Source organism: Chrysemys picta, chromosome 24 (genome assembly GCF_011386835.1).
Source record: "Chrysemys picta bellii isolate R12L10 chromosome 24, ASM1138683v2, whole genome shotgun sequence".
Lineage (NCBI taxonomy): Eukaryota > Metazoa > Chordata > Testudines > Emydidae > Chrysemys > Chrysemys picta.
Genome location: NC_088814.1, coordinates 10,278,077 through 10,420,745, shown reverse-complemented (window position 1 = coordinate 10,420,745; position 142,669 = coordinate 10,278,077). Strand labels below are relative to the sequence as shown.

General features: G+C 50.8%; 1 protein-coding gene and 2 long non-coding RNA genes across 10 annotated transcripts; 2 read left to right on the top strand and 1 right to left on the bottom strand.

Moving 5' to 3' along the window:
• Positions 1-9,449: 9,449 nt before the first annotated feature.
• Positions 9,450-11,445, top strand: LOC135977334 (uncharacterized). The gene is made up of 2 exons (XR_010594778.1): positions 9,450-9,890; positions 10,556-11,445. It is a non-coding gene; the product is annotated as an uncharacterized LOC135977334 (long non-coding RNA).
• A 14,107-nt stretch (positions 11,446-25,552) lies between these two features.
• Positions 25,553-29,988, bottom strand: LOC122173284 (uncharacterized). The gene is made up of 2 exons (XR_010594777.1): positions 29,869-29,988; positions 25,553-26,827 (listed from the first exon to the last, which is right to left on the bottom strand). It is a non-coding gene; the product is annotated as an uncharacterized LOC122173284 (long non-coding RNA).
• On the top strand, positions 29,505-136,954 carry CRHR1 (corticotropin releasing hormone receptor 1). 8 transcript variants are annotated; one of them, XM_065577703.1, is made up of 13 exons: positions 29,505-30,485; positions 49,860-49,944; positions 88,388-88,507; positions 97,726-97,811; positions 104,473-104,579; positions 107,864-107,984; positions 110,819-110,972; positions 112,269-112,329; positions 113,742-113,814; positions 119,709-119,794; positions 123,043-123,178; positions 123,747-123,788; positions 130,094-130,376. In XM_065577703.1, exons 1-13 carry the CDS (start codon positions 30,450-30,452, stop codon positions 130,232-130,234), a joined length of 1,248 nt encoding a protein of 415 aa, XP_065433775.1. In that variant the 5' UTR covers positions 29,505-30,449; the 3' UTR covers positions 130,235-130,376. The 8 variants fall into 8 exon arrangements, with proteins under 8 accessions (XP_065433775.1, XP_065433772.1, XP_065433771.1 ...); XM_065577700.1 differs by lacking the exons at positions 110,819-110,972; positions 112,269-112,329 and having other exon boundaries at positions 29,505-29,853; positions 30,205-30,485; positions 130,094-136,954; XM_065577701.1 differs by lacking the exons at positions 110,819-110,972; positions 112,269-112,329 and adding an exon at positions 61,693-61,950 and having other exon boundaries at positions 30,465-30,485; positions 130,094-136,954.
• The last annotated feature ends 5,715 nt before the right edge of the window (positions 136,955-142,669 follow it).

Here is a 142,669-nt window from a genome sequence, read left to right as displayed (position 1 = left end):
ATAGCAGAGGTACAGCACCATTGCCACTTCACCAGAAATTCTTAGATACACCCAGACCCAGATGGGGGAACCGAGTAAGGTGGAGTGGTCTGCAGGACCTAATCATGGAGGAGAACTTGAGATGATGGGCAAGAGCATTAACTAACCATATTATTGCAAAAGCAGATGGAGATATTCTGAGTGGGTCAGGCACCTGCCTGCATCTTTGATCTATGAACTCTTCCACAGCAGAGACTCTTGCAGGAATTCCATGCTAATCAGACTGAAAGTCATCATCTAGTGAGATGCTCTGGTTGCTAGGCAATAACAGCTGGTGGTAACCTCTAGACATCTATCCCTTTGGATCCTGCAGATCTCCAAAGTGTTTGATTTTTGGCCGGCATCCTGACAAATGCCAGCCTCCTAATTAAGGCATGAGATAAGTAGGGGGAAATCAGCAAAGAGCACACCAGGGGACGGGAAAGGTGAGTTCCTGACATATTTGCAGGGGGCAAGGGCAAGAGGGAGGGATAGTGGTTTGAGCTTTGGCCTGCTAACCCCAGGGATGTGATTTCAATCTTTGAGGGGGCCATTTAGGGATCTGGGGCAACAATCTGTCTGGGGATTGGTCCTGCTTTGAGCAGGGGATTGGACTAGATGACCTCGTGAGAGTCCTTCCAACCCTGATAGTCTATGATTTTGTCGCTATTATATTTAGGGCCCAACCAAATTCATGGTCATGAAAAAGACGTCACGGACCATGAATTCTGGTCTCCTCCCCTGTGAAATCTGGTCTTTTGTGTGCTTTTACCCTATACTGTACAGATTTCACTGGGCAGACCAGCATTTCTCAAATAGTGGGTCCCAAAAGGGAGTTGCTGGGGGGTCACAAGGTTATTTTAGGGGGGGTCGCAGTATTGCCACCCTTATTCTGTGCTGACTTCAGATCTGGGCGGCCGGAGAGTGGCGGCTGTTGGCTTGGTGCCCCGCTCTGAAGGCGGTGCCCCCCCAGGCAGCAGCGCAGAAGTAAGGGTGGCAATAACATACCATGCCATGATTACTTCTGCACGGTTGCTCTGCTTTCAGAGCTGGGCTCCGGGCCTGAAGCCGCCGCTCTCCAGCTGCCCAGCTCTGAAGGCTGCGCCGCGGCCAGCAGCAGCGCAGAAGTAAGGGTAGCAGTACCGCAAACCCCCCTGCAATAACCTTCCAACCCCCCCCCACTCCTTTTGGGGTCAGGACCCCTACAATTACAACACTGTGACATTTCAGATTTAAATAGCCGAAATCATGAAATTTATTACTCTTAAAATTCTATGACTGAGAAATTGATCAACAGACTGTGACTTTGGTAGGGCCCTAATTATATTGCAACATGGCACTTGCAAAATCAGGGGCCGGCTACATGCAATGGCAAGGCTAAGCCATCGAACCATTGTTGCATCCCCACCTGGCTCACCATCTCCTGCAGTGCGCATCGCCTCTTTATTATTTTGCAAACAAACGCCGCATTGTGAGGTCGGTAAAGTGTGATACTGCCTCTTCCCAGCCAACCAGTGCCGCAGGCGGACTCCGTTCCATCTATCCCATGGTTGGATCTGTGATCAGGGCATCCAGGATCATTACCCTGGGTTTTTTCCGGCTTCATTGACCATCCGTTCTTGGGATTCCAGGTCTGCTTTTAATTGCGTGCCGTGTTTATGCAGCTGAATGTATAGCAAGCGGCAGGACAGCTGAAAATAGAGCCGGTTTCAGTCGGGGGAACAGAAGGGAGGAGGAAGGGCGGGCCTGTCCAATATCATTCTACCTCCTCAGTGGAGAGTGATGTGTCCCACCCCGTCCTGCCATTCCCTTCGTACCAAGCCATCTCAGCTGCATTCCAGACAGGTCTCCTCATCACTAAAGCCATCACAGCTGATAGTAACTTGCCCCTTTACTGAGGCCTCAGCAGAGAGGCCAGTGAATTGTGCAGCGAGTGTCAGATTGGATCAGACCGGAGATCCATCTGGTCCAGGATCCTGTCTCTGACAATGGCCAGCTCCAGATGCAGCAGAAGAAGGAGTAAGAACCCTGCAGTGGGATAATCTGTCTCCCATATTAGGTTGCATAGAGATCATTTTAAGCCCTGAAGCACAAGGCTTAATATCCCTTCCAGAATTGTTGTTAGCACGAAAACTCTGGATGTTCTTGTTACCCATAGAAACGCCCAATCCTTTTCTAAACCCTTCTCTCACTCCACAGTTGGTGCTTTGGGCTCAAAGCTGGTGGTGTGGAGTTATGGGGGCTTTTGCACTACCCCAGTTCTGTGCAGAAAGGACTGATAAAACCGATAGACGGCAACGTTTTTTCCATCAACAGGTAATTCGACTGTGGGACTCACTGCCACAGGATACTGCTGAGGCCAAGGATTTAGTAAGAGCCAAGAGAGATCGGATGTTTACATGGATGACAAGACTATCCAGGGTTATCATACGTTAACACTGAAAGAATAACTATTAGGGATCAGGATGAGTGCTTCATAGGGGGCAGATTATCCCACATCTGCTACTGCAGGGTTCCCACATCTGCACATCCAACTGCAGCATCCGGGCACTGAGCTAGACTGATCTTGGCTCTGACACACACAATTTCCATGTTCCTAGAACACCCGTATCCAGGGCTGTCGAGCTGGCCGCTTTGACCAGCACTGGACCGGGAGCCAGATGAACTGGGTTCCATTCCCAACTTTATCATTGAATCCCTGGGTGAGTTTGGGCAAGTCACACACACCCCACCCCCCGTGTGCCTCAGTTTCCCCATCTGTAACACTGAGGTAATGACATCAGCCTCCCTTTGTAAAGCGCTTTGAGCTCTCTGGAGGAAAGGGGGCTATGGAAGGGATAGGTGTTACTATTCAACCTCAGCTGAAACTCTCCCGTCCTGGGGAGTTATTTTTAAAAAACAACAACCAACCCACCACGGCAAAGCAACATTCCTCACGTGTAACAAACACACTCCCTGCGCTCCCAGCACGTCATCCACCTCCGGGTATCACAGTCATCCAGGTCTAGCCTGCCGCAGCCCTTACTCACCCATGCCAGGGGCGGTGGAATAGGGTGTACGGACTCCGTGTGTTGGAATTGTTATTAATACAGGGTATCGCACGACACCAATTCAACCATGAGTTCCTTTATTAAATCTAAAGGCCGAATGGTATTTGTACAAAGAGAACAGGAGTACTTGTGGCACCTTAGAGACTCACAAATTTATTAGAGCATAAGCTTTCGTGGACTACAGCCCACTTCTTCGGATGCATATAGAGTGGAATAAATATTGAGGAGATATATATACACACATACAGAGAGCATAAACAGGTGGGAGTTGTCTTACCAACTCTGAGAGGCCAATTAAGTAAGAGAAAAAAAAAACTTTTGAAGTGATAATCAAGCTAGCCCAGTACAGACAGTTTGATAAGAAGTGTGAGAATACTTACAAGGGGAGATAGATTCAATGTTTGTAATGGCTCAGCCATTCCCAGTCCTTATTCAATCCTGAGTTGATTGTGTCTAGTTTGCATATCAATTCCAGCTCAGCAGTCTCTCGTTGGAGTCTGTTTTTGAAGTTTTTCTGTTGTAATATAGCCACCCGCAGGTCTGTCATTGAATGACCAGACAGGTTAAAGTGTTCTCCCACTGGTTTTTGAGTATTATGATTCCTGATGTCAGATTTGTGTCCATTAATTCTTTTGCGTAGAGACTGCCCAGTTTGGCCAATGTACATGGCAGAGGGGCATTGCTGGCACATGATGGCATATATAACATTAGTGGATGTGCAGGTGAACGAGCCCCTGATGGTATGGCTGATGTGATTAGGTCCTATGATGATGTCACTTGAATAGATACAGACTAACACGGCTGCTACTCTGAAACCTGGTATTTGTACAATTGCTCCATTCACATCTACCAGCTTAAGCAATAAGCCAGCACTACCTCCATGCAATGAAACACACTCATGAGGATTTGATCAGAATCACGAACGGGACCCAGTGATGCTCCAACAACCTTGGTGGGCACCAGGAATTCGTAACGAACCCTTTAGGAGCTTCCTCTCTTATAGATTCATAGATTCTAGGACTGGAAGGGACCTCGAGAGGTCATCGAGTCCAGTCCCCTGCCCGCATGGCAGGACCAAATACTGTCTAATACTCTTCAGACTCTTTACCAAACAAGCGATGTCAGATTGACTGTTACTAGCTTAGCTGAAAACCAGGCTTTAGCTGGCTTGGGGTCCCGACTGGTTTAAGAAGCACAATCCTTTTTATTCTTCGAAGTGATCGGAACTATCCCTGATAACTGTCCCAAGGACTTTTTCACCTATCTTACCAGTTCCCTTTTGGGTCTAGTTTTTTTCCAATGAAGCCACATTCTAAGCCCAGTCCTTCCCTCAAGCCTACCTTCTTTCATGTCCTTCCTTTATTTTACTTAAATTACAAAACGCATCTATTTCCCAACATTCCTACCCCAGGCTACACTGGCTACTGAGGGGTTAACTGGGAGACTCGCTGGCGTCTCAGCTGAGGCTAATTGCTGCCCTTGCAACAGCTGAGGGATCAAAAGGCTGCAGGCCACCAGCAGCCAGAGGCAGGACCGGCTCCAGGCACCAGCCCAGCAAGCAGGTGCTTGGGGCGGCTAAGGGGAAGGGGCGGCACGTCGGGCTCTTCGGCGGCAATTCGGCGGCGGGTCCCTCTCGGAGGGAAGGACCTGCCGCCGAATTGCCGCCGAAAAAGAAAACGGCGCGGTGGAGCTGCCTCGCGATCACGGCTTTTTTTTTTTTTTCTTCCGCCGCTTGGGGCGGCAAAAACCCTGGAGCCTGCCCTGGCCAGAGGTGGCTGCTACAGAGATGGGATCCCCTCAGCAATGGACTGGTAAGAAGCTGCCCAAGAGTGGGAGAATCGGAGCACGGGTCTGGGGAAAGCCTGATTTAGCTGGAGATTGGTCCTGCTTTGAGCAGGGGGTTGGACTAGATGACCTCCTGAGGTCCCTTCCAACCCTGATAGTCTATGATTCTATGAAGAACAGCCAGATGGGAAGCAGCGAGGGAGTGGGAAGAACTGGTTTCAGCTGCTCCATACAGGGTCCTTGGGCTGGGGAAGCAGCGGGTGGGCCGGGGTTTCCTGCCACAGCGAGCAGAGGGGATAGTGAGGACTTTGGAGCAAAGAGGTCAGGGCCCTGTTGGGCAGGGATGGTCAACCCTTTGCTAGGGTCGCCGGCCTGCTGCTCCGCCAGACTCTTTATTGCCCTCCATGGGGAGAGGCTATAAATGGCGTGGCTGGAGTCCTAACAGGAAAGCCCCAAACACAGAACGAAGCGATTACTGGCAGCGGGGTGGGTGGATTGAGTCAGACTTGCAGCAGCCTCCCACACAGCCAGGGAAGGCAGGAGCCGGGGAAGGCAGCCCCGAATGAGACAAGCAGCTGGGCCCTGCTCGGATAACTCAGTGAGAGGAGCAGCAGGGGCTACTTGTCTGATACTCCCTGTGGCAAGCAAGCGAAGGGGTGGAGAGTGGGAAGAATCTTGGCTCCCACCCACCCCACCAAAAAATCACCAGCCAGGATCGCTGCCCTGGTGCCCTGGAGAAAGGAGCTGCCCCCGAGCAAGGGGAGGAATTGGGACTTTCAGGGTGCTCCAGGGGTGATGCTGCGACACGCCACCCCATGCCCAGGGCAGACTGGGCAGATCAGTGCTCTCCCCATTTTCCAGATGGCGGGGTGGGGAGCGAGCCCCAGAGGTACCACTCAGTTTGAGTAAGGGCTCAGTGCGGAGGCAGGGATGGGCCCAGCTCCCAGCCCCGCTTCCCAGTTTGCTAGACACCTGCCCTTTTTTCCCATTGCTCTCTAGTCCCTTTGTGAGACCTCTGGGGGTTGGAGCTGCGGAGCAGAGAGGCTGGGTCCCCAGCTGCAATCACAAATCTAAACCTAGCGGGGTCAGCCCCTCTATTTGATTTCAGCATTTCTGGCCCTTTTCCCAGCAGTGCGTAAATTGGATTCCCAAGGAAGCAGCCCTAAATAATCCTGGCATTGCTTCGCTGCTGTCCTGGCTAGGGAAGAAAACACAGAGCTTAGAGTGCCTCAGGGGATATGGTGCCTTCCTCTTATGGGCCGTTCTCTCTGGAGCCATTACCTCTTAGACCCATTCCCTGTCCGGAGGGAGTCGGGGGAACAGCCTCCACCTCTGAAGAAAACAATTGTACGGGCGAAACCCTAAGGGTAGGGCTGGGCTCCAGGCCCTGGGGGCATTGTTTTGGGAGTTCTTAGCCTAGGAATATTGTGTCTGCTGCAAGGAGAAGATGAGGGGTCAGATCTAGGCAGGTTTGGGCTGAGCAGTACCCAGCTCTGTAGGGCTCCCTCACTTGGCGGGAGAGCTCGGGATCAGGCAGGGGAGGGAGACCAGGTGCCTGACCCACAGCCCATTGAAGTCAGTGGGAAGAATCCCATGGGATCTGAGGCCACAGGAGGGGGACTGGCTGGGAGAATCCATCCCAACTGGAAAGGCTGGGCTGGGGATGGGAGCTGAAATCTTGGGAAATTAGGGGGGCCCTTTACCCTCTCCCTTAACCTGTGTCACCTCCCTGTTCAATCAGATCTGTCTCCTCTCCCTCGCTTGGGCCAGTCACCACCCCCACAAATGGAGAAGATCCCTCCCCCCACGTAGCACTGTGAAACCCCTCTCTGCCCCAGGACTTGGCACCAAAGCCCCCATGTCCCTGCTGCCTGTGTCCTCTCCCCCCCCGCCCCCCCCCCCGGTGTCTCTCTGCCTGGGGGGGGCAAGAGTTGGCAGCCCTGGGGGGCAGGTGACACAGAAAGCTAGTGGAGTCGGAAGGGAAGGTATGGACAGAGCAGGGCAGGATATGTGCCTCCCAGCACCAAGAAACCTGCCCTACCACCTGGCACAGTAACCCCTGGGAATGAGCCTATGTCCAGATGCCATCTCTCCAGGAATGAGCCAAGCATTCCTACAGAACCAAGCTGCGTCTGGTCCCTGTGACATGTCACCCCACCCCTCCACCCCAGCCATGACCATTTCCATGTCCGTTATGCCTCGGCACTAACCCAGTGGTGGCTGATCTGGGGAAGGTGCCTGATTTACTACAATTCTGGGATCCATTGCTGTTGCCACCAGGATAAGAGGGAGAAGAATCCGGGACAGAGAATGAGAGGGGTAAAAAAGGAGAGAGGCGGAGAAGGGAGAAAACGCAAGATGAGGCGACAGCGGCCACCATCCGTTGACTAAGAGACAGGAGCTCGGACAGATCTTGGAGTTGGACACCGGGATTTCCCGACTGGTTAGTCACCCTGCTGCGTAATGCCTGGGCTCGGCTGGGGAATATCTCTCCATGCCAGCTTCGGGTAGTTCCAATTTCCCCAGCTGTCAGTCAGTACAACGGCAGGGCGGCCCCTAGCATGGTCCTGGGGCTGGCTCTGAGCACAGAACCAGGGCTGCCCAGAGTGGGGGCAAGTGGGGCAATTTGCCCCAGGCCCCGGGCCCCACAGGGGCCCCGGGAGCCCTGGCCCGGCGGCTGTCTGGGTCTTCGGCGGCATTTCGACGGCGGGTCCTTCAGTGCTGCCGAAGATGCGGAGCGACTGAAGGGCCCCCGCCACCGAAATGCTGCCAAAGACCCAGACCGCCGCCGGGTGAGTACAAGCGCCGCAGCTCCCCGCTTTGCCCCAGGCCCCCTGAATCCAGCCCCCCGCTAATATCGACCTGATGCCCATTCCCAAGGGGGGCAAACTGCAGCAGCCCCATTGAAAGAACCAACGCTTTTGTGACGTTGCAACATTTCACACCCTGACTCGCCGGTTTGCAGCACAAATGCAACGAGTTCATCCTTGAGGACACATTGGGACCAGAGGGCTCATTGGGGAAGTAAAGAGGGAAACTCACAGGCCTGATCTTCCTCTCGCATTCATGTAAATCAGCATTACCTGCAGGTGTCCGGATGAAGCTGCGAAGAAAGTGTCTTCATTCCTCATGTTGGAATTAGGCCAGTCCGCGGCTGGCACCCCGACCCTTGCAAAAGAAGGCCCCAGGATGTGGTGTTAGTATCAGCCGTCAGGGCCTCTGTTGTACATCCAGTTGAAAGAGGCCACCTTCAGCAGCTGTGTCCCTATGATTCTTTGGCCGCCTCAACTCCTACTGGCACACAGGGGACCACGGCACTTCCTCAGTCACCAGCATCGGTACCTGAAAGCCTGGTGCCCCCCCCCCCCCCCCCCCCCCGTGAAGGAAAGCAAAAACACACAGGTTGCACAGAGCATAAACGTAAAGACGCAAGGTCAGGCTTTACATTTCTATAGGAGCCAAATTCTCTTTTCTAATAGAGGTCACCTAGTGCCTTTGAATGGTTTCCAAGCATGCCCTCTGTCCAATGGATCCAGTGCTTCCTGGGCAGCACCCTGCTTAGAAGCTGGCCCTCAGTTTCTGGAGGCAGTATGTTCCACAGGTTAATTATGCCTTGGGAAAAGGTCTATGCCCTTTCCAGCCCCTGGGCCAGGCTGTACTCCCAGTACTTTTTATGCTTTGACCTGAGCATTTTAACCAATATTCAAGGCCTTGCAGGTTTTTTGTTTCAATTAGGATGAAAAATCAATATGAGTCAGATCTAGTCTTGGCCTGATCTTGTTTATTCATAAAGTCCTGTTTCCCAGAACGCAGTAGAAACAAACAACAGCAGGGAGCATCCTTGCTCAGAAATCCCCACCCCTGCCCCTCCAATGAGTTCTGTGCCCAAGAAGCCCCGTCTCTCTGCTTCATCTCAGGACCAAGCTCACAATCCCTTCTGGCTTTCTGCCTTCCACACACACAGCCTGCACCTGATAGCCTAGCCCTTATATTTGCAACCAGGGAAAACCCCGTCAATCTATCTGGTTTAGCTCTGCTCTACCTTTCGGCCTGTTGCCTTGGGCGGTCGCCCGCATTGCAACTGTTTTTAACCACATAAATGGGTTTTAATTGCTCCTTCTGTTGAGCCTGAAAGAGAGCACTTGGCTCTCATTGGTTTTAATGGGGTCTGTTAATGGCTTTGCCTCCAAGCACCTTACAGCGTAACACTGTTATAAATACTAGTACAAAGACGTTTTCACACAGGGCCACTCTTGTGCTTCTCGAACTTTCCACGATTTCTATTGATTTTATTTCCAAAATGTGTCTTTTTTTTTTTTTTGGTAGCCTTTGACCAAATTTGAAAATCCAGCTGAGTTCTTGTTTGCTCTTGAAAGTACTTTCCCTAATTATTGGGAATAATCCCTCAGTAAAGTAATAACGGCTGAAATGAAAGGCCAGCTGAGATCTACATTGTACCCCATGTGTTTCCAGTCATTTGCATATCTGTGCTCTATGACTTAGTAGAAAGGGGTGGGGGAGGGTATAGAATTGTCCACTACCCTGGGGAACTTTTTGTTGGTTTCTGCTTCTTTATGCTTAGCCAGTCAGCGCCTCATTTCTTCTAGGCTTCCAGTCGATTACTTTTTGGAGAAATGGAGATTCATTTTTCATCCAACGCAAGTAAAATTAATAAAACGCGTTTCCACTTTCCCACAGTTCAGCTCCCACTTAAGGGCAATGTATAAGCCCAATTATTACAACCCGTGGCACGGATGAGCCTGAGTCCCAAACTCCTTATAGGGACAGCTCACCACAATGCCCTTAGCCCATAACTGGGTGCGTTCTGCACTCCCTTCCCTGTTTAGGGGCATGACACCCTGAAAGTGGGATTTGATTTCTTTGTGTTGCACGTGGATTCCACCCTGATGAGACGCGCCGATCATCTCCCTCCACGGTGGCCTTGTACAAGTCACTGAGCATCTCAGTATCCCCTGAACACCCAAGTGCTCCATTTACCCAACCCTGACCTGGAGGAATTAACTCTGAGGCTGACAGGTGAGTTTGGTCTCCATGATCCCTTAAGTCTTTGGCCTCAAAATGGACATGTGCTGAGAGAGATGGTGATTTTCAAGAGATGGATGGATACCTGTCCACTGGGATCTGAACTGAGATCCTCCAAACTCATGTCCGATCAGTCACTGGGTATCCATCAAATATGGTCAACTTTTAGAACATTCCTGGGCTTGCTTTGGTCCAGGGTTCTAGCAGAGAAAGGCTCTGATCCCATTACCACCACCTGGAGCTATCTGGTTGCCCTGAGCGGTTGCAAACTTTTTTAGTTCGCCTTTGAACTCCAGCCCACGCATAAAGCCCGAGGAGAGTAACAATATATGCTACCAGGACCTGTCATCGCCTGGTCCCCACGCTCCTCCCCAGCACCAGCTGTCTCGGGGTGAGGTTTTCAGGTCAGACGTTACTAATCCCCACCACATGAAAAGCCGGGTGAGTGGCAAGGACATGAAGAGCAGCTGGCTCGAGCGGAACCCGGGCAAAACATTGTTGGGAAAGGGGAAAGAACGGTCGGGGAGGTTAGCTTCCTCTTCCATTGTGCATGAGTGTGGTGGGAAACCTCCGGCCTCTGCTTGACTCCCCACGTAGAGCTTGGGTGATCGAGTAGCATCAGTCTCTAAAAGGGCTTTCTTTCTCCTCCCGCTCGCCAGGAGACTTTGTTCCTTCCTGCCAGACGAATAGCTGGCCACTGCGATCCTTGCATGTGGCACCTCCAGGCTGCACCATTATAACTCCCTGAATAGGAAGTTGTATGTGAAGACAATGCACAGGCTGGTACAGGATGCGGATGCCCGGCCTTCTCCAGGACTTAGCTGCTATGAGCTCGTCAGGTCCATACTCCAGTCCCTCCACTGGCTCCCAGTCACTTCTGATGCCCGTTTAAGGGCTGGGTCCTAATTTTCAAAGCAAAGAATGCACCAAGCCCCTGCTCCATTGAAGACCACATTTTGATCCATGAACCACTGCAAGAGCGGGCATCCCTGGGATGATGCGCATCCGAGGCCAGGGTGACACAGGTGAGAGCTGGTGGAAAAAAACATTCTCACCCAAGCAGATCCACCCACAGAACCACTCCCAGGTGACTCCAGAGGTCTGGAAGTCTGGACTGAAGAACCTTCCTCTTGGGAAAATTTTCCCACCATAGGAACAATACAAACTTGACAGTCCTATCTATAAACCCTAACCCAGACACCCCTCCTGCCCCTAGATCCCCTCCCAATCCAAAGAGGAAATTAAGAACCTAAGAATGGCCATACTGGGTCACACCAAAGGTCCATCAAGCCCAGTATCCTGTCCTCTGACAGTGGCCAATGGCAGATGCCTCAAAGGGAATGAACAGAACAGGGAATCATCAAGTGATCCATCCCGTCGCCCATTCCCAGCTTCTGGCAAACAGAGGCTAGGGACACCATTCCTGCCCATCCTGGCTAATAGGTCCATCAATGGCTATCTTCCATGAATCTATCTAGCTCCCTTTTGAGCCCTGTTATAGTATTGGCCTTCACAACACCCTCTGGCAAGGAGTTCCAGAGGTTGACAGTGTGTCGCGTGAAAGAATACTTTCTTGTGTTTGTTTTAAACCTGCTACCCTATTGATTTATATTAATTCATATTAAATTAATAAAATCTACAGCCAAAAACCCTCCTGCAAACAGAGTTTTGAGCTGAAAAAGGGAGCCAGGCCAGAGACTCATGAAATCTACAAGGGATTTCACTGTTGCTATTGATTTTATGTAGAAGACCGTCAGATACTAGATAGATAGGCAGGCCGGCCAAGAGCACTTTGCTAGCCTGGCTGCTCAGAGTGGAGTATTTAATTCATACCAAGAGCAAAGGGGCAGTTAAGGAAAGAGCCAGCCAGCAGCGAGCGGCGGGCAGAGCCAGCCAGCAGCGAGCGGCGGGCAGAGCCAGCCAGCAGCGATCAGCTGTGAATGTAGTTTACATGGCACAAGCTGCCTGTGTATATGAACTGGCACCTCTGTGACATGCCTAGGTTTCGAATGCACCTGCTCACCCCCTCCAGCCCCTTCTCTCTGACTTTGCTCCGGGAAGCCTGGGTCCATCGTACATCGGCCAGTTTATCAAATGTGTTTATAAGCCACCCCCCTGCTGGGGATAATGGAGGCTCCCCGGGGGCACAGGTGCAGCCTATATACCCTGTCCATGGCAACAGTGCTGTGTAAATAGGAGCTGGCACGGAGATTTAAATGCCACATTCTTTCCATCCTCTGGGCCGACGAGTTAATGGACAGGGCACGGAGGAGCCTGGCAGCATGGTTCTAACCTCAGTGAGGCGGGCGACACTTCAGGAGCGTGTCAAGCAGACATGCATCCCGCAGAGTCCAACTCGGACGCATCCCAGGGGGAACACAGACCCAGCCGGGGCTGTTTCTCTCCGGCAGGGAGCTCCCTCATGAGTGATCAAACTCACTTTTCTCCCCATGGGTGCACGTGGCCTGGGGTAAGTGCCTGGGGACTGAGAGCCAGGGTCCTTGGGCTCTGCTCCCCGCTCTGGCAGGCAGTGGGGTCTAGTGAGCAAAGGACTGGGAGCAAACACTCCTGATTTTTCTGCCCTGAGTGGGGACAGTCTCACCCTCCCTACTGGCACCCCCACTCCAGCACCTGTTAGACACATGCATGGGGGTAGGGGGCATTGCTCCCCCAAACTGCAAGCCTCGGGGAGGTGCAGAATTTGCACACACAGCCCCACACAGCCCCACACAACCCCGTTAGCCTGACTGGAGCTGCCCCCCCGCACCTCCCAAATACAGAAGTCAGACTACACCTATGGCCACCTGGTGATAATGAACTAGACAGGACAGATTGGGGGGGGGAGATAGCTCAGTGGTTTGAGCATTGGCCTCCTAAACCCAGGGTTGTGAGTTCAATCCTTGAGGGGGCCATTTGGGGATCTGGGGCAAAAATCTATCTGGGGATTGGCTCTGTAGGGGGTTGGACTAGATGACCTCCTGAGGTCCCTTCCAACCCTGATAATCTATGATCTGCCATCAGCACAGAGGTGGGAACTATGCCACAAGTCACATTACGTGGGGCAGACAGTGACATTCCTTTGTGGGGGGTTAGCCAATGTGTGGAAATAGCACATGGAGTTGTATGACAGCTCTGTTCTGCAGCTGAGAGTTTGTATATAAAGCCTGAGCAGGGACCAGAGCCCTTCTCCATCCTTTACAAAGCCAGCTCTCTGTCCCCTGAGCAAGAGAGAACCACCTTGGCCCATCCTTTGTTTCCTGGGGCAGCCCAGCCATGACAGGTCTTGTGGTCCAGGCACTGGGCTGAGGTGCAGGAGATCTGGGGTTAATTTCCCAGGTCTCCCTATACGACCTTGAGCGAGTCCTTTCTTCGGGCATGAACTTGCCAGAGATTCGGGTGCTGGTGCTCGGAGACCATTGCCCAGCGTGCTGACCGATATGGGTTCATTGTTTCTGTCCATGTCTACGGGGGTGGGTTGTGACTCACTAACTGTGGTTCGGGTGCATTGAAATGACCTGCATACACTGATACAAACCCTTCCCACGCAGCAGTTCCACACTGAGCATATATAGTATAATAGGCTTGGCCAGCGTAGTGCATTCACTCTGGATTGAGCTAGTGTGAACGAATGTTCATGTGCACACATCATTCATTTGCCTTGGTTTGGCTGTCCTCCAACAGCTATCCCACACCGCTTTGGGTGTCGCTGTGACCAACCTGTCTGTTCACCAGGGGCCCTCCACTGCTCCAGGTTGAGGGGATGTCACATTCCTCTTTAGCAATGTAGATTGTCAGCTCTCTGGGGCAGGGACCATCTCTTTGTTCTCCCTACAGGGCCTAGCACAATGGGATCCTGATCCATGACTGAGACACCTTGACACTGCTGCCACATAGATAATAAATTCATCTGTACCTCAGTTTTCCCATCTGTACAACGGGAATAGCACTTAATGATCTCGCAGGGTAGGTGTGAGGATAAATTAGTTATGTTCATGAGGCGCTCAGCTCCTACAGTCATTCATACAAAGGTAGGCCGGTAAACTTTAGTTAGTCACCTCCCCTCTCTGCGTTTCAACCCTCCCCTACGTACAATGGGGCAAACACTATTTCTCTATCTCCAATGGCCCTGATGAGGCCCAGTTAATTAATGCTTCTAAACCAATTTGCAAGAGAGAGCAAAGCATTTGGATTACGAAGAAATAAACTTGCAGTGTATGGCGCCTGCCTGCGCTGCATCATGACAAACCCTGCAATGCCAAGGTACGTAAATAGAGGATGAATTAATAGCAGCATCCGTTATAATCTCCTTTCCAGAGCCTCCCAGGATTATGTGGCAGGGAGGTTGATTTGGAACTTTTGGACTGTTTGAAATAGATCCTCTAAGAAAACAAAACCCTTGTCTTTTTTCTGTACCCGCCTGGTTTCCGGGGCTCTGGGGTCACTGCTGGGTTGTCCCCTGGCCAGTAGGGCAAAGGTCTTCCAATTCATCCAGTCCTGGACGTTACGTTCACGGCATACACACAGAGAGTAAGACCCAAAACAGAAACACTTTTCCGGAAAGGCTGCGACGTAACATTACTTCATGGCTTACAATCCAGAAATCCGACATACAGCCACCAAAGACAGAGAGAAACAAAGCAAGCTGTGAACTCAGCCCACCTTCCTCCAGACTGGCTAAGGACCCAGATCACATGCTTCCCTACAGAGCCCCCCTTGCTGGCCAGCAGGACCAGGACACTTTAGAATGTCAAGTGGTCACTTGTAATGTTAACACCGTTTTCAATGCACCGCCTTCAGCAACAGTTCAAGGCTCAGGTGCGCAGCTGCAGGAAACAGACATTTGGAGCAGCTGTTCCAGTCCCAGGCCCCTTAACACTGAGAAACCCTGGTGGTTCTGCTCAGCCTTTCCACCCCTGAATCCTGCTGCTTTCTCCCCCATGCACAAGGAGCAGACCTGGTCTTTCATGCTTCAATGTCCTGGGTCATCCATGAAGAAGACAAGTAAGGTTTCCCTGAGATAGCAAAGTGCCTCTTGCAGAGTACTGGAAGAGGGATGCAACCTAACACCCTTGTGCCGGTCATCCACAGTGGGGCCTGGGACCGCGGCATCTTAATCCATTAGCAGTTACTGCCTCAGCTGAAAACCCCAATGCTGCGCGAAAATGCTGTAGCAGGATCCTTGGTCTTTAGCTGGCCCAGCCACCCGTCTGGAAGGGGACAGTACACCGCACTGAGTGGGCATGGCTTTCACGTACTTTCTCTCCTGGATGTTTCTTAGGGCCCTTGGGTTTGGTTGGGTCTGATCTGTTTCCATGGGGATTTGAACAGCGCTGACCTTCCTGAGTCTGCCTGACCACGTGCTTCGGGAACAAGCTTTCCGCTGTGCAATGGTTTAAAATCTTCTCAGGCACGGGGGCTTGTTCCTGTTATTTCCGGGCTGCCCAGGGAACTGGTTCGAAAATGGGCCGCAGCTACAGACTCATCGCAACAGCCACCGACTAGCAGCCGAGGACCAAATGAGCCAGGCAGGCGTCTCCATCTCCCCCTGCACCTCCTTCCCCAGCCTCTCTACAGACTCCATAGACCTCGTAAGGAAGCGAGTTGCTTAGGAGAAGGGTACCAGGGCGAACAGACTTGCAGTGTCCGATCATCCTGTCAAACAGGTGAATCCAGTAAATTTCATCCCAATTGACTCCTGCTGCCTGCTGTCAAGGTGGGCGTCTGGCCAAAGGTGTCAGGCAACCGTCTGAATGTGACACCGGGCGCTTTGATTAAATTGCCTCTTCATTTGCAAACTGCTTGGCTGATTAACTTCAGCTTTGGTTAGGAATGTCTCCTTTTCCCATCGACTAGACTTCCGCCCCCAGGTGGAGAGCTTCCTGATGCCACCAGGCAGAGGGCACGGGGTGCGTAGGATTTTATGAGGATCAGATATATGAATATTAGTTCACCAACGGTGGCCTGTAAGATCTCTACCAAGAGCCAGTAGCCTGCTGGTCACTATAATCATTGTGAGATGAGGGTAACGATCATATTTAAGCAGATATGTATCTACACTAAAAATTGTCTTCTTCAGGTATTGAAGGTAAATAGGTCACCAGGAGGTGACATGCCTCGGACAGGCCCCTCTCTTCTCTCCCTGCCTGGTCATACATGTTCTGTGTATTGTTCGCTTCCTTGGAGGCCTATTTGCAGACTGAGCCAGATGCTGATTAAGAAGTGATAAAATCTACCCAAAAGGTATATACAGGAAAAACCAGCCCTCAGGGGAGCGTCCTGTTATGAATGAGGCCAATGGATTGTTCTGATCTATCTGGGGGTGCTGCAAACAGACATGCGGGATCTGTCGCCGAGTCTGGCTGCAAAATGCTGGAAGGATACTGGCTCGATAAGACATGAAATGATCCCGTTAAGTGAGTCTGGGTTCTAGAATGCGTCTTAGGGTTCTATTTTAGATGGAGCCATTGGTCTCCAATCCTCCTTCTCACTATCCCTGGGATCTCTCGACACTGTCAAATCCACACGTGTGTGTGTTCACCGGACGCCCGTCGGAGTGCTGCGCGTCGGGCGGAGTGGGGCGCGGAGGGAAATGGGGACCCTGGGCTGCACTGCCTTTTTGGAAGCAGCAAACCGGAAAATACTGCGCGCGTCCAGTGCAACAGGGGCTGGCCACTCCAGGGAGATAACCACAGAGCTCCGGGTGCCTGTGGCTAGCTGGGAGAGATAGCAGGGCCTCCCTTGGCCTAGAGAGCTAGTGGAGCCTGGTGGAGCTAGCGAGCTGACCCACAACAGGCCCAGACAAGGCTCCTCACACTAAGGGCAGGTGATAACGAGGTGCTACCCAATGCTGGGTGCCCCCGGGAAGCATCACAAGGAGGAAGGATGGTCCAGTGGTTAGGGCTCTAACCTGTGCTCCCAGAGACCTGCCCCAGACTCGCTGAGTGACCATGGGAAGTCACTGAGCCTGTTCCCCAGTGAGGATAACAGCCCTGCCCTGCCTCTCTAGGGAGCTGGGAAGGTGAATGCATTATAGACACTATAGTCAGAGGGGGCGGTAAAGAGGCCCGAGCAGCACCCAAGACAGACAGCAGCTGTGCAAGAGTGGGCTTCAAATGCTACTCCAGCAGACTAGGTGTCACTGACCCAGGTGTCCGGCTGCACCCACTCAAGGGCTCGTAGCTCGTTAAGGCCACCAAGCCATTCCGACCTTGCTGCTTGAAATCTTAACTTTAAAACTACACGTTAAATCAACAAATCTTCGGCCTCGCGCACTGGATCACGCCCAGATGAGTTCAATACACGACATTCTCTCTTCCTGCTTCTCAAGTTGTTTTGCAACCAAGTGGCAAAATCTATTAGCCTGTTTGAACTCTGGGGAGCAGCCTGTGTTCCTTGGCCGCCAGGATGTGAGAACACCTTGTTCAGTAAACCTCAGACCCGGGAGAAAAATTCAACCTTTGCCTCTGGCCTAATTTATCAGTTTCGATGTTCAACGTGTCTTTGCCTGTGGATTTTAGAGACAGGGCCAGTCAGAGGCTCATGCCAGAGACTCATTGAGACTCATTTCTGTGGAGTAATGACCAGCACTCCACACAGCACTCACCACGGGCATTTCATCCGCACAGCACAGAGCACTTTATAAAGGGTCCCAATGTACAGATGGGGAAACTGAGGCACCGAATTGACTTCACCCGTGCCATTTTCCATGCCTGCCCCAATGCACCATGGGGCTCCGTGTTTATTGTCTCTTAGCGATCCCAGAACAAAAGTGCTCAGCTGCCGACTAAAATGAATTCAAACTGGGGACTTCCCATCGCATACGTCATCCCTAGGAATAAAGGATCTGCAGGGCAAAGCAGGCCCACAGTGCAGTCCTGTTACTGTCAGCGGGCGTGCCCAGGTGTCATTGACTGTATTTCAGTACGTAATTCTGCAGACAGTATCCGAGCAGAGATAGACTCCATCTTCCTTCCCCTAGCCGAGCTGCACAGCAGTATGGAGCACAGGCCAAGAGTCCTTTTAGTCGCTAGAGCCAGCAGGTCCGACTCGGATGTACACAGGGGGGCAGCTTGGCTGAGTGAGACGACGACATGAGCTTTGACTTTGGGGTTTCATAATAATCCCCCCAAATAACAGACACTGCTGGGGACCCAGAAACATCAGGAGCTCTTACAGAAGGGGGGGGGGGAAGAGTTTAAAGGCATAAAAATCTAGTTCAAACTTTCCCCCAGTGTGATCTTTCAGCAAAGCTTTTTCTCTTCTTTTTACCCTTCCCTAATACCAGCTCCTGCCTTAGCCTCTCCGCCATGTAAAGGAATTTGAGATTAACTATGACGAATGTACTGACTCCCTTTTCTCAGGGACTGTTTTATTTTTCCTCTGCCGCATCTGACAAGTTGCATTTTGCCATAAATCCCTTCAATTAGGCCTTTAAAACAGCTCTGCAGTCATTTCCTTGATGCATGGGGTTGGAATTAGCTTAATGTCCCTGGCAGCCAGTTCCTTGACTAAAAATAGTGCCGGCTGGCTTCGCTTCCCCTGCCTCTCCTTCCTTTCTCCTGGCATCTCAGATGTGCTGTCATTGAGGTCCTCCTTCCCTGGGACTCACGGACAGGCTGGACGGCTAAGAGTTAACGCCCAGACCTAGATGGGAGCCACTCTGCTGCAGGCTGTCCTTTGCATGCACAGACAGTTGCAGTGCTAGAAAATCCTCATTCCAGGTGGCAATGGCTATAGTGTATTGGCTTTGTGTGGAGGAGTGCGGAGGTGACTTGAGGAAGGCTAAACCCTGCTATTGAGGGTTGTTACACTAGCCCTGCTTTAGCTCAGGGAAAGAGGCCTGTGGCTGGAAGACTGTGGGGTACAACCCCAGCTTCTGCCCCCAGCCGGACGCTGTGTTGATCCAGCATGTGTGCCTCTCTGCAGGACAGGGATCCCTTCCAGTGGGGGAGAAGGGGCAAAAGCCAATCATGGTTCTGCTAGATGATTTTAAAATTGGGGTATGGTCAAATCTGAGGTTGCCATGTGCCCCCTGCACAGCATTCCCCTGCCCTGCTATCATGCCACCGGTGTGTGCTGAGCTGTTCCAAGGCCAGCAGTAGGAGGAGGAGAGGTGAATGGGATAAATCATAGACTCATAGAAGATTAGGGTTGGAAGAGACCTCAGGAGGCCATCTAGTACAATCCCCTGCTCAAAGCAGGACCAATTCCCAACTAAATCATCCCAGCCAGGGCTTTGTCAAGCCGGGCCTTAAAAACCTCTATGGATGGAGATTCCACCACCTCCCTAGGTAACCCATTCCAGTGCTTCACCACCCTCCTAGTGAAATAGTTTTTCCTAATATCCAACCTAGACCTCCCCCACTGCAATTTGAGACCAGTGCTCCTTGTTCTGTCATCTGCCACCGCTGAGAACAGCCGACCTCCATCCTCTTTGGAACCCCCCTTCAGGTAGTTGAAAGCATCTATCAAATCCCCCCTCACTCTTCTTTTCTGCAAACTAAACAAGCTCAGTTTCCTCAGCGTCTCCTCGTAAGTCATGTGCCCCAGCCCCCTAATCATTTTTGTTGCCCTCCACTGGACTCTCTCCAATTTGTCCACATCCTTTCTGTAGTGGGGAGGCCAAAACTGGACACAATACTCCAGGTGTGGCCTCACCCTTGCCAAATAGAGGGGAATAATCACTTCCCTCGATCTGCTGGCAATGCTCCTACTAATGCAGCCCAAAATGCTGTTAGACTTCTTGGCAACAAGGGCACACTGCCGATTCATATCCAGCTTCTCATCCACTGTAATCCCCAGGTCCTTTTCTGCAGAACTGCTGCTTAGCCAGTCAGTCCCCAGCCTGTAGCAGGGCATGGGATTCTTCCATCCTCAGTGCAGGACTCTGCACTTGTCCTTGTTGAACCTCATCAGATTTCTTTTGGCCCAATCCTCCAATTTGTCTAGGTGAGTCTGGACCCTATCCCTACCCTCCAGCGGATCTACCTCTCCCCCCAACTTAGTGTCATCTGCGAACTTGCTGAGGGTGCAAGTAATCCCATCATCCAGACCATTAATGAAGATGTTGAACAAAACCGGCCCCAGGACCGACCCCTGTGGCACTGCATTTGATACCGGCTGCTAACTAGACATCGAGCCGTTGATCAGTATCCGTTGAGCCTGAGGATCTAGCCAGCTTTCTATCCACATTATTGTTCATTCATCCAATCCATACTTCTTTAACTTGCTGGCAAGAATACTCTGGGAGACCGTATCAAAAGCTTTGCTAAAGTCAAGATATAAAAACAGCAACACCTGTGCAATGTACCATGGGTACATAAATGCAGCTGAGTCCAATGGAATGAATATCCCAGGGGCCGGTCCTGGACTGGAGCGGCTACCTCATTGCTTGTGGAGATACAGATGAGCCGGGCTTGCTTTGGCACTCTGTTAGGCCTGGTAACGAGACCCTTACCAGCTGGGGCCAGGGGAGGGGGCTGGAGCGGCAGGGATGGGGGAAGCAGCGGGATGCAAGAGGGGCAGGCAGGGCTTAATCATTTCATTGGTGTAAAGCATTGGCTAAAGCGGGCTGTGTAGCCCTCCGGTGTCAGGGTCAAATAAAGGATAAAGAAGAACAGGAGTACTTGTGGCACCTTAGAGACTAATAAATGTGTTAGTCTCTAAGGTGCCACAAGTACTCCTGTTCTTCTTTTTGCGGATACAGACTAACACGGCTGCTACTCTGAAATAAAGGATAAGAGCTTATCACTAGTAGCAGCTGGTTTCGCAGCCTTGTACTTTGGGGCTGATAGTGGTGGGAGTTGTCCCTGTTCCCAGCTTATGGGTGAGTCACGTGAATGACACCAAAATGAAAACAGGGTGCATAATTAAGCCTGCTTGAGACTATATTAATGAGAATTAATGTAGGTCATGTAAGAAGAGGTGCAGTGAGACAAATACATGGCTCAGGCCTGGTCTACACTGGATAACGTAGCTGAAGTTGACGTACTTAGATCAACTTACCATGGTGTCTCCACCGCGGTGAGTCGACTGCTGCCGCTCCCCCGTTGACTCTGCTTGCGCCCCTCACGGCGGTGGAGTACAGGAGTTGACAGGAGAGCGCTCGGGGGTCAATTTATCACGTCTAGACTAGACGCGATAAATCAATCCCCACTGGATTGATCGCTGCCCGCCAATCCGGCGGGTAGTGTAGACATACCCTCAGGCTTGCAGCCCTTACTCAGGTACAACTCCCCTTTAGAGATGGTTGAAATCCTGAATTTCAATCCCGGAGGAAATTCCAATATTTGCTTTCATCCCAAATTAGGACCAAAAGGGAAAATCTCAGAATTTGTTGCAAAATGAAATATACAGCGAATATTTTGTTTTGACTTTATCAGAATGATATATTATATTATATTATATTATATTATAAAGCAATGAAGTCAGAACAAAACGTATCAATAATTTCCTGCAAAAATGCTCAAAAAATGGATCCATTCCTGTGAAATGTTTCAATTTAATAAAAATCAGCATTTTCTGGCAGAAATTGGTTTTCTCTGAAACTTTTTGACCAGCTCTGCTCCCATGATAACCCAAGTTCCTGCCTCCCAAGGTAGCCGATACCAAATGCTTTAGAAGACAAAACCAAAACATAATGGGCCTTATTGTATATAACTATCTGAGGCATTTCTTCCTGACCTCAGTTGGGAGTTACTCGGGCCATGAAGCTTGAGGATTGCTACCCCATGTAATTTTTATCCTAGTTAGTATAATTCCAGTATGGAGGCTCTTCTTATTCCTATGAGTCTAACATTTTAAAAAACTCATATCAAACTGCTTGTTCCAATAAAATCCTGCCACAATGAGTTCCGAGGCTTAATGTATATGTTTATATAGGGTTGATATGGAAGCTGTTGAAGTAAAACAGAATTGGACTGTAAAGACTGCTATCTTGTTTCACTACCTGTTGGTGCTCTGGGATGTTATGAGACATAAGAAACAAAAAATAAACGGCTTGAATTTTTAAGGCTTTTAATGATTTTCAACTATTTTCTTGGCTAAATACACGTCATAATATTTGAGGAATTTAGTTTGTATTATATGTTTTAATGAAAGTGCCTAGAGCATGTGCCCTTCAGAAATTGAAAGAATCTGTTCTATTCCTACAGTCCCTTCCATACCAACAATCCCAAAACAGCCATATACAAGGGTTTGCCGGGGCTCGACCCCCTTCGGGGCGGTGGGGAGCCACACTGGCTCACTACACACAGTTGCTGGTCGGGGAATTAGTCTGGCCGTGGGGTCTTCCTCGGCAGCCCTTGTGGTACTGGAACAAATACCGTAAGCCCAGGAGCGCCGCCAGCTTTTCTGCCACCCTAGGCAGCAGAAGGTCCCGCCCCGAAATGCCGCCCCCCACAGAGGCAGCGGAAGGTCCCGCCGCCGAAATACCACCACAGTCGCCACCCCCAAAATTGTAGTGCCCTAGGCGACCGCCTAGGTCGCCTAATGGGTTGCGCCGGCCCTGCGTAAGCCCAAGCCCCGGGTCAGGGCAGTGCAGAGTCAGGGCTCAGGCCCTCAGGCAGGGCTGAGCAGTAGCAGTACAGTTAGTAGCAGGCCCAGGCCCTAGGGCAGGGCGGGGCAATATGGAGTCAGGGGCTCAGGCCCTTAGGCAGGGCTGAGCAATAACAATAGGCCCGAGCCTCCTCAGGTCTGGGGGTAGGGAGAGACGGCCACCCACGGGTTAGGTGGCAAGGGGGACGCAGGCCCCCCCACTCCACGGCATCCCAGCCCGGGGCCCTAGCAGCGGCAGTGCTGCAGCCAGACTGGGGTCGGCTGCCCCCGGGCTACTTCCACACTCCCCCTCGGGTCGTACCTGGGTGCAGGTGTTCTCCTCTGGGGGGTCCAGCACCATAGGTTCCTCTGCGAGCGGCGGGTCCGGCAACTCCCCCGGGTAGTGGGTGCCAGGTAGGCCTGGCAACTCTCCCGGGTAGCGGCCGCAGGGCAGGCCCAGCCACCTTGGGGTGCGGGGTTTTCCCAGTCGCAGGCTAGGCTGGAGGCGTCTGGCCTCTCTGGCAGCTGGGGCCTTACTGAGCTGTGCGGGCGAGCCTTTATACTTCCGGGTCACCGCCTGACCCGCTGAGGGGCGGGCTCAGAGCTCCCTAGCTCCGCCCACTCCGGCCTCTGGAGGGGCTCTTCCCTCTCCGGGGCGGCGGGGAGCCACACCGCTTCCCTACAAGCCTACAAATATAAACAGTAATCACTTCACTTGTCACTGAAATGCAGCCACCACTGGTGTGGAACGCAGCAGGTGTTTTATCAGTGCACAGCAAAACTAGCCAAGAGTTAGTTCAGGAAGCGAAGAGGAATTCTGACTCCAACTGCAAAGGCAGGCAGAATTCAGGTGGGTGGAATTTAATTACCCAGGCTGGAATTTGATCAGAAAATCAGATATTAAATTTTTCTTCTTTTTGAGTAAGGTGATTTGGGATCACTCATGTTTGGTACCTTGCTGGTTTTATGTCACATCCATCACTGAACCTTCTAGCATCTAAGTGCCTTCTTGTTATATTAGAACAACGCTAGGCCTCATTCTCATCTACCTCGGGGGGAGTCATCCACTGAAGTCAATGCATGTCCTGTGAGAGGAGAATCAAGCTTTGTGTATATCTGTGATCCTCTGCTTCTGTTGCCCCATCACCTGTCGCTGGTCTATGAACCCCACTTCGGAAAATTAGGGAAGACTAAGTCCAGTGGCGCTGGGGAAGGTGGCTGAGGGATGGACGTGTGGAGGTCTGGACTAGCATAAGACCCACCCAGACTCTGGTACACGGCTGCATAGGTGCCGACTCCATGGGTGCTCCGGGGCTGGAGCACCCGTACCCAGCAGCCACAGCTGTTTGGGGGCTTGGGGAGGGGCTTGGGGGAGAGCAGCAAGCAGCAGGCGGGCGGGGGCCTCGGGGCGAGGGCTGGAAGCAGCGGGGTGAGGGCGGGGCTTTGGGGGAAGGGGTGGAGTGGAGTGGGACGAGGGGGGAAAAAAGTCAGCGCTGATGCACTGATGGGCAGGGGGTTCAGCCACATCCCCACGGCACCTGCCGGATGTACACGATGTACTTCCCTTCTGGTGCTGGGCCGGGCTAGAGGGGTTGGCAGAGCCATAGGCACAGACATGCTCTGCCCAGGGGCGGATCCTTGCATCACTTCTCCCACGGGAGCACTGTTGGGGGAAGGGTTCCCAGAGCCTCTCTCCCGCTACAAACACCTCGGCTTGGGACGCAAGAAGTTGACCCTTAGAAAGCACGTAGCTCAGGGAAAGAGGCTACGGGGTCTAGCCCCAGCTTCTGCCCCCAAAAGCAGAGATGCAAGGAGAGCCATCGCTTCCCTAGAAGGATGAGCCCCGAAGAAAGGAACCGTCCCTTCCTGGGTCCAGGAGGAACTGCGGTCTGGCAGGTAGCCTGAGACGAGAGGAAGGGTGGCCAACTGGGGCCGTTCCTTCCTCTACCACAACCTGTGTGACCTTGGGCGAGTCACTTCGCCTCTCTGGGCCTCGATTCTCCAGCTGTACAATGGGGCTGATGGAACTGCTCTGACTCACAAGGGGAGTGTGAGACTCAATGTGTGAAAGATTGTGCTGTGCTCAGGATCATGGAGACAGGGGCCCCAAAAGGGCCTTAGTTTCCTCATGGCAGCTCTGAGGGTCTAATCCTGACTCTGCCACTTGCGCTTTGTGTCACACTTCCCTATGCACAAAATGGAGCTAATCATCCCGGTTTAGCCCATGGGGAGAGGAGCTGTCAGGCTGAAGTCAGCAAAGGGCTTAGGGAGCCAGATAACAGGCAAGGCCCAAGCGTTGCTGTTTGGGTCCTGTGTCAAACTGCTGACGCATCAGCCCCCGCTGGCATGCTTGGGATATGATGTGAAACCCTGGGGTTTCTGAGAGGGACGGTTGCCATGGAAATGTGACCGTGGGTGGGGTGGTCAGATTTGAAAACGTGTTGGCGGGACATCTTCCCCCCACTCACACACACCACACTTGGAAAGGATCACCAGATGAAGGCAAGAGACGTGAACAAATCAAAGGGCAACTAGGGCCCCGGAAAGATGAGTTGTTACTATTTCACAGTTGCTCAGGCATCAAGGCCTTTTAGACAGCTAGAACCGTGGGCTAAGCGAATAAAAACCCAGGGTCTAAAGGCTAGATCTCTTCACTAGTCTAAGAAAGCTCTCTCTTGCGGCAGCCTTTCGCAAGAACGTACCTCCGGTGCCGCTAAAGAGACATCCCCCTTTTTCCCCCCTTCTGTGAATAAGTAAAAGAATTTTAAATCCTGTTCAATTAATAGCAAACACTGATATCATCCGATATGCCAGATACAGTAGGAAAATGGGGAAGCTGATGGACTCTAATATTATAATTAAAATGTGCAGGAAAGGGAAGTCAACTCTAAGTGATACAGCTTTGGGCCAAATATTGTAAACTTTAATGACCGGTTTTACCTCGGGGGCAATCCGGTTAGGAAAGAAAGGGGCTGCATTCATAGGGGTCACTTTTAGTTTAAATGATAAAGTGAAGAAGGCGTATGCTGTCAAGTTAGTGAAATACACCTGTGCTGAGAGAGGTGATAAATAAAATGAATTGAAACCAAATAGTGTGTTTATAAGGACACTTGACCACAGAGTGGAATAATCAGAAATATAATGTTTGGTTAATAATGCACAGACACAGCTCAGCCAAGCATACCAAGGTCCCACCATTGTTGTTAGAACAAGGAGAACAGAAATGGAAGATTTATACAGTTGTTCCAGCCAGAAGGAGAACGCCAGTTCTTGAAGTGACTTTGCAGAATGGCTAAAACATGTTTAAAGAGCATCAAAGAATATGGAGAGAATTTGTATAAATTATATGAACTTTAAACTGGCTCTTTCGGCAGTTAGCAGGGTACTGATGGAAACGCTGCAACGTGAGCAAACATTACTGCAAACTTGGGCAAGGGATGTACCACAAAGGGGCCCACAAAAAGTGACTTGTGGAGGTAAGTGGCTGACCGGAGCAAAGCTGCCAGAGTTCCAGGTATGTTCCAAGATGGTTATATCAACAGTTCCGGACTACCTTGCCTTACACGAGGTGGTGTCATAAAATATGTTGCACAAACAGACTGGAAAATTCCAATCCCAGTTGCAAGATCTCAAAAGCTGATGTCTCCTTCCCAGATTGGATTGGTGAGAGAGGACGGCTCTCATTTTGGTTGGACATTTTGAATCTTCAGAAGATGTATGGGTCACCATCTGATTGGTCCATGCCTGCACCTCCAAGAAGAAGAACCAAGTTGGACCACCCAGCAGAAACAGGATAAAACGGCCTATCTCCTTCAGCACATCACTTCCTGAAAGCCAAAGACACCTGGAAGAGAGACGACTGAGGTCCTGGGCTAGCCACCTGGGCATCCTGGTGACATCAAGTACTTGGATAGGCACCTTTAACTGTCTCGTTCTATTTTCCAGCAATTCAGGTTGCCCACTAACGCACTGGGAAAAGATTATAGTCCTGTCTGTCCTTCGCTCCACCCTTGTTTGCAGCGTCAACTCCTGCTGTGAACAATAACAGAGCTAAAATTGATGGCTGAGCAAAGATCTGGTGATAAGCAGCACAGACACTTTCTCTTGGGTGATGACCCAAATCAGTCAATTGACTGTTTTCTGAAATTGAGTACCTTATTAATAAGGACGCATATATGCTTGTTTATGCATTTTAAAGGTTGTCAGAGAATTACTGTGTCTTTGTTTTATAACAGGTTCCAATCAAGATTGTTGTAAAACGGAACCAGTTGTTGTTGTTAACTAAGAATGTAGTATTCTGTACACGTGGTTCATGGTCTCACCTTGCCGTTCACGTTCTAGGGGTGTAGAGACATAAAATGAGACCAGCTGTGCATGCTTTTTGAACTGCACTAAGTCTGTAATAAATGTAAGAGTTTAGTTTAGATAGTTAGGAGTGTTAGATGCTGAGGCTAATATAATTCATGGGGAAACAGGTAAGAAGGGTTGAATACTATGGATCCACTGGGAAGGAGACCTTGGTAAACTGGCAGGAACTGACCAAGCTGTCAGTGACCTAGCATTGGACTCTTTTTCATATAGTCTGTTAGCAACCCCAAAGCTGATAACCAACTGGCACAAGTGAGGTCATTCTAAGGGACTCAGTCAAAAATGTAAACAAAGTCACCCTCCCTCCAAAGTGACTGAGTATCTGGCATATGTTCTACTGTGGTTGTGTAATTTGATTCTGAAAACCTAAATGGTTATCTTGACCAGTTTTCTAGTTGATGTTAGCCAAGTCATAGTCCAATACATAAGAACGGCCAGACTGGGTCAGACCAAAGCTCCATCTAGCCCAATGTCCTGTCTTCCAACAGTGGCCAATGCCAGGTGCTTCACAGTTAATCATCGAGTGATCCATTTTTGCCTTCTTATATCCTATACTATGAGTTACTGTTGTTAGGGATATTTTACAAAACTCTGTAAAACTAAATTCAACTCTTGGGTCTTTTCTTTAGTTAAGTAATTGAAATTCAAAGACCCCTGAGAATGGTGGTATGAGGAATCAGATAAGCAGTTGCTTAACTAAGGTTTGTTTTATACCCTAGCTTTCTTACAATACTGACCTCCTCTTTATCTGTCCAGGATATTTTGAACCCCAGGGTTGCTCTTGGTCATAATAACTGGCAGAAGCAGTGTTTGAACTGACGGGGATCTGACGTTTGAACTGACGGGGACCTGCCATTTGAGCTGATGGCAGGGGATGGCTAACTCGACGATTGGCTGTTCTGTTCACTCCCTCTGGGGCACTGGCCACTGTCAGAAGACAGGATACTGGGCTATATGGACCATTGGTCTGAACGAGTATGGCCATTCTTATGTTCTCTTGCTTCTGCTGGAGGCTGACTCGTGCCACCATGGCTTCAATAAGAAGCAAATGCCTTGTCTTTGGAATATACCCAGAGAACCAAGTGGAGTAGGAGAGGGAGCAGGGGGGCAGTGTGGCCTAGTGGACAGTGCACTCAATTGGGACTCAGAAGCACTGGATTCTGTTCCTTGCTCTGGCCTCCTGGGTGATGCTGGGCAAGTCGCTTCACTTCTCTGTACCTCAGTTTACGCGCCTGTAAAATGGGGATAATACTGCTGCACTTAGTGATCCACTGATGAAAAGCAGTACATTAAAAAGCAGGCATTGGTATTATTACACCGTTCCTAGTGAATAAAGGCTGAATGTCAGCGCAGGTACTGCTCCCTTTGTCCCAGTTCAGGGAGAGGGATAGTAGTCGGCCGGTCCAGAGAATAAGGGGAAGCTGGTCCCCATGTGCAGGGTGATAGGATTGGGGTGAACCTGCAGGCAGGGAGTTTGCCATTAACTCCTTTTTGCTCATGCCACGTGCATGCACCTTGACGTCTTGTGATTGCTTACAGAAAAGGACCTTGCTGACTAGCTGGTTTTTTCCTGCTGAGTCATTCCAGGCAGGTATACTCCCAATTCATTTTCCTGGGGCTGGCTAACCCCAATCACCCTTCTACAAGACAGCAATCCTTCTACAAACCTGCAACATACTCTATCGCCATTGCCCCGTCCAAGCCTGCAGAAGCAGTTCTGGAAGCAGCGGTGTGGAGGGTCACTTTACACAAGGCAGGATAACCCCGGGTCCCATTAACGGAGAGTGACCCATAGGAAAAATGCTACAATATAACAGCCCTGAACACTTCAGTAACGCCTCTGTAAGCGACAGGGTCTAGGACCATTAGGGAATATTGCATCCGTCCAGGTAGCCCGAGTATTATGACCCCCAGAAATGCAGCAATGTTATTGCATTGCAATGCTTTGAACCACTGCTTTACCTTCTTTATAAAGGCAACCCCTTCCTCTGCCAGCTTCCCCTGGAAATGACTCCGTCCAGGCACGCTAGGCAGCCAGGAATAAAATCCTCTACCCGATCTATCCCTCCTATCCTGGAAACAAATTGAAAACTGTACTGTGGGTCCAGGAACGCCAAGAAACAAAAAAAGCGGTGGCTATTTTGTCCTGACTCTATCCCCTAGCGATCCCGGGAAAAGTGACCGTGGGGGCTGTCATCCCCGGGGGCTCTCTCTTGGTGCCACGGTTGGACAGCACTTCCCAGGTCCCCCTGGAGTGGCAGTTAGAGCAGGGGAGGTTAAGAGCCAGGACTCCTGGATTCTACTCCTGGCTCTGCCACCGACTCGCTGTGTCCCCTTGGGCAAAGTCACTGCCCCGGTCCGTGCCTCAGTTTCCCCTGCTGTAAAATGGGGATAAATTACACTGATTTCAATTCCGGTTCAAAGTTCACTGGAGTCCGAGTTCGCAGGACTTGCTCTGAAGCTCTCACGTTTCCGGGGTCAGCCAGGGACTGGGGGGGTGGGTAGGAGATGGGCCATGTGCCTGTAAAAACACCTGTGAATTCAATCTGGGGATGCCAGGTTAGCTCAGGGCTGTCACAGAAGGAGACAGAAGTGGGGGGGGAACCTGCACTGGGCTGTGGAGGGGGATAATCGTCCTAGGAGTGGGGGGGGGGCAGAGTCCGACAAGGCCCAGGGCCGCTGGGACTTTCCTAAAATCCCCTGCATCTCCCCCAGCAGAGCCGGAGGACGGGGGAAGGCGCCAGGGCGCAGTACCGCCCCAGAAACACCAGAGGCGGCTGCTGGCACAGGCGTGGATCCCATTCCCAGCCCCGCTGGCTGGTGGCAGGCGGCAGAGAGCCACCCCCACCCGGGGACAGCTCCCACCCACCCCCACCCCCCAGCCTTTGTCCCGCTCCCTGCAGCCAGCTGCCCCCCTGCTCCGCCGTGCGCCCTGCGCCCCAGCCCGCCTGGTGCGCTCCAGCCGGGCTCCTCTCCCCGGGGCGCACGGTCCATGCCTTGCCATGTCCGGCCGCGCCGGGCGTCCCACCGGCTCCGCGCCTGCAGCGCTGCAGGAGTGAGTTAAAAATACCCAGGATCCTGCCTCCTCCCCCGGCCTCAGTCTCCCCCCTGCAGCCGATGCGCCGGGCTCAGCCTCTGCATCACCAGCCTCGCTGCTGGCATCCGCCGGCTGATCCGCTGCTGCAGGAGCAGGGACTGGCGAGGGCTTAGGGAGCCGCTGGCCCGGGCGGGCTCCCCAGGCAGCCGGCTGCAGAGAATCGGGTCCTCCCCTGGGCTGGGCAGGTTGGAAGTAACTGTTGCAAAGGGCGGGGGAGTGGGAAGGCGAGGGGGGAGGGCTGTGGAGGAGGAGGAGAGAAGCTGGTGGGAGGATGGCGAGGAGAGATGTAACCCAGCCCCATCCGAACAGGGGAGCTGGAAGGTGGCGATCCAGGAGCCGGAGCGGAGCGAGATTATAAAAGGAGGACACGGGCTGGAGCAGAGGGACAGCGCCTGCTCCCAGAGACCTCGCTTCGCAGGCTGGGAGACCTTGGCTTCCTCCCAACTCCTTCTCCTTGAGAAGAGCATCTGAAAACAGCCCAGCGCCTTGCTCCCAACCCGCAGAAGGGAGCATGCCTGGGACAGCTGGGCCAGGGAGGAATTAAAAGCCCCAGGATGGTGCTGTGGGCATGTCCTCATATCTTCCTTCAGGTAAGAGCCTCTCCAGTTCTCCTGCTGGGTTTGTCAGCCCTGTCCCCCGCCCCAGAGATAGGGCCCCCTTGGGATGTCTTATCCCTGGATTGTGGAGTGAAGGGGAAAGTGAAAAGCCGTGCTGGGAATTTTGCTGGGTGACACTGTAGTTTGGGGAGAGTGGCTGTATTTTTGTTTATAAATAGAAGTGCCCTGAAAAGAGACATCGGTGCACATACCAGATGAACTTCCAGCCAGGAAGCAGAGAGAAGTGGAGGAGCTACATGGAGGTAGTTTCTGCATGGCTTTCCTTTTACGCAGATTAGAAAACCCAATCTCAGTATTGCGAGCTGGGCACCCACAAGGAGATGGGCTTAAAGGACATGCTCTGGTGTCGTAGAGAGTGAGCCAGCAGTGAGAGAGTGTCAGCCTATCTTTCCTCCAAGCAAATCCTCTGGCATGATGCTCCGCACCTCTCTTGCTTCATTTCCTAGTAAAACCATCTGCTCACCGGTTTCCTTAAACTGCAGGAGAGGAAGGTCCCCCTCTGTCTTGGCTGGGATGAAGCAGGCATGGCAAATACATGTCATGCCCTCCCCACCTGCATTTCGAAATAAACATTCTTTTCAAAGGAATATACTTTAAAAACAATTGCTCTGAATAAAGCAGTAGCCGCCTTTCATTTTTCGGAAGTGCAGAAAATGCAACATTCCAGCTGCTCAGGAAATGACATTTCTTTTTCTCCCATGAAAATGTTCAGGGTTTCATTGAGAAACCAAACACTTACAAACCGAACGTTCTTCCGTTGCCTAATGGGGAGAGGGGAGGATTGTTTTTCGATGAGCATCTGAACGTTTTTCACAAAACCGGACATGTGGGTTGAAAAATGCCAGATTTTTTCTTGACAAAAAATGTATTGACAGAAATGTGTTTGACCAGCTCTATGCAAAACGCTGCGTTAACGGCACAGTAAAGGCTGCATCCTTCAAATGACAGTCAGCAAATGCAGAGGTTCAAGTTCTATCATCCCTTTTAGCACAGTGGCAGTTTGCACGCTGTGTGTCTGCGTGTTAGGTTATACGTTGTACAACAGGAACAGTAAGAAGTATTTAGATGCTCATTTTAAGCAGCAAAACTAGGAGTCGAAAGTGCCAACATTTGCTAATAATTGTTCATAAGTGTTAATAAGCTGTTGGAAGTTTCTGTCTTGAATGACCTGAGTTTCTGATTTTTAATTGGGCAACCACTCTATTGCATTAACAGAGTGTTTTGTAGCTAAATTCCGTGGTGGTTTTTTTAACAAAAATAATGGGAAATATTGCCTGTTTCGAGTTAGAATTTAAATGGTCCTCTACATTTCCACTGTCTTTGATCGCAGAAATAGCTGAACCTTTCCCCCATCATTCTTTCAAAGCTTAACTCACCCTTGGGCAGAGACCAGTTCTGGAGAATTCCATCCCGAACGATTTGAGAAATTATGATCAGTTCACAAAGTGGGGTAGAGGGATGAGAACGGAAGTAATTGAGCAGCCTGTGGGTTCGAGATCTCCTAGTATATAATGTGTGTGTAAAATAATCAGTAATACACCAGACTCACCATAGTAAATTTACATGTCAACGCACCACATAGGGTCATGGAACTGTAGGGCTGGAAGGGACCTCGAGAAGTCATCAAGCCCCGCCTCTGCACTGAGGCAGGACCAAGTAAACCTCGCCCATCCCTAGACCATCATACACTTTGCTTCCTTCCCCAGACCTGAGGAAGAGCTCTGCGTAGCTTGGAAGCTAGTCCCTTCCACCAACAGAAGTTGGTCCAACCTCTCCTACCTTGTCTCTGTCATATCCTGGGACCAACATGATTACAACAACACTGCAAACTAGAGCATCCTTGACAGATGTTTGTCCAAGCTGTTCTTTAAAACTTCCAAAGGCGGGATTTCAAAACCTCCCTTGGAAGCCCGTTCCATAGTTAGAAAGTTTTTCCTAATATCTGACCTAAATCTCCCTCACTAGAGTCCTGGTTTAGATGGTTATCTGAACTAACATACAGTGTACTCAGCTCTGATGGATCACACCATGCCCCATAGCTCCCTTCCCACACCAATACTTTCCTCCCAGCACCTCCAATCAGTTCCTCCCAGGTGGGGCCTCTCTGGGCAAAGGCTGGTGGCTTCCTACCGTCCTTTGTCTATGTAGAGTAGATGGACTGTTCTCCAGTGTCTTCAGGGGCAAACCAGGCATGGCCTCAGTGTTGCTGAAATCCTGGTCAGTCTTTGCAGGGCTTGGGAGAACTAAGAGTCCCTCCTACGTGGCAACAGAGTGGAACAGAGATGTTCTGAGTGGCTCAACCAGGGGCCCCTGAGCCAATGAGCCAGTATGGCTTCTGCTAACTCTGTTGACCACCCAAGTGAGTTCAACCAGTCAGAGAACCAGAACCAATGTCACATGATTTACACGACCAATCACAACCATGCAACCCAGCCTGAAAGAAGTCAACCTAGAAAATTAAACCCCTCCTCCAAGCGGAGTTTTTGCTCCAAAAAGAGAGAACTGCCAGAGAAGCCATGAAATCCCTAGGGACTTCGCTATTGCTATCAATTTTGCGCCGATACTATGATGATGGATGGCAGTAAAAAATCCAGAGAGAGATGTGAAAATTTGCTGCAAAAAGTTCACCCTTATCCTACAAGTGATTAAAAAACCCGAAAATGTTCATGTGACATTTTGTCAGGAAATGTTGACATTTCATACAATTACTGCAATTTCCAAATTGTTTTACCAGCCACAAAATTGACATGTTTTGATGGGAAGGGAGGGGGGGAAGAAACCTTTTGCTGCAAATCTTTTGCCCGGCTCTAATAATAGTAATAATGAAATTCAAAACTGAGACACCTCTGCTCAAAAGCCTGAGGGAAAAGTGTGTGTGTGTGTGTGTGTGTGTGTGTGTGTGTGTGTGTGTGTGTGTGTGTGTGAACTAATCACCTGGATCATTTCATGTCTCCAGCGAACGAGATAATAGTGCAATCAGTGCTGAAAGTAGTTGTTCCATTGCTATCAGATGGCTGTACAGAAATACAATCTGAGAAGCCCATGGGAAAATCAGAAACTCTGTGTAGAGTCCCTCATATGTTTACACAGATCCATTGGAAGGTTTGTGTCCTAAAAGCCTCTCTTGAGTGGCTAGTCTTGAGTGAATAGACGTGGAGTTATGCATCACCTGCATTTTTTTCACCGCGTCTGGGAAAGATTTAATCTACCAGACAAAGGAATAATGAGATCCAGTGGTTGGAAGCTGACACTCGGCAAATCTAGACTCAAAGCAAGGCCCAAATTCCTAACAGTGAGGACAATTAACCATTGAGACCAGGACAAGGTGGATTCTCCATCTTTTGAAGCCTTTACATCAAAGCTGGATGTCCTCCTAAAACATACGCTCTAGTTCACCTGAACATTACGCTCTGAGCGTGTAGGCCAATTTGAGTCTCTCTCTTTGAAATGATGCAAAAGATGAGGACCACACTAAAAAGACCTTCGATAAACCGTGACTCAATCCCCCTTGGAAGCTTATTTCTGTGCAGTGAAAGGTTGCCCTGGATTTAGGGGCTGGCTCCTTTCCCTTAGAATCAGAATTCTGCTTTCATTCATGTACTTATTGATTTTTGGACTAGGAAAAAGCCAGAGCCGGTGAAAATAACAGAAATTAAGCTACAAACAGGCTGGGAAGGGGAGCTGCTGCAAGAAGCAGAGCAGTTTTCAGTTAATCGACAGGTTCGTTGGCGTGACAGCGACTGGAGAGGAGACTGAGTGATGAAGAAATTCACTCAGAAGGGCCATTTTTCTTATGCTGCAATATTAGACTCCTCTCTAGGCAGTCATGTTCTGAGGAACTCACCTGAAAAGTAGCTGACGCACATAAAGTTGAAGCACTATTCATTTTTGGCTTGTGTCTTTTTCCTAGTCAATCTCCCTAAATCTGGGCTCTGCGTTATGTCCCCCGTCATTCTCACAAGCGCACACAGAGAACAGCTCCCTTCGTACAGTGCCTACTCCTAGAGGGTAGGTTTGTCTTTCTTTTTCAGGTACAGTCCTTCCCCAGTCTGCTTGTGTTCATAGCTAATGCTCTGGGTGAAATCGTGGCTTCATTGAAGTCAATGGTAAAACTCCCGTTGACTTCAATGAGGCAAGAAGTTCATCGATTCTCTGGCAGAAGGAACCAATGTGATCTATATATGGAGATATACCTATCTCATAGAGCTGGAAGGGACCTTGAAAGGTCATCGAGTCCAGGCCCCTGCCTTCACAGTAGGACCAAGTACTGTCCCTGACAAATTTTTGCCCCAGATCCCTAAATGACCCTCTCAAGGATTGAACTCACAACCCAATGCTCAAAGCACTGAGCTATCCCTCCCCCTATCTCATCCGAGCTCCTGCAAAACACCTGCCAAAGAACCTCACCCAGATAGTCCAGCAAAACTTCTCCCTTTACATTGTAGAGCTCAAAGTGCTAAATGAAGGGTGAGTATCATTATCCAATTCTATGGATGGGTAAACTGAGGTGCCCACAACCACTGAGTGAGACAGTAGCAGAACTCAGGTCTTGTCCCAGGCAAGAACCACAGTGGTCCCAGTTGCAAACTCTCAGCTAACTAATTATATTTGCACATCCCGTGCTTGTTAGAGGACTAAAGCTGCATGGTTGAGCTGAAAAGGGGATATGTTACGACCAGAGATGTTCAGAAAATGGAATTCCCATCCCATGGGAGCCCTGCATTTCAACGCTCGTTTTTGTCCTGAAACGGGACCAAAAAATGTTGACATTGTATTGCCGCGCAAAAAGCCCCAAACACTTCCAGATCTGCAGTGTCCGAGCATATCATTTTTGACATCGTCACTCAAAGCAAAACATTTCACTTCCAAAACATCGGTGGTTTGGATATTTTCCAAACAGCGATGTTTCAAAACATCAATATGAAATGAAATGTTTCCATTTAGAATTTTCCCATGGGAGAAATTGAAATTGACATTTGCCCACGAAAAAGGTGGTTTGCTGCGCTATGTTGGGAGAATGCTTTGGTCAAAGAACGTTGACTGGCTCTAGCCAAGAAAGACATTCACAGCACAGGAAACTTACAAAATACTGTTACCGGGGCTGTATTATTATAATTAGCTCCCATTGCACTAGGTGCGGTAAAAACAGAACAAAAAGACAGCCAGTGCCCCCAAAGAGTTTACAATCTAAAGAGACAAGACCGACCCCGGGTGGGGGAGGGGAAGAGATAAAAACACAAGCAGAGAGAACAACGTATAACACTGTATAATCTGTAACAGGGCAGCCTGCCCCTTTAGGCAGGGCAGCCTGCCCCTGTTCATTTAGCCCAGCCCTGATATGCATGTCCAGGGTGGTGCATTTCAGAGGAAAGTCCAGCAACTGAAGGCTGGCTGGGGAGGAGAAGAAGGACTGGGACAAGAATTTGGGCCCATGCTTGGAACCGGCTGAGGCCTGCCAGGGGTCACTGGGAGGAGGGTGCCCCTGATCTGGATGGTTGGGATGACTGGAGCCCAGGAGTCCGACTTCAGACTGTGAGACGGGCTGTTGCAGCTGGGAACCCTCCTGTAAAGAAAGAGGGCTGAAGGCTGAGCCCTGTGGAGCTGAAGACGCTTTTGTTTTGATGTTGTTGGGGACTTGGAGTAAAGGATTCTGCTGTCCTGGAAGGGGTGGAATGCTTCTATGATTCTCTGTAAATCTAGAGCAAGTGAGAGCGGCATGTGGACCAGAGCGAGACGGGGCTTGGTTCTCCCATCTTGGGTCCCCTTTGGAACCTATTGGTGGGACACACCCCGCCGGCATGACCCAGGTGATCTGATGTTTTGCGCTGCCTTTCCATAGGTGTAAATGAAGCGAGTGGGGAGCCAGGGAGACACAAATATCTGCACCCATGGGAGCAGGGGAGCTGAACGGGACCAGGCAACTCAATTGTGGGCATGGGAGTCACCTCTTTTACCAGGAGGAGCCTGCAGAGGGAGAGGCACCATGGTGTGCATAGGAAAAGGGGGGGCAGCTGGAGAGCTAAATGGGGCTTAACAGCAAGGACAGCAGTACTAAGATTAAAATGTTCTTCCGGCTTCCTTCTGCCCCACCCACCGAGCGCCCCGGAGGCCAGGGGTAGCCTCACGGAGACCCACAGGCCTTCAGGCCCAGGCCCTCAAAGGTATGAACTAAAGTTAGGAGCTATGCCCTGCCTTCCCCCTGCCGCTGCCAGCCTTGCGCTGTATGGGTTATTGCATTGTCTCAGCACACCAAGAGCTATGTATTAAGCTACAGGTTTAACCAGAAACACAGGACTGGGTCTATGCACTGATCTGGACCTCAGGACCCTATTAGCCACGCCTCTGGCAGCCATTAACCCTACCCATGCGGTGGTTCGGAAAGGCACAGCTAACAGCCGGACGACCGTACCTCTGCTCACACCATGCCGTAACCATAGGACTGTGGCTTAGGCCACTGGAGTTTGTGGGCCCAGCTTAGATAAAGGGAGGGGTAGCTCAGAGGTTTGAGCATTGGCCTGCTAAACCCAGGGTTGTGAGTGCAATCCTTAAGGAGACCGTTTAGGGATCTGGCAAAAATCTGTCTGGGGATTGGTCCTGCTTTGAGCAGGGGGTTGGACTAGATGACCTCCTGAGGTCCCTTCCAACCCAGATCTTCTATAAAAGCTGATTGTGAAATATTGCTGAAATGGCAAAGAGTGAGATCAAACCCCATGGGGTGATGCCAAGTTGGGGTCATTGGGGGGGAATCACTGAACAAGCTTGAACCCTGTTGTGAGCAAAAATTAATGATAAGGACTGGACACGTTTACAGTCCTGTTTTATTTAGGGCACTGTATCTTGGGAACCCCTTGGCCAAATGGCCTCAAATTTGTATCACCAAGACTACCCTGGCCCCTGATGAAGCCTGGGAAATTTGGGGACAAGCTGAGCATGCACGTGGATTTTAGGGCACTTAGCGGGCAAACAGCCAGTTCCTGAACTGTAGCGGTGCTACTGCCCCACTCTGCTCACTTAACCCTATATATATCGCTCTATAGATCACTTCCTCCCTTGACTACGCCAAGGAATGACCGACTGAAATCTAATCCAGCAGCAGCCCCGGCAGGCCCTTCGCCCTGCTTGTTCTCGGGGGCTCTCTCAGCCAGGGCCCCCGCTGACTTGCAAAGCTCAGGGCAGCTGTTGTGCTTCTGGGGCCGTGGAAGAAAGTCACCCGGCCGTCAGCTTGGCAGCTGGGAGTCACCCCGGCAGGCGCCGCCTGGCAGGTCTGCCTGCCTGCTGAAAATCCTTGCTGTGCGAAGGCAGCGCGGCGGATCCAGGGAACTTCCAGCGGTGAAAAGGCCTCATCTGGAGTATTGCGTCCAGTTTTGGTCCCCCCACCACAGAAGGGATGTGGACAAATTGGAAACAGTCCAGCGGACTGCATTAGCCTGGCTGGGAACTAGTGAGCACCCCTGGCTCTGTACGTGTCCAGCCGGCCTCAGTACAGGATCCCTTTGATGGTCATCACTGCTTCCCCCTGAAAATGAATTGCGGTGGCTGCCGAAAGCTACTTCGCAATTAAACACGCCTCGGCCATCACTGCCTGGGCACGTGCACACGAAAAGTGAGCTGATGGGGCGGAGGCGAAGGGACCAAACTCTTTGCAGGGAACTTCCAGCTGTGAAAAGGCCTCATCTAGAGTATTAAGTCCAGTTTTGGTCCCCCCACTACAGAAGGGATGTGGACAAATTGGAGAGAGTCCAGCGGAGGGCAACGGAAATGATTAGGTGGCTGGGGCACATGATTTACAAGGAGAGGCTGAGGGAACTGGGATTATTTAGTCTGCAGAAGAGAAGAGTGAGGGGGGATTTGATAGCTGCTTTCAACTACCTGAAAGGGGGTTCCAAAGAGGAGGGAGCTCGGCTGTTCTCAGTGGTGGCAGATGACAGAACAAGGAGTAATGGTCTCAAGTTGCAGTGGGGGAGGTCTAGGTTGGATATTAGGAAAAACTATTTCACTAGGAGGGTGGTGAAGCACTGGAATGGGTTTCCTAGGGAGGTGGTGGAATCTCCATCCATAGAGGTTTTTAAGGCCCGGCTTGACAAAGCCCTGGCTGGGATGATTTAGTTGGGGATTGGTCCTGCTTTGAGCAGGGGGTTGGACTAGATGACCTCCTGAGGTCTCTTCCAACTCTAATCTTCTATGATTCTATTAAACTTCCCTGTGTCTCCCAGCGCTTGTCACTGACACCCCACGAGGCGCTGCTGAGAACACAGACACTAACGCAGCTGCCTGGCATGTCTTTGTTCTGAAACGCACGGAATAGTTTGCTTAATAAAGCTTAGTGGTTCGCTCTCCAATTTCAGCCCCGCTGAGAGGGGGAAACCCACGCTCCACCGCCCATTGCTAATTAAGCAGCTGCCCGTCCATCTTTCTGCTCTGAAGCTGTTGCAGGCCTTCCTGCCGCACCGCTCAGATCTTGTCCGAAGCAGGAAAATGCTTGGACTTGGACGTTAATTAATTAGTTAATGGCTCTGGAGCCCTTTGGAAATGGAGCAACGCTCGGTGTTAATCCTGATGAATGAGGATTTCGCTGTCAGGTCACTGGCGGGTCAGGGGTGGTCACACACACACCGTGTCTCTGCGTCCACCGTTCACACACCTCTTAGCAGCAGTCACCACCAGGGCTCTCCTGCCAGCTGCTTCGTGCTAACACGTGCTGACAGCTTATCTCTCAGCCGCCACCTTTCTCTCCAGCAGGGAGGAGACCGGCCCACAAAGCGCGTGGTCAAGGCCACATTCTTATCTGAGGCTTGGGAGGAACTGGAAAAGCAATGCACAAAATCGGAGATGCACGCCGGCCTTGACCGGGCTGGGAAGTGTCCTACCCGGGAATGGTCTGCCCAGAGTGAAGAGGTTGGGCTTGGTGTGCGTGGGTGCAGGGTGGGGCTGGTAGGCCTATGATATCCTGGGGATCAGACCAGCTGATCTGTGCTCCCTTTCAGCCTTAAACTCCATGAGGGAGACGGTGCCAGAGACTGCATTGCACAGGGGACTTTATAAAACCGAACAGGGGCGGCTGTGGGAGCCCTGACTTCTTGCTGGCAGCAGGGCCTGATCCTGATGTCGCATCGGAGGTCGTAAAAGAGGAGTAAGTAACTCCGCTGCAGCCAGTGGATTTACACTGCAGGGAGGTCATGGCGTGAGACCAGATAGCGCGCACTAGGTAGGGTTGTTTAGGGTTTTATTTAGTTTTGAAGTCAACGTGGGTCTGTCTACACTGCAGTTAGGCTCCCACGGCTGGCCTGCGCCAGCCGACTTGGGCTTGGGTTAAGGGGATGTTTAATTGCTGTGTAGACGTTCCGGATTGGGACCCTCTCCCTTGCAGGTCCTAGAGCCCGGACTCCAGCAGCACATTCCACCCCATTCCACCCCAGAGATGGCTGCATTCCAGCGTGCCTCAAGGAGAAAGAAATGGCTGTAAATCCCTTGACATTGAGATAACTTCCCTGTGGATCAGGGCTTCAGCTCCCTTGTGGGGAGGATGTTTTATCCCAGGGCTCTGCCTCTCTCTCTTAAGCAGGATCCCTTGAGGCGGGATAGATGAGATGTTCATTTATAGGTCCCCCAGCTTTGAAACCATGGCATATCTAGCTGGTGGATTGACCCAGCCTAGATATTACAATCCTCCCACTTGTGACCCTCCAGCTAGCCAGCGAGACAGGCTGGGGCTGTCCCTTTGAAAAATGGAGTGGGTTGTCTCCCACTTCCCACATCCGAAGTGCCATCACTTATTTTTAGACAGGAGACAATGAGCTTTTCCGATTAAATCCAGGCAGCGGCAGCAGCCATCAGATAGCATCCAGGTGGATTCAGCCTACACAGTCGATATTAATATCGAGCCTGTCCTCAGAGTCAATGTTCAGGTTATTACGTCCGGCACTTCGGGGGCAGGGAGGTGGTGGTATGTCCTTCCTGAGTGTCAAGCAGCCATGGCATTAATGGGAGTCCAGGCTCCACTCCCCCCCCCAAACCCACTGGCTTGGAAAGGTATCCTGGAGACAAAGGGAGAAAAAGGAAATCAATTGCTAGGGCAGCCGTGCTGGAGGAAGCCACCGTGTGGCGAAAGAAGCTGCCGTGCAGAATTGGCAAATGAACTTCCGTAAGGGGTGACATCTCCGGGGTGGGCAGACCGATCCCTTTACATCCTGCTTTTGGATAGGAAGACTGAGACTTCGGGTAAAAGTGCCAGAAATGCCGAAGTGACTGTGACACCCTGGCACCCCAATATTCACCACTGTCATGTAATTAGGATCTGCCTTATACACAGTCTGCCTGGTGAGGTGTCATTCTAAAAGTCTTGATCTGCTAGACGTTCATATCTTGTTGGATTGTATGTGCTATTGTCGAGTGTGAAGTTATGAAGTTTGGCTATGTAGGTGTTGCTGAAACATGTCGTGAGGTTGAAAACACCCATAAGCAGCCTTTCAGGTACGACAGTAAAAAGGCCAAACAATGTGAATGGCTTATTGAGGAAATGCAAACAAGCACCAGGATTACCCCAGGAACTGTGTGCAATAGAAACCTCTCAGAGAGAGCACTGCACAATGGGAACTGTCTGACCCAGCTCACAGCAAAAGAGCTTTCCAGCAAGTGCGGAGAAGATATAAAAGGGGGAAAATGACATTATAGGGGGACCTCACTCTTCCAACAACAAACCTGGAAACACCTGAGGGGCAAGGACTGAACTGTGGGAAATGGTGGTCCCAGACTAGAGGGATTTTTAGCCTGGGTGTGAAAACCTGGGAAAGCCAAGGCAACCCATGCCTTAAGAGTCTGCTAGTCTGTTTATCATTCAGGGTGAGAATTTGCTAATTTATATCCTACCTATCTAGTGTGTTAAGCTCAGTTTGTGGTGTTGTTTAAGTACTAAGGTTATCTGCACAATGCAGTTGCAGCGTCTTCAGATACTAATAGCCAGCTCTTCTGTAGCACTTTTCCTAAACAGAGCTCAAAACTCAACACCGTCTTTACTCCTCACCGTCGGTGAGGCAAGGCAGGGACATTACCCCCATTTTGCAGCTAGGGAAGGTAGGCACAGGGAGACCGAGTGACTTGGCCAGCATCACACAAAAGAGCTGTAGCAGAGCAGGGAATTGACCCCTCATCCTCTACACTAGGGCCCAAACCACTGGGCCTTCCTCTCGAAAACAGCGGCTGAGGAACATGCCGATGCTTCGCAGCCTAGTGCGGAGAAAAGCCCGTTAATCCAGCCTCCCCAGCTGGCCTGCGGACAAAGAGAAGGCTGGAGCGTTCTTCATTCTCAAGAGTCAGGAACGTCCCAGGTGTAATTCTATTCCTAGCATCCCGCTATAATTCCCAGAGGCTGGGCAGGGATAGCCCAAGCTCCTGTCCGGCAGGAAGCCGGCGTTCCAGGAGGAACATCTGAGCCCCAGCTTGGGGAAAACAGGCCTGGAACCAGGACTAGAGGGGGCCCTGCTGGCCGCTAGCTCCGGTAAGGGCTGCAAAGCAAACTTCATTCTAACCCTCTGCTCCTAACTCCCAGTCTGCAATTGCCCGTGGCTGGGCCTACGTTTTCCAAAGTTACTAGTGAGTCTGCGGGCTTCTATTCTGTTCTGTCCAGATTCTTGTCCCACGCTCATCACCGCAGTATCTGAGCGCCTGCCAGGAGACGAGCCTAACCTCTGTGTTTGTTCTTATCCTAAAAGTGCGTGCAGGGGGAGGGTCTCGTGTTGATAGGAGATTTCTAATTATTTTTAGGGGGTGAAAAGTCTTCAATGTACTGGGGCCCAACAGGAGACCTCTCAAAGGGGCCAGACTTTAAGAGAGGGCTGAACACCTAGCACCCTGAAAATCAGACCCCTTTTAAAGGTGCCCCCAATCTGAAGTCCCCAGGATCACTAACCACTTTGGATAGCACGGGCCTCGGTCTCTGCCCAGCGATGAAGCTGATCTGCCGTCCTGGAGGATGAGAAGAGAAAAGACACTTTGCCCTCTGAAAAATATTCTTGCCGTTTATTCGCCATCTCTAAAGCCAAAGCGGTGAAGGGCTGAACACTGCAATCAAAGGAAACAAGCCCTCAGGATGGACCATGGCACAGCCTTCCCCTGGAGGGAACTGGCTTTGATTTGACTGAGCGAGGAATGTTTGGCTTTAAATGGGAGGCTGAAGGTTATGGCAGGCCTGGTGTGCCACACAGGAGCTAAGTCTGATGCAAAGAGAGGAAGGGGTCCAGTGGGAGGGACTGAGATGGTGGCAGAAGTGGGATCGTTGGGATAGGACAGCGAGTGTTCTGAGCTGTGCTGGGAGGAGGAGGAGGTCACATGCATTGGGGCAGCAGGGACTTTGGCAGTTGTGCTAAAAGCTGTACGAATTTAAAAAAAAAGCTGGGGCAGGAGACAGGGACTGAGATGGCCAGAGCTGCCCTTCTCTGCCAGCAACTCACAGACCGGCCGTGTGGTTCCCCAGCTGGCGAAATAACTCCCAGTGCTGGAAGTGTGGGGTGAGAAACCAGGCTCGGGCCAAGTACCGGCAGCATTCCCTAGCCCCGCTGTAGCAGGAGCAATTCAGAGATTCCGACATTCCAAGGCCAGAAGGGAGCACTGGGGTCATCCAGTCTGACCTCCTGCGTAACACGGGCCAAAGACCTGCCCCAAAATAATTCCTAGAGCAGGGCCACGAGAGAAACAGCCCATCTTGCTTTAAAAAATTGTCAGCGATGGAGAATCCCCCACGGCCCTTGTTAATTGTTCCAATGGTTAATTACTCTCACCGTTAACAAATTACACCTTATTTCCAGTCTGAATGATACTCGCTTCACCTTCCAGCATTGGACGGGGTGATACTTTTCTCTGCTAGTTTGAATAGCCCATTATTAAATACTTGTTCCCCCATATAATACTTATGGGCTGTGATCACCCCTCCCTTGGCCTTCTCTTTGTTAATTGAGTTCTTTGGGTCTATCACAATAACGCATGTTTTCTAATGCTCTGAATCATTCTTGTGGCTCTTCTCTGAACCCTCTCCAATGTATCAAGATCCTCTTGAACTGCGGGCACCTGAACTGGACACAGGATTCTAGCATCAGTCGCACCAGTGCCCAATAAACAAGATTGCCCCATTTACATCTCCCAGGATCACATTAGCTCTTTCAGCCACAGAGTCACATTGGGAGCTCACGTCCGGCTGATTATCCACCACGAACCCCAAATCTTTTTCAGTCAGGTCTTCCCAGAATAGAGTCCCCCCCATCCTGAAAGTGTGGCCTACATTCTTTGTTCCTAACTACATACATTTGATTATTTGCCCCCAGGTTACCAAGCAATCCAGATCGCTGTGATTCTGTGTCCTGTCTTCTTCAATATTTACCACTCTCCCAATTTTTGTGGCATCTGCAAACTCGATCAGTGATGATTTGATGGTTTCTTCCAGGTCACTATAAAAATGTTCAATAACCTACGGCCCGGATCTGATCCCTGTGGGACCCCCCTAGAAACAGACCCACTTGACGATTCTCCATTGATGGTTTCATTTTGAGTAATATCAGTTACCCAGTTTTTAATCCATTTAACCTATGCCATGTTAATGTTATATTGTTCTAGTTTTTAATCAAAATATCGAGTGGGACCAAATCAAACACCTTACAGAAGTCGACATGTATTACGCCAACACTGTTACCTCTATCAATCAAATTTATAATCTCATCAAAAAAAGATATCAAGTTAGTTTGAGAGGATCTATTTTCCACAAACCCATGCTGATTTGCATTAATTGCATTATCCTCCTTTAATTCTTTATTAACCGAGTCCCCAATCAAGCGCGGCATTATCTTGCCTGGGATTGATGTCAGGCTGACGGGCCTATAATTACCCAGGACAGACTTGATGGAAGGGAGAGTCAGCCGGAGCATCAGGACTGTAATAAAAGCCTGGAGCCTTTCCCAGCGGACCGGCCAGTAAGAGTAGCCTTCGCACGCGCCGCAGGCACTTTTCATCCTGAGGGACCCTGAGATCTTAAGAGTGACACACAAACCAGAGTGGGGGATTGCCTCATCCACCTCTGGGGTGGAACCTCTGGCAGCGTCACAACCCTGAACCAGAATTTAGGGCAAGAAGCAGATCCTTGGTGCTTATCGTACACAGCGTTTCACTAGCAGTCGTCAAAGCATTTTATAGGCCCTAATTACCTACCCTTCTTAACAACCTTCTGAGGGAGAAAAAATCATTATCGTCCTGTTTATATAGGTGGGTAAACCGAGGCACGGGCAGTCAAATTCTGTCCTGGTTAGTGCAGCTGCACCTGGGATGAATTTGACCCAGTGACTTCCCTAAGGTCACACTGTGAGCCAATGACCTTACTAGGAATAAAACCCAGGAGTCCCTTCTCTATAGGGTGACCAGACAGCAAGTGTGAAAAATCGGGACGGGGGTGGGGGGTAATAGGAGCCTATATAAGAAAAAGTTCCAAATATCAGGACTGTCCCTATACAGTCAGGACATCTGGTCACCCTACTTCTCTATCCAATAAACTCCTCTCCCCAATCTAAAAATAGAACCCAGGAGTTCTGACTCTGGTTCCCTGCTTTAACCACTAGTCCCTTCTCCCATCACAGACCTAAGAACCCAGGAGTCCTGACTCCCCTGCTCTAAGCACTAAACCTTTCCACTCCCTCATTTTAACACCAGGCAAACCCACGCAGCGGGCTCCCAATGGAACACGACTTAAGAACACGTGCCCTCGGACAACCCCCTTCATCACAAGTGACTGAGGACCGAGCCCATGCTGGTTTGCAATTAGCAGAGCCCGCCACTAAACGGCCTGCAGCGAGGGGAGGGCTTCGCGGGCCATTTCTGACACGCATCCCAATTATTTCTTTTCATCAGAGGGAGGCGGTTTTACTCCGGGGGCTTGGAGCTCAAATCTCATCTCAACAAACCGCACGACAATACGGCAGGATGTAACACTGCCCCCGAAGAAATCAGAGGTGCTGCCTCTCTCCACCAGCGCTGCAGTCGAAGTACAGCGCTTGCCTGGCATCTTGCTTTAACACGGGCGAGAATTTTCCCAGGTGCCCATAAATAAGGCAGGAAAGACGGGTCAGTGGCAAGGGGACTAGCCTGTGTGTTAGGAGACCAGGGTTTAGCTTCCGCTGTGGTACATACTCTCTGTCTGACTCGGGGCGGGTGATTTTATTCCAGAATAGCGACTCCATTTTGGAAGCACCCTAATCATTTCAGAATAAAAGTGACTTTTATTCCGGATTAGAGTGTCTACACAGGTAGCGGTGCCAGAACAGCTCGTTCGACAATAGCAATTCTGGGTGATTTCCCCAATCAGACAAGCTCTTGGCCTTTGCTTTGGACAGCCATCAACTTTAACCAGGTTTGGGACTGTCTATAGTTCAAAGACCGGCTTAATGGAAGCCATTAACATCTTCCAGCGTAACAATGTAGTAAAAGTCTGTGATTTTATTAGCAGTAGTATTTATTATCTGTCTTCCATAAGGTAACAGGGTTTGAATGTGAAGACAGCTTTGCACGCTTTCTCTCTCGGCTCCGTGGTACCTGCAACTGCTAAGGCTGAAAAGGAAGATGATAATTGTTGTGCCATTGCTAAATAGGGTCAGAGTAGGTTGCAATGTGATTCCTGGGGCTGTGGTGGGTCGGAGTAGGTTGCAGTGTGGTTCCTGGGGCTGTGGTGGGTCGGAGTAGGTTGCAGTGTGGTTCCTGGGGCTGTGGTGGGTCGGGGTGGGTTGCAATGTGGTTCCTGGGGCTGTGGTGGGTCGGGGTGGGTTGCAATGTGGTTCCTGGGGCTGCGGTGGGTCGGGGTAGGTTGCAGTGTGTTTCCTGGGGCTGTGGTGAGTCGGGGTGGGTTGCAACGTGTTTACTGGGGCTGTGGTGGGTCGGAGTAGGTTGCAATGTGGTTCCTGGGGCTGTGGTGGGTCGGAGTAGTTGCAATGTGATTTCTGGGGCTGTGGTTGGTCGGAGTAGGTTGCAATGTGGTTCCTGGGGCTGTGGTGGGTCGGAGTAGGTTGCAGTGTGGTTCCTGGGGCTGTGGTGGGTCGGAGTAGGTTGCAATGTGTTTACTGGGGCTGTGGTGGGTCGGAGTAGGTTGCAATGTGGTTCCTGGGGCTGTGGTGGGTCGGAGTAGGTTGCAATGTGGTTCCTGGGGCTGTGGTGGGTCGGAGTAGGTTGCAATGTGGTTCCTGGGGCTGTGGTTGGTCGGAGTAGGTTGCAATGTGGTTCCTGGGGCTGTGGTGAGTCGGAGTAGGTTGCAATGTGTTTACTGGGGCTGTGGTGGGTGGGAGTAGGTTGCAGTGTGGTTCCTGGGGCTGTGGTGGGTCGGAGTAGGTTGCAATGTGATTCCTGGGGCTGTGGTGGGTCGGAGTAGGTTGCAATGTGATTCCTGGGGCTGTGGTGGGTCGGAGTAGGTTGCAGGGTGGTTCCTGGGGCTGTGGTGGGTCGGAGTAGGTTGCAATGTGTTTACTGGGGCTGTGGTGGGTCGGAGTAGGTTGCAATGTGGTTCCTGGGGCTGTGGTGGGTCGGAGTAGGTTGCAATGTGTTTACTGGGGCTGTGGTGGGTCGGAGTAGGTTGCAATGTGGTTCTTGGGGCTGTGGTGGGTCGGAGTAGGTTGCAATGTGGTTCCTGGGGCTGTGGTGGGTCGGAGTAGGTTGCAGTGTGGTTCCTGGGGCAGTGGTGGGTCGGAGTAGGTTGCAATGTGTTTACTGGGGCTGTGGTGGGTAGGAGTAGGTTGCAATGTGGTTCCTGGGGCTGTGGTGGGTCGGAGTAGGTTGCAATGTGGTTCCTGGGGCTGTGGTGGGTCGGAGTAGGTTGCAGTGTGGTTCCTGGGGCTGTGGTGGGTCGGAGTAGGTTGCAATGTGGTTCCTGGGGCTGTGGTGGGTCGGAGTAGGTTGCAATGTGGTTCCTGGGGCTGTGGTGGGTCGGAGTAGGTTGCAGTGTGGTTCCTGGGGCTGTGGTGGGTCGGAGTAGGTTGCAATGTGTTTACTGGGGCTGTGGTGGGTCGGAGTAGGTTGCAATGTGGTTCCTGGGGCTGTGGTGGGTCGGAGTAGGTTGCAGGGTGGTTCCTGGGGCTGTGGTGGGTCGGAGTAGGTTGCAATGTGTTTACTGGGGCTGTGGTGGGTCGGAGTAGGTTGCAATGTGGTTCCTGGGGCTGTGGTGGGTCGGAGTAGGTTGCAATGTGTTTACTGGGGCTGTGGTGGGTCGGAGTAGGTTGCAATGTGGTTCTTGGGGCTGTGGTGGGTCGGAGTAGGTTGCAATGTGGTTCCTGGGGCTGTGGTGGGTCGGAGTAGGTTGCAGTGTGGTTCCTGGGGCAGTGGTGGGTCGGAGTAGGTTGCAATGTGTTTACTGGGGCTGTGGTGGGTAGGAGTAGGTTGCAATGTGGTTCCTGGGGCTGTGGTGGGTCGGAGTAGGTTGCAATGTGGTTCCTGGGGCTGTGGTGGGTCGGAGTAGGTTGCAGTGTGGTTCCTGGGGCTGTGGTGGGTCGGAGTAGGTTGCAATGTGTTTACTGGGGCTGTGGTGGGTCGGAGTAGGTTGCAATGTGGTTCCTGGGGCTGTGGTGGGTCGGAGTAGGTTGCAGTGTGATTCCTGGGGCTGTGGTGGGTCGGAGTAGGTTGCAGTGTGGTTCCTGGGGCTGTGGTGGGTCGGAGTAGGTTGCAGTGTGGTTCCTGGGGCTGTGGTGGGTCGGAGTAGGTTGCAGTGTGATTCCTGGGGCTGTGGTGGGTCGGAGTAGGTTGCAGTGTGATTCCTGGGGCTGTGGTGAGTCGGAGTAGGTTGCAGTGTGGTTCCTGGGGCTGTGGTGGGTCGGAGTAGGTTGCAATGTGGTTCCTGGGGCTGTGGTGGGTCGGAGTAGGTTGCAGTGTGGTTCCTGGGGCTGTGGTGGGTCGGGGTGGGTTGCAATGTGGTTCCTGGGGCTGCGGTGGGTCGGGGTAGGTTGCAGTGTGTTTCCTGGGGCTGTGGTGAGTCGGGGTAGGTTGCAATGTGGTTCCTGGGGCTGTGGTGGGTCGGAGTAGTTGCAATGTGATTTCTGGGGCTGTGGTTGGTCGGAGTAGGTTGCAATGTGGTTCCTGGGGCTGTGGTGGGTCGGAGTAGGTTGCAGTGTGTTTACTGGGGCTGTGGTGGGTCGGAGTAGGTTGCAATGTGGTTCCTGGGGCTGTGGTGGGTCGGAGTAGGTTGCAATGTGGTTCCTGGGGCTGTGGTGGGTCGGAGTAGGTTGCAATGTGGTTCCTGGGGCTGTGGTTGGTCGGAGTAGGTTGCAATGTGGTTCCTGGGGCTGTGGTGAGTCGGAGTAGGTTGCAATGTGTTTACTGGGGCTGTGGTGGGTGGGAGTAGGTTGCAGTGTGGTTCCTGGGGCTGTGGTGGGTCGGAGTAGGTTGCAATGTGATTCCTGGGGCTATGGTGGGTCGGAGTAGGTTGCAATGTGATTCCTGGGGCTGTGGTGGGTCGGAGTAGGTTGCAGGGTGGTTCCTGGGGCTGTGGTGGGTCGGAGTAGGTTGCAATGTGTTTACTGGGGCTGTGGTGGGTCGGAGTAGGTTGCAATGTGGTTCCTGGGGCTGTGGTGGGTCGGAGTAGGTTGCAATGTGTTTACTGGGGCTGTGGTGGGTCGGAGTAGGTTGCAATGTGGTTCTTGGGGCTGTGGTGGGTCGGAGTAGGTTGCAATGTGGTTCCTGGGGCTGTGGTGGGTCGGAGTAGGTTGCAGTGTGGTTCCTGGGGCTGTGGTGGGTCGGAGTAGGTTGCAATGTGGTTCTTGGGGCTGTGGTGGGTCGGGGTAGGTTGCAATGTGGTTCCTGGGGCTGTGGTGGGTCGGAGTAGGTTGCAATGTGGTTCCTGAAGGCTCCTTAGGCAAATCTGTTTCCTGGCTCTGTGCCTCAGTTTCCCCATCTGTAAAATGGGGATAATAGTACTGACCTCCTTTGTAAAGGGCTCTGAGAGCTACCGATGAAAAGTTTTATAAAAGTGGCAGCTATAAATTAATTATTAGTGTAGATGAAAATCAGCCCCTTAGAGGAGCAAAGGGAGTTTATTGCAGAGTCTCACGCAGAATAATAATAATAATAATAATAATAATTAATACTCCTAGACAGCTCTTGGCCTGGGCCTCCGAGAGTAATTCCTCTGGCTCCAGGGGCATTACGCCAGGGATGGATTTGGCTCTGAGCTGCTCATTGGGCCAGGATCAGGTGTCTTTGTGCACAGTCCTCACCCAGAGAGGGCTGCCACAAGGCCCCATCAGGAGGCCGGGACAATGTGACCAAAGCAAACCTGAGTTACGTACTGTGACGGCCACCCACAGCCCTAACAGTGTTTGCTTCCTCCTCTTCTGTCTGCAGGTATTTATCCTCTGGATTAGCCCCACCTCGGCTTCCATCCAGGATCAATACTGTGAGAATTTACCTCCAAGCAGTAACACCACTGGTAAGCACGCTACCCACCCTCCCCTGCACCAACCTCCCTGTCCCCTCTAGCTTTGTTCCTGGAGTTGCGGAATGGACATTAGCGACCTGGTTCTCCACCGGGGTAAGGGCTAGTCGGGCTGAAGGGCTCTGGGGTTCCATCACCCATACTGCAAACGTCAGGGAGTTTGTCTCCTGGGCGTTAAAACCTGACTCCCAGCTCTGACCTCGCCCCAATAGTTACAAGGACACCCCGAGACAGATTCTGTGCTGTGTCTCTAAGTGGTGCAGCATAGAACTCCCAGCCTGCCGTTCTTGGCGCTTGGAGACTGTAATCCACCTTTATGCCCTCCTAGGCCTGGGGTGCTCCATGGGCCGGAGAGGCCCTCAATGTACCTCAGCTAGCCCTGGGGGGGCTTTTAAGCTCCTTTATGCTACTCTGGTCCTTGTACACAGGGGACTGCATGGCAGCTGAGAACTGGCGGAGTGCAGACATGTTCCATCTTGCGCCCTCCTGCCCCCTGCACTAGAGGGGCTCCACAGCTTTGTGTCCGCTCAGCGCTCCCTACAATGGGGGGGGACATCTCTGCTGGCCAATTAGAGCCACATTACGTCACTCATATTTCGGGTGGTCGTCCTGCATTATTGATCATCAGCCTCATTGTCAGTAGAATGGCAGAAGGAAGAGGTGATCGGCGGGTGAGAGCTGTCTCAGAGCAGGAGACACAGGGTGTGTCCACACTGCACACTAAGTCTGGGCTGTGACTTGGGTTCGAGCCCAAGCCCCCACTTCCATCCACACACCTATCAGTCTGACTGGCACTAAGGACCCGGCTCCTAGGATCCTGCTTGGGGCGTGGGTCAGAGCCCAAGTCCTGCTGGGACTCGGGCCCAAGCAGTGTGGACGCAGGCGAAGCCACAGACCCGAGTCAGAAGGTCTGCGTAGTGCAGCGCGGATGCATGAGCATGGCTGTGAGACCCGGATCCTGCCATTGTAAACCCAGATTTACCGTGCAGCATGGACGTTCAAGCTTGAGCTTGGAAATGCCGAGTCCCACAGACCTGGGCTTGGGTTGCAGTGTAAATGTACCCGCAGAAACCCGGAGAGTCAGCCCCTGAGAGGACCCAGAGACAGAAGGCAGAGCTGGCGGGAGCTGAGTTTGAAGGGAGAGCAGTAACTGGGCAGGGAGCTTGGAAGAAAGCTGTTGGTGAGAACGGAGCAAAGCTCGGGACCCCCAGGGAGGAGAAGGCTCAGGCAGTGGCCCCTCGGAAAGGGGAGGCTCCAGCTGGGTCAGTGGAAGCCAAGCCCAGAAGCCAGGAGGTTCTTGTGGGACGGTGGATCCCGCTGAGCAGGGGTACAGGCATGGAGGAGCCGGACACTGCAGGAGGGGAGCTGCCTGGGGAAAATACTGGACAACGGGGCCCTGAATTAGGGCCAAAAGGAACTGGGAACAAAGTGCCACTATTGACCTTCAGGTGGATGATTTGGAGGTGATATCTCTAGAGAGGGGAATGGGAAAAAACCCTGCAGTATCTTTCTTTATTGTGGGAATTGGAGAATGGTTTTTATTACAAGGTTGGGGGTGGAGGGAGTTGCTGCACTGTGTGTGAATAAATTATACCCAGAGGCAGGCTTTGTGTTGGACACAGAGAGGTTATGGTCCTTTCTTGGGCAAACAAAAGGGGAAACTGAGGCAGGCCCACTGCTTGTGCCGTGGCCTGATGCTGGAGGGTGCCTCAGGTGGGGGCTCGCTCTATCGCAAGTTGGAAATGTACTTCTAAAAAAAATGAAAGCCGAGATTATCACATAATCCCATGACTCCAAGAGCTGGGGCTTTACAAAAAAACCCCACTAAATGTCATGAGAGTTGTGATACCACCGGATGAGCTGTCAACACTGAGTTTGGGCCAGATCCTCAGCCAGCGTAAGTCAGCATAGCTTGGGTGAAGTCAGTGGAGCGACACTGATTTACACCAGGGAAGGGTCTCCTGGCTCTCCCGCTTCAGTCACTGAGAAATCCCTCCAGCGGACACAGCTAACCTTTGGTTAGGTGAGAGCCAGCTAACTGGGCCGGCTGTATAGCCAAATGATTCTCCACTCTATAGCCTGCAATCGATTTTGAAAGCAGAGCTGGGCAAATCACAATTTTTCCATTCACTAGCCATTAAAAAAAATCATTATTTGGTCGTCGGTCAGAAAATGAAATGTTCACAAGCGTTGGCAAATCAAAAAGATAAAACACAGGTCAAATGAAATGTTTCATTTTGATTCTGACCATTCTAAACTTGTTGGATTTTTTTTTTTAATACAGTCAGAGAATCATAGAAGATTAGGGTTGGAAGAGACCTCACAAGGTCATCTAGTCCAAGCCCCTGCTCAAAGCAGGACCAACACCGACTAAATCATCCCAGCCAGGGCTTTGTCAAGCCTGACCTTAAAAACCTCTAAGGATGGAGATTCCACCACCTCCCCAGGTAACCCATTCCAGTGCTTCTCCACCCACCTAGTGAAATAGTGTTTCCTAATATCCAACCTAGACCTCCCCCACTGCAACTTGAGACCATTACTCCTTGTTCTGTCATCTGCCACCACTGAGAACAGCCGAGCTCCATCCTCTTTGGAACTTCCCTTCAGGTAGTTGAAAGCAGCTGTCAAATCCCCCCTCACTCTTCTCTTCTGCAGACTAAATAAGCCCAGTTCCCTCAGCCTCTCCTCGTAAGTCATGTGCCCCAGCCCCCTAATCATTTCTGTTGCCCTCTGCTGGACTCTCTCCAATTTGTCCACATCCCTTCTGTAGTGAGGGGCCCAACACTGGACACAATACTCCAGATGTGGCCTCAGCAGTGCCGAATAGAGGGGAATAATCACTTCCCTCAATCTGCTGGCAATGCTCCTACTAATATGCCATTAGCCTTCTTGGCAACAAGGACACACCGTTGACTCATATCCAGCTTCTCATCCGCTGTAATCCCCAGGTCCTTTTCTGCAGAACCTCTGCTTAGCCAGTCGGTCCCCAGTCTGTAGCAGTGCATGGGATTCTTCCGTCCTAAGTGCAGGACTCTGCACTTGTCCTTGTTGAATCTCATCAGATTTCTTTGGGCCCAATCCTCCAATTTGTCGAGGTCACTCTGGACCCTTTCCCTATCCTCCTGCCCCCCATATCTACCTCGCCCCCCAGCTTAGCGTTATCCACGAACTTGCTGAGGGTGCAATCCATCCCATCATGTAGCCAGCTTTCTATCCACCTTATAGTCCATTCATCCAATCCATACTTCCTTAACTTGCTAGCAAGAATACTGTGGGAGTCCGTATCAAAAGCTTTGCTAAAGTCAAGTTATATCACGTTCACCGCTTTCCCCATATCCACGTTGACTGTTCCTAATCACCTTCCTCTCCTCCAAGTGCTTCAAAATTGATTCTTTGAGGACCTGCTCCATGATTTGTCCAGGGACTGAGGTGAGACTGATTGGTCTGTAGTTCCCCAGACGCTCCTTCTTCCCCTTTTCAAAGATGGGCACTATATTTCTCTTTTTCCAATCATCTGGGACCTCCCCCGATTGCCACGGGTTTTCAAGGATAATGGCCAATGGTTCTGCAATCACATCAGCCAACTCCCTCAGCACCCTCGGATGCATTAGATCTGGCCCCATGGACTTGTGCATGTCCAGCTTTTCTATATAGTCCTTAACCTGTTCTTTCACCACTGAGGGCTGCTCGCCTCCTCCCCATACTGTGCGGCCCAGTGCAGCAGTCTAGGAGCTGACCTTGTCCGTGAAGACCAAGGCAAAAAAAGCATTGAGTACATTAGCTTTTTCCACATCGTCTGTCACTAGGTTGCCTCCCCATTCAGTAAGGGCCCCACACTTTCCCTGACCTTCTTCTTGTTGCTAATGTACCTGTAGAAACCTTCTTGTTGCCCTTCACATCCCTTGCTAGCTGCAACTCCAGTTGTGCTTTGGCCTTCCAAATGAAAGGACATTTCTAAACAAAGTCATTTCAGACTGAAAAATCATTTGGAAAAAGATGAAATGAGCTGTTTTGCCTTTTTCTAGGGTTTGTTTTTGGAGGGGGGCAGTTAAAGATTCTCTCGGGGTGTGGATTTTCCACACTCCTGAATGACATCTCTATGTGGATATAGCCTTTCATTGTAGACAGGGCCGGCTCCAGGCACCAGCCGACCAAGCACGTGCTTGGGGCGGCACCTGGTAAGGGGCGGCCAATCTTGGGGTGGCGGGGGGTGCTCAGGGTTTTTTGTTTTTGGGGGGGGGTCGGTCAGGCGGCGCTGGGGGTGGGGTGGGTTGTTTTTGTTTTGGCGGCTGGGGGGGATTCGGCAGCAGCGCTCTGGGGGGGGGGGTGGCGGCGCGGCGGGGTGCTCCAGGGTGTTCGGCAGCGCGGCTCAGCAGTGGGGGTGTTTAGTGGCGCTCGGCGGGAGGTGTGTGTGGCGGCAGGAGGGTTCGGCGGCACGGCGCTCCGCGGTTGGGGGGGGTGGTGTTCAGCGGCGCTCGGCAGCACTCTGTGGGGGACTGGGGGGGTTTGGCAGGGGGGTTCGGCGGCGCTCCACGGGAGGTGTGTGTGGCAGTGGGAGGGTTCGGCGGCGTGGCGCTCCGCAGGGGGTTGGGGGGGTTCGGCGGGGGGAGGGTTCGGCGGCGCGCCGTGGGGGGCTGGCATGTTCCGCGGCGCTCCGCGGGGGGCTGGGGAGGGTTGGCGGCGCGGCACTGGGGGGGTTCAGCGGTGTGGCGCGCCGCGCGGGGGGGGGTGGCGGCGCAGTGCTGAGGGGGTGTGTTATGGCGGCGCTATGGAGGGCGGCACTCTTTTTTTTGCTTGGGGCGGCAAAAAAGTTAGAGCCGGTCCTGATTGTAGACCAGCCTTTAGATGCTGGTCTCTGTTTCTCTGTGAGAGACCATGACACTCTCAGCCAGCCAGTAGAGGGCAGTCACAGACACACAGTCATTCGCCTGCCCCAGGAGAGCACAGTCGGCGTATTAGCATGATACCTGCAGGACAAAACATACATAAGCTAAGCAAAGGCCATGAGGAACAGTGTGTCTATTTGACGAGCCCTTCTAAGTGCCTTTAATACTTGGCATTCATTTCTATTAATTAAATACTCACAAGTAGCCCAGGCATGGGCTTTACTGGTAGAGTTTCTCCTGCATTACTTCCCCTTGCATTAGATCTGTGTAGGAATTAAAACACTGCCTGTAATTTCTGACCTGATTCATAGCTAGCTCCAGCACCTGGGTGGGTCCTGAGCTGTTCCCTTGGAACAAGGTGGCAAGTTCGCCTCCCCTTCGAGCGCAGGAGAGTCACTGCCATTTGATGGCCCTTTGGTCTCCCAAGTGGAACGAGTTTGGCAGGTCTCAATGTTGGAAATTTACACCTTGAAGCCAGAGGTGAAATAGGTCATCCCTTCTCAATGGGGAATGGGGGGGGCAGGGGTGTCTTGTCATAGTCTCCATGCTGTGCCTATCCAATGCCCTGCAGGCCTGTCCGGCACCTCTCGCCACGCTAGGTTCCCATCCAAAACCAAAGTCTTTTTTTTTATTTTCCCCACCAGCAATTAAAACTCATCAATATTTCCCCCTGAGGACAACAGCATCCCTGCGTCACGTAGCCAGCGGGGCTGGGGGAGGATGCAAAGGAAGGCAAGAGCCTCACTGCTCTCTTGCATGAAAATGCTGGAAAGGTTTATTTTCCAATTTGCATGAAAGAAACAGTGGCCTCTGCGAAATCTCCTGGCCTGACACAGCCCCCTGTAATCGGCGCCCGCTCAGGGTGACTGATGGACTCAGAGGAGCCGTGCTGATGGATGAGCCCTGCCACGCAGCTCCAGTTAGCACGCCTCGCAAACTACTTTCTGAAATTAAATATTGGCACCGGCGCAGGGCGACTCCCTCCCTCTCCGGCTGGCGGCTGCTGGAGCGTAACGAGCCTCCAGCCGGCAAAGCAAACACGCTGCACGCCTCGCACAGCGGGGGGGGGGCGAGGGAACCCCGCATCGGGGCCAGGCTCGGGAGAAAGCTGGCCGCAGAGCGAGCCGTATGGCTGCGCTCCGGGATCGCGGCTCGCAGCACAGCCGTCGGGAAAGGGCCGGTGGCACAGTGGCAGCAGCTGGCCCCTTCCTTTGGGAGCCCGAGTTCAGGCCGTGCGTGTCCGGAGCAGGATGGGAGCTGGGAGAAACACAGAAGGGACGTCTACACTTGGAGCTCCGGGAGACGTACCCACGCTAGCCCTGATCAGGAGAGTGCACTAAAAATAGCGTAGCCACAGCAGTGCAAGCGGCGGGAGGGGCTAGGCACCTCATGTGGGTACCTGTCTGAGACCCCAGGCATGTCCTCAGGGTGGCCAGCCCCTCCTGCCACCTGCTGTGCCACGGCTACCCTAGACACATGCATGGCTCCTGGGAAGTAGGTGCCAGCGGTTTGCATTGCTCTGCAGCAATCTCTTTGGCTAAGGCATGGAGGGGTGTCGACAGGCATAAATACCCTGGCCACCTCAGCTTCCCCTAGGGCACAGCACCTCCCCTGAGGTTCTCCCCTCCCATGTAGGGTTCTGCCCCTATACGCCCCTGGAGGGCCCCAGCTCCCATGGGCCCCTGCTCCCTCTGAGCCCCATACCCAGACCCAGCTCCCATGAGCCTCTGCTCCCTCTGAGCCCCAGACCCAGCTCCCATGAGCCCCTGCTCCCTCTGAGTCCCACACCCAGACCCAGCTCCCATGAGCCCCTGCTCCCTCTGAGTCCCACACCCAGACCCAGCTCCCATGAGCCTCTGCTCCCTCTGAGCCCCACACCCAGGCCCAGCTCCCATGAGCCCCTGCTCCCTCTGAGCCCCATGTCAGCATCCTGCTCCCTCCAAGCCCCAGGCCTCAGCTGCTCTATTTCTTCCAGCCCCGAGTTAAGGCTCTGATTCTCCTGCCCCACACCCCAGGTGTCCTGCATCGGCACTACGCCTGTGCTGCCCAGCAGTAACTGAGCAGAATCAGGCCTTTCACAGTTACGAGGAGCAGACATCTGTATTATTATTATCCATTGCTAGGACTCTCCGGGTTAGCAGCTAGAGGCCTTGCTCCAGGGATCAAGACCATACTGTGTCAGGCGCTGTACAAACCAGTATAATAGCCAATATTCAAAAATAAACTCTAGTGCAAGAGGGTATCGGCCAACCGCCCCAGCTACTGGGGATCTGGAAGACATTTCCCTGGAGGGAGGTTATCCCAGAGCAGTCTGCTTCAGAGTTTCTTGGGTCTTCTTTCGAAACAGCTGGTGAGGATGTCGTGCTGTCTGGAGTAGCTCATATCAGCCTTAGGCCAGGCTGTCAAAAAGCAGGGCAGAGACCCCAAACTGGTGGTGCGTTCTATGATTAGATTTCACCAACCCAGTACCAATTCTGAACTCCTGATGCACAAAACCAGTCTTACCATGGGGTCCCAGACAATTCCCTTGAGCACTCTGGCCTATCTTGCACCCAGGCCAGCTGGACTTAGTGATAGATTGTCACTTATACCAAATATCACAAAATATTCAGGTTCCTTCCAGTCCCAAGAGACCAGTCACCTACCTCGGGTCAATTTGTACCTTAGAGCTCACAGCAAAGACAACCCTTGTAGCCAATCCTGTAATAAACTAACGAAGGCTTTCTTAACTAGGAAAAAGAAACGAGAGAGTTATTTACCGATTAACGCCAGCAATATACCTTACCAATGAGTTACAGACTATGGTTCCAAAAAGCGACAGAGTTGTAGCAATCTGTCAGCACTCAATGGCCTCTCGGGCTAATCCAGGTTGACCTGGGGGATCTTTGCTTTTGTTTCTTAACCTCAGGCTGAGGGAGTCCAAACAGGAAAAAGATGAAAAATATTCCTGTCAGCTATTTTTATTTCGCTCTTCCGGAATCCAAACGGATGGGACGAGCCCCTCAGCACATAGGCCGGGTACGGCCAATTAGCAACGTCTTTCTAACGCGATGTGCCACCATGACCCATTTAGTTCCGATAATCCTCCCTCGGGGGGGACCACGCCTCCTGCCTGAGTTCACAGGTGCAGAACAGGCATTTGTACAGTTACAGAGCAAAACTTACCTCTTACCTTCGAGCATGGGATACAGACATTACAAGTCCGATTAACGCAGGCAGCAACTTACAAGCCTTCTACAGCGTCTAAACACTAAACACATAGTTCCCAGTCCAACACCTATCTTGAACAATATTAACATATTGGTTAGTCTGGTTTCCAGCAATGAGATTGTCAGTACTCAGCTGACAGCTACAGCCTTGGGACGAGCTGGCACCTGGTCTACCAGCATCACAGTCAGAGACAGGATATTGGTCAGTGTTCTGACCCGGTCTGGCAAGTCCTATGTTCCTAATGAAAACAGACAGTGCTTGCCTCACAACGCTCCCTGTTCAGGATTATGACAAGGTGAAACAGACAAAAGAGGATGGAGAAACGAGACAATGGCTGAATAAAGTGAGGCGTAAATGAGGGCTCTTGGTAGTCACAGGTTGAGTGGGGCCAAATTTTTCACACGCAACTTTTTTTGGCAAAAAATGAAGGTTTGGGGCCATCAGAAGGTTTATCAAATACGATTTCATAGAATATCAGGGTTGGAAGGGACCTCAGGAGGTCATCTAGTCCAATCCCCTGCTCAAAGCAAGACCAATCCCCAGACAGATTTTCACCCTAGATCCCTAAGTGGCCCCCTCAAGGATTGAACTCACAACCCTGGGTTTAGCAGGCTAATGCTCAAACCACTGAGCTATCCCTCCCTCACCCAATTTTTTATCAGTGGGGGGAGGGAGGGGGAAAAACTTCTAAAAAATTCCCCCCAAAATCTATTGATGTTTTCGAAACAAAACATTTCTCTTTTTCAGTTTGAAACAACTTTTCATTTCAAGTGGCTTTCATTTTATTTGTATTTATATTCAAAGATGTTTAAAAACGGTCGCAACAGAAACAAAACAAATTGTTTGACCTCAAACATTTTTTTTTCAAATTTTCAATTCGCTGACAAGTGTTTTCAGTCTAACCCAAAGTGAATGTTCCCCCAACTGTTTAAAATTGCCACTTCACCCCAAAAAGCTGTTTTTTCACCCAGCTCCAGTTGCAGGGGGTTGCCAGCCTGGCTGAAGGCAGAGGGTAGTCAGTTGTTGGCATCACGATGGGAAGTTCTCCCTTATTATTATTATTCTGTTATTTGTATTGTGGTAGGACCTAACAGCCCCCGCCATGGACCAAGACCCTGTGACGCTAGGCATTGTACAAACTCAGAACAAAAGGCTATCCCTTCCCCAGAAAGCGTTCAATCTAAGGGCACATCCACACTTTAAATGCTGCCTTGATGCTGCCATGGGGCTTTAGTGAAGATGCTCTATGCCGACAGGAGACAGCTGTAGTTAATCCACCGCTGCCAGAGGCGGTAACTGTGTGGGCAGCTTTCCCACCGACAGAACGCTGTCTACACCAGGTCCTAGCTCAGTAGATCTACGTTTTCACATCCCTGAGCGACGTAGTTACACTGAAGTAATTCTGTAGCGTAGATCTGGCCTCCTTTGGGACGGAGACTCCTTGTGAACCAGATTCCCCCTCACACACATGCTCCAGCAAAGCGACGTGATGAAGTTACGAAGCCCAGAGTGAAAACAAGGTGTGTAATGGAAATGCCAACACAGCCTTGGCTGGGACGCAGGGCAAGCAGGAGTCAGGGACATAATTCATTTGTTTTCCTCCCTGAAGGGTTTCATTACCTTGCTAGTGCAGGTGTCATTTGTCCTTGGGAGTGTTAGGCGGTGATAAATGGCATTTGCTTTTCTCTTATTCATCTTCCCTGAGCCGCAGTGTGCCTGGCTTTGTGGGTTCTTGATCTATTTCATTCCCGATAGTCTCCCGATCAGGGACTATTTGTCTGCCTTCTGCTGCGTAGCTGCCTAGATTGATAGACACACGCAAAGATGGACTGATGGATAGAGACCGGGACAGAGGGCTGGCTGGCTGTCACACGGAGAGGGGAAAACAGTAACCCTTTCAGCGCTGTGTCCACCCAATGAAATGGTATGTGGGGGCATCCCTGACCCATTCAGCAAGGCAGCCGGTACATTACTCTACCTTAATATAGCTGCTGCATTCAGCACGACGGCCTGCCTGGTATGCTCAGAACCACAGTAGGGGCATTCTGCTTGGCTGTGTCTGGAACGCTGGACATGCTCTTGCTTCATTTTCCCATCAGTTCCCATCTGAGCAGCCGGGCTATCAAAGATGAAGCGAGAAACCGATTCCTTTTGCTCTCTAAAACCAGACTCTTTCCGGCAGCAGGAAGCCTCATTCACTGACTCTGTCATCTCACCAGAGAGCCGCGGCTAAAATCGCGTCAGAACGGAAGGTGGGGCTGGTGGAGGGAACACAGCTGATGAGAAAAGCATGACTCTAACGTCCAGGAACGTGGCGGGCTACTGGGAAGTGTTGCCACCATGAAGACGTGGACACTGCTCCTCCAGAGTTTGGACTTTGGTCATGTAGCGTTTTACTGGGACTGTCCTTAGTAAAGCCCTGATCATGGCAAAGTGCCAGTTTCACTTGGAAGAGGGCAGCCCGTCTGAGTGCAGGTCTGGGAGACGGGAGCTCCTGAATGCTAGACTTGCCTGATGCCTCCAGCTAGCTGTGTGACCGCCCTGCTTTGCATCCCGGATGCAAGCTGGAGAGGATGCTTAGCTAGGGACAAGAGGGGTGGGATAGTTCTGTGGTTTGAGCATTGGCTTGCTAAACCTAGGGTTGTGAGTTCAATCCTTGAGGGGCCCTTTGGGGGCAAAAATCTATCTGGGGATTGGTCCTCCTTTGAGCAGGGGGTTGGACTAGATGACCTTCTGAGGTCCCTTCCAACCCTGATGTTCTATGACCTCTTTAAAGGGGGGTGGGAGGAAGGATCCATCCTTACTGTGCTTCACAATCCTTGGAGGGTGAGAGATGCTAGGGGAGCATTGCATTGTTGTTAATTATTAATCAGAGCACAGAGAGAGCCAGTTGCACTCCATCTCTTTGATTTGTCCTGATATTGTCTCAGGTTAATCCATTATTGCTCACCACCCGGCTTTCTGCACCTTTTTTGGAAGCATCTGGTTCTGGCTTCTATCATCAGACAATCCTGGTCTAATCTAATCCAGTCCAGCAATTCCTATGCTCCAATGAGAGCAGGGCGGGGTGTTATAGGTGAATTACAGTTGGATGTCAGCATAAACCACCACTTGGTAGGGAACGGTGTAAGCTTAGGATAGGAATTGTTTGATACTTTTCCACAAACAGCAAATTTCCCCTTCTGCCCTCCCTGGGCAGTGGGAATTTCTCCACACAGCTGCGCTGGGAAAGACTGCAGATGACATGTTCCTCTTTAATGCCAGCTGTGTGGAAGTGTGTCCCAAGTTCTACTTGTGTCGCTTTTCTCTGACACTGTCCCCCCAAATCCTTTGGCTGACGAGGAGCTGAGAGTTTGGGAAAACAAATACTGGAAGGAACTGGCTGGGACCTATGAGCGTCAATGCCCTCCGCTGAGTACGAGTGGGACTGTTCAACTGTGTATCATGGGCCATATACTGCTAACAGCAAACGGAGATTCTCCTTTAACTCTAGTGGCAGGGGCCTGGGCTTGTGGAGAAGGAGGATTTGAGTTCTCTCTCTGTTGCCTCCCTGAAGTTCTGAGTGGCTGTGGGGGCAGCGTAGTGACAGCAAAGTCCCCGATGTGCTACAGGGTAAATAGAACAAGCTATTGTCTTTTTCATCCAGGGCTCTTTTAAGCCCCGCTGGCTTTTTATAAATCAAATGCACAGTCCCTCGAGGGACAGCGGCTGTGATGTGTGCATTATAAACAGCCGGGGCTCTCTTCTGGCCTCAGTTCCACAGATGCAATTCCTGCTAGGGTCAACGCTTGTCTGAGAGCTTGCACGACGCTGCAGTCCAGAGTATGGGGGTGTGAACTGCAGAGCACTCGAATGTGTTGCACTCTAACTGCCCCATCTAGACCCCGCTGGAACAAACTAAAAGGTACCTAGTGTGCATTACCAGAGCCCTGTTTAAACGGGACGAAATCAGCATGAACTCGGTACCTGTTAGTTCACGCCAGCAGGGTCTACACAGGGCAGTTAGAGCAGAACAGGGTAGAGCGCTCTACAGGTCACACCCCCCGTAGGCGGCTCTGTGTAAACAAGCCCTAAAATACAGCAGAATCAACTCCCCTGTAGACCTAAATTACAGACCTAAAAGTGGCAATTCTTCAACAAAAAAACTTCAAAAACAGACTCCAACGAGAAACTGCAGAACTGGAATTAATTTGCAAACTGGACACCATTAAATTAGGCTTGAATAAAGACTGGGAGTGGATGGGTCATTTCACAAAGGAAAAACTATTTCCCCATGTTTATTTTTTCCCCTACTGTTACTCACACCTTCTTGTCAACTGTTGAAATGGGCCATCCTGATTATCACTACAAAAGTTTTTTTTACTCCTGCTGATAATAGCCCACCTTAATTGATTAGTCTCGTTAGAGTTGGTATGGCAACCCCCATTTTATTTCTGTGTATATACACCTCTACCTCGATATAACGCTGTCCTTGGGAGCCAAAAAATCTTACGGCATTATAGGTGAAACCGCATTATATCAAACTTGCTTTGATCCACTGGAGTGCACAGCCCTGCCCCCCAGAGCACTGCTTTACTGCGTTATATCCGAATTCGTGTTATATCGGGTCGCGTTATATTGGGGTAGAGGTGTACATCTTCCTACTGTATTTTCCACTGCATGCATTCGATGAAGTGGGTTTTAGCCCATGAAAGCTTATGCCCAAATACATTTGTTAGTCTCTAAGGTGCCACAAACACTCCTCGTTCTTTTTTCCCCTGTAATGCGATTCCCAACTGCCTTGATTTCAGGATTTCTGCTGCTGTTACCAGGAGCGGAATCCAGCTTCTGGCCAGATGAGCTCAGGATAACTGGATTAATCCACTCTCATCTCTAACTAGATAAGTGGATTTCATCTGCAGCCCTTTTTCTCGGCGTGCGTTTCAACTTCACGTGAGCCAGCAGCGCTCCCGTAGGTGGGATTTTTACAAAACTGCAGGGGAATTTAGAAAACCTTTGTTCAGGGTAATTGTAAATTCGGAGTTTTATAATGAAGCTAATGAGAGCCACAGTAGGGCTGTGATACATAATTAGCTAATGTCTGTGCGACACTTGGGAACTGGCATGTGCTCATAGCATGGGGATGATTAGACTCAAGCGCCGCATGCTGTTGAGCTCGGTGTCCGCTGAATACAGAGGAAGGGCTTCCTGGCATTCTGCAGCGAAATCGCTTTTCCCATCGACAAATATTTTGGAGCTGGGTTTTAACTCACTTAGGTTCTTATCCGGCCCCCTTTCTGATAGCACGTGAGCCCCTCCCAGTCTTTAAGGCATTTATTCTCCCAACCCCACTGTGAGGCAGGGCAGGGCTAGTCTCCATGTTTTCGAATATGTCGACACTTGGAGCTGGGGTGTGATTCCCAGCTGGAAGAGACATACCCATGCTAGCTCTAATAAACGATCACACTAAAAATAGAACGTAGCCAAGCGTGTGCTTGTCCAAGGCACTAGAATCATAGACTATCAAGGTTGGAAGGGACCTCAGGAGGCCATCTAGTCCAACCCCCTGCTCAAAGCAGGACCAATTCCCAGACAGATTTTTGCCCCAGATCCCTAAGTGGCCCCCTCAAGGATTGAACTCACAACCCTGGGTTTAGCAGGCCAAAATGCTCAAACCACTGAGCTATTCCTCCCCCACCCTGAGGTATGTACCTGCAGCAGTGGGAGTGGCTAGTGGCACCATGTATATAACGAATATCTCAGATGGGTACCTAGTTGACTGGAGTAATGTGTTGGCATCCTTTTGTCTGCGAGAGACGGTGGGAATTGCAGCCTATGATGTAGATGGTTTGTAATGTCTCATATGACTGAATAGTCCAATCCGAGATTTGCACGATCGCTGGCTGTCATCAACAGATAGTTAAGGGTTAATGCCTCTTTTACCTGTAAAGGGTTAAGAAGTTCCCCTAGCCTAGCTGACACCTGACCAGAGGAACCAATGGGAGGACAAGATGGTTCAAAGGGAAGGAGGGAAGTTCCCTTTGTCTGTTGAGTTTTCGCTTTGGACCGGAGTGGGAAAGCTCCAGAATTCAGCCTCTTATTAAGTAGTGAGTATTAGTGAAGGAAATAACTAGGTTTATGTTTATTTCTTTGTAACCCGTCTTGTGCAATTAGAGGAATAGTCAAATTGGGTATTTTTTGTGTAAGTTTTTGCCCATGGGAACATCCTCTGTGTTTGGAATCTGTTGTCTGTGAGAGTAGCTGGTATGCTAATCTCTCCCAGAGGGTTTTCTTTTACCTTTCTTTTCTTTAATTAAAAGCCTTTTTTAATAACCTGATTGATTTTTCCTTGTTTTTAGATCCAAGGGGGTTGGATCTGGATCCACCAGGAGTTGGTGGGAGAAAGGAGGGGGGATGGTCAATTTCTCCTTGTTTTAAGATCCAAGGGGTTGGATCTGTGTTCACCAGGAAATTGGTGAAGAGTCTCTCAAGGCTACCCAGGGAAGGGAATTAGTGCTTGGGAGTGGTGGCAGCCAGACCAGATCTAAGCTGTTAATTTAGCTTAGAGCTTCTCATGCAGGTCCCCCACATCTGTACCCTAAAGTTCAGAGTGGGGAAGGAACCTTGACATGGTGAGCAGCGGTGAGGGATTTTTTTTTAGGAACCAAAAGCCAGATTTTTTGCCCCCTCCTTTGAGATGCTGGGGAAGCAGTGAAGGAGAGATCCCCTGAAGGCAAACAGATAAGAGCTTCTAACAGAGGGCTTTTTGTTAGAAGGGAAGCTCCAACTGTGATCACTGGAGGGTCATTAACATTGCCAAGACAAGTCACAAAAACCTGTTTTACTTGTGTTTTTTCCCCTAAAGAGTCACATTACAGTAACCAAAGATTCCAAGCTGCCCCCCCCCCCCCCATAGCTAAGGTAGACCAGGGGGAAAATGTCAGGCAAAGGGAAAAAAACTATGCAACAGGACCTAGAATTAGACAAATTCCAGGCTGAGGAGAATGAAAAGGAACATGACAGACAGATGGCCAGGGCTGAGGCTGCACACAAAAGAGCTATGGAGGAAAGGGAAAAAGAAGAAAAAGCCGAAGAGGATGCCCACAAAAGAGCTATGGAGGGAAAACAAAAAGAGATGGAGCTGAAAGAAAAGGAGACGGAGCAGAAACAAAAAGAGATGGAGGAGAGGGAAAAAGAGAGGAAGCATGAACTGGAATTGGTAAGAGCTAGGCAGGATACACCAGCCAACCCTAACAACCCTTCTCTAGGTACCGCTTCCCATCCCAGAAAACTCCCCACCTACAAGGCAGGCGATGATACTGAGGCCTTCTTAGAAAATGTTGAAAGGGCCTGCCTTGGGTACAGCATCTCTACAGACCAGTACATGGTAGAGCTGAGGCCACAGCTCAGTGGACCCTTAGCAGAGGTGGCGGCTGAAATGCCTAAGGAACACATGAACAGTTATGAACTTTTTAAAAACAAGGCCAGAATCAGAATGGGGCTAACACCCAAGCATGCCCGTCGGCGGTTCAGAGCCCTAAGGTGGAAACCAGACGTGTCATTTACCCGACATGCCTACCACATTGACAAAAATTGTGATGTTTGGGTATCAGGGGCAAATGTTAAATCTCTGGAAGATCTGTTTTTCCTAGTGAAAATGGAGCAGTTCTTAGAGGGTGTTCCTGATGAAATAGAAAGGTACATCCTAGATGGGAAACCCAAAACTATAACCGAGGCAGGGGAAATTGGAGCCAAATGGGTGGAGGTGACAGAAAAGAAAAAAAACTAATAGCAGTTGGAGTGAATATCAGAAGGGGCAACCCGAACCAAAAACCTACCACCGGGGACAACCCAAGGCCCCACCTACATCCCAAGGGAAACCCCAGATGCCTTCTCACCCCACCACACCAGTCTCCACCAACCAACCTCGACCCGGTGATACCCTAGCATGGCAATGTTTTAAATGTAATGAACTTGGACATATAAAGGCCCACTGCCCCAAGAACCCCAACCAATTACAGTTCATTACACTACAATCCCCAGGCCCAGATGCCTCTCAAATACCCTCGGAGCGAAGGGAAACCTTGAGAGTGGGCGGAAAGAAGGTTATCGCATGGAAGGACACTGGGGCACAAGTGTCGACTATCCACCAATCCCTAGTGGACCCCAAACTCATCAACCCGGAGGCTCCAGTGACAATTCAACCCTTCATGTCATACTCTGTAACCTTGCCTACAGCCAAGTTGCATGTCCAGTACAAGGGCTGGTCAGGAATGTGGACTTTTGCAGTCTATGACAATTATCCCATTCCCATGCTGCTGGGGGAAGATTTGGCCAACCATGTGAAGCTAGCCAAGAGGGTGGGAATGGTCACCCGCAGCCCAGCTAAGCAAGCTTTCACACCCATCCCTGTTCCTGAGCCGTCCACCAGGGCCCCGTCTATGTTACCAGAGACCCAGACAGAGGTGGTGGAACCAGATCCCCTCCCAATGACTGCAACAGCCGTAGTGGATCCAATCCCAGAGACCCAACCAAAGCCAGTCCCAGAACCAGAACTGGCAACACAACGAGCACCAGAACCATTGCCAGCACTGAGTCCAGCGTTTGCAAACCCGTCTACAACTCCAACGCCAGAGGGCACCAGTGAGCCTGAACTGGTGGAAGCAGCAGATAACCCTACCCAAAAGGCTCAGCCAGAGCCTGAGAGACCACATAGTGCACCAGCGGACAGCGGTTCACAGTCAATGGAAACAACCCCAGCACCTGCATCGCTTCCAGAGGGACCAAGCCCCAGTCCACAGTCCAAGGAGGACCTGATGTCTCCAGCATCAAGGGAACAGTTCCAGGCCGAGCAGGAAGCAGATGACAGCCTTCAGAAAGCTTGGGTGGTGGCACGGAGCACCCCACCGCCTCTCGGCTCTTCTAACCGATCCCGGTTTGTGGTAGAACAAGGACTTTTATACAAGGAGACTCTTTCTGGTGGGCACCACTGGCAGTTATTGCAAATGTCTGTATCTTGGTTGGGAGCTGCTTGCTTCCTATGGGCTTTTGTCTCTTCAAGCTGCAGGAGCCAGCTCCTGTCATGGACTTTGCCTGATGGAGGCAATGACACCACTTGTTACGATCACTTGCCAAGACTTCCCATTGGTCAGGCTCAATTCCAAATTCCTTCATATCTCGCTTGCACAGTGTCTTTATAGTGAAGCTTGGGACGTCCTGTTGTTCTTGTTCCCTTTGATAGCTCCCCATATAGCACGTCCTTGGGTATGTGTCCGACTTCCTACCTACTCAGATGGCCCAACCAGCGCAGTTGTCTTTGCTTGAGCCTGGCTATCACACTTCATAAATTTTCCCTTTGAAGAACTTCTGCATTGGTGACTTTGTCCTACCATTTGGTGTTGCGTATGTGGTGTAAACAACCTAGGTGGAAACTGTTCAAACTTTTCTCCTGATGAGCAGAAGTTGTCCATGTTTCCCCACCATACATGAGAGTGTTGAGGATGCAGGCTCGGTTCACTAGCATTTTGGTCTTGATGGTCAGCTTTGAGTTTATAGATTCTGGGACTGGAAGGGACCTCGCGAGGTCATCAAGTCCAGTCCCCTGCCCGCATGGCAGGACCAAATACTGTCTAGACCATCCCAGATAGACATTTATCTAACCTACTCTTAAATATCTCCAGAGATGGAGATTCCACAACCTCCCTAGGCAATTTATTCCAGTGTTTAACCACCCTGACAGTTAGGAACTTTTTCCTAATGTCCAACCTAGACCTCCCTTGCTGCAGTTTAAACCCATTGCTTCTTGTCCTATCCTTAGAGGCTAAGGTGAACAAGTTTTCTCCCTCCTCCTTATGACACCCTTTTAAATACCTGAAAACTGCTATCATGTCCCCTCTCAGTCTTCTCTTTTCCAAACTAAACAAACCCAATTCTTTCAGCCTTCCTTCATAGGTCATGTTCTCAAGACCTTTAATCATTCTTGTTGCTCTTCTCTGGACCCTTTCCAATTTCTCCACATCTTTTTTAAAATGCGGTGCCCAGAACTGGACACAATACTCCAGCTGAGGCCTAACCAGAGCAGAGTAGAACGGAAGAATGACTTCTCGTGTCTTGCTCACGACACACCTGTTAATACATCCCAGAATCACATTTGCTTTTTTTGCAACAGCATCACACTGTTGACTCATATTTAGCTTGTGGTCCACTATAACCCCTAGATCCCTTTCTGCCGTACTCCTTCCTAGACAGTCTCTTCCCATTCTGTATGTGTGAAACTGATTTTTTCTTCCTAAGTGGAGCACTTTGCATTTGTCTTTGTTAAACTTCATCCTGTTTAACTCAGACCATTTCTCCAATTTGTCCAGATCATTTTGAATTATGACCCTGTCCTCCAAAGCAGTTGCAATCCCTCCCAGTTTGGTATCATCCACAAACTTAATAAGCGTACTTTCTATGCCAATATCTAAGTCGTTGATGAAGATATTGAACAGAGCCGGCCCCAAAACAGACCCCTGCGGTACCCCACTCGTTATGCCTTTCCAGCAGGATTGGGAACCATTAATAACAACTCTCTGAGTACGGTTATCCAGCCAGTTATGCACCCACCTTATAGTAGCCCCATCTAATTTGTATTTGCCTAGTTTATCGATAAGAATATCATGTGAGACCCTATCAAATGCCTTACTAAAGTCTAGGTATACCACATCCACCGCTTCACCCTTATCCACAAGGCTCGTTATCCTATCAAAAAAAAAAAATTAATGGAGATATCCCATCTCCTAGAACTGGAAGGGACCTTGAAAGGTCATCAAGTCCAGCCCCCTGCCTTCACTAGCAGGACCAAGTACTGATTTTGCCCCAGATCCCCAAGTGGCCCCCTCAAGGATTGAACTCACAACCCTGGGTTTAGCAGGCCAATGCTCAAACCACTGAGCTATCCCTCCAAAGAAAGCTATCAGATTGGTTTGACATGATTTGTTCTTCACAAATCCATGCTGGCTGTTCCCTATCACCTTACCACCCTCCAAGTGTTTGCAGATGATTTCCTTAATTACTTGCTCCATTATCTTCCCTGGCACAGAAGTTAAACTAACTGATCTGTAGTTTCCTGGGTTGTTTTTATTTCCCTTTTTATAGATGGGCACTATATTTGCCCTCTTCCAGTCTTCTGGAATCTCTCCCGTCTCCCATGATTTTCCAAAGATAATAGCTAGAGGCTCAGATACCTCCTCTATTAGCTCCTTGAGTATTCTAGGATGCATTTCATCAGGCCCTGGTGACTTGCAGGCATCTAACTTTTCTAAGTGATTTTTAACTTGTTCTTTTTTTATTTTATCTGCTAAACCTACCCCCTTCCCATTAGCATTCACTATGTTAGGCATTCCTTCAGACTTCTCGGTGAAGACCGAAACAAAGAAGTCATTAAGCATCTCTGCCATTTCCAAGTTTCCTGATACTGTTTCTCCCTCTTCACTAAGCAGTTGTTCCATGGGTCTTTTAGTTAGTCTGCTAAAAGTAGTGGTAGCCTTTCCAATGCGAACATTTAGTATATAACTAACATTTCAGATGGCTACCTACTTGGCTACACTATTTTTAGCACATTAGATTGACCAGACCTAGCATGGGTATGTCTCCTCCAGCTGGGATTACATCCCCAGCTCAAAGTGCAGACATACCATTAGAGGTGAGACACACAGGAGCTCAGAGACTTGCCCAAGGTCATAGAAGAAGTCTTTGGCAGAGCAGGGCCTTGACCCCCGCAATGTTCCCAAGTCCTACACTCATGACATAACCACTGGATCATCCCACCTCTGAAAGCAGCGTTTCAGCAAAGCAATAGCAATGAGGAATTTTCTTTTGTAGACATAGTATTGTCAACCCTAAGCGTTCAAAGCTCAGGCCTCCAAAATCCCAAGATTGCCTTAAAATCATCAGAGTTTTACAAACCATCAATGTGGAATTTGTTTTATTTGCCTTCTGGGTTTTCAGCCTTTAGAGCTCACGTTTTCATGTTTCCCTCCACTAGGAATAGCTAGAGTTAATGAAAGCTGAGAGTTGCACCTAATCCTATGACTCTAGGAGCTGGGGCTTTAAGTAAAACCCCAACTAGCACGAGATTTGCAATAAAACAATGTGAGAGGGCAACACTAAATGTGGGGGAAAGCAGACTGAGTATGTCTGGAGGGATAAGTCAGTGTTAAGTCCCTGGGGGTGGTTTTGTAAAGGCGGCAAACCTTCTAGGAAGGGTTTGGGACATTTGTTCCTCCTCACACATTGTTAATGCCCCTAGAAGCACCTGCAGTGCCAGTTCCTGCGCCTCCCTTTGAGGGGATGAAAATGATTGCGTTTAAGGCAAACAAGCCACCTCCGGTTATCCCCGGATCCCGCTCGGCACAGAGATAAGAGTCCCAATTTCAGAGCAGTTAAAATCTGAGCCCTCACTGATCCCCCCTGCTTCCCAGCATGCATTGCAATCATCTAAGCCTGTTGGGTGGCTCTGATAGATCAGGCCTCTGAGCGTCTTATCGGGGGGATGCATTCCCAAGAGCTAAGCCGTGCGGCGCTCCAGGTCTGTCTTGCGTATGTGATAAGCACAAGAAAGCCAGGCGTTAAGATGTCAGCTTGGCTTCGGGTTACCAGGCAGCCCCGTCTCCCTCTTGCTAGGAGTGGTTCAAAGAGAATGACGGAACGATCTAGTGCCATAGCTGTTGCTGCCCATGAGAGATGGGCCCAAACCAGAGCCTTGCACCCAGACAAGCCGAAGCTTCAGGCAAGCCCTGAGTTTCAGGCGCATTTTAATGTTTGTTCTACAAGGATGCTGGGTAGGAAGGTACATTCCCTCCAGAGAAGCAGGGAGCACTGCTGGTGAGGTGGTAGCTGGCACACTTCCCTTGGCGTTAGTGCCAGCGGGGTCTGTGTTCGTGGCGGCGCCATCCTTCAGATGAGGCCTAAAACCTTCATGAAAGATCCCCTAAGAGAGGGGTGTTAAGGTTGGTGTCCCAGCCGAATTCCAATTCGGGCAGTTCCACTGTGCTTCCCTAACTCCCCCGCCAGCTTTGGTTAGATTTGGGGTTTTTCTTCACTACAGGCCTGATCCGCCGAGTGGAAGCAGAGAAAGAACTGACAGGAAGGGAATTGCAATGCATGACAGTTCGTTAGCAAGAGTTAGGCTAACTGTAACCCTAATAACGCGAGATTTGTAGAAGCGAGGAATGTGTGAGGCGAGTGGGAAAGAACTGTGTGAGAAGTTGTTGCGACCTTGTGTAGATAATATGGAATGTAGACTAAGAGTCTATAGTAGTGAGCAAAACAAGATATCAGGATGACCTATGTATAAACAAAATGCAGCTGTTGGTCATTATTGTCTGTAACAAAAGGTATAAATGCTTGCTGTAATTGTTTACCTGTTGAGAGACCTGTTTAGCTCTCTCCCTCTATGCAATTGATAGAGATAATAAAGTATCTGATTTGCTGTACCCAAAGAAAAAGTGAGAACTCTGTTATTCTCCAACAATTTGGGGGCTCGTCCGGGATGGCAACACCCGCAGAGCCCCCAAATTGTCGGAGAATAACAGAGTTCTCACTTTTTGTTTGGGTACAGCAAATCAGATACTTTATTATCTTTCTATCAATTGCATATCAATTGCGACAGCCGCTCATCTGTCCCGGAGCTAGTCGGGAGTGGCTCCGTTAGCATTAGTGCAGTTACACCAGGATAAAACCAGCTACATATGAGACTTGGCCGCCCCTCCTCATTACGTAGCATTGCTGTGTGTTGTTTAAGAGCCACCCCCGTCAATCTTCTCATCCAGGGGAAGTGGGTATGGTGACCCTAGAGTTCCATTACCCACTCCATGGGAGTGCTGTAATTAATGTGCTTATTAATGTTTGTAAAGCCATGTGGAAAAATATTATGTGATCATGTAATTAAAGGCATACGCACAAGGGGATGAATTAAGGTTGCACAGGCAATTATATTATATTATAGTAGGGCTGTTGATTAATCACAGTTAACTCATGCCATTAACTAAAAAAAAAATTGTGATTTTCAAAATTAATTGCTGTTTTAATAGCACTGTTAAACAATAGAAATAGCAATTGAAATTTATTACATATTTTGAATGTTTGTCTACATTTTCAAATATATTGATTTCAATTACAACACAGAATACAAAGTGTACAGTGCTCACTATACATTATTATTTTTATTACAAATATTTGCACTATTAAAAAGACAAACAGAAGAAATGGTATTTTTCAATTCACCTTATACAAGTACCGTAGTGCAATCGCCTTATCGTAAAAGTGCAACTTACAAATGTAGATTTTTTTTGCCAACATAACTGCACTTAAAAACAAAACAGTGTAAAACTTTAGCGCCTACAAGTCCACTCAGTCCTACTTCTTGTTCAGGCAATCGCTAAGACAAGCAATTTTGTTTACATTTACGGGAGATAATGTTGCCCACTTCTTATTTACAATGTCACCTGAAAGTGAGAACAGACGTTCACATGGCACTTTTGTAGCCGGCGTTGCAAGGTGTTTACGTGCCAGATATGCTAAACATTCGTATGCCCCTTCATGCTTTGGCCACCATTCCAGAGGACACGCTTCCATGCTGATGACGCTCGTTAAAAAGATAATCTGTTAATTAAATTTGTGACAACTCCTTGGAGGAGAATTATATGTCTCCTGCTCTGTGTTTTTCCCACATTCTGACATATATTTCATGTTATAGCAGTCTCGGATGATGACCCAGCACATGTTGTTTGTTTTAAGAACACTTTCATTGCAGATTTGACAAAACGCAAAGAAGGCACCAATGTGAGATTCCTAAAGATAGCTACAGCACTAGACCCAAGGTTTAAGAATCTGAAGTGCCTTCCAAAATCTGAGAGGGAGGAGGTGTGGAGCAAGCTTTCAAAAGTCTTAAAAGAGCAACACTCCGATGCGGAAACTACAGAACCCGAATCACCAAAAAAGAAAATCAACCTTCTGCTGGTGGCATCTGACTCAGATGATGAAATTGAACATGTGTCGGTCCGCACTGCTTTGAATGGTTATCGAGCAGAACCCGTCATCAGCATGGACGCATGTCCTCTGGAATGATGGTTGAAGCATGAAGGAACATATGAATCTTTAGCACAGCTGGCATGTAAATATCTTGCAACGCCGGCCACAACAGTGCCATGAGAACGCCTGTTTTCACTTTCAGGTGACATTGTAAACAAGAAGCAGGCAGCATTATCTCTGCAAATGTAAACAAACTTGTTTATCTGAGCGATTGGCTGACCAAGAAGTAGGACTGAGTGAACTTGTAGGCTCTAAAGTTTTACATTGTTTTATTTTGGAATGTAGTTATTTTTTGTACATAATTCTACATTGGTAAGTGCAGCTTTCATGATAAAGAGATTGCACTATGGTACTTGTATTAGGCGAATTGAAAAATACTATTTCTTTTGTTTTTTTATAGTGTAAATATTTGTCATCAAAAATAAATATAAAGTGAACACTGTACACTTTGTATTCTGTGTTGTAATTGAAATCAATATATTTGAAAATGTAGAAAACATCCAAAAATATTTAAATCGGTGGCATTCCATTATTGTTTAACAGCGCGATTAATCACATTATCACGATTAATATTTTAATCACTTGACAGCCCTAATTAATTAATTAAATTATATTATATTTATTATATTATATTATAAAGTCAAAATGTTGGGGCTTATGATATGTCTCCCAATTTCCACCTCTGTAGTTGCTGATTCCGCATTCAAAGAGTCTGCCACAATTTTGAAAACGGCACTGTGCTAAGGTGTTCATTTTCATGCCTTCTTCCATGGTGTTTCTTACACACTCAGCTCCATATCTCTGGGTCCCACAGCCACCTCTCCATCCTCATTTGATTCCCCCCCTTTATATCACATTCCTTCCATGAGGCTTTTTTAGTCATGCTGCTCAGAAAATGGGCAGGTGGGTTCACCATACAAAATTTCGACTTGTCATAGAAAACCTGAAAACAAGCCAAACGTGTCTGCAAACCCAACATTTGCATCCTGTACACACCCGTTTTCTGACCAGAATCAAACATCTATGGTCAAAAACTGGACCAAAATAATCAGTTTTTAGTCAACATTTTTCAGTTTCCAGTGAAAAATCAAACCTCTTCGACGAAAGCAGACATTTTCTGCTAGGGTTTTCATTTCATGGAAAACCCCATTTTTGGATGGAAAATTTTTGACCAGCCTTACGTTTCAGTGACGATCTCTCTGGGATATTTGTCTAGTCTGGGGAAAGAAATTGTGCCTGAAAATCCATTAATGAATGTGCTTTAAATAATGTGGTTTTAAAGACGACTTTGTACCTGGTCTAGGCAGGGCAAGTCACATTGAATAACGTATTATGTGAGCATGGCCAGTCTAGGAGGAAGCCTAGGGTTGACTCTGCCTAGCTAATGTGCCGTATTTTGTACTTAAACGTGTCTTATTTCCCGATGGTGTGTGAGATCGGCCCTACTGGGTGTATATGATCCTCTGCGTTATCTGTACCTGAACTGTTTTGTGTATCTTAGATTGGGTCCACCTCTCCGTCTATGTGAGTTCAGGCACGAGAAGCACTGTCGGTGCTCAATAAATGATAATAAAATAATCCCAGTTTTCTAGCCTCACCAGCTGTAGAAGCGACAAGAATCCTCTGCAAAGATCTCTGCAGACCAGGCACTCAGGCTAGGATTTTGAGTATCAATGGGAAGTACGTGCCTAATTCCCCTAGGCTCATTTGAAAATTCAAACCTCCTGTGCCAAGGTTCCACTTTAAGTAGCATGTGCTGAGCCCAGTGGAAAATCACAAAGCCCAGGGGGTTGTGAGACAAATCGCTATCCATGCCCATCTTTCACCCCTGGGCAGAGGGCCAACACAAAGCTCATGCTCCTTGATCTTGAGTGCGATTTTTCTTGTGCTGGCTCTGAACAGGGGTGAATTTGACCCTAAATGCTGAATATTACCCCAAAAGCATATAAAAAAAAACGTTAGCTGTCCCATTGTCAGTGTGTGCAGCTTTGTCAGGGCCTGTCACCATGACCTCTGGGCATCTGATGTAAACAGTGCAATAATTGAGGGTAAAATACACTATAAGAATGTTATCATTATCCAAAAATCAAACATTAGAAACCTAGGAAATTGTTAAGTAAGGGGGAGGGATAGCTCAGTGGTTTGAGCATCGGCCTGCTAAACTCAGGGTTGTGAGTTCAATCCTCGAGGGGGCCATTTGGGGCAAAAATCTGTCTGGGGATTGGTCCCGCTTTGAGCAGGGGGTTGGACTAGATGACCTCCTGAGGTCCCTTCCAACCATGATATTCTTATGAAATTTAAAAGGAAATCCAATAGGGATCAGGGCCCCATTGTGTACGGTGCTGTACAAACACACAGGAGAGATGATCTCTGCCCTCAGTGGCTTTACAGTCTAAGCCAGTGTTTCTCCACTAGTGGGTTACAACCCGAAGGGGTGTGATGAAAGGCAATCAGGCAAAGCATTAGACATTGTATTACAATCAGAAGCAAAGGAAAATTTGCTTGCCTGTGCACCCTTCCCCTTCAAGGTTAACTGTTCCATGCCAGCCTCTTGAACCACACACCCGGCTTAGCGTTGTGAGCATAAACAGAATGTCAGAGGCTTGCAAAAATGTCTGACTTGGAATGAAGGGTTGCCAACCTGGAATGCTTGAGTAATGCTGGTCTAAAGAAAGTCTGATGGGAGTGGGGCTTTATGCCTTATTATTAGGATTTATTTTCTCCAGGGAAGCACCCGGCAGCTGGTTTTTTACAGCTGCTCTTACGGGGAGAGCTATTTGCAATGAGACGGGTCAGGCATTTAGAGCCTGGTTTCGTGCTAATTCCTGGTGCAAACTGCAGAGCTGAATGTTGCCAGTGGGACCTCTTCAGCCCTGACCCTTTATTAGGAGAAAATCACTGTCGTTTTCAAAGCCTCTTTCCAAGTAAGGGGGCGATGCTTTTCCAAGTGGCTCAGCAGCAGCCACTCGAGTGGAATTGTGTGTCGAGCTCTCCATGGCTTATTGTGGCAATTGCACCAAGGGGGTTCATTTGAATTGACCCTCTTTGCCTGCAGGAAGCCACTTAAGCCTTGATCCGGAGCACAGCAGAGATTCTGAAGGCAGGTCTGCCTCTGAGAAGCCACAGAGCAGAGGGGTCATTTGCTTATGGGCCCAGGGGGGCAGCTGCCGCCCCGAACCTTTGTTCCCCACTTCAGCCTTCTCATAGGTCTCTATGCTCCACTTTTTGACCCCCAACCAGACTTTACAGGATATAATATAATTGCATATCATAATTGTTCTTTATGCCAGGGAGTCTCAAACTGGGAGTTGGGACCCCTCAGGGGGTCATGAGGTTATTACAGGGGGGTTCCTGAGCTTTCAGCCTCCACCCTAAACCCTGCTTTGCCACCAGCATTGATAATGGTGTTAAATATATAAAAAAAGTGGTTTTAATTTATAACGGGGGGGTCGCACTCAGAGGCTTGCTATGTGAGACCCACTGCGTGTTTGCTGATCCAACTGTGCACCTGCCCCGGTTTTTCTGAAATGATGCCCCTGCCATGGAGTCACCTTTAACACATGGGCAACTGGCTGGTATGTGGCAAAGAGGGTTGGCAGAACAAATAAGGCACCAAAGAGGATGCTCACTCGTGCTACAGGAGAGTGGAAAGGTGAAAATAAGCAGTTAGTGGCCTCCCCGGCTAGTCCTGCTGGCCAAAGCTTCGGGGAGATCAGACCCTCAATTATTCTGGTCCCACTGCTGTTGGGCCAGCTATACATGTGCTGCCAGAGCCTGCCGACAGCCTGAAACAATGGGTCAGAGAGGTGTGAACCATCCCGAGCATCAGGTTGTTAACTCTGAAGCTGAATGGCTACAATGTAAATTTCAGCAACTTCGGTAGCTATTCCATTACTGATCAAAACACAAAAGGAAGCAGAGGGACAATCATTTCATGGAGATCGGCACCGTGCCCTGAGAGCGAGCCGCCTCCTTTTGGCATCTTGTTTTAGCTTCCCGGCTGGGCAGACCATGGTTTAGCCGGGAGATTGGGAGAGCTGCACCACAAGGACTGATCCAAAAACTTCACAACCATTGGATTTTGGACCTGTCAAAAATTGTCACAGAACGTGTCCTTTTTCCTTGAAAACGTCCCGCATTTTGTCAGAAAATCAAACCTCTGCAACCTAAAAATTTTGGCTGAAAATTAAAAAGACTTGGGGGTTCACAGTTTTCGGATGAACATTTTGTGGTTTCTGATAGTTTTCCCAGACAGAACAAAAAAATTTTAAAGATATTTTTTCATTTTCATGCAAAGTTCCAGTGGAAACCCCACTCATTTTCTGATTGGCGATATGCACAATTCATTTGTAGTTTGCTCTCTGGGGCTGGTGGAAGCAATTGAAGAAGAACATACTGTTTAAAGCTCTTTGGGCTTTAGGGACTACATTTTCATAATTGCTCAGCGCAAAATTTCAAAGGGCCCAGCGCCATGACTGGGGATAGATAGATAGATAGATAGAAATGTTTAGCACACTGCAGCTTTCATGCCAGGGAGGGCCAGATTTTCAGAGAAACTCAGCAAATGGATTTTTTCTAAACAAAAGTCTGTTTTGATTTGAATCCAACAGAAATCAAAACAAACGTGTGATTTTTTTTTCTTTTTTATGTAGGTTTTGAGCTTGTTTTTAAAATGGGTCATCAAAAAAAAAACACTAAAAACCAACAAAATGTTGGTTTTAAATCCAAACAAAATTTGTGTTTCGTCAAACAATTGGCACAGTTGAGCTAATATGGATATTTTTACAAATACTTTGATATGATTTGCAAAGCATTTCATTAAAAAAAACCCACATTTTGATCAAAAACGTTGGCCCAGCCCTAGCTTAGAGCCCTGTGAATGTTACCTTGAGGCAATCTCTTTCTGGGCACTCGCTTTCTCAGCCATGCACGACTCCCTTGGGGTGCTGCTGGAATTTCAATCCATAAAGGTCAAATTAACAACATCAGCATTTCTTTCCCCTTCAGTCTCGCACGTCTTTCACACAGATATAGACGTACCAAGCCGAGGAACTAAATTGGGATTTCAGAGACGGGTGATGTAAAATGATCAGAAGTCTGGAAAAAATTCAATCCGAACATATTGGAACCATTTAGCGTAGAGAGCAGATGAATAAGAACTTGTCCAGACACAAACCTTTGACCTCTTTAACTAGACTGGTATATTTAATGCTGTACAACCCCCTAAGGTGGACACGGTTATACTGGAATAAAGTGCTTGTACTGGTATAGCTTTTTCCCTATAAGGGAACAACATGCGATGCCAGTACAAAGCCCCTTTATACCAGTGTAATTGCGTCCACATTAGGGGCTGCCCTGCGCTAACTATACATCACACCTGTGGCTTACAGAGGTATAGAAAAGCGGAGTGTACACCAGACCTAAGAGAGGACATACTGGAGATACACAGAATAATGACTGGGTCAGTCAGACAGCTTCCATTCGCCCTGTCGCAATAAGACCACCACCACCAAGCTCTTCTATAGCACTTTGCAGCAGTATATCTCAAGTCTCTCCAGCACTTTTCATGTAATTAGCCCCCTCGGAGGCAGGGCAGGGCAGTTCTCCCCATTGTACAGATGGGGGACCGAGGCCCAGAGAGGCTAAGTGTCATGCCCAAGGTTACACGGAAGTTAGGTGGAGCAGGGATTAGAACCCAGGTCTTCTAAATTTTAGGCTAGTCCATGAATTATGAGACTCTATAAACGGACTCAAATGGAGGGGCACTGAGGGAAGTATCTCCTGGATTGGGATGCGAAACAGGTGAACGGGGGTGAATTAGCGTCTCTAAGGAGCAGGCTGTGCAGCTTTCCAGACAGCTGTTGTGTGTCGCTACCTTCCAAGGACTGCTTTGCGGGTGAGCTGGGACATGGGATGACCGAAAAGGAAACAGAACAACTGAGTGGCTGCCTTCGGGTCTGGATATGGTGATAAGCCAAGCATATCTAAACACCCCAGGCTTGAGAAGCAGGTGCCGGGAGACTGGGACCAAAATAAAGGGAAACTGAGGGTCTTCTCTTTCTTCCCCCCGTCCCATAACATGATACCAAGGGTGACTCTGAGAAAAAGCAAACAATTTTAGAGCAAATGAAATCAAATACTTCCTCACGCAGCATATAACCAGCCCGTGGGATTCCGTGTCTCAGCAGGTCACTGAGTCAACACTGCAACTGAATCTGGGTAGTTTCATGACCGATAACAAAATATGGGGTTTGGCATCTTCAGTGTCACAATTTGGTGCACGTGCTGATTACTGCAGAGGAATGGGAGGAATCAAAGAAGATTAGAGTTGGAAGGGACCTCAGGAGGTATCTTAGTCCAACCCCCTGCTCAAAGCAGAACCAGCCCCAACTAAATCATCCCAGCCAGGGCTTTATCAAGCCGGGCCTTAAAAACCTCTAAGGATGGAGATTCCACCACCTCCCTAGGGAACCCATTCCTGGGCTTCGGTGCACCCAACTTAGACTTCCCCCACTGCATCTTGAGACCATTGCTCCTTGTTCCATCATCTGACGCCGCTGAGAACAGTCTAGATCCATCCTCTTTGGAATGCCCCTTCTAAAGGTAGTTGAAGGCTGCTATCACATCCTCCCTCACTCTTCTCTTCTGCAGACTAAATAAGCCCAGTTCCCTCAGCCTCTCCTCATAAGTCTTGCCCCAGCCCCCTAATCATTTTCGTTGCCCTCCTCCGGACTCTTTCCAATTTGTCCACAACATTTCTGTAGTGGGGGGCCCAAAACTGGACACAGTACTCCAGATGAGGCCTCACCAATGCCAAATAGAGGGGAATGATCACGTCCCTCGATCTACTGGCAATGCTCCTACTAATGCAGCCCAAAATGTCGTTGGCCTTCTTGGCAACAAGGGCACACTGTCGACTCATATCCATATTCTGGAGGGTCTTTCTCCAATCCATTTTGAAATAACTCAAGTGCTGGCGTTACCACTGCCTCCACTGGGAGTTGATCAGGAATCTTATCTCTTGATGGCAAGCCCACATTTCCCTGAGCTCCTTGCCAGCCCGCAACTCAGATTGGGGGAGAATTGTATGTGGTTTTGGACCTCTCGTCCATAACAGAGACAGGACCAAGCTCTCCATCTCGGGGCTTGGACGTGCACCGGCTTAAGCAAAGGGGCGACCGTAAACTGCACTGCCAAAGGCAGTGTGGACGCTCTTACTTTGGTTTAAATCCGACTTCTTTTTGGTTTATTTTAAGTCGGTTAGGAACAGGTTTAAATGAATTTATAGGGCTTGTCAACATGGAGAGATTTACCAGCATACCTATGACAATCTCATTATCCTGCTGTGGTTATGCCTGTATAACTCCTTGTGTTGATACCCTTATTCAGTGATAACAGTGCTTTTTTCCAAATGAGTTTGTGCTGCTTTTAAAGCGACGTACGCTAAACGCAGAGGAAGGCGTTCTACACCCAAGCACAGACAGGGTGCACCAGTGTAACTCACCAGTGCACGCACACGTGTGCAGAGACCCCTTGGACTCGTATTGTCGTCCCGCTGCGAAGAACATAAACAATGTCGCGGTTATAAACAATTCTGCTGAGGCCAGAGCAGATGTTTGCAGAAAGCAGCTTGCGAAATAATTCCCTCTAAAATATGGATGGGCTGGAAAAGAAAACATGAATGCATTTAGTATCTGATCAATATCATTTCCACGCTAAGCGGTGCTCTAAACTCTGGTAGCCAGTGATGGCTAGTAATGAGGGACAAATGGGACGGAACCTCACCTAGCAACACCCATTTCTTTTATTATGGCAGACCACCAGCTCTGCTCTAGTTAAGGTTTAGACTGTAAAATCTGCACCGTTAATCTGATTTCCTTGAAATCTGGTGTGCCTCGTGGGGACACTCGCTTGGGTTAGAGGTCCAAATTTGGGGTCATTTCACTCAGGAGTTTCTGAGATACAGCCATCCCTCCAAAAAGATTCCTCAAATGCGTGACAGGTGATCTTCCTTCCTCCGTTCAGCACAATGGAGAGGGGAGGAGAACTGGTAAATTCTAGCCCCATTAGTACAATACTGTAAAGCACTGTTTATAGCCCTTGGGACTTGCCCCGAGAAAGCAGTATTGCTGTACACCAGTGTGAGTGAACAGAAACTCTCCACAACAGAAGTCACGTATGTATCCAGGCAAAACCACTGGGGGAATTTATGCAATCTCTCCTGAACATTGGGTATCAATGCTACTAGTAAAAAGAGCCATGAAACTATTATTCAGCCAAGATGCACCCTATCCCTTTCATCACTGCTCTGTTTAACCCATTCCCCAGACCCAGCTCCATCGCCACACGCCTGCCTCGGGTGCAGGATCACAGCAGTCAGGACTAGAACGGGCCAGGATGTGGACTTTCACGCTTGGGGAACTTGCCTCTCTCCCACGTTGGCACCCAGGGCTGGGTTTTCCCAGTTTATCCTTTTCCCTACGTCTTGCTGCTGCTGCCCAGTGCTGTAAATAGAGTTGGGGGGGGTTGTTTTTTTTGTTCTTCAGCCCAGGACTCACACCGGCCCGCCCAGCCCCATTTCTTTGGCCGTAGAGGGTAGCCTGGGACACCCCCCTTCAAGCTCCACCAGTGACCCTCCCACGTCGGTTATTAGGATTACAACAGAAAGACGTGAAGCACGTGGCCCAAACGTGTGCGCCACAGAAAGCTCATATACCTCACGCCCGTGCACAACTGACCCCCAGTTCTTCAGCTCCAGAATCCCAGCCCCATGAACACGTGAGCAGACAGAGAACGAAAGCCCACACCCCCAGAGGTGTTTAGGAGCCTACCAACAGGCACGAGAGGGTGAGATGCACAAAGCCATCTCCATCCCTTCCTGCCCCATTTCCACCCCAAAGCAGGAGACGAGCTGGGGAATCAAAGGCAGCATTGCAGCACTAACCATTGCGGCCCTGAGTGATAAACGGTCTCTGGGTGGCTCCAGGCCAGCTTCTGGGCTTTGAATTAGATTCATATTCCATCCCGCTCTGGCTGACTGGGAGTGGGTCTGGGCCCTCCAGTCCCCTGATGTCAGCCCCCTCCCCACATCCCCTGCTTCAGGGTCCTGTTCGCATTCAGCGGGAGTTGCCTGGTGACCAGTTTCAGCCCTCGGCCATCTCCTGACGAGGGGGCAAGGCCCAGCTGCTCACAGCTATCCAGGCCCCTAACTCCCAGGATCTGGGCCTAGGTGCTGTCAGTCAGGATCCAGCCTCCCGGTCACGCCTGTTACACTTACAGGAGCTGAGGACAGGGAGGGCCCAGCCCACATTTAGGGCCTGGACAGATTCTCTCTCTCCCCCACCCCCCGCCCCGAGACTGCTGAGCAGGGTCATGTTGTATGCTGAGTGTAGTGCACGTGAAGGGTGCCAGACTGATGTCCCTGTAGGTAACGCTATCTTGGCAGAGAGCGGGCACTGCCCGGGCAGGTCAAGCAACCCAGGTGTACCGTGCCCCAGGGATATCCGGCCGTTCCGGCCAGGGTGCCAGCATATCACTGAAGCAGGGTCGAGGGGCCACAATCCCTACTTTGAGGAGATCCCCTTGAGCCCCTCGGGCAAAACAAAGGAGGCAGACATCACCTGCAAGTCCCCTGCCGGAGGAGGGCCCTGTGGGCATACAGCCGACATAGCCGGTTCGCCCCCATCCCTGCAGCCCCTGGCACAGGCCGGGCTGGGGAGGGGAAGTGGCTGTTGTGCCCTGGACTCTGGCTATCCCCAGATGGTGCATGGTCCCTATGGGGGCTGTTTGGAGGAGAGTGGCCATCCTGTGTTAGCCCCCCCCCCCCCCCCCACACCCCAGGTTCAGTGCTCCTTCCCTGCTTTCACAGGACTCCTGCAACCTGGCTGGGAAGTAGCCAATGGAGCAGCCACAGTGGCTCTTCTCCCTCTCTCGCAATGCAGCAGGCGGCCACTGGGTGAGCTGTTGAGATGCTGTTGCAGAACTTAGAGCTGCCCCAGGGCTGCTCAGGATGGTGACCTAGAGGCAAAGGGCTCCATAGTTCCTTCCAAATCCCCCCTGACCCATCTGTCCCCACCACTGTCTGAGCTTGGACATTAACTGATCTGCCACTGGCCACAGCATTGCCTTAGCTGCTCCGCCTCAGGCCAGCTGCTGAGACGTCCCATCCCCACCTGGCCGTTGCAGTCCCAGAAAGGCAGCTGCTCTCAGCTCTCAGTGCACCAGCCACGCTGATGGGGCCAGAGCGGCAGCTCCGCCAGCGGGATTGATTTATGAGGTTTGTTTATTGCCTGACGCCATAAATCTTTAATCTGCGGAGACACGGGACCCGGCTGAACACTCTGTCGCAGGGTCAAGGTTGGGGAGCTGACTGCTTGGCAGAACTGAGATCTGAACCACCGGACAAATGCCCATTGCACGTTGGTCCCGGGGCAGGGCGGGAGACGAAGCAGGGGCCTATTTCATCCTGAATAGCGGTGGTTGCGTTAGAGGACCCTGAAAGGAAGGATGGGCCAGTGGGTAGGTCACTCCCCTTGGGCTTAGCAGCCTCTGGGTGAAGTCCCTGCTGTGCCACAGATTCCCTATGTGATCGTGGGTAAGTCCCTTTGTCTCTCTGCCTCGATTTCCCCATCTGTAAAGTGCCCTCCCTCACAGAGCCGTTGGGATGCTTAAATACAATGAAGAGTCGACGGTGTTCAGCTATAACCCAGAGGGGCATATAAATAGGGGGAGATGTTAAATGGTAGAAAAGTGAGGGGAGGTTTACACAGTCTCCTCTCCCCAGTAGAAGCCGCAGCCTCCAGGGTGCGTGTACCAGTCTGGCAGAGCCCGCCGGAATTCCTGCTAGTTGATAATTCTCCGTTGAGATCTGTCAGTTGTTAATTCATTTCTTTTGGGCCCACATTCGTTTTGTATAGTGCTAATTCTTTCATCAGAAAGTCATGAGGTAGGATGTCAAATGCCTTCTGGAAATTTAAGTATATTATATCAAGACAGCTGCCTTTATCAACCACGCTTGGAACGGTCTCACAGAACAATAGCACGTCTGTCTGACAAGATCTAAATTCCATGAAAACTATGTTGGCTGGTATTAATTATATTTCCATCCTCCTTTCACTCTTTATTGATAGCACATTGATTAATGGAATCAGCCATTCCATTATTATGCCTGGAGTCAATGTCAAGCTATGTAAACCTTTAATTATTCAGGTCATTCTGTTTACCCTTTATGAATATTCTGCTTCATTCAGTGGCCAATGACTTCTCATTTTTCAGTGCTGCATCACTATGCAAACCTCACGCCTCCCAGCTCACCTGTGATGTAGGCAAGTGATAAGCCCCATTTTACAAATGGGGAAACTGAGGCACGTGTGATTAAATGGGATCTGCCCACAATCACACAGCAAGTCAGAATGACCACCATGTTTTTTTCCCCAAGGAATGGGCAATTTAAGGTTGTGACAGCCACATAAACATTAGTAAAAATTGAGTTAGAATTAAAGACACCTTACCACTAAAAAACATGGAATTGTTTCCAACACTCTGAACGCTTTTACAATTCGGATGTAGAACTCTTGGGAAATGATTTTTTTCCTGCAATAATTTTTTGAGGAAAAAACTTTTTCAGCAAATATTTTTAAAGGACTTTGGATTTTCATCAAAAACTCAAACAGTTCATTTTTAGTTTTTCAGTGAAAAACAGATTCCCTCCCCCACCCCACAAATATTTGCATTTTATCAAAAATCCAATTTTTGGCCAATTGTTTTTGGCCAGCTTTATTCACATGCCATGTAGGAGAAATACAGACACATGAACGTGAACATTAAAATGTCCAGTTGCAACCAGAGCTCCCCCACAATGCACTGCAGCTACCAAGATAGGCTTGGGTCTATTCTGCTCTCATATCAGCAAAAGTATGGAGTAACTCCATTCAAGTCCTATGTAGAATTGATGTAACTGAGCTCAGAGTCAAGCTCACAGTATTTGAGATGCGGAGTTACCGAAAGCCAGTTAGAAAAGAATGAAACCACTCATTTCAGCCCAGAAAGTGCTGCCGCATCTTCAATAACTATAAGTGCTTTGCACTAAACCAGACAAACACCTTTCAAGGTCTATTGCACACCCCTCTTCAAACTGCAGAATGTTAATTATTGAATTATGGTGACATGACACAGAGAAATCGGTTTTGTATCTAATCCTCAGATGTAACAAAGACATATTTTGCTGCAGAACATCCTGTACTATGTTAAAAATATATATATATAACTCTGCAATCTGGCCTCAATAAAGCCTAAATTAACACACTGTGCTTTCATTAGCCGTATTAGCCATGGCCCGGATAGAGCCGATTTCCTGTACGGTACCACAGTTTACAGAGTGCTAAACCCACACCAAGAAAAAGAGGTCAGAGTTAAAGCCACCATTAAAATTTGATGTTGGATTATTCCGCCTGCAATGCACCGAAAAATCTTTTCACGCAGAAAGCGTTACACACATAGCACTACGGGTGCAGAATTATTTTCAGCCCCGAAAGCGACATGCTTAATCCCGGGTGCCACGAATGGACAACATGTGCCCAAAACATCGCCAGCCAAATCAGGCCTCTTTCGCTGCCCCAAAGGCAGCATGAAGCACAAACTCCCTCTAGGTTCTTCCAGAGGACCCAGTGCCTGAAAACTGAATAGGAACCCCTGGAGGGGAGGGGAGACTGCAAAGGAGTAATGGGGAAGTGGGGCGGGTCCCTGTAAGGGTGCGGGCTCACCCCTGCGGTGCCCCCTACTGGTTGCTTCGGGGAATCAGTTCATCCAGCATCTGGAGCGCCCTCTACAGGCCAGTGATCCGCCTGTCCTCTTCTGGCCCCCGTGTCCCTCCTGGGACCCAGTGCCCCTATTACTGGGATGCTGCCCCCTGGCAGTACCCCACAGATCTGGGTTTCCCCTCCCTGGGGAACCCCCACCACTACCCCCACCTTACTAGGCCACTGCCAGTCACCAACTAGCCCTCGCTCCCTGGGGCAGACTGCAGTATAGGCCACTCATCAACGGCAAGGTTGGTTTGGACCTGCTGCCTTGGCCTAGCCCTGGGCTGCCCTCTGCAACCCCCAGTACCCCTTAGCCTTCCCCTAGGCCAGAGCCTGGGGCTTTCCAGGCTGGAGCTCCCCAGCCCTGCTCCACTCAGGTACTCTGTCTAGCTCCCTACAGCCAGGCCCTTCTCTCTCTGAAGGCAGAGAGAGACTCTGGCCTGAGCTCCTGGCTCCCTGCCTTTATAGGGCCAGCTGAGGCTGTTTGGGGCATGGCCCCCACTGCAGCCACTCCCCCCAATCAGCTCAACCTTCAGGCTGCCTGCTCCCTGGGCTATCTCAGGCCCTTCCAGGCAGGAGCAGGTGTCCATTCTGCTACAGTCCCACAGAAGGAAGAGCTGTTGCTTTTTCTCAGTACATGCTCTAAGCTGGTGGACGTGGTTGTGAAACAACTACTGGCATCAAATGAGTTAATAAAACTATGTGCTATACCCTGTTAACCATGCAACTGCCATCTTGCCCTACTTAAACTTGAATTCTGAATTAGCTAGAATAAAGTATTATTACAACCTGGGGGGGAAAGAAAGGGGAGGTTTCACCCTGTGAACATGGTGACACCTGGGCTCTCTGTGCCACAGGAAACCCCCTGATACCTTGTTATTCTCTCAGTGTATACATGAATTTTTTGCTGGTTCTATAGACATGGAGGCTGAAGGCCACAGTGAGTGCATGTCCTTCCACCAGGGCTCAGCGCTCTACTCAAAAGACCCTCGTCAAGCTCCTTGGCCCATTCAGTCCTTCCTTGGCCAACAGATGGGCCACGTTTCCAGAGTGGGTTTTATAACAGGTGCTGCAACTAGGGCTGGTTGAAAAATGTTCAAAACTGTTTTTTAACAGAAAATTGGCTTTTCAGCTAAACAAAATTTGTCTTGAAAAGTGTCTTTGAAAAAGTTGTGAGGGTTTTTTTTGTCAGAAACCCAACATAGCTGTATTTAGATAAGATGTTGTGGTGCCTCATGGGAGCTGTAGTTCAGCTGCCTCATGTCCTCATTCTCCTTCATGAGCCAGGTTCCATGGTCGGACTACATCTCCCATGATGCACCATATCCAGGGACTCCCATGATACAACTGCCTCTTCTCGCTATGAGGGGACACCATGTTGCATCATGGGAAATGTAGTCTGACCAAGGAGCCTGCCTTATAGAGGGGAATGGGAGCATGAGGCAAGTGAACTACAACTCCCATGAGGCAATTGCAGCAGAATTTCCTAATTGAAATATTTTGGTATTTGTGCACACACACACACACATACATACCATTTTCCAGCCAGCTCTAAACATAACCAAACAGCTCATTATACATAAGACAGCAGGACGCTCTCATTTATTGTCACAACTTTTGGTTCCTTCTCACCAGGGATGGAGCTGAACCACCCAACTGAGACTGAAAGTCTCCGCTGCCTCTCTCCGATTCCAAGTCCACCCAGGCCCACTTACTATAATCCACTTTGCATCGGAGTCTGAAATGCAGGTATCCCCAGACAGACTCCGACCCAGGATAGGGCAAGCATTTCCCCAGTCACACCTATGTTCAAGCTAGTCCAGTTCCTGGGCTTGCCTTCACTAGGGAAAGAGGTGCGTTTCTCCAATGAGATAAGCTCTTGCATGTTAGCTGTCTTGCTGTAAAACCCGAGTGGAAACCGTGATGTAGGGGTAGTTGCTGATGGAGATAAAGGATGGAGGGGGAGGGTTTAAGGCAGGTGCTTCCACACTGCTGTACATGTACCACTGGTGGTACACGAGCTTGATGTTCCATCCGTTTGCTTCACAACAAGTTTTTAAGAAAGTGGTACATGAACCGGTGCAGTTTAGAAGCCAGTAGTGTAGGGTTTAACCACAGCCAGCTACAGCAAGGTAACACTTCCCCATGCCTCGTCTCCACTAAGAGCTTGCAACCCTGTGGCTAGTTCAAGTTAGCTATATCGTAAGAGAGACCCCTTTTTTATTTAGTGAAGAAACCGGCTCTGACAGTGGCCAGCAATGACTGCTTCAGAGCAAGAAAGCTTCCAACGTGTTAGGGGATAATGGGATGCAGCAAGCAGCTGGGAATGGGATGCAGTGAGCAGACAGCAATAAATGCCCTAGCCCACCACCTCCCCCCAGCTCTGCAGGGGTCAGTCCCTTTGCTCTGTCGCCCAAGGGGGGCTGCGGGTGGGAGCTCCGTGCAGTTAACTTTGGGATCTCTGTTAACCCTCTCCTCTGTCTCTCCCAGGTCTCCAGTGCAATGCCTCAATAGACCTGATCGGTACATGCTGGCCCCGGAGTGCTGTGGGGCAGCTGGTGGTCCTCCCTTGCCCCGAATACATCAACGGAGTCCGATACAACACCACAAGTAAGGCCCGTGGGTCTGACGGGGCGGGGGAGGGAATAGGAAGGGGGTGGCAGCACCAGGGTCACTGACCCCCAGAGATGAGTTTGGCATCGGTTGCACACACACAGGGCTATGGGGCAAAAGGAAAAGCCCATTCATGGTTCCCAAAGAGCTTCTGCTTCATTTGCAGTTGACATGGGCACTTGCCCAGCACATGAACGGTGGGGCCTCGCCCTGGGCTGAGCTCAGTGACAGCAGTTCAGTCAGATGTTTCAGGCCATCCGTTGGGTGCTGTAGGGGTGAGGAGAGAACCCAGTCACCCCATGTTTGGTACCACATGGGAACATTGCCAGACTATCTCAGACCCAAGACCTGCCTAGTCCAGTATCCTGTCTCTGGCAGATGCTTCAGGGAAAGGTGCAAGAAAGCCTGCAGTGGGTAGGTGTGCCCCCCACATTAGGTTTCATCCTGGTATCTAATAGTCAGTGATTGGCTTAAACCTTGGAACATGAGGTTTAATATCCCTTCCCAATTATTGTTAGCATTAAATATGGTCATTCTGGGGAGCTTTGTTACCATGTAAACGCCCAATCCTTTTTGGATTGTGCTAAGATTTTGGCCTCAGCAGCATCCTGTGGCAGTGAGTTCCACAGGCTAATCTCCTGATGTGAAAACATATTTCCTTCGACCTGTTTTGAATTTGCCGCCTTTCAATTACATTGACTGTTCCCTTGTCCTTGGGTGAGGAGACCCAGTTCTACTTTCGCTAGCCCATTCATCCCCTTTGTGTAAACAATGGGGCTCCACGTTCTGGCACTTGGCCAGTGCTAGCCATTGCTGGGCACTGGGCAAGAGGCTTAGAGTCAGAGAGTTTAAGGCCAGAAGGGACCACCAGATCATCTAGTCTGACCTCCTTCAAAGCACAGGCCACCAGCACCACCCAGCACTGGCACACCAAACCCAACAACCAAAATGAGACCAAAATATTACAGCCCACCGGAATGGCTTTTGGGAGCAGGACGGCATGGCAGTGGCAATGCTTCCAATAGTCCTAGCCAACATGGCAACTCCTGTTGCATGGGATGAACTGCTATATAGCCCTTTCCATCCATTGATCTCAAAGCACTTGACAAAGGAGTGTAGCGGCATTATCCCCATTTTACAGCTGGGGAAACTGAGTCCTTCCTCCTAACCCATCCCCTTTCTGGGGTGCCATTCACTCTCAGGTGCTTCTGCAGGAGTGGCTCCCCAGAAAGGGGACGGGTTCGGAGGCAGGACTCAGTTTCCCCATCTGTAAAATGGGGTTAATGCTGCTACCCTCCTTTGGGAGGCTGGCACTCTGATGCACTACAGCTCTGCACTTGGAGAGGGGAAGGATGGTTCTGGGGTTAGATCACTGAGTCCCTGCTCTACTGCAGACTGCTCTTGTGACCTTGGGCAAGTCACTTAGTCTCTCTGTGCCTCGGGTCCCCTTGTGTAAAATGGAGATAGGAGCACTGTCCTACTTCACAGCAGGGTCATGAGGGGTTAAAGATTGTGTGGTGTTCAGATATCATGGTGGCGGGAAATAAGCACTGTCGGCCCTTATCAATGTGCTTGGGAGAAAGAATAGTAGGTTATTATCTAAAGTCCCGGATCAGCCTCAGGAGTAAATATGTGGGAAGAAAGCGGGTCTGTCCCCCTGTTTTTAGGAATGGTCACATCCTTCCACAGAGAAAAGGGAAGTGCAAATTTCCAAGCTCCCTCGGGCATAAGGGGCCTGAAGGGAATTGTTTTCTGCTTATTCTTGTTCATGGCATTTTAACGAAAATGGCTGATGACGTTTTGCTGAGAGCCAGCGATTGGGAGAGAGGGGGATGGGGGAAACCTCCAGTCTGGTTAATGGCTACGGCACGGAGAAGGGTATCTTTTTTCCCCTCAAAAGTGGTGATAATTATCAACCAAAAAAAAAAATCCATCAGAAACATGAATTATCCCCGGCTCTCCCAGGGAACAGGATAATGGGTTTACATTTCGTTAATGTTCTTAAGCTGCTGATTATCCTGATTGTCCACATGGCGTTATATTTAATGATTTAATGATGAAGCCACCTTTGTGATGTCAGCTAGTTGTCATGGGGACTTTCCGGCCATGCTTCTTTGCAAGGCCGCGTAGATTTGTTTGTTTGATCTCTGGGGTGACTTCATTGTTGGGAAGGGAGCTTTGCTCAGTGAAATCGAGCAGGTTTATTTTCCTCCTGCCTGGCTCCGCTTTGATGTCTTCATTGTTTGGTAAAGCATATTACATTGCCTCACTGGTGGCTTTGCAAGCCGGCACCGCTAGCCAGCGTCTTCAGTTTATTAGGAGGAGAGGTGAGCTCACGGACAAAGATGTAAGGGATGCTGGTCACATTTTCCTATCGCTTTCATGTCCTTTGGGTTCCCATTTCCTTACAATTTATACTAGGTGAGGCTGAGTCTTGGTAATTTCAGAGCTATCTATTTATCTGAGGTCCCCATTATCTTAGCATCAGAGCCGCATACAGTCTTCATCCTCACAACACCCCGTGAGGTCGGGCAGTGCTCTTATACCCATTTTACAGATGGAAAAGAGAGGCTTCAAAGGTATTGTGGCACCTTTAAGAGTAACAGAAGTATTGGGAGCATAAGCTTTCGTGGGTAAGAACCTCACTTCTTCAGATGCAAGGACCCTTGCATCTGAAGAAGTGAGGTTCTTACCCACGAAAGCTTATGCTCCCAATACTTCTGTTAGTCTTAAAGGTGCCACAGGACCCTCTGTTACTTTTTACAGATTCAGACTAACACGGCTACCCCTCTGATACTTCAAAGGTATTGAGTTCGTAGTTAACAATGGCAGGCTGAAGTTGGGAACCTGGGTCTACCCAAGTCTGGGGCTGGAGCCTTGACCAGCGCACCAGCCTTCCACATACCCGGCGTTTGGAAATTTCTTCCACACATTGAGCCTCTTGGGTCTGCAGAGCAGGGATGGGAATCTTCCACGAGGTTTGCAACTTCTGCTCAGGTGAGGAGGCCACGGGATCTCCCAGCGCCACCGCCTCTTCTGTGATGCCTTAGAAAAAGAAGGCAGCCAAGCGAGACGCAGGTATTCAAAAAGTGATCTCCTGTCTGCTGTGAGTCTGGCTAGCACATTGTACGTCAGCCCGTGTTAGACCCCGATCCAGCAAACACGAGTCGCCCCTCCTGAATCATATCATCCCATGGACGTAGATTCTAAGGCAAAAAGGGACCAGTCCGATCAACCAGTCTGATCTCCTGTATAACACAAGCCAAGGAACTGCCCCAAAATAATTCCTAGAGCAGATCTGACCTCGCTAGCACTCCTTGCCTTGGGCCAGGGCTGCCAGGTCAGGCCCGTAGAATGTGACTAGGACTTGTGGGAAATATTCTGGCTAAACGATTTTTCGATGGAGAGTCAGGTGTTTGGCTAACTGACGCCCTTTCACCACAAGGAAGTGCTTTCCACAGAAAATCTCCAAATCTCATCGCAAACGCTGTTGGCTGAAAATTGAAGTGTTTCAGCCCGTGGAACATTTTCTTATCTTTGATTTTTGGAGGAAAAGGCCACATTTTCCATGGAGGGCGGGGGAAGAGCCCATTTCTTCACCAGCTCTAAATGTGAGCGGTTAGAGAGCGCTCCTAAATCAGTTAGGCCTTGCAGTGGGGCTAAGGGCCTGTCCACACAGTCTTCAGCAGAGAGCCACCCAGCCCAGATAGACAGACTTGGGCTTGCACTGAAAATAGCTATGTAAACATAGAATATCAGGGTTGGAAGGGACCTCAGGAGGGTATCTAGTCCAACCCCCTGCTCAAAGCAGGGCCAATCCCCAGACAGATTTTTGCCCCAGATTGCTAATGGCCTCCTGAAGGATTAGACTCACAACCCTGTGTGTAGCAGGCCAATGCTCAAACCACTGAGCTATCCTGCAGCTTGGGTGCTGAAGCCTGGAAAGGGGGTGGGCTTCAGAACCTGGATTCAGCAGCTACATGGCCATTTTTACAACACTGGCACAACCCCCACCAGGCCCGGTCTGCCAGCCCAGCCTAGGAGGCTGGCTGCCGTGCGCTGTGTAGATTTATCCTACGTGACTTGCCCAAGGTGACACAAGATGTCGGTGGCAGAGGAGGGGACGGAGCCCAGGACTCCCAAGTCATAAGCTATCCTCTTAACCACTGGCCCATCCTTCCTTCACAGGGAATCACTGTGGTTTTATTCAAACGGAAGCTTCCCCCCCAATTCCTTTCTCGCCACAGCAATACTGCCCTAACCTCGGCATTGTGTGTTGGATGTTTATTATTAGCAGTAGCGGCTAGCAGCTCTCATCATGGATCACGATCCCATTGTGCTAGGCGCTGTACAAACAGAACAAAAAGACAGCTCCTGCCCCAAAGAGCTTCCAGCGTGAGCAGCCCTTTGTCTTGCCTTGTTGAAGCCGATAGCAGGACCCGTGGCCCAGGCATCTTCTAGCTCCTCAGTGGGTGCAATCAGCGTGACGAGGAATCTGACAGCTGGTGCTTACATTCACGTACTCGCTTCCGCTCTCTCCTGCTCAGCAGCCTTCCCACACAATAGCTAGCTCCTCCACCGCTTTGTCCTTCGCCACATCCTGGCACCTGGCACTCTCGGAATTAATGTGCCCATCTGCCAGCGCTTTGCACTCACAGCTATTGACCTGGTTCAGTTAGTGGGCATCCGGAGACCTAAGTGCCACTCCCCTCTGTGTGATTTTGGGCAAGTCACTTCGCCTTGAATCCTTTTATGGGCCTGTGAATTGGCTCTGTGTGTGTGTGTGTGTGTGTGTGTGTGTGTGTGTGTGTGTGTGTGTGTGTGTGTGTGCGCACACACGCTCACACCACTGCAATCTACCGGGTAGAATCAGAGCTACACAACTGTGTGTCCTAGGCCCAACGCTGCTATTAGCAAATGAAGATTCGCTTACAGCTCAGTGTCGGGGGACCTGGGCGTTGAAAGCGGGACAGGGTGAGTCCCTAGGCCGCTCTTACCACTAAGCTCTGAGTAGCCATCTTGTGCAGTGTAGTGACAACCAGGAAGCTCAAGGTGGGTCCAAATTTGCAGTGTTGTTTGAAACCCCCTGACCCACCCAGCCCCACTTTTTGTTTGTTTAGCTGTTTTGTGGGACTTTTAGAATTCACAATATGGTACAGACACCTTCCAAGCATCCCACAAACCTTTACCTCTCCTAGTCTGACCTGCATAGCGCAGGTCTGTACATTTCACCAGTTACCCCGTATTGAGCACAATGACTTTGATTAGACTCAAGCATTGAAGTCCTCATGAGACTAAACGGCTGTGTGCCGCAGGCAGAGACCAAGGTTCCACCCATGCCCGAGGCCCCTGCATTGGCAGGGAATTGATTAGGTGCCAATCTGTGCCCGCTGGGAAATTTTTTACCGACCCCCTCCCCCCGGTGATCAGTGTGACCCTGAGCATGTGAGCAAGACACACCAGCCAGGCACATAGGAGAGTCCTCTGTACCTCGCGCCAATCTACTTCAGTGTTGGTCGTGTCCTGAGTCCAATCCAGTTTCATGGGTTCTCTCCAGATTTTGCATCCAGTTTGGATTCCTCGTGGAGCACAGGTTGGGTGACCAGACAGCAAGTGTGAAAAATCGGGACGGGGTGGGGGGTAATAGGTGCCTATATATGAAAAAGCTCCAAATATCGGGACTGTCCCTATAAAATCAGGACATCTGACCACCCTAAGCTCAGGGCTTTAGGCGCTGAGAGGCTGTTTTAGGTGTAGACTGGTCCCAGTCTTGCGAAATGTCGCATTAACTATTAACCCAGTGGGCTGTGAAACACACAGTAACATTGCACTGGCTTCTGACAATTATACCAGCACAGCATCCCTCACACACACACACACACACACACACACACACAGCTGGCAAAGAGCCTCACCCCCAACTTGCAGTACTCCCTGCTATTCCAGTCCTGGGATCCCCGTGCAATTCTGCCAATACAACTCTGATCGACGGTACCTGCTTATTACAGTCCTAGACCTCTGCTGGACTGACTTCCACTCCTGTGTTGAATTATGCAGTGAACAAATCCACTCCACCATCGTCCATTAGCACTGGCGGCCTTTGTGGAGAAATGTTGCCATTAGGGCTGTCAATTAATTGCAGTTAAAGGCACGCGATTAACGCAAAACAAATTAACTAGATTTTAAAAAACAGTCGTGATTAATGGCAGTTGTAATCGCACTGCTAAACAATAAGAGGATCCCAATTTACATTTATTATAAATGCTTTTGGATGCTTTTGGACATTTTCAAAGATACTGATTTCAATTACAACCCGGAATACAAAGTGTACAGTGTTCACTTTATGTTATTATTTTAGATTACAAATGTTTGCACTGTCAAAAGATAAACCAAAGAAATAGTATTTTTCAGGTCACCTCATACAAGTACCGTAGTGCAATCTCTTTCTCGTGAAAGTGCAACTTACAAATGTAGATTTTTTTTTTGGCTACATAACTGCACTCAAAAACGAAACAATATCAAACTTTCGAGCCTACACTTGTCCTACTTCTTGTTCAGCCAATCGCTAAGGCAAACAAGTTTGTTTACCTTTACGGGAGATACTGCTGCCCGCTTCTTATTTACAATGTCACCTGAAAGTGAGAACAGGCGTCCGCATGGCACTTTTGTCGCCGACGTTGCAAGGTATTTCCGTGCCAGATGTGCTAAACATTCCTATGCCCCTTCCTGCTTCGACATTTGTAAGTTGCACTTTCACTTTCAATGTAGTTGCAAATGTAGAGAAACACCCACAAATACTTAGCATACATTTAAATGAGTGTTCCATTAGTGTTAAACAGTGCAATGAAAACGGCGACGAAGCACGGTTCTTTTTGTTTAATCTCGTGACGAACGGCGATTATATTTTTGAATTATTTGACAGCCCTAGTTGCCAGGGCCGGCTCCAGGCACCAGCAAAGGAAGCAGGTGCTTGGGGCGGCCAAGGGGAAGGGGCAGCACGTCCAGGGTCTTCGGCGGCAATTCAGCGGCGGGTCCCTCAGTCCCTCTTGGAGCGAAGGACCCGCCGCCGAAGAATGAAGTGGCGCGGCTGAGCTGCCCCCGATCGGGGCTTTATCTTCCCCCCCCCCCGCTGCTTTGGGGCGGCAAAAAAGCTGGAGCTGGCCCTGCAAGTGGCCATATATTGACCAGAGAGGCAACACGAATAGTGAGTGTGATAAATTAGCCTCGGGCTTGGGTTTGGGATCAGCGCTGCCTGTCGCAGCTCTATGGCATTTGAGGGCATAAATTGATCCGAGGGGAGGTGGTGTGTAGGAAGTTGCTGTGAAATCATTACACCATCAATAACCCGAGGGGAGGGGGGTTTGTTTGTTTTATTTAACAAACAATCCAAGGGCTGTCTGTGTCCCTGTGAATTGTCCACGGCTGGCACTGTAATGTGTGGTCTCTAAATCACATTCACGGAGCTCTCATCACTAATCTAGCCCTCCCATTTGATGCTGTGTGTGAAGTGTGCATGAGAAACAAATGGCGCGTGATCACATCTAGCGACCAGAGGCCTCCAGAGGGGGATGAAAGGACAGGTTTAGCTATGGGGACATGGATACCATACTCATGACTGGGCTATCGAAGTGCTGCACTGCTGGGCGGGGGGGTGCCACAGGGTACCAAGGTGTTCTGTGTGCGTTCACACCAAATGGCAAAGGGTTTGTGTCTTCATCCCACCGCAAAGCCGGCACTACGGAGGTGGAGGGTGGCCGGCAGGAGGAAGCTAACCACAGCCCGGCGTGGGAAAGGTATCAGCTTCCTGTTTCATTCAAGAGAGGGTGCCCCCTGCTGCGGCACTCGGGCATTGGGGCCAGCACTGTCGCTGAGGGGAGATCACCCCCTACTGCTCTACCCGCTCCACTGCCTGCTGCCCAGCGCCTCCTGGCACCACACTGGGGTTAACACTAGCACCAAGGGGCTGAGACAAAAAACAGACGTGAGGTTTTGTCTGGTATCCCACATGGAGGACGCCATTGGCAAAAGCGCGCCGCTCCGCCTCCGCCGGCGTGACCTTGCGCACACGCGTTTGAGATCACGCTGGGCAGCGCCGTGCGCTCTTCGAAATAGAGTCCTCCATGCAGCATGGCCTCACCTGCACCATGCTCGCGAGGGCATGCCAGCGGAGGCGGGGTCATGCAGGTGGGGGCAAGCCACGCCACTCCTGGACATACCGGCCTGTCTGGTATTCTGGGCTCTGAAACCCAGGCCTGTCCGAAGCAGTTCGCTCTCCAGCAGGGGGAAAAGCAGAACAAGAGACTGGGCCCCCGTGTGATGGGTGATGAAGCGGCTGAGTCTGGGGGGCAAGGGGAGCTGCTGGCAATGTCCTGATGAGAGGTGGCAAGAAGAAAAAGGCATCTCCGGTGAGGAGAAAACTGAAGCTTTGGGCTATTTCTTTATTCTAGTTCGTTGGTTATCGGTGACTAACGTCTGCCGTGAACAAGGGGTTATTGAAGGTAAAGTCTGACTCAGACTGGTTTATATAGCCACAGGGGAAACTGAGGCACAGCTCGGGGTCTGGGCCTATGACAGGTCCCTTCCAGCCTTGTAATCTCTGCGTCTGATTTCTCTGATAGGACACAAAGGCCTGTTTGCTAATAATAGACCTGCAATGTCCCCCTCGCTCTGTCATTCCTCTGGTGCTAACGCTAATAGGATACTGCTTTGGGCTTGCCACGGGAGCTGTCTTCTCAGCTCGTGGTGCCTAGAGTCATCCCCGTGAAAATGAAATTTGCCGATATGCTAAGGCAGTTGCTATTGCAGGAAATAAGGTGCCAGCTTCACATTATCACCGAGATAGCGTTAAAACAGACAGGGAATGATCGTACGGGCGAACAGCCAGTACGAAGGGAAAATTACCGCCGGCCCTTTGCTCTAGATTTGCTTTTCTTTCTTTCCTCCTTGCCTCCTGCTTTCATCCTTGTTTGCAAAGAAAGTTTTTGAAAGAACAAACATGGCATTTACTAAGTGGCAACTGGGTTTCCATGTTGAAATAATAATAATCAAGTCCATGAGTCAGTATTCCAGAAAAAAGATCCAGTTGGCCGGGCGCCATAGCAACCTGCAAAGCTCGCCATAGCAACTTGCAAATCTCTTTTTTAAAAAGGTTTGTGCCCAGCGCCCTGCATCCTGTGCTATTAACTGTTCCCTGTGTTTGTGTCTCTTTCTTCCAGACAACGGGTACAGAGAATGCCTCACGAATGGGAGCTGGGCAGCCCGCGTCAATTATTCCCAGTGCCAGGAGATTCTCGACGAGGAGGTACGTGCCCATGGACCATTTGAACCAGGTCGTGTTTGTTCCGGGGGGTTGGAAGGAGGAAGAGGAAATCAAGTTTTAAAAGGAAGCACGTGTCTTCAAGAAGTTTTAGGGTTTGACAGTAATGAGCTTCGGTGGATGGGTGTCTTTAGGGAGAGGAGTAGCACGTGTAAGGATGAGGAGACATTAGCGGGGAATCAAACCTAAGGCCGCTGGATCATAACGCACAGACCTTTGCTCCCTGACCGGGTGTTGTTAGCCAGGCCCACAGCAGGGTCTTTGACTTCTCTATAAGTGACCCAGGCACCGCTATAAGGTGACAGAGTGCCACAATGAGTGAGCGTGAGTTACACACCGTGTGCATCGTGAGCCATCCGTGTTCACAAGCAGCCATCTCGATGCACCGGGAGCTTTTAGGGTGACCACCTAGGGAGTAAAGGACAAGCTGCATGACCAGCATAGAACAAAGTGTATCCCAGTCCAGGGGGTTTTACACGTGGCATGAAATAATCCATTGGCCGCACAGGGCATGATTCACAGCAATTATCACTGAAATGCAGGACAGAGCGTCCCCTCTATTGACCTGATAGCAGGACAGTACGTAACAAATCCAGGGCATCCCTTCAAATAAAGCACCCTAGGAACCATTGTCTAGGCCAGCGCCTATGTATGGGGATAGATAGATAGATAGATAGATAGATAGATAGATAGATAGATAGATAGATAGATAGATAGATAGATAGATAGATAGATAGATAGGAGGGGATGTATGGGGATAGATAGATAGATAGATAGATAGATAGATAGATAGATAGATAGATAGATAGATAGATAGATAGATAGATAGATAGATAGATAGATAGGAGGGGATGTATGGGGGGAGAGAGAGAGAGAGTAAATGAAATAATGAATTTCACTACTGTGGCTCTTTTGGGTAATGTCAATTGCTCATTTGCTCCTGAACTGCTGAGATCTGAATGTCACTGGTCTACATCCCCTCCTATCTATCTATCTATCTATCTATCTATCTATCTATCTATCTATCTATCTATCTATCTATCTATCTATCTATCTATCTATCTCCATACATCCCCTCCTATCTATCTATCTATCTATCTATCTATCTATCTATCTATCTCACAGCAAAATGATTGACCAAGTATTACTATTTTATCCACTACGATTGGTTAATAACATAGTAAAAGCATCCTGATTGGTTAATTACTTAGGTTAATAATTCAATCACACAATGTCTTAATATGTGCTGCAAAGAGCCGCGGGAGACACATTACAGAGCCACTTGCAGCTTCAATCGGAGTGGCGCTGGCCTAGACAATGGTTCCTAGGGTGCTTTATTTGAAGGGATGCCCTGGATTTGTTACGTATCTGGCCAGGGGTTGGGGATAATGTTGCTTCCTGGCTCAAGAAGTACATGATATTTTAGGAACCATTAAGGGCTGTACTAATTTCTCGGTAACTGATGTAAACTAGTGACAGTCCTTACCAGCTGGTAGCCAGTCGTGGAATGAGTTTGTCGGGTCTCAGTTCGATTCTTCCTGGACACGTCTCGGTAACACAACACAAGCCACTGTCAGGTGGCATGAGTGGAGTCCCCTGTGGAGAGTCTCAGCAAAGATGCCAAAGGTTGAATGGGATGTGCAAGCGGCTCTGAATCCTGGGCAGCACTTAGTGCCTTACGCACTAGGCCCGCTCAAAGACTATCAATTCACTGGAGGGAGGGAAAGTCACAAAGAACAAAATAGATCAGTGTCTTGTATCTGCCCATGCAGCGGCACCGTTCATAAATCCACCGGCTGAGATTCCAAGTGGAAAGGAGCCAGGGTGGCTTTGCTCCCAAGGCTAGACTGCAACCGGGGCCAAAATCGTCCCTCGTCTGAAGTAGGCAGCCCAGATGGCTGCTGTAAGTTATGGCTGCCTCTCCACAGTGTGTTGCCCTTCCTGGCCCATCACAACTGTGGGGGAATGGAGAGCCATGCCATAAGCCTCTAGAGGCCAGGGCCGCCCAGAGGATTCAGGGGGCCTGGGGCAAAGCAATTTCGGGGGCCCCTTCCATAAAAAAAAGTTGCAATACTATAGTAACATGTATTTGGAAATGTAAAAAATAACCAGTGAAATACATTCAAAAAATAATTTTTAATAATTTGATAATACACAAAATACATTATTTAAAAACATTAAATGCTTTAATGGTATATATACATTTGCAATTACATAGTGGGCTGTCGCTGGGTGATGGATGGTGCCAATGGGCTGTCGCTGCCTGGGTGTGGTGCTGCTGTTGCCCAGGGCTGGGTGGGGAGCTGGGCTCTGGGTTGGGGGGTGCCCGGCTCACAGGGGCTGGGCTCAGAGCTGGGGGCAGGGCTGTGGGGGGATGGGGTCAGCAGTGCCCAGCTCAGAGGGGCTGTGCTTAGAGCTGAGGGTCAGGGCTGTGTGGGGATGGGGTCGGGGAGAGCCCGGCTCAGAGGGGCTGGGCTCGGAGCTGGGGGTCAGGGCTGCGGGGGATGGGGTCGGGGGGTGCCCGGCTCAGAGGAGCTGGGGGTCAGGGCTGGGGGGGGGGGGGTCGGGGGGGGGTCCGGCTCAGCGAGGCTTACCATGCTGCTTACTCCCGCCTCCCCTCACTCCGGGATCCTCAGCGTGCCGCGTCCAGGAGCGGCCCTGGACAGCGCTGCAGCGGCATGGCTCCAGCGGGGCGTGAGCTCCCACTGCTCGGCCCGGAGCTCGGAGCCCCACCTCTTTACCACGCAGCTCTGAGCAGGAGGAACTCAGGCCCCGCTGGAGCGACGCCGCTGCAGAGCTGTCCAGGGCCGTTCCTGGACGCAGCGCGCTGAGGCGCCGGGGCAAGGCGGAGGTGGGGGCGAGCCTCTCACATTCTCGTGGGGGCTGCTGCGGGGCCCGGGGCAAATTGCCCCACTTGCCCTCCCTCCCCCCCCCCCGGGGCGGCCCTGCTAGAGGCCAGGACACCTGGAAGGGAGATCCCTTCTCTAGGGTTTAAAGCCAGAAGGGATCATTGCTGTCATCTAATCTGACCCTCTGCATAACACGGGCCAGAGAACCCACCCCGTACTTCCTGCATCCAGCCCTTAGCATCTGGTGGAGCTAGAAAGAGGCGTCTAATCTCAGGGTAAAGACTCCAAATGAGGGAGACGGCACCACGCCCCTGAGCCAGCTGTTCCATTGGCCGCTTCCCCTCCCTGTTAAGAACGTGCCTCTAAGTTTCAGTCTGAACGCGATGGATTCCAGCATCCAGCCGCAGGCTCCGGCTCTGCCATCGCCTGCTAGATGAAAGCGCCCTCTAATGATCACAGATCTCATCTCGTTCCTTCTGCTTCGTTGGCCCACACCTAAAGTGGAATCCATGGTGCAAAGGAGCTCCAGGAGCTTCCTCTCCTCGCTGCATGCCCACGGGCCACTGAAGAAAGGTGATGGTGGGAGCATGTGTAGCAGGGGATGTGGGGAATGAGAAATGGGAGGGTCTTGCAGGACCCCAATGGATTCATCATGGGCCCCTCAGAACAGGGAGGAAGGGAGGGCAAAGTCTGATTAATTGAAGCCGATAAAGCCTCCTGGTATTTAAGATGCCTAGGAAGGAGTACGGCAGAAAGGGATTTGGGGGTCATAGTGGACCACAAGCTAAATATGAGTCAACCGTGTAACGCTGTTGCAAAAAAAAGCAAACATCCTTCTGGGATGTATTAGCAGGAGTGTTGTAAGCAAGACTCGAGAAGTAATTCTTCTGCTCTACTCCACGCTGATTAGGCCTCAACTGGAGTATTGTGTCCAGTTCTGAGCACCACATTTCAGGAAGGATGGGGACAAATTGGAGAAAGTCCAGAGAAGAGCAACAAAAATGATTACAGGTCTAGAAAACATGACCTATGAGGGAAGATTGAAAAAACTGGGTTTGTTTAGTCTGGAGAAGAGAAGACTGAGAGGGGACATGATAGCAGTTTTCAAGTACATCAAAGGTTGTTACAAGGAGGAGGGAGAAAAATTGTTCTCGTTAACCTCTGAGGCTAGGACAAGAAGCAATGGGCTTAAATTGCAGCAAGGGAAGATTAGGTTGGACATTAGGAAAAACTTCCTAACTGTCAGGGTGGTTAAGCACTGGAATGAATTGCCTAGGGAGGTTGTGGGATCTCCATCATTGGAGATTTTTAAGAGCAGGTTAGACAAACACCTGTCAGGGATGGTCTAGATAATACTTGGTCCTGCCGTGAGTGCAGGGGACGGGACTAGATGACCTCTTGAGGTCCCTTCCAGTCCTACGATTCTGTTCTGCTATCACTTGCCGGGAAGGGTTTTCTCACCAAGTTAATTGCTGATTCTCAGGTTGGATGAGTGCCTGACAGTAGGGGCAAAGAATGAGTTTAATTGGCACGCATGTCTTCTCCTGAGCCCGCACTGCTCTGGCCGAAACCCACCACCACCCCTCAAGGGTGGGAGGGAAAAGGAATCAGTTGAGATATTGGATGTATCAAATTTCCAGGCACCTTTGCTCAATTCTAATTACATCAGAGACCTCTGGGATTTTCACCCAGGCCTCTCCACCAAGCGGGGCTGCTGGAGGCGCGACGTGGTTGTGTCAGACATTAGCTGCCTTCACCTTCTTGGGCCCAGCACCGGCAGAGCCATGCATGGTGCCTTGCAGCCCACAGTTCGGCCTGCTGACTCTGCGGAGCGCTCAGCGCTTTGGACAGACGAGGCCCAGCTCTCAAACGTCCCAGCCTTTGCCAACCCATCCAGCCTTGAAGACTTCGGGAGCATAGCTGCCTACAGAGCGGAGAGGGGAAAGCCTTCGATTTCCCCCCCCCCCCCCCCCCCCATGACATGCTGGCTCAGTTCCCCTCCCTGCTCACGGCCGAAGGCTTCCCTCTGCCATTTCAGGAGAACCCAAATGGTAACTATGGGGCAGTCTGAAACAATCCAACCCCTAACACAAGTGACCCTAGACAAAGGTGTGTGTATGAGCCACCTGCTCTGCAACCTGCCAGGCCGGGTCAGATCCAGCCAGCGGCTAACCAGGCATCAGGCCTCTCTGGGCTCCTTGTCTCACCTCAAGGGACTCCAGCCCCTTTGTCAATGTGGCTCAGGCTCCCAAGCGCCTAAGTCTCTTTGGAAAACAGGATTTGTGTTCCTAAGTCACTTAGGCCCAGCTCCATGGCAGTTAGGCACCTAAATACTTTTGAGAATCTAGGCCTTCGGTGCCTTTGAAAATGTGACCACCCTCTTGCCCCCCACCCTCCCAGGCCTTAATTATAAAAGCTCTGGGTTCAAACAAGAGCTAGACAAGTTCACGGAGGATAGGTCCATCAGTGGCTATTAGCGAAGATGGTCAGGGTGCAACCCCATGCTTGGGGCGCGCCATAACCTCTGACTGCCAGAAGCCGAGCGAGGGAGACGGGGTGGATCACTCCAAATTGTCCTGTTCTATGCACTCTCCCTGAAGCTCTGCTACTGGCCACTGTCAGAGACAGGATACTGGGCAAGATGGACCATGATGTGACCCAGCGTGGCAGCTCTTACGTTCTTCGGACCATCCTTCCCCTGTACATTGAGATTCTAGCCCAGATTTTCAAAAGTGGCCTGAGATACGAGGGGTGCCCCAGACTTCGGGTTCTCAAGCTGAGACACCAGCTAGAGGCTGGATGTTCAGAACTTGCTGATCCACCCATACTCTGGAAATCAGGTCCTGGGCAAGTGTCTCCTGCGAAGCGTCCCACGTTCAAGGACCCCAAATCACTAGACACCTTTGAAAAGCTTGACCGGCCTTTCCATTTTAATGCTTGAGGGTGTTAGACATGAAACAGGGAAGGAGCTTTTAAAAAATGTCAGGCCTGATTTTCATTGATATCAAGGACAGCTTGTGCTGCATAAAAGGGCCTGCAAGTGGGAGTGAATTCCGTCTACGCTTACTTGGATGTCTTCCACACTGTCAGAGCCTTAATGTCGATGCAAATCAAGGCCCGTGAATTTTTGTCTTGAGATATCCTGGTGATTGGCTCCGTGAGGTCTGTGCCGAGATCTTGTATTTTCCTTTTTTGCCACTTTCTTAAAGATTTAATACAAAGAGATTTTAAAACGAGACTCCCGCAGCAGGGCTGAGATGTTATCGAGTGCAGGCTCGTGCACATTCGGTATCGGCTGCCTCATCTCCTTACAGGGCTTTCATGGCCAACAGCGCCCCCTGTGGATTCATTGTGCTCCTCCACCCCGGGCTCCTCCGGGCCAGGAAGGAGGCAGCTGCAGGTACCTGTGGGCCCTGCACTATAAAAAAGATGTCGAGCAGTTGACTGGAATCTAAAGAAGGGCAGTCACATGGATTAAAAGAGGCTTGGGGAACCCAAACCCCCAGAGCCGGATGGAGAGAGTCAGTAGGATAGAGTGGTTAGAAACGCTACGAAAAACCCAGCGGGAATCTAGCATGGCGTTTGCAAGCCGTCACTCTTCTCACGTGTTACTATATTCCTTCCTCCTGCCCTATGTCTGTCTTGTCTACAGAGACGGTAAGCTCCTCAGGGCAGGGACAACAATAACAATTGTGAGCTCTTTTGTCAGTAGGTCCCGAAGCACTTTACAAAGCAGTGACCCTCGGCAGCCACGAACTTCCAGCTTATCCACCGTTGTTGTGTCTTTTCTCTCTCAGAGGAAGAGCAAACTGCATTACCGCATTGCTGTCATCATAAACTACCTGGGACACTGCGTCTCGCTAGGGGCCCTACTCCTTGCCTTTGTCCTCTTCATGCGCTTGAGGTAAGAGACCCAAGAAGCCCATGGCGGGTGTCCGAGTTCTTTATTCTCCTCCTCCTCCTTTCTCCGCCAGTAAGCAGCCAGAGATAGGTACTCTTGTGCAGCTCGCTGGGATTGAGATGGAAGAACTAGACTTGGTCAGAAACATTTTTGTCTCCATCTACATTTTCCAAGGAAAATTTCAGTATTTCAGCAGAAATTTGAATAACAACAAATTTCGGCCAAAACCCTCAATATTTTGATTTGGAAATGCCTCATGGGCATTGTAGTTCTGGTCCTTCATGCTTCCATTCTCTTCTATAGGCCAGGCTCTCTAATTGGACTACATCTCCCATGATGAACCACAGTCTTGGGGAGGAAGGGTGGTGCATTATGGGAGTCCATCCCAAGGTGCATCGTGGAAGATGTAGAGCAGCCGGGGAGCCTGGCCCATGGAGGACAATGGGGACATTAGGCACCTGAACTACAGCTCCCATGAGGCATTGCGGCAGTAAATCAAAACTGAAATATTTCAAGTTTTGGCTGAAATATTTTGATTGGGCGCATTTTGTTTTTCAAAACAAAATTTCCAAGGAAAGCAGGCATTTTTCACAAAAACAGTTGTTTAGTTAAAAATCCGATTTTCTGACACAAAAACAGTTTAGACAAGAAATTTCCGAGCAGTTCTAGGAAGCACTGTTTTGAGCCCCTGCTCGCGTTTCCCATCTTGTCCATATTCCCCAACAGTCACTCCCCACAGACCTATAAATCGGAGAGCTTGGGGAATGGATTACTACCTCTTTGCCTGAAAGATGAACTGTTTGTGTCTTTTTCCGCTCAGTCGAGTTGGTGGGCAATTTTTTAACAAGTATCAGGGGGTAGCCGTGTTAGTCTGTATCTACAAAAACAACAAGGAGTCTGGTGGCACCTTAAAGACTAACTGATTTATTTGGGCATAAGCTTTCGTGGGTAAAAACCTCATTTCTTCAGATGCATAGAGTGAAAGTTACAGATGCAGGCATTATATACTGACACATGGAGAGAAGGGAGTTACTTCGCAAGTGGAGAACCAGTGTTGACAGGGCCAATTCAATCAGGGTGGATGTAGTCCACTCCCACTAACAGATGAGGAGGTGTCAATTCCAGGAGAGGAAAAGCTGCTTCTGTAATGAGCCAACCACTCCCAGTCCCTATTCAAGCCCAGATTAATGGTGTTAAATTTGCAAATGCATTTTAGTTTTGCTGTTTCTCTTTGAAGTCTGTTTCTGAAGTTTTTTGTTCAATGATAGTGACTTTTAAATCTGTAATAGAATGACCAGGGAGATTGAAGTGTTCACTTACTGGCTTTTGTATGTTACCATTCCTGATGTCCAATTTGTGTCCATTTATTCTTTTGCGGAGGGACTGTCTGGTTTGGCCAATGTGCATGGCAGAGGGGCATTGCTGGCACATGATGGCATATATAATATTAGTAGATGTGCAGGTGAATGAGCCCTTGATGGTGTGGCTGATGTGATTGGGTCCTCTGATGGTGTCGCCAGAGTAGATATGGGGACAGAGTAGGCAACGAGGTTTGCTACAGGGATTGGTTCCTGGGTTGGTGTTTCTGTGGTGCGGTGTGTAGTTGCAGGTGAGTACTACACACCACCCTGATTGAACTGGCCCTGTCAACACTGGTTCTCCACTTGCGAAGTAACTCCCTGCTCTCCATGTGTCAGTATATAATGCCTGCATCTGTAACTTTCACTCTATGCATCTGAAGAAGTGAGGTTTTTACCCACAAAAGCTTATGCCCAAATAAATCTGTTAGTCTTTAAGGTGCCACCAGACTCCTTGTAATTTTTCAACAAAACAATTTTTGTTGGAAAATTCCGCTTCATTCAAACCAAAACTGTTAGTGGGAAAGAGTCTGATTTGACAAAGTTCCCATTTCAAAACTTTAAAAAAAAAAAAAAAAGATTCCAATTTGTCAAAACGTCCCGTTACGACATTTTCTAAATGAAAAATTCCAGGTTGAAAATGACTTTTCATTACAAAATTTAAGCTCATTGTAAAAAAAAAAAAAATAGAATTTTAGCATTTCAGTTGGTGGGAAATTTGGAATTTTTGACTTTTTGTCCCAATTCAAGATGGGAAAAATTTTCAAAATTGCAAAATGTTCATGGGATTCTGACCGGCGCTGGGCCGGGCTGCGATGCTGGTCTCGGCTCGGGAGACGGTCTGTGCTGCACGGGGCAGGACAGCTCAGGGACCCGAGTACAGGAGCTTTTACTCTTCAGAGCCAGGCCAGCAAACACAGCCTGATTCAAGCCAATGGGCGTTACTTGTCCCTGCAGTGAGAGACTAAGGCCCCGAGCTGGAAGTGACTGAAAGTGTTAGTGGCTCGGCTGCCTGTGTGAAATGAGTTGGGTGTGCAGAGGGATGAAGACAGGCCTCCATCCCACAGAAACAACCGCCAGCACCAACAAAGAGCCAGGCGGGTTTACTAAGGGGACTTGGCTGGCATATTGTCCTGGCTCACACAAACACACACACTCAGTCAGAGGCACACGAACAGGGGCCTTGCAGACACAGAGCCAGAGGGATTTGCTCAGGAGATTTGGCCGGCATGTCCTGTCTCTCTCTCTCTCTCTCTCTCTCTCTCACACACACACACACACACACACACACACACACACACACACACACAAGTCCCCTCTCTACAGGGACTTAGGGTCCCTCTACACAACAATTAAACACTCGCGGCTGGCCCGGGTCAGCTGATTCGGGCTCGCAGGACTCGGTCTGTGGGGCTGTGAAATTGTGGCGTAGACATTCGGGCTTGGGCTAGAGCCTGGGCTCTGGGACCCCCTTAAGTCCCTTGTAGGTCACCAGTTTGCCTGCAGCCCAGTTCAGTGGGGACGAAGAGCTGCTCCCACCTAGTAGATGGTTGAGATAAGTGTCACCATGTTTGAGGTGAGATCTAGACCTGTGACGGCGTGTGTCACCCTTTTAGATACAGAGTATAACCCCTGGTGTGTTGGGGTTCACTGAACTGGTCAGGCCAGCTGAAACTCATCATCTGATACCAGTGAGCCCCTTGCCCCCTGGCCGAGGGGTGCTCTTAGGGTTGCAATGAGTTAGGTGGGTCTCAGCTCCAGCTCCCCCATCACAAACTCCACCCCGCGCTTGGCACTGATTGGCCAGCTCCGCCGGTGGACATCAGGGAGGCGGGGGAAAGATTAGATAGGGCAGAGGACGGTACCGCTTTGACTCCGAACGGCAAAGGTGTCCTAACAGCCCCTTCCCATCCCCTCTTGTGCGCACAGGAGCATCAGGTGCCTGCGGAACATCATCCACTGGAACCTGATCACGGCCTTCATCCTACGAAATGCCACCTGGTTCGTGGTGCAGCTCACCATGAACCCGGCCGTGCAGGCGAGCAATGTGGTGAGTCCAGCGGCGGCCAGGGGGGGCTGCTACACGCCCAGCGTGCCGGGCATTGCCCAGCCCAAGTAACAATCGCTGCAGCAGCACGAGCGAGTCACATGGTCCCGGGGGGCACTGAAGCCTCTGGCCACCGCAGCTTGGCTGCTATTTTTAGACACGTTCGCTAGATTAAAGCTAGCGCTGGTCTGGCCACCCGGGCTGCAGTCCAGTCACACACCCGAGGTGCAGTGGGAACATATCCTGAGGGCGCCAGGCACTGCCCAGGGTCCAACGTTCCATGTCTGGGCATCTCGGGCACTGCCTTGGGTGTAATGTTGCACACCCAGCGTGCCGGGCACTTCCTTGAGTGCCACGTTGCACACCCAGGATACTGGGCACTGCCTTGGGTGCCACGTTGCACACCCAGGATACTAGGCACTGCCTTGGGTGCCACGTTGCACACCCAGGATACTGGGCACTGCCTTGGGTGCCACGTTGCACACCCAGGATACTGGGCACTGCCTTGAGTGCCACGTTGCACACCCAGCATACTGGGCACTGCCTTGGGTGCCACGTTGCACACCCAGGATACTGGGCACTGCCTTGGGTGCCACGTTGCACACCCAGGATACTGGGCACTGCCTTGGGTGCCACGTTGCACACCCAGGATACTGGGCACTGCCTTGGGTGCCACGTTGCACACCCAGGATACTGGGCACTGCCTTGAGTGCCACGTTGCACACCCAGCATACTGGGCACTGCCTTGGGTGCCACGTTGCACACCCAGGATACTGGGCACTGCCTTGGGTGCCACGTTGCACTCCCAGCATACTGGGCACTGCCTTGGGGGCCACGTTGCACACCCAGCGTGCCGGGCCCCGCCCAGGGTGGTATGTGATACCCAGTGTGCTAAGTCGTAGCACTGGGTGGTGCTGCCCCCACGTGGCACGTGTTGCCTGGCCCAGTGGGCGAGGTGCTGCCCAGCCGGGGTGGGCGGTGGGCCCTGCAGCCGAGAGCTGTCACAGTGACAAGTCGCTGCTGCTGCGGCTAGAGCGGCACTAACCAAAGGGGCAGGTGGTGCCAGCATGGGCATCGCCCCTGCTCGTGGCAGTGACCGGTGCTGTGCCTGGCTCCCAGCAGGCAGGCAGCTCAGGCCAGTGCAGGCTGGTCCCCGGTGATGTGGGCTCCCCCAGTGTCGAGGGCAGAGCCCTGGGGCACAGCAGGACCCACTGGGAGAAGCGGGCCCCGCTGGGTCTGCTGGGGCCCCATTGAGGGGATTCCCAGCCCCGTTATCTCTGAGCCCTGATATCTCACCAGGGGCCCTGCAGCCGCCGCAGCCTCAGCACAGCTGTCGGGGACGGGGGAGCCCATCACCACCCCTCGGGGCCCCGGCCTGTGTCTGTTGTGTGGTTGCATGTATGAGTTCATCCCCCGGAGCAGCCTGCCTCCGGGGACGCGATTAACCTGGCGCTCGGACCTCCCAGCCCCGAGGCCCCCCCGGGGTCATCTGAACCTCGGCAAGGTAGTGCAGAGGGGAGGAGACATGCACCCCTGAGCTTTGCCTGGGGAGGATGACGGGGGTGCCAGAGTCAGTCTATAGCCTAGACCAAGGGCTACTGACCCCCCCCCCCCGCCCCTGCTGCTTCCAGCTGAGGCACCAGAGCCCCCAGGGCTCCTCCACCCTGCCCCCCACCCCCACAGACCTGGCTAGTTTTCTGCAGACGGATGTGCAGCTCCTTGGGTTCAAACCCTTCCGGCTGCCCTGGCTGGGCTCCCAGCGGGGTCCCCCAGGGGTGTAGGCCAAGGGGTAAATATCACCAGCTCCAGGGGCTCTCCAGTGCTTTGCTTCTCGTGGCAGCGCCGGATTCTTCACAGCCGGCAAAGAGCTGAGAACGCGGGTAGGTGCTGGGCAAACTCCCCCGCCCTCCGCTCTGCTGCTGCACCTCGCTCCTGAGCCACAGCCCCCTGCCGAAGTTCGCACCCAGGGCTGCGATGTGTCCAGCAGGACCGGCCCCTTCTAACCCTCTCCCAGCAGCCCTCGCTTGCAGGTCAGCCCGGCTCCAGCCTGGCGTTGTGGGCGGTGATTGGCGGGAGATGGGGGGGTTACATGGTCTCTGTGAGGGGAGGGGAAAGGGGGGCATGAAACCATAGCAGAGGAGAAAAAGCCAAGTCCATGCCCAGGCCACCCCTGGAACATGCCCGTGGCTGGGGCCTCTCAGCAGGGAATCACCTGTGTGAGCTGCACCATGCGCAGTCAGCCCTGGGGGTGGGTATCACGATGCAAGCAGGTCGCACCTTGCGTTAATTTACTGTATGTGGAAGGCCATGGAGCGAGCCGAGAGGCGCAGGGATGGTGCAGTTAGGGGACTACCCTGGGACTTAGGTGACCTTTGTTTAAATCTGTGTTAAGCCACTGAGCGCTTGGGTTAGTTTGTGCCTCAGTTTCCCATGTGCTGCAGAGGGTTAATAGCAGCGTCCTGCTTCACAGGGAGTGTTGTGAGGATAAATATATGAATGATTGTGAGATGCTTTGATGCTACAATAACGGGGACTAGATAAGAACTAAAGTAGAGTCAAGAGAGTTGGGTTCTCTGCCACTGACCCACTGGGTCTCCTTAGGCAAGTCACTTTCTCTGTGTGCCTCAGTTTCCCCTCGGTAATATGGAGCTGCTGGGGCTTCCTACCTTTGAGCGCCTGTAGGAAGTGTGCTGTCTGTGTTCAGCACCAGATGACTCAAGCAGCCCAGCGGGGAGAAGAAACTCTGAAATGGCTGGGCTGATTGTTTTATGGCTTCATGGTCTGCTCCTAACACACATCCTCTCCTGCTTCCTTTGTGTCCCTCCCCACCATGGCAGGCCTGGTGCCGCCTGGTCACAGCCACCTACAATTACTTCCATGTCACCAACTTCTTCTGGATGTTCGGCGAGGGCTGCTACCTCCACACGGCCATTGTGCTCACCTACTCCACCGACAAGCTCCGCAAGTGGATGTTCATCTGCATCGGCTGGTGTAAGTCCCAGGAGTGGGCACCAGCGCTGCATGTGGGGGATCCGTGCAGACACCAGGGTGGGCACCAGCGCTGCATGCGGGGATCCGTGCAGACACCAGGGTGGGCACCAGCGCTGCATGCGGGGATCCATGCAGACAGCAGGGTGGGCACCAGCGCTGCATGCGGGGATCCGTGCAGACACCAGGGTGGACACCAGCGCTGCATGTGGGGGATCCGTGCAGACACCAGGGGTGGACGTCAGCGCTGCATGTGGGGGATCCATGCAGACAGCAGGGGTGGACACCAGCGCTGCATGTGGGGGATCCGTGCAGACACCAGGGGTGGACGTCAGCGCTGCATGCAGGGATCCGTGCAGACACCAGGGTGGACGTCAGCGCTGCATGCGGGGATCCGTGCAGACAGCAGGGGTGGGCGCCAGCGCTGCATGTGGGGGATCCGTGCAGACACCAGGGGTGGACGTCAGCGCTGCATGTGGGGATCTGTGCAGACACCAGGGGTGGACGTCAGCGCTGCATGCGGGGGATCCGTGCAGACACCAGGGTGGGCGCCAGCGCTGCATGCGGGGATCCGTGCAGACAGCAGGGTGGACATCAGCGCTGCATGTGGGGATCCGTGCAGACAGCAGGGTGGACGTCAGCGCTGCATGCGGGGATCCGTGCAGACACCAGGGTGGACGTCAGCACTCATGCAGGGGATCCGTGCAGAGCAGACAAGCACAAAAGTCCCATCAACGTTCAGTTGGACCCCTCTTTTTAAAATCATGTCAATGTGCCTAAAGAGTGTTTGTTGAGCACATTCCTCTATTAAGATTATTATTAGTGTCCCTCATACATAAGGTGGACTTTTATAAAAGAAATAACTTTCACAAGATACAAAATCTTTAATCTTAAAAAGGAGAAAGCTGCTGACTAAAATGTATCCGCATGAGTCACCAGTAAATTCTGGCTGACCGGACTCTGTAGGCACTCCTTTCCCCAGTCGTGTGGTCTTTGTTTTAAAACGTTCACCTCATTTTCATTTTGCCATTCACACTTCCAAGCCAGCCCGATATTGGGTTGAAAAAACAAGGAGGCGGAGGGGGAAAGTTCATGAAAACATCGCCTGCATTTGTCCCGATGTCCAGCTTTTGAATTTGCAAATTTCATCAGAAACCATCTTCCAGAGCCAGAGCCAGCGCTTTGGGGGTGGCGTCTCGTGAATGCCCCCAGAGTCCTGGTCAGAAATTTGGAGTAGATCTTCCCAGGACCTTCCTCTGTACTACTGCCACTCAGAGCGATATGTTTCTTTCCTCGCAGGTATCCCTTTTCCAATCATTATTGCCTGGGCCCTGGGAAAGCTATACTATGACAATGAGAAGTAAGCCTGATTTCTACTACGTCTATTAGCATCGGGAAAATATTGATCTTGACGCACTGCTCAGGATGGCTGCGGTACAAACAAAGAGGTGGATATGTTCCCACCCTAAAGAGTGTGCGGAAGGCCGGCTACGTGCAAAAGGTGGGGAAAGACAGACCAGAGTCTTCCTTGGTTTGGTGCTCGAGCCCAAGTCCCGCTCAGTGCCTCGCTGCCGCTGGGCTTTCCCCTTGAAGTGATAAGTGAGGATGACTGAGCCTGGGATCCTACAAAGTGTTTGCTAAATGGATCTGAGTTTTAATCTGCCAGCAGAGTTATATGCTGCCTCTGCCTGTGCCGTTTTCACAGAGACCTGCTAAGGGAGGACTTAGCTGGAACGTGACGTGTTCGTCCTGTGAACGGTGGCGTTAAAATTAGCCCATTTCGGCGCCTGACAACTTGCCTTGTTTGTCAGCCGCGGTTTTGCCTTGTGACTCTAAGACCTTTCCCGCTCCCCTAGGAGATGCACCGGTTGAGATGCACTTAAAGGGTGGCAAAACCCGGGTAGACACTCTCAGGACTTGTCCACATGGGATGTTAGACTTGTATACTTATACCGCTTTGGTTATGCCCTTATAACTGCCTGTGTGGATGCTGTAATTCCTGGAGAACAGGGTCACTTCAGTTTAGATTAGGGCACATCTACACTACCCGCCGGATCGGCGGGTAATGATCGATCTATCGGGGATCGATTTATTGCGTCTAGTGTAGACGCGATAAAATCGATCCCCGATCGCTCTGCTGTCAACTCCGGAACTCCACTGCGGCGAGAGGCGGAAGCGGAGTCGACGGGGGAGCGGCCGTCCTCACGGCCAGGTAAATCAACCTAAGATACTCCGACTTTAGCTACACTATTCGCATAGCTGAAGTTGCGTATCTTAGGTCTACCCCCCGCCCTAGTGTAGACTACTTCCAAAGCAACATAAACTAACCCAGCAAAAGGCCCTCTTAAAGCTTGCCTACACTCGAAATTGAATTCAGATTAGGGTAAAGTGTGAATTTAAAATGCCATTGCTCTTCCTGACTAATTCCACGTGTACGCCCCCTCCTTCCAGAATAAGAGTGCCTGATTCCTCTTTAGTTAAATTAAACTAAACCAGAGCAAGGTCATTTTATTCTAGAAGAAGCCTACCTCTCATGGCGCTGATCAGTCATAGCTATTCCAGAATAACTCCAGGTGTAGACAAGCCTCTATTCCGGATTAAGAGTCTCCACATGGGGAGTTATACCCGACTAGTTATTGTGCTTTAAATTCACACCCTACCTTACACCGATACAATTTCCCATGTAGACAAGGCCTTAGGAGGGGCTCTTCCGAGAAGTTGTGCCTAAATTCATGGCCCTGATGCTGACCGCCCCGTTCGCTTGGCTTGCAGATGCTGGTTCGGGAAGCAAGCAGGAGTCTATACCGATTACATCTACCAAGGCCCCATGATCCTGGTGCTCCTGGTAAGAGCAGATGTTCTTGCTCCCTTGATGATACCTTCACTCTTGTCCTGATTGTGGTGGCCACATTCTCCTAAGCTGCTCAGGCCTCTTTAGCCAAGGGAAGCATCCCTGCCCATGGGACTGGTGAAGGGGGAACGTTTCTTAGGAGAGCGTCTGCCTCAGCAGATTGAGGTCTCCTTGGAAATAACCACAACCCCCGAAATGCCCCTCAGTGTTTCACCCCGCCGAGCAGTGTGCCAGAGCAAGCCAGTCGGGGCGTCTGACACTCAGATGCTTCTGTGGGGCGCCCTGGGGAAAGCCTGTGGGTACCGCGACAGCCGTTGTACTGTGATTGGCTGGCAGCCCCCTGACAGGGTGACGTAAGCGGGGAGAGCGAGGGATAAAGAAAGAGCAGTGCAGGGATGGAGCTAGCTGGCCAGCATTGCTTTGGGCAGGAAGGACGGGTTAGAACGTGACGTAGCTGCCCGGCTCAGCACTGGACGTCCCATCCAGTGCAGTTGAGCAGCTAACTAGACAAGGCCCTCGTCAAACCGTATGATCCCGACCCAGCTACTAACCCCACCACCCTGCAAAATCTGACTCCCTTGCTCCCTTAAACTCTTTAAGCACGTTGGGCGTTTTCTGTTTGTACAGCATCTTGCACCCTGATCCTCCAGGTGCTCCCACCATATAAATAATAACTGGAAATCACACTGAAAATTGATCCCCTTTCTGCACCCCCAAGCTATCCTACACCCCAACTTCCAACCCCACCTTTGCACCCTGCTGGGAGGAGGCCCTCCCTGCTTGATTCCTCTCCCATCTGGAAACCACCCTCCCACTTGTAACCCTGGGTCTGTCCCTCCCATTCCTGCCTCCCCCAAATTCCAAAACTCCCCCCCCCCGCAGGGTTATCACTGCTCCCCTCTTCTCCTAGCTGCCAAACGCCTTCTTGGGTCTGAATCAGGTCAGCTGTACCGTGTAGACAGCTCACTGTCCGCAATGGACATCTACCAACCATCCCAGATGGGCACTATCCTGAATTCCATGGCAAAGTGGTTTGCCCAGATTAATAACATTATCTATTCCTTGTATTCTTGTAGCATTTCCAGGCCCGAGGCATGGATCAGGGCAGCATTGGGCTAGGCACTGATTTAGTTGGGAATTGGTCCTGCTTTGAGCAGGGAGTTGGACTAGATGACCTCCTGAGGTCCCTTCCAACCCTGATATTCTATGATTCTATGACCCAAATGACAGGGTCTGCCCCAAAGAGCTACAATCTAAGGATAACGTTGAGCGACAATGGGTGACTGTGACAGCCAGGGGAATACAAGACAATCCCGGTCGGTAAAACAGGCAGCAGACGGTATCAGCACACCAGCTGCCTAACCGGCGTCTAGGTTTTCTTCAGGCTCACAGCAAAGGGGAGTTTTGAGGAGGAGGACGAGGTGGTTTTGCTGACGTTTACGGGGAGCATGAGAGGCACGAAGGTGCTTGTCAGAAAATGTCACGAACGGGCGCCGGAGGCTGGCGTCACTGGCCGAGCAGAGTGGGGCGTCAGCGTCTGGGTAGCGAACGAGAGCCGAGGCGGGGATAGGCTGTGAGAGCGAAGACGAGCGGTTTGTGTTGGATGCAGTGAAGGGCGAGCCAGTGGAGGGGCCCCGGGGCAGAGTGCTGGGAATCAGCATCTGAGCCAGCACCCTGGTCGCAGTCCAGCGGCCTGGGCTGATTGAGGCGATCCGATCCAATCGGGGTGGGGAAGTAAATGAGCCCATTAACGAGGAGGCTGGAGAGAAGAGCATAGGGAGGCCGTGTCGGGGGAAGGAGCAGAAGAGAGAGAGGCTAGTAGGGCTGACAAAAGGGAGTTCTCTGGGAGGAGACACCTCTGCTCCCCCCACCTTCGGAGAAGGGGCAGTAAAACTGGGGGGGCGCTGTAAATCCTGCGCCTGCACTAGTACGTTGAAGGTGGTGGAGTGAAACACTGCCCGGAGGTATAGGCCTGTGCCAAGCAGAGGATGCCCCGTCCCAGAGGGGTTGCAGTGACAAGCCAGGGAGATGCTGTTTGAATGGATTGAGCCTGTAGGGAGGCCAGAATATTCCCCATGCCTGGGAAGTTCCTTTTCCGCCTTTAAAATTGTCACAAAGGGAGCGTCCGTTCCACCGCGTCTTTGCTAAAGCAGCTCAAACAGCACGCGCCAGACCAGCCCTGGCTTCTCAAGGCCTGAGTGCGCTTGGCGAGGAAATGCACCGGGACTCGCCAGATGGGATTCGGCGCAAGGTGTTGGAGAGGCCAACCTGGGCACCTCAGTCACGTGGTGTTTCTGGTCCTTGCTCAGCTGACCGACCCTGGTGAACAGGAGATGTGAAGGAGTGAGACACGTTGGGACTTGGCTTTGCTCTGGGGCAGGTGGGACTTGGGACGTGTTGGCGCAAGGGGAAAAGCCCCTGTGGCTACTCCTCCCTTCTCACCAATCAGTAATAATACCCAGCATTTTTAATCACCAGTATCAACTGGCCTCCCCTCTATTCCTCTGGATAATTGGGCCTGGCTTCTCATTTCCCAGCCCTTTAGGTAGCCAGACCGTTTTTAATGTGTGTCAGTTTTGCTTGGCCCTGTCTGCAGCTCCCCCCATGACCTCATTAATGGAGCAGCAAACAGGGAAGCTGCCAGGCAATGGATTGATTGCCTCCGGGACTCACAGACGCTCACTCACCTTTCTCTTCCTTCTTTTTCTTTCTTTCGCCCCCTGCTCCACCCCTCTGTCTTGTAACCCTTCCCCTCCAGCTCTCCATCTCATCTCCATCTCCCCCCACTTCTCCCCTCCCCCGGAACAAAGTCCAGATCTGACACTGAAGTTGCCCCCCGAATGTCTTGCTAATAAAATGCTTTGAAGGTGCTAAATGTCTCACTCCTTCACATCTCCTGGTTACAAGGGGCGGTCAGCTGAGCAAGGACCAGAAACAACACCACGTGACTGAGGTGCCCCTTCCCCGCGTGCCGTCCAGCCTGCGTGTTGAACGAGGTGGGGTCCTGTGGAAATCATGGAAGTCATGAAAGACTTAGAGCGGGATTGACGTTATTTTCATCAACGCTTTTTTTTTCCAGCAAAAAAATGGCTTTTTTAAAATAAAACTGACATTGTTATTTCTGAGGTTTTTTGATGAAAAACCATAACCCCCCTCCCCCCCAAAATTTTATCATATTGAAATGACTCCATGAATTTCCCCAAAAATGGAGGAGAAAGGGTTTATAAGTGCATGTAATTCTGCCCTTGTGAGACTGCAAGATTGGGGCAACTCGGGGATTCCACATCACATGGGCCCCATTTACGATCAGAAAGATGCTTTTCCTACAGACACCCATTGGGATCTGAGAGTCAAGCTGGGTCTTTTCCTTCTCCTTCAGCAACCCCAGGAATAAAGGAATAAATGAGGCCCTCGGTAGGATGTCAACCGAATTGCTGGCTACGTTCCAGTCCGATACACTGGGCCAGCCCCAGGGGCTTGAGTGAGTTTCATAGAATCACAGAAGATTAGGGTTGGAAGAGACCTCAGGAGGTCATCTAGTCCAGCCCCCTGCTCAAAGCAGGACCAACACCAACTAAATCATCCCAGCCAGGGCTTTGTCAAGCCGGGCCTTAAAAACCTCACAGGAGTGGCTGATTGGACGCGAGTTCTGTCGCGGCTGCACAGGAAGGAATAGATTGTACCTCACTTGCCCAGAGCTCAACCAGGTGCCAAGCAGCGATGGGAGATGATTCCCTCCAGTGCAAGGGGGGTCACTACCAAGGCAGTGTAACCAGCCCTACACCATCACCCCAGGGCAGGGTGCAGCCAGCTTTTCCACCCTCCCCTCGGCAGTCCAGCTCGGCTCCTGGGGCACGTTATGCTCCCTTATGCCAGACTTGAGTCTGGCCCTTTGAGATCAGACCTGCTGTCTTGAGATGAATACATCAGTCGCTGGGTGCCAGGGGCATAGGGCAGGTGGCACGGCTCTCGGGGGGGTCTGCTCCCCTCTAGGGCCGGGTTCCCCCTGCCATGCAGCAGCCTCTCCTCCTGCATGCAGTGAGTGAGTCTGGATCGGCCGGGTCTGATGCCCGCCTTATGCCAGGGTAATCGCTGAAGCACAGCTCAAGGCCGAGGGGCATCCGGATGGATGGGCAGCAGTGCCTGTCTGCTCAGAACTGGCCCCCGGGGAGAGAGCACTTGTCTCCCACCAGCATACGGGTAATGAGGCCTTTTCATCCTCTGCCCGCCGCAGAGGCAGGGCGGCATGGCCGGGTGAGGCTGTCTCTGATGCACGCCTCCCTGGCACCACGGCTCTCTTTGCAAGTTTCTGCCCTTGGGGGATGATTCCCCCCTCCCTCCCCCTGAGCTGTGATGGCACCAAGCAGCCATCGGGGTAACTGCATTCTCCAGCCAGCTCCTGTCGCTACCCCCGGAGTGGGAACAGAGAAGTAGGGCGCGGGGGGCTGTGCTTTTTCCCACCATCTGAAGCGAAACAGGGTTAAGGTTTCAGCTTCATCTGGTGACCGACCCCCAAGAGACGGGGGCTTGGCTGCATCTCTAAATGGAGGGGCTCTGTCCCATAAGATTTATAGAGGGGCTATTTGAGTCTCTGTTCCAGTCTGACCTCCTGTCTATCACCAGCCCTTAAAGCTCACCCAGTGACGCTGGATTGAGCCCAGCGACTTGTGTTGGACTAAAGCATTAGCTATCCACCTCTCCTGGCAGCCAGCCCTGACCCTCTGGACACATGCCTGGGCCTGACCTGCAGCCAGATCCAAGCCGCCCTTCTTTCTCCACGATCAGGGAGGCAGCCAAGCTGCATGGCCCTATGCAGGGTAAACCACTCAGCCGGAGGTGCCTCCCAGACCGACCGAGAAGCCCCAGAAACACTCAGGAAGCCGGAGGGGCAAAGCGTTTGTGTGACAGACGCAGCCATGGCTGGAGCGGGAAGCTGCCAAGAGGAACCAGCCAGGGACTCCAGCTGTTCAGAGCAGAAAAAGCCAAAGCAGGAACCTTGGGACATTCAGAGAACTTCCCATCGCCCCTGCCCTGTCCCCCTCGTCCACTTCCCTTCCCTTCTCTTTCTGTTCATCTGAGCCCCTCCTAACTCACCCCCCACAAAAAGAACGGCATTTGCTGCCGTCCCAGGGCTAGTGTGTTTCTACCCCTTCCCTGCTCCGGGTCTGGCGGCTCTATTTCACTTGTAAGCTCCTTGGGGCAGAGACCAGCAACTATCCTACGTCTGTACAGCACCTTGCACAGTGGGGCCCCATTCTTGGTTGGTCCTTAGGCGTGACCGTAATAATCATGATAAATAACATGATATGCAGACTAGCCACTAGAGAAGGATTTGATGCACGCTTGGCCAGTGGGTTGCAAACTATTGCTAGCCTGCAGGAGAACAGTGGTGAGCAGGAGTCAAGACTGGGCGGGGAGTATGGCCTAGTAGGCGGAGCCAAGGTTAGTGACAGACTAACCAAAGCGCACACGTATTGAGCCTGTCGGCTTTGAAAGCTTCGTGGCTGAGTGGATTAGCCGCAGAGCTGCCGCATTAGAGGCCTGGGTCAGTAGAATGGTTGGAAGCGGCACAGAAACCGAACCAGCAGCCAGTCAAGGTGAGAATTGAGCACCTTGGCTTCTGGCTCTGGGCTCTGCCGTCCCCTAGGGTGTGGGGTATTTGGTGAGGAGCCTCATTCCCCGTGGGCGTGAAATCAGGACCCAGTGCAAGTGTCCAGAGGCAGAAGGCTAGTGCTATGGGCAAAGCCTCTGCAAGGCTTTCAGGAGCTGTTCTCTGGGCACTAGATTTTATTTTTTCTGGAGTCCTTTCGGGATCGTTCCATGGCGCGCGGGGTGAGGCGTGGGAGCCGTGTGAACACTGGCGACTTTCCACCTTTTGTCTCTGGCAGATCAACTTCATCTTCTTATTCAACATCGTCCGAATCCTCATGACCAAGCTCCGAGCCTCGACCACCTCGGAGACCATGCAATACAGGTAGCAGCACGCACGCCAGAGTGCCACTGACAGCCCACACTGCAGAGTGACAGGTTGGCTGAGGAGGGCTCCCAATTCACTTCTCTCCTGGCGTACAAATAAAGCACCATGGAGAGCTGCCCCGACTAGCCACCGGCTGCCCAAGAGCTGGGCAGTAGTGAAGGCATGGGAATGCCCCGGCCTTGCCTCTCTGGTCTACCCTCGGCACTGGCTGCTCCTAGCACCGGGGCCCTGGGCGCCAGCTCCCTGAGTTCAATAATCTAGTAACTCCGGCTCCTAGGCCTGCACCCCTTAATCCCTCCTGTGCCCCAACCCCCGCCCCATCCCTGATCCCCTTCCTGCCCTCTGAACCCCTGGGTCCCAGCCCGGAGCACCCTCCTACACCCCAAATCCCTTCGTCCCCAGCCCCACCCCAGAGCCCGCAGCCCCAGCCAGAGTCCTCTCCCACCCCCGTACCTCAACCCCCTGCCCCAGCCCTGATACCCCTCCTGCCCTCTGAGTCTCTCAGTCCTAGCCTGGAGCACCCTCCTACATCCCAGCCCCCTCATCCCCAGCCCCATCCCAAGAGTCTGCACCCCCAGCCGGAGCTCCCTCCCACACTCTGAACCCCTCAGCCCCAGCCCGGAGCTCCCTCCTGTACCCCATTCCCTCATCCCCAGCCCCACACCAGAGCCCACACCTCCCCTGCACCCCAACCCCCTGCCTCAGCCCAGAGCCCCCTCCCATACTCCTTCACCCCAAACCCTTCATCACTGGCCCCACCCCAGAGCCCACACCCCCAGCTGGAGCCCTCACCCCACCCACACCCAACCCTCCTGAGCCAGCCCAGTGAAAATGAGCGAGTGAGTGAGTGTGGGGAGAGCAAGCGACAGAGGGAGGGAAGGATGGAGTGAGCAGGGGGCGGGGCCTCAGAGAAGGGGTGGGGAAGAGGCGGGGCCTTGGATGAGGGGCGGGGCAGGAGGCGGGGCAATGCTGTTTGGTTTTGTGTGAGTATAAAGTTGGCAACCCTATTTAAAGATCCTTGCTCCTGGCTATGAGAGCGCTCTGGTTTTGTCCTGCTGTTCCTGGCCAAATGTTCCCCATTCCTCCCAAGTACTTTGCCACTCCCCACCCCAGAGGTGGCTGCATTTCAGCAGCACTGTCTCTGAATCCGTCTGGAGCCCTCATTAATGAATGATCTCCTCGAGTTCCTGCAGATGCATTGGGGCCCCAAGGGGTGCTGGCAACTTTCACACTGACGGGGACTCAGGCAAAAAGGACAATGGTACCAGCGACAGGTCAGGGGGTGTGAAGGGCCAGGCTTTCCCAGGCTGGGGTCTCCCTCTGAAAAGCACCAAAGTGGCTTCAGAGCCCAGCCCCCAGTAACCATAATCACCCTAATCGCTCAAGGCTTTTGAAAATGCCAGCCAGCGAGCCCAGGCCAGAGACTGCGAGCTGCTGGGTCCTTCACTAAAGGGAGCAATTAGAGGCTGAATGACTGCCTTTGCAAACGCCTCCCGCAATGGGAGCCACCCTTCTGCTCCCCAAAGCTGGCCCTGCCAATCCAGGCACGGAGGTGAGAATGAAATGGCCACTTGGGAGCACAGCAAAGGACTAAGTAGGAGGAATTAATCGATGCGGCTCAAACACCTGCCCGCCGGCACGTGGCACAGAAAATGTAACCCTTCCTCTGCTGGACAGCACTTTCCAAAAAGAGACAAATGCCAAGTCCTAATATTCCAGGGGTCTTGCTGGGACGCTGGTCCAGATTTTTAAAAATATGTAGGGGGCTCACTCCCATGGGACGGCCTTTCTTACAGGAGCTTCCCCTGCAGGACAGGAGCCAGGATGTGTCTGATAATTCTGTTCTTTACTATAGTTTTAACCAATTTGCCTGATACTGAAGTCAGGCTTACTGGCCTGTAATTGCCAGGATCACCTCTGGAGCTTTTTTAAAAATTGGTGTTACATTAGCTAACCTCCCATCACCTGGTACAGAGGCTGACTGAAATGATAGGTTACATACCATAGCTTCTCGCAACAACCTTGTCTTCCTTGAGTGTTCCTTTAGCACCTCGATCATCCAGTGACCCCACAGATTGTTTGGAAGGCTTCCTGCTTCTGATGTACTCAAGTTTTTTTTGTTTTTTTTGTTTTTTTTGCTGTTAGTTTTTGTGTCTTTTGCTAGTTTCTCTTCAAATTATTTTTTGCCTAATTATACTAGGCCTGCCTAATTATACTTTTCTTCTTGACATGCCAGAGTTTATGCACTTTTCTATTTTCCTCTGTAGGATTTGACTTCCAGTTTTTAAAGGATGTCTTTTTGCCTCTAACTGTCTCTTTTACTCTGTTTTTAACTATGGTGGCATTTTTTGGTCCTCTTTTTTTTTTAATTTGGGGTATACATTTAATTTGAGCCTCTGTTATGATTTTTTTTAAATTCCCATGCAGTTTGCAGGCGTGTCACTCTTGTGACTGTTTCTTTTAATTTCTGTTTAACTAGCTTCCTCATTTTATGTAGTTCCCCTTTTGAAGTTAAATGCTACTGTGGTGAGCTTCTTTGATATTTTCCTCCCCACAAGGATGTTAAATTTATTTACAGGATGGCCTCTATTACCAGCGGTCCAGCTATATTCACCTCCTGGACCTGCCCCTGTGCACCACTTAGGACTGAATCAAGAACTGCCTCTCCCCTTGTAGGCTCCAGGACTAGCTGCTCCAAGAAGCAGTCTAGAAAGTTTGGTGTCTAGAAAATTTATCTCTGCATCCCATCCTGAGGTGACACATACCCGGTCACTATGGGACTAGCTGAAATCCCCCATTATTGTTGGGTTTTCTGTTTGTTTAGCCTCCCTAATCTTCCTGAGTATTTCACAGTCACCATTCTGGTCAGGTGGTCGGTAGTATATTCCTACTGCTATACTTATATTATTCAAGCATGAAACTTCTATCCAGAGAGATTCTCTGGCACAGTTTGAGTCATTTAAGATTTTTCCAATATTTGATTCCGGGCTTTCTTTCATATACAGTGCCACTGCCCCACCCGCACGACCTACTCTGTCATGCCTAGATATTTTGTACCCCGGCATTACCGCATCACATTAATTATCATCATCCAGCGAGCTTCTGTGGCTGCCCCACTCCCCTGCTCACAATAATCTGTAAGAGACATTGATCCCAGCCTCCCCGCTCAGATTGGCCCATGGTAGCGGCGGGGGGAGGAATCTGCTGTGGTGCTGATGTGGTTGAACCCCGTGTTCCTTCCTCAGGAAAGCAGTGAAGGCCACGCTGGTCCTGCTGCCGCTGCTGGGCATCACCTACATGCTGTTCTTCGTGAATCCGGGGGAAGACGAGATCTCCCAGGTCGTTTTCATCTACTTCAACTCCTTCCTGGAATCTTTCCAGGTATGCGCCCAGCATCACCCCCTCCTGGCCAGAACCCTGCCAGCACCAGCAGGCTCACGCCCCCAGGAGATATGTCACCCAGCTGGAAAATGTGCCTGAAGTTGCATCAGATGCACATCCTGGGGATTCTGAGGTCCCCAGGCCGTATTGAGATCAGTGGCCACCCTCACTGCTGGGTTCTACACAAAACCCTGTGAAATGGCAAGATTTTAGCCAGGCTGGCCCCACACCGCAACAAACCAGAGATTGGCTTAAAAATCGTGAGATTAAAGACATGAATTGAGAGGAGTCTATTTCTTTGCCTTTTGATTTCTGGGCCTGTCAGCCACACCCCGCTCACATTTCCAGCTTTTCTCTGCAACCACAGGGGCAGAAACTTCCTGTTTTGTTTAATGGCAGCCAAGATTCTCACTCCATCACTTGACTCCAGGAGCTCGGGCTTTAAGGAAAGCACACATGACAAGAATGGACATGTCTGATCAATGCAACGCAGGTGGCTATCAGCCCCAGAGCAGCCCGTGGGCACTGGTTCCCCACAGATCATAATGACTGTGTTTCTTTCTTCCAGGGCTTCTTTGTCTCCGTCTTCTATTGCTTCCTGAACAGCGAGGTGAGCATTTCCTGGTGAGGTGGGAGGATGGAAGGGGATCTCTCAGCTTTATGGCTTCCACATGGCGGTTCCCTCTGTGCCTGGCAAATGAAACAGCCCTGTCCGCCCAATCTAACGACTGTATTCATGGATGGGGAGATGGGCCCATCTGGTCACCCTGGGAGACCTGGGGTTTCCTGACACTTGGAGGCATAATGAAACAAATGTGGTGGTTTTAACATGTGTCCAAATCGGCTGGCAGGGGTATTAAAGGCCAGGGACCGAGGTGCATCGGCAGAGCTGGGTGTGGTCCCAAAGGAGTCAATTCATCAATGGGACCCATCTTCCCCCGACAATGCCAGATCTGTTCCCGCAGAGCTTGTAATCGGCGCTATTCACAAATACGCCAGCTCCCGGCCCTGCATTTCAGGAACAAACTCAGCACTGCATCGTCTGGAAGGCCAAGAGGCAGTCACAGCTGTATGCAATTGCTACATTCCCTGTCTGTACTGAACAGATTCTGGGATTGTTGCCCTCCTTGGGATTAATTTCCAAGGTACGAAACTGGTAAGCAGGAGACACACACACACGTCACTTCTGGGGAGAGCAGGTCAAAAAATGGCAAGTATTCATCATGGGAAAACCTCAGGCTTGAATCGTTTTCATCAGAATTTCCCATTAAACTGTCTTGGGTTTGGGGTTTTTTTTTCAACAAAAAAGGAAAACTGGAAACAGAAACATTTTCAGTGTCTTAAAAACATTTATGGGGGGGGAGGGATAGCTCAGTGGTTTGAGCATTGGCCTACTAAACCCAGGGTTGTGAGTTCAATCCTTGAGGGGGCCACTTAGGAATCTTGGGAATCTGGGGCAAAATCAGTACTTGGTCCTGCTAGTGAAGGCAGGGGGCTGGACTCGATGACCTTTCAAGGTCCCTTCCAGTTCTAGGAGATGGGATATCTCCATTATAAAGTTGGGGTTGGGGTTTTTTTGGTGAAAAGGGTCAGATTTTGCAAATCAGAAACCAAACATTTTCCTGAAAACCGAATATTTTCACCAAAGGCTTTTACTGAAAAAAACAATTAGGCCTTGGGAAATTTTGGCCGGAACGAAACTTTCCATACAAATGTTCAGTTTGGCCCCATTTTTCATTTAACTTCCTTTTCCATGAGGACATTTCAGCCCACTCTGCTCCCGTGGCCGGAGAAAGGCGCCGCTGGGCTGGCCGAAGGCGCGTGAGGCTATTTTGACGCAGTGCATGGGAAAACTGTCACGACGAGACCCCAGTTCAATTTGTCCATTAGGTGGTGTCCCTGTAAACCTTTCCTAAGATGAGCAGAGTTTGCCGGGGCTGCACACCAGTGTCGGGTGCACCATCTGTTTGAATACAGGGATCGGTTCCCCAAACCTAGCGCATTGTGACCCACGAGAAAAAGAACCAAAGCCCCTCTCTAGGCTAATCAGTTGTGTTTCTGTGTTTCACATAGAATCATAGGACTGGAAGGGACCTCAAGAGGTCATCTAGTCCAGTCCCCTGCCAGGACTAAGTATTATGCCTCCCTGCAATTGCTTTCACACCTTTGCTAGCTGTAAGAACGGATGGCTGGGTACAAGACAGATCCCGGGGGCTGGGGAACATAAAAAGCCTTTTCCGACGCCGAAGGAAACATGGCATCTCTTTACTGTACCCGTCCATAGCCTTCCCTCGGGGAGAGACAGCTCCCAAGCCAGCAGCTCTGTGAGCTAACAGTCTGGTGTTTGCTAAAGAATTCACCCCCCGTGGCTGTTTCTGTCCTGGGAATTTTGTGGATGGATTTTTTTTATTATTATTATTATTTTCAAAAACTTTCTTTTTTAAACTGTTTCCCACCTTCTGCAAAGCGGCAAAATGGTCTAGTTAATAATTCAAGGATGAGATTGGCTTTGCCCTCCCCATCACCAAGGCGGGAGGGTTTGTTCAGTCACTGAGGATGACTCTAAGCTCCTTCATGGCTTATGCTTTGATAACAGGCAGTTTGCTGTGGTCAGTCAGGCCAAAAGTGACCAGGGAGCAAATCACTTGATGATCTCCTGGCCAGTTCATTCCCTCTGAAACACCTGGCATTGGCCACTGTGGGAAGACAGGATACAGGGCTAGATGGACCTTGGACCTTTGGTCTGACTCAATCTAGCCGTTCTTATGTTCTAAATAGGCCCAGATCCTCAAAAGTGTTTAGGCTCCTAACTTCTGGTGGAAGTAATTGAGGATTTGGGCCACAATGCTGGGCACTCAGCTATTTACCAATTCATCCTCACAACACAGCTGTGGAGAATTAGCGTGGCCCCTACTTACAGAGAGGGAACTCGAGAAGTAACATGGCGAAGGGTCATGCGGTGAGTCAGTGGCAGAGCTTGCAGTGCAACCGGAGTCCTGACGCCCACTTCCCTGCTATAACCACTAACCAGCACTTCCTCCCAAAGCCAGGCATAGGAGCTAGTGAGTCCCACTGCAAGTCCCTTCCTCTAATCCCATGGCAGCATTCCTGCCCCAACAGCCACTCCCAACAGGGAAGGAACATTAGCTAGAAAGGGGCTGAAAAGAGAAATGTGCTGGAATGGCTCCTGGAGAGCTTGAAACCCAGAGGGGAGATGTGGGACGGGATGAACCAGGAATCCGGGGGGCTTTGCAATGCATGGAGGGGAAGGGACAGACATCTTGGTGACAGGATGCATTGCTGCAAACTAGCCAGCGCAGCAGAGGAACTGAAAGTGGGACTTCCAAGAGGGCCTGTTGGGAAGCAGCTCAGAATCCTTCCTGAGCCCACCAGGGGGGCAGTGAAAATGGGGACAAAGGAAGGCCGGTGGTGTTTTCTCCAGGTTACCCATGGAGGGTTTTAATGCAGCGTGTTGGAGACCAGGGAGCCGATGTGTGACTCTGTTATTAGCTTCCCTGCAGACTAGCTTGTAACCTCCTTGGGGCAGAGCCATGACTCCTCTGCGTGCCCTGAGCCCTCTTGGCATTCAGCACGTGGTAAATAATAACAGCACCCCTCTGCAGAGAGGTAGCAGCTGTCGGGACCTTGCAAGTCCGCTTCCTGTTAGAGGAGAAATCAGTAATGTGGAGGCAGGGGATATTGGTGTAATTTGTTTATTTACTGTATATTCATCAGTCCTGGAACAGAGGTGGGCACAGCTAGCACATAGGCAATCCCCTCTTTCAGTACACACAGTCCAAATCCCAATGCCCAGCTCCCAACTCTATCCCCGGAGCAGACTCTGCTTACAGAGGTTAAGGGAGAGAGCAAACTCTCCTGCTATTTGCAACAGCTCCCCACAAGGAAACCATATCTGAAAACCAACATGGCATTTCTTCTAAGACTAAAAACTTGCTCGCACACTAAGAAAAAGAATGTGTAGGTCTCTATGTAGCACTGCCGTCTGATAACAATGGCAGGGCTACATATAACAAAAATATTATTTGAGATAACAATGATATTATTTGAGATGTGTGTTCCAAATCATATGTTTCCTGTCTAAGTCATAAAGTCATTTGAAGCCCAGAACAAGGGAAAGATGCTGCCAGCTACTGAATTTGTAGCAGGTGGAGAGAGGCTATTTTTTTCCATGTGGATCAGGTAAAAAGCTCCTTTCTCTGACCTCCTGTTGCTGTGATCTTTGACCCTAAACTCCGCTTCTCCTCCCTCATCTCCTATGTCGCAAATCTGCCTGTCATTTCCTTCTGCAACCTCCCGCATATGCTACGACTTCCCATCTGCCGCTTTCCTCCTTGGTTCCTACAAGTCTATTCCCCTGCAGCAGCTGCTGTCCAGCCACATCCCCAATCACAGCTCTCCAGAGTCTAGTAAGTGCAGAATGCTGCCTTCCTCGTCAAAGAAGTATGGCTACGTGCACCCCACTCACCAACACGGTTTGGACCCAGTTCAAAATCCACCCCCCACTCCGCCTTTGACCTTCTCTCTCTGTACAGCCCTCCCCACTCCCTTCCTTTAGCATTGGCGTCCTCTCTGCCCAACCCTATAGACACGGTGGGTGCAAGAGCCTTCTCCTCTGCAGCTCACGCCAGCAGCAGCAGCCTCCTTGTGTCTCTAAGTGCAGAGTCCTGCACTTAGGATGGAAGAATCCCATGCACTGCTACAGGCTGGGGACCGACTGGCTAAGCAGAGGTTCTGCAGAAAAGGACCTGGGGATTGCAGTGGATGAGACGCTGGATATGAGTCAGCAGTGTGCCCTTGTTGCCAAGAAGGCCAACGGCATATTGGGCTGCATTAGTAGGAGCATTGCCAGCAGATTGAGGGAAGTGATTATTCCCCTCTATTTGGCACTGGTGAGGCCACACCTGGAGTATTGCATCCAGTTTTGGGGCCCCCACTACAGAAGGGACCTGAACAAATTGGAAAGAGTCCAGCGAAGGGCAACGAAAATGATTAGGGGGCTGGGGCACATGACTTATGAGGAGAGGCTGAGGGAACTGGGATTGTTTAGTCTGCAAAAGAGAAGAATGAGGGGGGATTTGATAGCTGCTTTCAACTACCTGAAGGGGGGTTCCAAAGAGGATGGAGCTCGGCTGTTCTCAGTGGTGGCAGATGACAGAACAAGAAGCAATGGTCTCAAGTTGCGGTGGGGGAGGTCTAGGTTGGGTGGTGAAGCACTGGAATGGGTTCCCTAGGGAGGTGGTGGAATCTCCTTCCTTAGAGGTTTTTAAGGTCAGGCTTGACAAAGCCCTGGCTGGGATGATTTAGTTGGGGATTGGTCCTGCTTTGAGCAGGGGGTTGGACTAGATGACCTCCTGAGGTCCCTTCCAACCCTGATGTTCTATGATTCTGTGATTCTCCATCTCATCACCGGGCTGTCAGGGCCTCCCATAGGATTGCAGCAAGGCAAGCTGGGGAGCAGTTGGCATTTGCCCCAGTGAGCAAATCACAGGCAGCTTAGGATGGGACCCCGCTGGAGACGCCCTGGGAATTTCAGAGCCCTCCAGAATTTCAGTGCTCGCCCAGGGTCACGAAGCGCTGAGATGCAGACACGCCCAGTAGCCATTACGTAGACCAGGCTCTTCGATCCCATTCCTAGCTCCGCTGTCGGACAGGACACGCTGCTGGACTGCGCAGTGCGTGTGGCCCGGTTCTGCTGCAGTGCCCACGGCACAAACAATGCGCCGAGACCGGATTGCCGGCCGGGGCGGTTCCGTGGGAAACATCGTCCCCTGCACTAACTCGAGTAGCTCGGAGCCAAGGGGACAGAAAGGGGGCAGTGCCAGCTAGTTAGCAGCCCAGGTGTTAAATATTTGGAAGGCTAATGACGGGGACTAAGAAATCTGTCCCCACGCGGCTGTTTCATCCGCCCCAGCGGCTTCTGTCCCCGTTGGTGGAATTCGCACCTTGCTGCCAATCAACCGCCCTACTGCAGTAACGCCGGGCAGTATTCTTTGCGTCGTACGGGAGGTCAGACTAGATTAGCACAATGGGCCCCGCTGGCCTTGGAATCTGTGAATCTCTGATATTTACCAGCCACCCAAGGCATCTGCGCCGCTCTAGGTTAGAACTGACACAGATGCGGACCAGACAAGTAATAAAGACACTCCGTGAGCCCATCGCTCACTTGCCCTCTGTCACACACTAGACAGCCTCGGGTTTATGAGCCGCTAGCCCCTTTTTTTTATAGCCGGAGTCTGGATTTATCTCCTGCTCACTCTTTCGTGTTCCTGGAGCTGGGATCATTGCTGTTGTTTCCTGTCAGACCTTTAAAGACAGGATTTATTGAGATCAGGGTCCAACCATGGAGAGGGACTAGCCGGGCCTGGGAGTTGGGATTCCTGGGACCTGTTCCTGGCTCTGGGAAGGAGGCTGCCTTGTCAGTTAGAGCAAAGGGTTTGGAGTCAGAACTGCTGGGCTCGAATCTCCCATTGCAACGACCCCCTCTCCCATCTGCCTCAACTCTCCCCCCGGCACACTGAGATAAGCATTTTCCGCAGATTCATAGGCTCTGGGGGTCAGAAGGCTCCACTCTGATCACCTAGTTTGACCTCCAGCATGAGGCAAGCCCCAGAACTCCAGGGGGACCTTGAGCAAGTCATGTCCCTGCTCTGTGCCTCAGTTTCACCATCTACAAAAACGGGATAATGCCATGAACTGTCCCTTCCTTCTGGGGAGTTTGAGGGCTTAGTTCATTGATGTCTGTAACCTGCTTTCAGCCCCTTAGTTCTTAGGTGTATTGCCAGGCTGTGCAATGGGAGAGGGAAATCTTGCCCCAGTCTTGCCTCAGGGCTAAGGAAAGCCCTCTTCCGCAACATGGGTAGTAAATGCCCTGTGTGCTCTGCAATGTGTTGGCAGGTCCGTTCCGCCGTGCGGAAGAGATGGCACCGGTGGCAGGACAAGCACTCGATCCGCGCCCGCGTGGCCAGAGCCATGTCCATCCCTACGTCGCCGACACGCGTCAGCTTCCACAGCATCAAGCAGTCGACGGCTGTCTGAGCGGGGAGGAAGCCATCGCGCGGGAGGGGAGCCAAGGTTTGCAGCAGAGCCGCCGCTACTTGCACTGCAGACTGAGCACGGCCTGTGGGCCCTGTACTTCCAGGACGGACCCCCAGCCCCACAAGCACAGCAGAGTCCCGGCGGGGGCAGGGACTGTCCGACACCAAAGAAACCCCTCGCCAGTGTCTGCCCTGGGAGACCAGAGCTCAGAGAAGCTCTTTCTTATTCTCCCAAACCCTTGTGAGGCCAGAACCTCCCTGGCCCAGGACTGTGGGTCTGGGCAATATCTGGTGGCCCTGGCAAGGCCTACAGCAACGGAGGACAACGGTCCAGTCACCTTATCCCAAGGCCGGCTGAGGGCAGAGCAATTCCCCGAGTGATGCCAGGTTTGCTGGAGATACGGCAGAGTCCAGCATCCGCCCCAGTCCTGACCTAGCAGCAGGTGTAGCGGAAACCCGTGTTCGTCCAGTGAGAGCCCCGGTCCGGCTAGCACTGGTCACATGGATGGGATATGACCTGTCTATGTTCTTGCCTCTCTCCCCATTCCCATGGGTATCTCTCGCTCTGGTTCAGCGGCTGCACGGCAGGTCTGCATCCAAAGGCGTGGTGAAAGCCCTGTTTGTGGCACATGGCGATGGCCCCTCGGGAACGACCCTGTCCGAAGCCACTGCCACCCCACGGCCCTGCTAACCCGTTCTGGGGGGCAAGGCTGGTAAACGCTGCTTCCAGGCTCCTGCTGCCAGTGCAGATGCCCTGAAGGACCTCTGCAAGCTGCGGTGTTGGGAAGGGATGCCCTGATGTGCGTTAACCCAGAGGACAGCCTGGCTGCTTGGGCCACGAACGCAGTTTGCTCGGTGCCATTTCTGTGCTTTGCCTTATGCCTCTGTTTTATTCCGACCCTGTGATGATTCATCCCCCCGCATCCCCCCTGTCGCCCCGCACCAAGCGGGACACCTGGCGAGGTCACGCGGCCTGCTGCAGCACTGGGGTCACCCTGCTGCCCCCCCACAACCCCAGCGTGCAGTGCCTGGCGAGGACCCGCGGCAGCCAGGCCCGCACGTAGTTGTGTGAATTCAGCGTTTGTGAGCGTAACCTGAGTCTTCCTGGCAGCATTCGCCCCAGGGACTGGCCCTCACGCTCACTCCTCTGGCGTTAGCCCAGCGCGCGAGTGGAACGCCCGCTGGACCCCGCCGGGCCAGCCCACGCCAGCGGAAAACCCCTCTTCACCCGCACTAAGGTGGAAAGAGCCAGCGCCCATAGGCAACATGGAGATGAGAGCCCAGGGGAGGAAGTGGGTAAATGAACACTAGATCAGCAATGCTAGTGGAGATGCAGCAAGTGGGGTGGGGAGGAGATTCTTCCTCCCAGAGCAGAGACCTGGCATAATAGGGCCATGGGCTGGGTGCGAAGAAGAGGAAGGCAGCTCCCATTGAAACACCAGGGAAAATTGAATTGGGGGGGGGTGTTGGCTTCTGCCCATGGCAAGACAAGGATTTGGAGGACACTTGGGTTCACACCCGGATCCTTGGGAAGAGGGAGTCAAAAGTCCCACAAAATCTTTTAACTTCTCCCAAATCCACACGCACACATACACCCTCACACACAGACGCACTCTCCTACACACACATACACACTTACAATCATGCAACTCACACACACATAAAGCACCTTGGTTTTATGCTTCATCCGACCACACGGCTTTGATGTCTGTTTTTTCTAACGTAAGCAAAATTTGGTCCAACTCTGCTGCATTGTCTACAGGCCGCAATTCCCGCAGGAGAGCCGTGGGGGGCCATGGGGCTGAGCTACCCCGTGGTCTCAAGCTGCTCCTCCGGGCTTTGTTCCCGAAGGGTGTACAGCTGAGATGGAGAACTACAGAAAGCACCGAGGAGAGACCGGTAGGGCATGGGTGGCATGTTCTGAAACCTGCAGTTTTACAATCCAGCAACTTCCGCATATTTATGCGTATTCATTCAGTATGCAAATGAGGATAATGAATCATTTGCATAAACCCTCCAGATTTCTGGATCTTCGGCCTTGTATGGGCCGGGTGGGTAGAGCTGTGTGGCAAACATTCCTAGCTGCCCTGAACTGCTTTAGCTGAGAGCTAGGAAACAGATCGTTTGTGGGCAAGGTTTGCTTGTGCCTTCTCGACAGAAAAATTGCAGATGACTAACAAAGAAATGCAAATCCTGCTTTTCTCAGCCTGTAAACTCATGGCAGTGACAGTGGAGCTAGTCAGGAATTCTTCGATGAGCCGTTTTTTTCTCCCCAAAATGTCCATTTTTCTAAACTGCACGTTTTCTCAGGAACGGCTGAGTGACGACAAATTCCTCAGCGGTTGAAAAGAAAGTTTCGAAGCTCCAAAAAGGTCCCGTTTTGATGTTTTCTAAATGGTTTTCCAAGTCCAAAAGACTTTTTGTTCAGAAATTAAAGCTAATTAGAGTAACGACATTTTTAAAAAAAAATGGTTGAAATTGAAATAAATGTTTCAATTGGCCCGAAGTGAAATTTGGAGGAGGGCGGTTGTGGGGGGGTCATGAAAATGTTCGAGAGTTCCACTTTTCATCCCAACTTGGGACGGGAAAAATATTCAAAATCTGAAAAATGTTCATGGGATGGGGAATCCGTTTCCCATCCAACCCTATGACACAGACCTACACCCATCTACTTGTACTGACCTTCCTCCGAAAGTCTTTGCTCAGCGTTATTAAGTTCTATCAAGAGTGCCAGCGTCTTCTCTGAAATACCCCTCTCACTCCATGGCCCTACCTCCGTCTACAGCCTTGGAGAGACTTTATCCAGACCCGGTGTCCGCACTTCAAAAAGGATGTTCAACCACTGGCGAAGGTTTAGAAAAAACCTATACAGTTGATTCCAGGTCTGCAAAACCTGCCTTCCAGTGAGAGTCTAATGGAGCTCCATCTGCTTAGTTTATCGAAGATGGTTAAAAGGCAATTTATTTGTGGTCTGTGAGTAGGGTCCTATTTTTCAGGGTTTATTAATTTCATTGGGGAAGGGTATTTTTAGTCATTTTTGAGTTCTGTGTAGATGTCCAAAAACTGGGTTATTTTCAGGGCTTTCCCTTTGAATATACACCTCGTACCGCTGCAAACTGCACCATGTTCGTGTGCAGTAGGGAAACTGGTGCACACCAGCAAGGTTTACACAGACCAATTAATGCGCAACACACTAGTGCGCTTTAGAAGTCACACTCCTGTAGTCCGCAGTGGTGCTCCATGTGGACAAGCCCATAGATACAAGCCAGTGAGTAGGGACATCACCTATGTAAACACACAGGGCTGGGAAAGGGGTGAAATCCACGTGAATTGAGAAACCATTCCTGGTGTTTTTCAGTGTTGACTGGATAAACACTGGTTTGTTTTGGGGTTCTGTATCCGGGGTGTTTGATCAGTGTTTATCAGTTAAAACCTAAACTCAGAAGCCCTATCCATCCATACCTATGCCAAGAGAATATATCAGTCGTAGAGAGCTCTTTTAGGTAGCTGGCAGAGGCAGAACAAAATCCACCAGCTAGAAGCTGCAGCCAGGAAAGTTCAAAAGGGAAACCAGATGCACTGAGGGGAAATAATTCTTGGAACAGGTTAGCAAGGGACCTGGCAAATTCATCATCACCGGGAGGCTTTAAATGGAAACGGGCTGTCCTACTGCCAGAATCACGGGGTGACGTTTTCAGGACTGTGGTATACAGGCGGTCAGACTAGCTGATCACTGGAGTCCTGGCCTTAAAATCTATGACTGTACAAGGCTGTGCCATTCAGAGAAGGACAAGCGGGGTTGGTAACCCAATGCTAGCCAGACAGCAGATCTCATTCCAGGAAGTACCACTCCAGGCAGGGGATAGAGTGACCCTGTACCAGGCTTGGTTCTCTCTGGGGTCCTGGCCGATTCCCCTGATGGCCATTTTTGTGCTTGTTTGAACTGTCCCATGTTCCCTACACAAGCAGGTCACATTTGTGTCTGGCGGTTCCACGTGGCTGACGAGCCAGCAGTTCTCACAGCAGAATATTTCCCGGATGGATGGGGTGTAGGAAGGACCGTCTGTCTGGCAAAGGGGCTAAAGCACGGGTGTGGTTTGTGGGTCTCATTTCACCTTAATCCTCCCCGAACATGAGCTAGTTAGTGCTCAGGGGCAGGTGGGCCCTATGCAAAATTTACAGACATCAGGTGAAATTCTGACCCCCATTGAAGTCAATGGGTGTTTTGCTATTGACTGCACTGGGGCCAAGATTTCATCAGTGTTGCCACTACAGATGAACAAACACTTCTAATAAGGGCAAGGAGAGTGCACTAGTTAAAGGGCAGGATGGTGTAATGGTTAAAGGGTTGACTAGTCTAGCTTCCTTCTGCTTTAGGAGATGCTTCATTCCTGAGGACCCCTGGCTTCTAATCCCCACTCTGCCACTGACTCACTGTAGGACCTTGGGCAAGTCACTTCACCTTTCTGTGTCTCAGTTTTCTCCACTATAAAGTGGGACTAATGATACTTCCTCAAAAGGGAGTTTTGAGGCTTCACATTAATATGCACAAAACACTTTGTTATCCTGGAATGAAAGATGCTAGAGAGGAGAAGGAGAAAACACACAGTGAAAACCTCCATCCAACCTTCAGCATGTTCCCTGAACTGAGATCCATCTCTGGACCACATGCCCAGAAATTGCTTCACAACCCACAGGTCATTGAAAAGCCCTAAATTGATGCTGAGGGTCATAGTTACCATGTTCTAACTTGAAGATGTTGCTCTCTCATTGGGGTGATTCACCAGCACATGGTGATGCAGCAACATCGTGTCATCCAAGCCATGTCACAACCTGAAGACACAGAAGTCCATAGATACCAAGGCCAGAAGGAACCATTGTGCTCGTCTAGTCTGACCTCCTGTATCGCACAGGCCATGGGACTTCCCCAAAATAATTCCAAAGTGCTGCAGCATTGTGGAGAAATGAGTAGAGCTGGGCAGGACCTGGATTTTTCATTTCAAAAGAATTTCACAGTTTCTAAATTTGTTCCCTTCCAAACCTGGAACAAACCAAAAAATTGAATTTTCCCGCAAAAGGAAATTCTGGGAGGAAAAATCACTTTGGGTCCATGGAAACGTTTCATGTTGGTACAATCAAAACATTGCATTTCAATTTCAACCTTTGGAAACCCTTTTACTTTTTTAAAAATATAAAAAAAATACATTTCATGTCAAAAATCATTTCAAACTGAAAAATCACAGTGGTCCACGCCAAAAATGTCGAGCTAGGATAATATCCAATCGCTTCGTAGGGGGAGGTTTTGCAAAACGCGCTGTTGTCAAATTGACACTTTTTCTCAGCATTTTGATATCGGCAAAAAAATATTCAATAAAAACGTGGCGCCCAGCTCCAGGAACGAGGCAACGGCTCGGTACTTTGCTGACGGCATCTCAGACCCAGGAATGGGACCCAGGAACTCCTTGTTTTCCAGCCGGATGGGATTGACTGCCATGTAGAACACCTGATTCAAACGAACCCCTTTACAATAGGCAGAGTCAAAAAACGTTCACCGGCTCCAGGGTGCGGAGGGATCCAATACGGAAAGTGAACTCCAAAGAGAATGAAACGAGCACAAGCAGGACCGGGAATGGCATTCATCAGATTCCAGGGAAACTGAGGCCAACGTGTGATGCCCAACTTGCTGCCAAGCCTACGTCCTGCCAGCTCTCCGTGTGGAATGGCACCAGTGCCCCGTGATTTCGCAGTCATAGTTTTGCCCTGCAGCCTGACACCTCGCCAAATAAACGAAATGAACATTGCCATCCCACAAGCTATAAAAACTGCCTCCTAAACAAACCATCACGTCCAGGCGATTCCCACCCACTTTAACACGGAAATCCATCAGCGCCGAGGGGCCAGTGCGCTCCCTCCTTGGGATCCCCTCATGCGGGCCAATGATCTTAGTTTGTCCTTGGGTGCCCGGGAGAATGGATGCAGGATGGTGCCAGTTTGGGAGACCTCAAGCTGGCTCACTAATCCCTTTCTCCCTCTCCCTGTATCCTGCTCCCCATGGAGGGGCCTCACCAGGGCCAGTCACCTGCATAAGGATTTGGAACCACCTCACCTAAGAGCCACCAAACGAAACCCCGCCGCTTTATTTTGCTTCTCCGAGAGGCCTCGCTTTGTCCAGGCAACAGAACGGGATTTCCGAGCGCTTTGACCAGCACACAGCTTACATCCCAATCAGCAAGGCCATACGGTCGTGGGTACAGCATTGTGTGCGGATTTCACTGCGCCCTCTCGCCGCAAAGGGCAGCATTTCAAACAGGGAGCTGAATCACGACACAGAACCCCCAATCGGCTTCCCACGAGGTCGGTTTGATTTATCCATTGTGTGCTGGTGGGAGACATCAATGGAGCTTCTGCTTCACAGAAGGGATATGCCCTGGGGGTGTTTCCATTGTACATACAAAACGATAACGCAATGGACCTTAAGAAACCACCCCAAAGTCCTGGGTCGAAGGGCATTTTAAAAGCGGCTCGTGTCGTTTTGGCTCAAAGCAATCTGGTTTTTTTTTTCAAAAACGACAACAAAAAGCAGCGCTGTGTGTGTGTGTCACTATTTATTTCATCCTCCTGTTATACGATTGTTCAGATGTACACAATTTGCTTTAAAAATCTGTGTGTTGCCAGGTGTGCTCTCAACTCTGTTCGATTAAAACTGCTTTTAATTATTTCACGGGGACTTTGCAGGTGTGTTTGTCTCCCGGAGAAGGAAGGGCTGGTTCAGTCATGGCTCTTCGCACCTGTTGGATGCGACCCCGGAGTCCTGCCTTTTCTCCCCACATCTAGGACATCTCAAGAGGAATTGTTTCCAAAAGACCAGAGCCTCAGATCGAAGGGCACGGTCTTCAAGTTCCAGCCAATGATGGGCATCAGAAAGCATCAGGGGTTGAAGCCAGGGCACAAAATACAAAGCAGAACCTGATCCTGCTATTTCTTTTTGGGTGCCAAATGAGCTAAAATTGGGTGGTGAGCTGTAGAATTAACCTGGCACCTTGGAGGCAGTGCGGCCTAGTGGACAGAGCTCAGAAGACCTGGGTTCTCTTCCCAGCTCTGCCCCGGGGCAAGTTACTTACCCACTCCGTGCTGCCATTTCCCCAACTGCAGAGCGGGGATAAGGAGACTCACCTCCGTTGACATCTACTGCTAACAAGTACGCTGTGGGTATTACTATTCCTGTCACTTTAATGTGAGAGGGGCCAAGCCCCCACAGCACCTCTGTTCCCCATCTGTTACGGGGGTCATGATATGCGAGGGGAGTTGGGTGGGATCGGCGGTGCGGTTTGCAGACAGGAAGTGCTAATTATTACTATGATATGTTTGAAAAATTATTACACGGCTCAAGCTGTCAATTTCTACATGTAGGGGAGAGTGCCCCCTACTGCGCCCGACCACTCACAGAGCCTCCCAGCATTGTACTGGGCTCAGCGCTGACTCAGAGGGCAGATCGCCCCCTACTGAGCCACCACCACTCCCGGCAGCATAGCATCCCCCCCACCACCACCACCTTTGGGACATTTTAATCAGAGAGGAGAGCACCCCCTACTGAATCCCCCACACAACTCCCTGCCGAACAGCACCCCCTAGTGAGTGTGGTGATTGATTCAGGACTAACTCGGAGGCTGTGTAGTAGCTCCCACGCCATTTCAGGCAAAAACCAGGTTGACCCTTGGCCTCCCTCCCGCCGCTTCCCTTTAGACTGTGAGCAAATTCACAGGCTGAGGTGGTAGGGCTGGAAAACCACAGTGTTATTTGAACTTCTGCATGAGGCCTCTGAGGCTGTTCCTCACTAGCTGGGCCAAGCTATAATAACGTTGCAATGCAGTTCCTCGGGGGCAAGGCCAATCAAAACTGAATGTCATGCCACGGATCTCCATTTACTGCTGAAATTTGGACACAAACGTCTCTTTCTGCTCAGGTTAGTCTCGTGCGGAATTAATTCACGTGTTGCACCGAGCTTGAGGGGCAGAAGCATTAGGCACATAAATATAAATAATAGATAAATATATTAATTATATGATTACATAAATAATAATTATAGGTTCCTGCTGATTACATGATAATTATATTTAAGAGAGACAAGGTGGGTGAGGTAACATCTTGTATTGGACCAACGTCTGTTGGTGAGAGAGAAGCTTTCGAGCTACCCAGAGTTCTTTAGGTCTTCAGCCCTACGTAAGCTTGAAAGCTGGTCTCTCTCACAAACAGATGTTGGGTCAATACAAGATATTACCTCATCCACCTTGTCTGTCTAATATCCTGGGACCAACACAGCTACCACAACCCTGCAAACAATTATAACTAAAGTTCTCAATTCCCAGATTAATGAGCTGTCGCTTGCTGTCCTCAGATCTCCTGACACGCTTCTAGCAGGGCGAGATGATCCTGTGGTAACCCTCCAATCATGTCCCGGTATATCGCGGGAACAAGAGATGCTCTGTTCGAACACAGGGCGTAGGACTTCCTGGGTAACCAAGGCAACCCCATCATATCATCCCATTCATAAATTTATCAAGCTCCATCTTCACAGATTCTAAAGCCAGATGGGACCACGATGATCATCTAGTCTGGCCTCCTGGGGTCTCCTGGCCCCACTGCTCTTACTGGCAGGCTGTTCGAGACCCTCCCTCTGCTGCTGCTTAGAAACCCTCTTCTCATGTCAAGCCTACATTTCATCATGGCCACTTGATCCCCATTTGTTTTTGTGCCAGTCTTGTCCTTTAGCTCCAGTACCTCTCCTCTCTCACGGGGTTTTCCCCCAAGGCCTTCTGCATCGAAGCAAGCAAGGCTTAGAAGTCAGTGTCTCTACGACAGGGCTCTGTACTGGTCACTAGATGGGTCTTTGACTCGGTTTAGTTAAACCCGCGGCCCGTGGGGTCACGTCCATTCAGAGACATTGTGTGGGCCGCCCTTTGGCTTTTTTAATAGTTTGATGCCATAGGAAGGCAAAAAAAAAAACCACACGGGAAGAGAAAACCTCCACAGCCACTCTGAGGAGCGTAGGAGGGTGGAGGACTAGCAAAAACCTCCTCCGGCGCTGAGGGACTCTCCCCAAACCTAGGCTGAGCTAATAGGCACCCGTTCAGTTCCACGTGGACTAATGCCTTTGTCACACGCCCACATCCCCGCTGTCTCCCCATATCTCCCCTTCCTCCCACAGGCTTCGGCCCAGCCACAAACGACCCATGGCACTAGCACACTGGCCTGATGCGTGAGTAGGGCACGCTCTGGTAGAAGGCTCCCGCAGCTGAACACGCTAGCAGCACCAAGCAGAAGAAGGCACCGTGCGCAGTGACAAGTGGAGGCACAAGGGACAAGCGCTGTCCTTTTCCCTTTGGGTAAGTAACGCCCCCTGCCCGCAACAGAGATGCCTGCAGGAGATGCTGTGAAACACTCCTCGGTTGGAAGTCACAGAAGGTGCAGTAATGGCCAGGTGTTTTGAAGGGGCCAGCCTGACAGTCCTGGAGACCACAGGTAACATTTCCAAACGTGCCCAAATCCCATTGAAAGTCAATAGGATGTAGGTGCCTAAATCACTTAGGTGCTTTTGGAAGTTCCCCCTGGGCAGGTATCGTCCCCACCCATCAATGTGCCTCAACTTGCCCAGCCGGAGGGGTCAGCTGGTAGGTGAGTTTCTATGGCCCACTCCATCCTTACCCTCGCTAACGGATGCTGCCAACAAAGGCCAGATTTTTACGTGCCCAGCTCCCCAGCGGCTCCCCGTTGACCTCAAACACTTTGGGAAAATCTGGCCGCTCTGTTTCACTGCCTAGCCAGGAGCGGCGCGCTTTTGAGAACAGGGCCAAGGGGCACTAGGGAAGAGCTGGGCTGAGGCCCCCAGACTTGTTACATGAACCACGCAGCAGGCAGGCAGGTGGTGATGAGTTGCAGTTGCTATCCAGCCAGGGTGGCTTTAAAGCAGACACCTAAAGGTAAAAAGCTCTGTAGGGTCTTGCTAGTGCCCTGGGCTACCCAGTTCCCCCCATCCTAGCCAGCCATTGACCCCTCCTGTTATTGTAAGCGCTGTCTCGAGCGTTTGGATGCTCATGTCTTTGGAATTCATTCTCTGACTGCATCGGAGCGCGGAGCATTTTACAGAGTGGCAGAGTTTAATGATTTCCCACAGCGCTAGACAAGGCCAGAGAACAATGTGGGAGGATGTTCAGCAGGACGGGGGCTGTCCTGGGGTCCCTCTTTGGCTAGGGGCTGAGGCAGATTGAAACTAGGAGCCCCCGTGAATTCCTTCAATGGGACAACAGCACAAAAGCCTAGAATGCAACATGGGAGAGACAGACAGCAGGTGGCATTTCATTTTGCTCCCTTGATTTGATTAACAAACGAAGCCCTCTCCAGGGGCTGCCTCCCGCCCCACAAATCGCGCCGGCTCAGCCTTCACCATATGGGGTAGTGCCGGGGTGACATTTAGTGCCCTGCTCTCAGGCTCCGGGGGACTGAGATCTTGCGAAGACAGCCCTTCATTTACAGCAGTGACAAGACCAAAACAAAGAAAGGAAAGGAAAGAACTCGAGAGCTCTTTGTCCATCGCTGGATTTTACCCAGTTGCTGACAGCACCCCTCTGCTATGAACAGGTCCACATCTGCCGGTAGCAGATGCAATTCCAGATCTTGCATAAAGCTTGGGGAGCCAAAACTAGAACCCAGGGCTTTGGCTCCAAACACACAAGTCCCTGAGCGAAAGGAACACTCTCCTAACTGATACGAACAATAAACCTATTATTCTCTCTGTTTGCCCAGCTGCTAGATGGGGATAAAATACAACCCCCCTACTTAGCTGTCTACAGCCCCCTATTACCGGATCACCTCCCACTCATTGCATTATTCTCGTCACCGCCTTTTGAGTAGGCCAGTGTTATTATCCCCATTTTCCAGATGGGAACAGAGGCCAGATGATTCCACACACACAGTGACTTGAATATGGGGCTTATAAGTGCTAGACTAATACCCTAACCACCGCTCCAGCCTTCCTAGCAGCATGAGCCTTCCATAATCCAAGGAGCACGCAGCAGGACCCACAGATCACTCACAGTTGCCCAGTGGGTCTAGGAGTAGCTGACCCTGCTCGGAGGAAGGAAGACCCTCCTCTCCACTGGAGCCTTTGCTCATTGCCAGACCCGAACGTCAATCAAACCTGTGGAAAGGCTGTGACGTGTCCACGTCACTTTGTTTCCCTCCCGTTTATTTTTCGCGTTTGAAAAAAAAACAGCCAGAGGTTCCAACTCCCCCATGCTTCAAGAAGTCTGTTTCCAGGCCAGAACCACATCATCTGACTAATCCCTTTTCCGTCAAGGTGTGCCAGGGTCAATCTCCCCATTTTACAGATGGAGAAATGAAGGCACAGAGAAATCAAGTGTTTTGCCCACGGTCAGAAAGTCAGTCCGTGGCAGCGGAGGGAATCGAACTCAAGTCTCCCGGCATACCCAATCCGATTCACCAGGCTGCAAAAAAGTCCCCAAGCCGTCTCTGCTATGAATTAAGCCACAAGTCCAGAGGCTGGCTGTAGAGCCAGCCAAGAAGCTATAAATGAACATGCCAGTCATTCAGATTAGTAAAGCCGCCACGCTGACTCCTTCTGAAACAGAAGGAAGGCTCCTTCAGGATATGTCTCCATTCCCAGCCGAGGGCTAAGTTTGCTCACAGTCTCATTCATGGCACTCGGTCTGTAGGATGACCAGACAGCAAATGTGAAAAATCAGGACAGGGGGTGGGGGGTAATAAGAGCCTATATAAGAAAAAGACCCAAAAATCAGGACTGTCCCTATAAAATCGGGGCATCTGGTCACCCTATCGGTCTGTGACAGCAACATCAGAACCAGGCTCTACATAGAGGTCACCATTCATAATAATACAGGGGGGAGAGGGAGACGTCTCTGGGCAAACGGCAATAAAAATGCTCAAATTAGACATTTTCAGTTGTAACAGGAAATGATTCCCCCCCCCCCCCCCGCAGCCTGTAGGGATGAACTTAACCCCTGCTTGCCCTGCGTGTGGCTGCTGCGTACCAATGCCATTTACATCTTGGTTTTTTTACTAAGCAGGGGACTCTATAGAGGCCCAGCAGGGAATGTGGTCAAGTAGGTGATTGAGTCTCAGGACGCCTGGGTTCCATTCCCGGCTCTGCCATGTGACCTTGGGGAGGGGAAGTGGTGCCTCAGTTTACCCAGCTGAAAGTAGCATAGCAGAGGCCTTTTTCTTCCCTGCCTTGTGTCGGCACTTATACCAGTGCAAAGTGGTGTTAAAACACAGCCAGGTCAGACAAGAATGTAGAAATCCTACACATGAGGTGCAGGGCCAGGTGGGTCAGGCTTGACAAAGCCCTGGCTGGGATGATTTAGTTGGGGTTGGTCCTGCTTTGAGCAGGGGGTTGGACTAG

Bases quoted from the DNA above. Each gene is read 5' to 3' on its own strand.
- CRHR1 (XM_065577700.1), top strand. From the start codon at position 30,450: ATGGTGCTGTGGGCATGTCCTCATATCTTCCTTCAG. The intron at 97,812-104,472 runs GTACGTGCCCAT...TTTCTCTCTCAG, and splicing joins AGGAGATTCTCGACGAGGAG to AGGAAGAGCAAACTGCATTA. The intron at 123,789-130,093 runs GTGAGCATTTCC...ATGTGTTGGCAG, and splicing joins ATTGCTTCCTGAACAGCGAG to GTCCGTTCCGCCGTGCGGAA.